This window comes from Lytechinus variegatus, chromosome 13 (genome assembly GCF_018143015.1).
Source record: "Lytechinus variegatus isolate NC3 chromosome 13, Lvar_3.0, whole genome shotgun sequence".
Classification (NCBI taxonomy): Eukaryota; Metazoa; Echinodermata; class Echinoidea; order Temnopleuroida; family Toxopneustidae; genus Lytechinus; species Lytechinus variegatus.
The window spans coordinates 22,735,831-22,857,726 of NC_054752.1; the positions used below are offsets into that span (position 1 = coordinate 22,735,831).

Sequence of the window (121,896 nt, forward strand, 5' to 3'; positions counted from 1 at the left end):
AAAATCGGATGTAAAAGAAAGTGTCCTTTTTAAATCTCACCCTTTTTCACAAGTTACAATATACTATGCACACCCTGGTCAGTATGCAAATGAGGGAGCCGACATGTTTGCACACCATTTGTTTTGCATTTTATCATATGAATTAACTACAGTGTAAGTAAAAATGAATATAATCTTTACAAGAGTGAGTGGCATCATCGGTTCCTCACTTGCATATCGTACATGGAGTGCATATTACCGTCTTATGAAAATAAGTGAAAGTAAAATGAAACTGTTTTTTTTATTTCCAGTCCGATCTTGATAAGATTTTAAGTTTTCAATGTCATGCTGACTCTTAATCGACCAAAGATATCATTTGTAATAAGATAAAATACTTGATTAGTCTGGAGTCAGTTTCGTTGGTGCAACTCTGTACCTATATGTACACTGGCCAATTTTACAAAGGTACAAATTAAATCAAATCGTATTTTTGGTTGATGAAGCACTAATTTGTAACAATGAATTTAACATTCAGGGCTCGAATTAATTAAAGGTCATGGTCTCTGGTGCCCTCAGAATTGCCCTAATGTCCTTCCAAATATTTCTATGGAAAAATAAAATGTGTTTCCAAGAAAAGTAACTTACTAGTATACTATTGATGTCCTTTAACAGCCCCAAATGCACAGTATTTCCAATCATTTAAAGTGCCCAAATAAAAATTACTTGCCCCTTTAAATTCTTAATTTGAGCCGTGAACATTTAACATAATCATAATTTTGGTACTCAATTGAAAGTCGCTTGTGAATGATAAAAAATTTGGAAAAGGTTTCTCAACACTATGACTCAACCTCATATACATTGTAGAGATGTCAGCATTGCTACACCAAGATGTGCACAGAATTTTTATATAGGCATCACAAACCACAAAACGGTATCTCTCTTTGGAAGGGGGAAGGGGTGGGTATGAGGTTCAATTCTATGAGATAATTTACAAGCTAGATGACAGGATAACAAATATAGGAAATTTTGAGGGTAAAAAATGTACCAGCCTATTCAAACAATGACTCTCAACCAAAAAGGGGTATAGTAGGGAAGATTAGAAAGCTATTGAGATTGTCTCCCTTTTTGTGTGTGTGTGCGTTAAGCTTGTGGATTGCCTTTGGGCAAAAATTAAGCACATCCTGTTCTATACTGTGACTTTATGTATTCAATCCAACAGAATATAATACAGGGAGACAAATAAAGGCCAGCACTAAAGGGCCCAGTGCAATTAATAGGCCTACTGTGCTTGGAAACAACAGATAAATATGAACATCTACCAACAAAGCAAAATAGAGCAGGTATTCCAAAACTATTTTGTGCTCTCTAATTTTGTACTCCCACATCAATGTGCCCTTTTGAAGGAATTCCAAAAAAGGAAATATTATAATCTTGACTTGCGTGCATCTAGCAAGTGAGCTGACATTGGATATCAATGTTAGAACCTTGTAGTGGTTTGTGGTGCCTCATGAATTTATACTTTACAGCCTTTACAGGGCATTTTATATTTAACTGGCTTTATATTAATTAACCAGCGTACAAAACCTCAAGTATATATGTAACTGATTGCACACAAACTTATTTACAACACATTTTCAGTTCTTCCATTTGTAGAGAATAAACACTATGGACTTGAAAATATAAATTTAAATATCTAGGGTCCCGTCTTTAATACAAAGAGAACGATTGATCTAGGGCCCGTTGCAGAAAGAGTTGCGTTTAACGCAAGTCAACATATCAAGCGCAAGTCCCGAATACGGGTGCCTCATTGGCTGAAAATCAAGCTGTGCATGATTTTTGAAGTTGTGTTTGATCGCAACTCTTTCTGCAACAGGCCCCTGATTAACCTCAATTCTATGAAAATCCATTGTCATATAATTTTCTACAGGAAATTTGAACAATGTCCTGTGTAAACAAAGAAAAGCACCCTGAAATTTAAAGAAAACAATAAATGTATAAATATACATCAGAAAATATTTTGAACAGGCATAATGCGCATTGTATCTGATGAAAAGGCGCTATATAAATAAAGTGTATTATTATTTATTATTATAAGAGATGTTGACATTGCTGGCTTTCCATCGTTGTGATCGATCGGATCAATCGCAACTCTTTGTAAGACAGGGCCCAGGAATTACTTGCGACCTTCACTTTATAATCCTTTGAAAAATGTCAGCATTATATAATTCATGAAATACGATAGAAGATATGAAAGGGAACTTGCTGGAACATTTCAAATCCAGTTTTGCATACTTTTCAGATTAATGCAACTGAATAAAAGATTTTAGGCTGCGTAGTGAAATTCTTTGTAAAATTCTTCATTCTTCCAGTGACTTATCACAGAAATCAGAAAGAGATGGTCACATGTAGGGCCTTAATTCAACTGTAGTTATTTGTGATATCCAGCATTTCGAACCAAAAATCTAATATAATCCAATTACTGCATTGTGCTGACTCATTTTTGTAATAAACATGCACTTACTAGAATGTTTTAAATTAAAAAAAAATACTACCCCTCCATCTATTTAACAGCATGTACAGTATTAAGTCACCCACTGAGAAAACACACACAATACGAAACACAAGTGTCATTTACATATTTTTAATTTCTTTCTTTGCTTATCAACACATCACAGAAATTTCAATTTTCCTTACGATTTACATATTACACTTGCACTGGTTTGCAAAGTAACTTTTGTCTCTGATTAACATCTGACTGGCTTAAAAAATATCTAGAGGAGAAAATCTTTATAATTACAGCTCTTAATATGGCCAGCTCATAAGAATATCTTCTTGTGTGACATCAAAAAAAGCAAAGTGCATAAAGCACACACAGAGTACTATCATCCGAAGTCACACATAAATTTACAAGTTACAAAAATGTTTAAATCATTAGATTCTTAGCTTTCATCTAAAATCAGGATCTATATTACAACTAACTACAAAGAAATAAAGTCTACACATAGATCTCTTGATAACTCTTTCATAAAAAAAAAACATGATGAACAGGTTTCCTTCTAATGAACTAGGAAATACTTCACATCTTGTTTTTAAAAACATGAGGAAAAAGGTGACTGTGTCACCATTAACATAGAATGTAGCTGGAGATGCGACTATATTGGACACTTTAACATTTGACAATATTAAAAGATCCTACCATACTACCCTACTATCAAATCAAATCTCTGATCAGTGTTACTGCTAATTATTATTATATTGTGACCTTTTTTTTAATTTTGGTATAATCTGAAAACTAGTTCCTTCCTCACGCTGCAACAGGCATCTTTAGGTTTGAAACTAAAATTGTGTCATGTTACCTGCAATTTTTTTTTCTTCCAAGGCAAGACCAGGTATATTTAATGGGGGGGGGGGGGGCTAAGTATGCATCTGCATTACGGACTTGTTCATGGCTAAATAATCACGTCACACAGAGTTGTGTTGCAAAGTGCCTAATAAACCTCGATAACATCTTTATCATAATCTATTTAGAAATTATGTAAAATGCAAGAACTTACACATGTAAATATATTAAACAGATTGAAATATAATCACCCTCCTCAGAAAGATATCAATTTAAAAGCTGCCTAGGTAGTGATGCAAAATGAAGATCTGTCTCTCTCTCTGTACCAAGACATCTGCTCTGGGGTGCCGGCCAATAAAGATTCTTCTATTCGGTCTCTGTTTCATTAGATGAGCAATGCTATGGATGAATATCCTAACAGATTATTATCTAAAAATATATCTATTGTATGAGGAACAAAAATAAGAATTTGTCTGCCAACCAAAAAAGATAGGTGACAAACATGAAGTTAAATCTTTAAAAAGTTATGGGGCATTTAGCCAGCATATGCTAAGCTGTTGTAATTTAATCCATCTCATAATATCAAGAATCACACCTTCTTTGTAACAGATAATTTGTTTCTCATTTAAGGTTACCAAGAAATAGGATTGAATGGCTTGCAACATGGCACCGGCATGTGCTGACTAGATTTCTGGTAATGACAGCCCCTTTAGGGATGCCAAGAATTGATAAGAAAGTTTCCTAGAATAGATCCTTTTGCAGACAAAGTTAAAGTAGAAAGTTATCAAAAAGTGTGTTGGAAATTAGATTATTTTTAAATTAGATTTATTTATAGAAATGGATGAACTTCCTATTTCTGTCAAAAAACTTAACATCCTGACCACTTCAAATTGGATGCATTCTCAATTAATGGGATGAAACGGAACTTAAATTATAATTTGATAACTGCAATTACTGATAAAGTTATTACCATTAGGTGCCGTCCCTTTTTCACAGGAATTTTGGGTAGAAAGAAATAACAAGATCATCTCTGATTTATCCCGTTATGATATTTTCATTATTCCCCATCAAGAATATTGCAATCATTTCCTCTTTACTAAGGCTGGACAATACTGATTATGGCCAGCAGAAATATGGAGACTTATCATTCCAAATGAATAATCGTCAAATAATCTCAAACAATGGTCACTGTACTGCCCATTTTATTTTCGATAGCCAATTTTATAAAAAGGCAAATCCAATGGAGCTGGAATTAAAAACATGTGGTCTTGCCATATATCTAAAACTTGATAGAAGGAATAATTTCTCTGAAAAAACTTTGTTTACGATACTCTATAACATACAATTGGCAACTACGCATGTTTCATTAGGTCAAGCTCACTTAACTTGATACAATCCTACTTTCTTTTCTGTTGAGGGCTTCTGCTACATGTAATTTAGTTTGTTTAAATCTTGTAGTGCAAAACATGAGAACTTATGACACATGTAGCAAATAATCAGTTACATTGGGTGATTTTGAGATATATTTATAACATAGGAAAGCACAAATCCACTTTTGATAAATATGTCATGTCACACTTTTAAAAAATTTTCATCAGCTGATCCTTCTAGTACAAAACGAGAGATCAAGGGAACATCTAAATAAGACAGTTATCATACCTAAATCATGATATATTCTCGCTGTCTACAAGAAGACTGTAAAAATAAAAGTAACTCTTGTTTTCACAATCATCATGACCATCCTGTCCCTGGCCCTACTGGACCCTTCTTATTACCTCGATGTGATCCCTTGAACCCTCCTCTACCACCCCCTCGATTGAAAGGAAGAGGACCCCAAGTTTTACCCTTGTTCTTCCCTGCAGGGAACAAGTTCCCTCTGTCTCCACTTCCTGATGCCTTGGATGGGTCATCTTTGCAGTACTGTCCACTGGGAAAGATGGGTTTTGAGTGAGGTAGGAAGGGATCCTGAGGTGCACTGTCTGGGGGTGGAAGGGCCGGTTCTGGCGGTGGGGGCAAGTTAGGGTCCACAGGCTGCTGATCGATACCCAGCTCAGATAAACCCTGCTGAGCAATCATCTGCATCAAGGCAGCCTTTACACCGGGAGTCACCAAATTGGTATCTTCTGCATGTTGCTGCTCCTGCTCTTCCGCTTCTGGTGACTCTGGTGGTGGCCCCAGAGGAGTTGGGGGTTTCCAGCTCTGTTGCGAGTCATCCGACACACCAAAATCTGGTCTGGAGTTTTCCCTTGAATATGACATACTGGAAGATTCTCCTCCCTGAGAATTGCCATAATTGTCCGCAAAAGAGCTACGGGAGTCCGAGGGTGGAGTGATGATTGATGTGCTTTGTTGGGCATTTCCATAACCTTTACCCTGACTCGTGACACTAGAGGGGGCTGGGTCAGATGCCCCTTTTGAAGGATTGACTGGTTTACCAAACAGGGCAGAGACATATTGGGCAAGAGAGGTTGCAATTTCCTTAGCATGCTTTTTCTGCTCCGATGATGAAGTCCCAAACACCTGCTCCAGGGCACCACCTGTTCCTTTGGACCCTTCCAAGGCCTTGACAAGCAAATCTGTAGTGACTTCTTTATTAGGCAACGGTGCTGGCTTCGCCTCATCTTCTTTGGACTTTTGTTTGGTTGCATGTGCTGCAATTAAAAGCTGCATGTTCAGGTTCTCCAAGAGCTTGATTGTGGAGGCATCAACTTGCACATTGAGGGTTTCTGCAAGTTTGTTGACATCCAGCTGGGGCTGAGCCTGTAGCAGGTTTATCAACTTGGCAAGCTTCTTTTCTCCTGACCCTTTCCCTCCATCTCCCGAAGGATCCTTACTCTCTTTGGAGGCTTGGGGTGTGTTGGACCGACTTGGGGCTCTGCTTCCTCTCTTTGAGCTACCTGACTCTTCTGACCCTAGTCCAGGTATATGAGTAGCTTCTTCCTCGGTTACTGCAGGAGGCAGGGGCTCTTTGCGACTGGATTTAGAGTGGCTTTGCTCCGTCCCATTGCCTGCTCGATTCTGAGCAGCTGCCTGCTGCTGTTGCTGCCTTTCCTGTCGCCGTCTGCGCTTACTCCACAGTTCATGGCAATCCTGCCAATGTGGCAAGCTGGAAGATACAGTGAATCAAAGTGTAGAACCAGTCAAGATATGAAATACATTAACAAGTACAATACAAAACGGCATGGACAAAGAATTTTAAACTCTTCCCCCTTTCATCCAAAGTATCACATTCTAAGTTTACAGATATGTTAAATGAAAATATCTTGTTTTTGTAGATTAGTAAAATTATCTTGGTTTACACACTGATCTTCTGTGGTGTCTGCTTCAAAGCACATTTCATACCGTCTACCTTCTTGGGTCTATTTCATAAAGTCATGATAAGTCCAACTTAACTGAAATCCCATGGAAATATAAGTCTGTATTAACACGATGAGTTCTGAATGAATATTAAAATCTAACTCCGGTTTTAAACTCAAAACCGTGTAACATAATTACAATTATATCAACTGTGGTGGGGTGTACATAACAAAGAACTTACTCTGGCTGGGTCAGTTTTCCTGGGTTGATAGCCTGCAGCCAGATACAGTTCAGCGCATCTTCAGCAGTGGTTCTCTTATCAGGGTCAAGGGTCAACATTCCATCTAATAGATCAAGGGCATCTTTGGGTAACCTTGGGTTGAAAGAAAACAGATCATATCCATAGAAATAATAGAATACTATACAACTTATTTCACACATGTGATAACCCCTTTTACCTTTGAACTTGTAACCCCTAAAGGTTGATAAGATCTTCACTCCTAAATATATTACATAGACAAAGTAATTGGAAGTTGTCTCGACATTGGTTGAAAAACACAATTTGCATTGACTTTGTACACAAAATCACGTTTTTGAGCAATTTTTGGTCTGGCATACACTTACATAATGTTGCGTGATTTCGGAACCACGTACCTGGGTTACGCAAAATTGGTCTCAAAAGTTGCGCAAGTCTTGAAATTTAAAAGTAAGTGAGCGGCGCGGTAAAAAAAAATTTGCGTGCCGAAAATATTGCGCGACTCTGGGGGAGGGGGGGGGCTCCGAGCCCCCGGGCCGAGAAAGGGTTAAGATCAAATCCTACCAAAAACTCTTAAAGTTTAAAGATAATAAAAAATGCATTTGAAAAAAAAAATAAAAATGCATAAACAAAGAATTTCAATACTTTCTGAACAAGAGGTATTGCTAAATAAGTAAACTTACAAGGAGAATTCTTCTCTGAGCCTACGGTTATACATCTTCTTGGGCTTCATGGTGTTGAAGAGGGGTAAGCGAATGACTTCCGGCCAGACTGCTGGGGTAGGTGTGCCACAGATCCTGCTGATCAGCTCCAGCTGGGCCAACTCCTGGTTGGCCTGGAAAATGGGTCTTTGTGTGAAGAGCTCCCCAAGGATACAGCCGCAGCTCCAGACATCTACTGCTGGACCATAACGCTCTTCTCCGAGCAGGAGTTCTGGTGGCCGGTACCAGAGGGTGATGACTTTGTTGGTGTAAGGCCTGGTCTTGTCATCAGCATGGTACAATCTTGCTAAACCAAAGTCAGCCAGCTTGATATGGCCCTGTCAGAAAAAAAGTAGGAGAAATTCAATGAATGATGCATCTTGAATAAAAAGACACAAATACAAATTCATTCATTTCACTACCTAGAGCATTCGGTGGGTCAATTGCAATGGAGTGAAAAATGCAAAGATTGGCAAATACAAATACACATTTCAAACTTGCGAGTTGCTTCCCCCGCCCCCCTCACTGTTCTTTCTATTCTTAGAATATTGTGTTTTAAAATAGCAGATTAATGTTAGTGGTCATTTTTGGAAAAATCTAAAATAAGTGTCAGTTGATTCTGTGGACAATCCTCTACTCCAGTAGGTATGTCATATCATACCCGATAATGCTTTTTTTATTAACACTTTGTCAATAAAATTTATTCTTTACAGCAGTTTTTTGGTGTGTCATACATCTCTGGTACATGTAAGCAGACAAAGTCATTACATCAAATAATTATTTTTTATGTATGATGGTGGTCCCCAATTCTGCGCACCTAACAATTGGACTTAAGATTTAACATGAATTTTGTTTTATTTCACAAAATATTTCCTTTAATAATGTCCCTTAAGTGTACGAAATATCTCATACAAATTTGAAATATAGGATTTCCTTGGAAAAAAAACCTAGGGCAGTCATTTTCAGATTGAAAAAAATTGGTACCCCATGTCTAAGCACCTATTCACTTTGCACACGATTCGGATATTTTGATGAGAAGGGCGGCATTTTTGAAACCGTCTCATGTAATGACCAAAATTCATTATTTTTCCAACATTTTGAGTCGGATTTTTTAATGAATATCTGTCTATATGTTGCACGTGTAAAGTTTGTGTTCGTTGCGTATCTTCTTTTATTAGAATCGCGCAGATAAGCGTGTGCACAGACAAGGGGGACTGCGCAGACTTGGGGGAACTTGCCATACAGTGCATACAGCTTCTTTGTTACAGTGTTATAATTCTGCTCATGGGGCTTCTTTTAATAGAATTATTCAGGTAACATGTGCATGAACTCTGCTTGAGGGGACCTACATGTACATTAACCTCAAGTCAACAACAAATCCATGTAGGGGGAGATGACAAGATAATGGCCCTACATGAGTCATCATGCCTTGATCAAGTTCATGCAAAGTAACTTAATCCTTCTATTCAAGGCTTTCAACAGACAGGGGCCCGTATTCTGAAGTCAGGTTTAACTCAGACCATGGTCTATCTCTGTGCTAAAATTATGGGGAACAAAGAATTCAACCATTCTTTTCACATTGTATATTTCTTATGTTTATCATTGTTTCCTTTTGATTTCATATTGAAAAAAAATATCTGAATATACTTCAGTTATCATTCCCAGATAATTTGAGTTTCATTTGAGTTAATAAATTGGATGTGTATTGTTAGGGATTTGTGCCCCCAATTGGCTCTCCATAGTTAAACCACAACTTTAAACCAAGGTTTAATTCAAACCAGACTTCAGAATACGTACCAGGATGTTTAGTGATTAGATACCATGCAAACTTATTTGTAGTGCCTGAGCATATAAGAACCTGTAGAACTACAATAAACTGGTACTGCTCTTTTACAATGACTCGAGTGTTCAACATGTTGAAGTGGAAGGGTGTGAAAGGAGCAAAAGTCTTGTAATATCATATGGGGAGATGCCCACATACCATGGGATTGTTTTCTGAAGTCCAGTGAAACTTTTTTAATATGGTCTAACTCGTGCTAAAATTGTGGGAAGTTGAAATTGTCAACAATATTTCTTTGTATGTTTCTTGTGTTTTCAGTTCTCTTTGCTCAAAGAAAGCTATTTTAGTTGTCAATTCAAAGACAGTTATGGATGAATTTGAGTGTCAAATCAGCTGATAATTTGATCCTGTACTGTTTTGTGTCCTGTGCCACAACTGGCATTCCATAGTGGAACCATTACCTGAGCGAAGAGTTTAAATCAAAACCAGAGTTCAGAACAGGGGCCTATATACTTCACAACACTCTGTATGAATTACCTTGTTATTCAGTAAGATATTAGAACATTTAATATCTCTGTGCAGGAAGTTCCTCTTGTGACAGTAGTTCAGGCCATCAAGAAGTTGCTTCATGAAGCTACGGACATGTTCCTCGCTGAAGTTCACAAGTCCTGATTCTAGTAGTCCCATCAGATCATGGTCCATGTACTCAAATACCAGGTAGAAGGCTCCTGTTCAGATCATTAATGAAATGTCATTATTTTAGTGTGATCAGATGAAATAGTCCAATTAAAATAGTAGCCTTAGGAACACATATCAATTCAGCATAATTTTTTGTCATAACTTATTCTAGAGCAATCACCATGCAACCAAAATTTGAAAACCATCCAATTCAAATCTCTTCTTATCAAACAAGACCACAAATCAAATCGGTTGCAGGTAAATGTGGAAGTGGCTTATTTAGAGATTTCCTCTGATATCTAAATGCGATTTTTAGTCAGATTTCAATCTTTGCGAAACATGCCCTGGCTTAAAACACAAACTCACCTTTGTCCTTTTTAAAGTCAAGTGCATCCTGTTTATCCGTGACAATTTCATGGAGCCTGACTACACTGTCATGGTTCAACTGCCTCAGGATCTTAATCTCTCTGACGGCTGTGATTGGAAAGCCCTCTTTCTCATTGTCTGTCCTCACCTTTTTCAAAGCTACCAGTTCACCTGTGGACAAGAGGAGATGAGGGACAAAGAACGATGGAAAAAGCAGTTAGTAAAGTATACCCTGGGACAGTATAAAAAAAAGAAATTAGCCTTTCATTCATTAATGAACTATGAAGAAATATCCTTCATGAGAAAATGATAAAGGCTTGTTATCATGCAAAAAGAATACAGGTATTTTATTGATTTTAAAAGATTAAGCTTGTGTTTCATACATGTAAAGCTGCTCATACATGTACATTAACAAATGATTTTATGCACAACGTTACGTGCAACTGGATATGTTCATTTTGACACCCCATTCATGTGGACATATCATCCTACAAAAGCCAAGTAAGTTTAGATAAATAATGCGCATTTATCTTTTTATTGCTAGAAGAGCTGTATATTAACATGCATTATGTTTTGTTTCCTTGACATTGATTAAAGGCAACACCCCGTCTCACCTGTATCTTTGTCCCGAGCCTTATACACTTGGCCATAGGTTCCTTCTCCAATCTGGTTGATGATCTCGAAGACATCAACACACCTCTCTCCCCAATCCAAGGAGCTTCCAGCTAACTTTGCCCTCCGCTGTCTGATCATCTCCCGCTTCCCAAGGTCAACCTTAGATTCTTTCGCCTCCTTCTCCTTGGTCTTTGACCGTGGCTGCGTCTGAGGTGATGGAGTGTCCACTGGCGATTCTTCAGGAGTTGGAGCCATCGGAGGGAGTGGAAGATCTGATATTGATGTCCTTGATCTTGCTCGATCCCTGGATAGATTTCGCATCCGCTCTGCAACATCACCTTTATCTTTCACCACTCTCATAGGACTGTCCACTGCATCTATCGTAGGCGGGAGGGGCAAAGGTGGTTTTGCTGGAGCTTGCCTTGGGGGAGGAGAGGATCTTTTTGGTTCAGGTTCAGGTGCTGGGACAGGAGACGGCACAACTGGTTTTATTTCTTTCTTTATAACAAGGCCTCTATCTGGCAATTCCACAACTGTCCGCTGAGGTGAGGCAGTTTCCTTCTCCTTCAGGTCATTTTTAATTGTAAAAATCATTGGGCTTTCTGGCTTTGGCATTTTGACCTTGACAGGTTCTGGCATTGGTTCTGGAGAAGGTTCCTTCTCCTGTTTGACTTCCTTGGTCTTCACAGCCTGAATATTTTTCTTCCTGTACTTGAGGACTTCTCCTCCAATGGAAGAATGATACTTGGTAGCAGGAAAATCAAGTGAAGGGCTCCGTGCCCGTTTCTTGCTACGATAAGGCGGAGGTGAAGGGGATCTGGACGGAGTGTGTTTAGGTCTTCGGTAAGGACTGCCACTGGGAGACCGGGATACCTTCTGATGCTTCTTCCTGCTTTTAGTTTTAGATTTGCTTTTGTTAGTTCAGGAGAGAATGCCATGTTAGACACAAGATATAACATAAATAATCATTTGTTCTCCTGACAGGATAGCCATTTCATACATGTTTGGTTAACATTGTATTCTACTTTCTCAAATGCCGTTTTCTTACACATCTTCCTCTATTTGTCTGAGCACAAAATAATTGCTGAAGTGCATACAACATAGCTCAACACATTTCTCTTCTAGCAACTCCTCACTCATTTCATATGCAAAAATGCCAAAGGATCATGGTTTTGTTTTAAGAAAACTGTTATGTGGCTAAATGTAAACAACTGTTAGCAAGATCATTACAATAAATATTTGCAAATATTTTGCAATCTGATAACTGAAAAAGCATGTACATATTAAAGTTTGACCTCCAAAGATGGGTAAAGCTGGCCTTGCATTGACTTACCTGTAGGAGGGACTTCTACTTCTTGACTTGTTGCTTTGCCTGGACATCTGGTAATAGTCCGGACTTGGACTTCTGTTCTTCCTGCTTCTCATAGGCGATTTCCTATACTTTTGCTTACTCTTTGATTGTTTAGATCGCTTTGGAGATGCCGAGTACCTGGGTGGTGGACTGTGGTATCTGGTTGGAGGAGGGGGAGAGCTTTGATAAGCCCTTGGCCTAGAGGCTTCATTGGATCTTCCATGTCTGGAAGATGAGTAACTCTTTTGCGACACAGGGTAAGGTTCAGGGGAGGGCGGCCTTCTTGAGGAAGAACTCCTAGAGTTTGAAGAATGCGGAGAATCCCTCCCTTGTTGAGTCGCATAATTTTTAATCGCCGTTGCTGGGGACACATGTCTCCGTTTCTTCGGAGGGTCAGGGGACGGTCTACTCTTCTGCGGTGGCGGAGAAGGTACGGGGCTTAAAGAATAGTCCTCACTACTAATATCGTCATACTCTACCAAAGGTTTAACAACTTGTTCCTTGACCTTGTCCCGCGAGCGTTTACTTTTGTGTCGTCCAGACTTTGAGGACTTGCTATGTTTCCTCTTGCTAGGGCTATCTCTGTGTTCATGATAATAACTGGGGCTTCCACCCCGATTCTTATGACTGCTTGGCATATTGTATTTTATGTGTTGGCACACGTCTTTCACCTTTCAGTCAGTCACTCACATGTAATCCTGTGTTCACCTGCAGAAGAGAAAATGAAAATTCGAAAGGTGAGTCTAACGATCAAAGGTAAACAAAAGACAACAAAGCTGTGAAGAATGTAGAAAAAGATATTTTTATCATTTGATTGTATTATATTACATTTGGATAGTCATTTTGTTGGATTCTGTCCAACGTTTGTGATCATCAACACAATTTGATGTTTAACTTGAAAACTTATGGCAATGCAAGCCAGCTGCATTACAGCCTACAAGTTATGGCATCTTTGTCAAGAATTCAATCATTGGGTGAGATCCAAAGATGAAAATCAAGACAATGAGTTCATTGAAATGTATTGAACAATGTGCAACATACAGCAGCGAAAACATGAACTTCATGTACAATGTGGTCTATGTTTTTGTAGATCATAGGTTCATGTACATGTGACATAATCTCATACATGTAGCACCTTCCCTCACAGGATAGAATGCGTCCAAACAGAATTATCAGAGCTGCACCAGCTGCAGATCATGAACACATGCAATTAATGAAATCATGATATCAATGTTTATTGCAACTACTTCATTTATCTTAAAATAAAAATGAAAGTTCTGTAAACTGATTTCGTGAGAAAGTCAGTAAAACCAAGTTTAATTGTCACAATATCGTAGATGTTTATCTTGTACAAATACATTTTTTTTTGCAGTTTTTGTACTTTTATACAATTACATAATATTCGCTGATGTGGTTTACGGTACACCATGTGGAGTGTTATAGAAGCAGTGGATAGAAGAAGAGAGGAAGTGGATAGGCGAGAAAGTGGAGATTTGAGAATAGAGTATTCTATACATAAAATTTGTGAAATCATAGATTACATGTTATTCACACTGGAGATTACCAACACGGATAATCACACATGGGACAGTTTATTATAATTGCTTGAAAAAAAGACCAAATATTTGGGTGGATTGTCAAGCACAGCTCTCATCAATTACATCATTTCTTCCAGAACCCTTTAGTACCTATTTTTTTATAGACACTTGTGTGGTCATTTCATTGAATTCTGAACTCACTTTGAAATCGTCTATACCCAACTGGCATACAATACTACATGTACATATAGACATGTACATCAAACACAGGCCTATACTTGTTTGTTATAAACCACAACAAAGTATGATACATCCTTCATAAATTATTCAGAATATAAGGCAGAAGTCATTACATTTACTTAAAAAAAACATTCAAGCATTATAAATAAACCGGCGGTTGAGCCTTTTGCGCAAATAGGGGGGGGGGGGGGTAGTTCAAAAAAGATTTGACAAAATATTTCCAAATTCATAATTCATATCATACTGTTTTGACATGAACTTAGAGGCCCGTATTCTGATAGCAGGTTTAACTTAAGCTTAGGTTTAAAGTTGTGGCTTAAGTATAAATGGCAAGCCAGAAGTATCAAAATTTTTTGTAAGTTGTATGTTTCTTATGTTTACTGTGCTCTTTTCTGATTCATCGATGGTGAAGACAATCATTCATCTATACTTCCTGGACAATTATGAATGATTTGAGAACCAAATGAGCCATCAGAATACGGGCCAGAATGTATATTTTATAATAAATAATTCTAATTTGAATGGAAAATGATGTGAAACAATGTAACATTTCAGTCCAGAAAGACAGAAGATTCACATCTTCATCAGCTACTAGTATTACAAAAAATATGAAAATATTGACTGGTACCGATAAACAAATTTATCCACATTTTCATGCATGACATTCTTATTTTACATCCGATTTTGATGAAATTTTCAGCATTGTGCTTGTCTGATTTTCTCTATTGATTCAAATCAACATTTTTCTGGGGTGGACTTGACCTTTAAGAACTACGCAATCAAAGGAATTGGTCATTTTTTACACCTTACAAGATCACAACATTGAGTTTAGGACCTACACGTACAAGCAGTTTAAACCTCTTTTACCCGGTCAATATCCATGTAAATTTTTATTAAATTTTAAATAATACTTCAGATTGGTGTACTCAAAATGAAAAATCTATTCATACTGCTACATGTATTTCAAATGTGAGAAATGGTGTGAATTTTTTTCTTCAAAATTTATGTATACTATTACATGTAGTAGCCCAATGCAACAATTCCAAGAGAATAAAAGAAAAACATCCCACTTGGAAGCGATCGCAAAAATTGATCAATATCCAGGGAATAATTTTGCTCTACAATTTTGAATAACATTTTGGGTCATAAGAGAAAAGCTCTCAACTAAGTAAAGTACAGTCCTATGTAAAAGACAAAAGACTTTATGCATAGCAATCTTCCAAAAATATGGAGCAAACTGTGATGCGATATTCGCTGTAATCCTGCAGTGGAGTAACTAAAAGTGCAAACAAGATGGATGCTCCCATAAAGTATGCAACTTGGATTATAACTGCTCGGGCTGATGAACTCAAGCAAGAAAATCCAGAAATCCCACTCATGTACTATTGTTTTTCTCTATTTGGCTGATTATATACATGTAGTGTATCATGCGCAAGTCTCCAAAAGATCTAGATAAGTAAATAAAGGCCTGAACAGTGGTTGATATTCAGTCTATAATGGCCCAAATTCACACAGGTGGTTTTGAAAACCCACGGTTGAATCCATGGTTTATGCATATTTAGTGTATGAATTATGCTAAATTTAGCGCGTATCGGGCGCATGTATAAAAAATGTCCAATGCTGATGCACGCTTTTGTCACAGTGCGCTAAATTGACGCCTATTACCATGGTTACATACGCTATTTTATTCATGAGTCCACTGTTTGAAGAGTCGACTCATTAATTCAAGACAGTGGACTCATTAATAAAATAGCGTGGATAACCACAGCAACAGGCGTCAATCGGGCGCACTGTAACAATAGTGCGCATCAGCATTGGACATTTTTTTAATATAAAATGAACATAATTTATACAAGAAATCTGCATAAACCATGGACTCAACCTTGGGTTTTCAAAACCATCTTTGTGAATTTGGGCCAATGAGTTTTGTGACACTGTATTTCTTTTGAATTTTTTTATTTTGGCAATACATAGGTCTCTGCTACAAATTCCAGGTGGGCAATGGTTAAAAAAAAAAAACAGGATGACTCAGGCCTAGCTACATTACAATGAGACTATCATAAATGAATGTAATTACAGTACCATTTGTAACAATAATGCTTTAAACTAGAGACTTTTTTCAATTGTGTGTTGTGTTTTGCAGACTCCACCAGGGGGAAAAAATACACTGGGGCTCCAGCCATTTCGCTAAATGACCTTGATCATGTGACCTACAGGCAGATATTTGTGCAAGACAATGTGATACTTGATAACCCTTAGCCCTATCTAGGCCAATGGGGGGGGCCCTCGGAGGGACTCCGGAAAGATTCGCGCAATATGTTCGCGCCGCTCTCTGACTTTTTTAAATTTCAAGTCTTGCGCATCTTTTGAGACCAAATTTGTGACACCCGGGTACACGATTCCCAAATCAGGCAACATTTTGTAGTTGCATGTCAGACCAAAAATTGCTCAGAAACATTATTTTTTGTACTAAGTCAATGCAAGTTGGGTTTTCAACCAAAATTCATACATGTATGATTATTTTTAGTTTTGCTGGTCTAAATGGATTCATTTTATGCCGTTTATGATCTCAAGTGTCCCTGACAAAGTTCATTAAAAAAACAATGGAAAACAAAAGGTCCAAAAAACAGAGAAATACATTATACATTGTAACAAGTGGAGCGCCTCTAGCAGTCTCACCTGAATCACGCGATTCAATATAGCAGCAGTGCTGACTTTGAAAACTACTATGAAATAATTAGTAAAAAAAAAAATACTATGTTCATTGACAATAAATGACATTCAACCTTGTTCATGCAAACTAAGACTTGTCAGTAATACTTGATTACCCCTATATCCACATTTTATAAACTAAATCTATCAACTTTGAAAATTATGACAGCAATAAATAATTACCTCCGAAACGGTCAAAGTTCAATGACCTTTGACTTTGGTCATGTGACCTTAACCTCACAGAAGATGTTCAATGATACTTGATTTCTCTTATGTCCAAGTTTTATGAACTTTCTTTAAAAATCTTGATTGCTTCAACTTCAAGAAAAAAAATATATGTACAATATTCATTGTGTACAACAAGATACATTAATATTCATCGTAATGAAGATAAAGTAAATCATTGAATACATTACAAATAAAAGCAAGTCACAACTTAGTTTAAACAAGTGGAATGCCTCTGGCCGTCTCACCTGCATCACGCGGTTCAATATAGCAGCAGTGCTGACTTTGCATACTACTCTAACTCGCACAAGATGTTCAGTGATACATGGTTACTCTTATGTCCTCTTTTTATGGACTAGACCAATAAACTTACAGAGATATGATGGTTATTCAACAAAAAACCCCAACATGGCCAAAGTTCATTGACCTTACATGACCTTTGACCTTGATCATGTGACCTGAAACTGGAACAGGATGTTCAGTGATACTTGATTACTCTTATGTACAAGTTTCATGAATCAGATCCATAAACTTTCAAAGTTATGATGGTAATTCAACAGATACACCCAATTCGGCTAAAGTTCATTGACCTTTGACCTTGGACATGTGACCTGAAACACGCACAGGATGTTCAGTGATACTTGGTTACTCTAATGTCCAAGTTTAACGAACTAGACCAATAAACTTTCAAAGTTATGATGGTAATTCAACAGATACCCCCGATTCGGCCAAAGTTCATTGACCCTAAATGACCTTTGACCTTAATCATGAGACCTGAAACTTGCTCAAAATGTTCAGTGATGCTTGATTACTATTATGTCCAAGTTTCATGAATCAGATCCATAAACTTTCAAAGTTATGATGGGAATTCAACAGATATCCCCAATTTGGCCAAAGTTCATTGACCCTAAATGACCTTTGACCTTGATCATGTGACCTGAAACTTGCACAAAATGTTCAGTGATGCTTGATTACTATTATGTCCAAGTTTCATGAATCAGATCCATAAACTTTCAAAGTTATGATGGGAATTCAACAGATATCCCCAATTCGTCCAAAGTTCATTGACCCTAAATGACCTTTGACCTTGGTCATGTGACGTGAAACTCATGCAGGATGTTCATTGATACTTGATTAACCTTATGTCCAAGTTTCATGAACTAGGTCCATATATTTTCTAAGTTATGATGACATTTCAAAAACTTAACCTCAGGTTAAGATTTCGATGTTGATTCCTCCAACATGGTCTAAGTTCATTGACCCTAAATGACCTTTGACCTTGGTCATGTGACATGAAACTCTAATAGGATGTTCAGTAATACTTGATTAACCTTATGGCCAAGTTTTATTAACTAGGTCCATATACTTTCTAAGTTATGATGTCATTTCAAAAACTTAACCTCAGGTTAAGATTTGATGTTGACGCCGCCGCCGCCGCCGTCGCCGTCGGAAAAGCGGCGCCTATAGTCTCACTTTGCTTCGCAGGTGAGACAAAAATGTAAAAGGTCTCCATTTTTTATAATGTAGAATCCCCCTGCCCTTTTTAAATGCAATAAACTTTTAAACAGTTTCATGAACTAGATCAATACACTTTCAGAGTTATGGTTAACAAATACCCTCAACATGGCCAAAGTCCATTGAACTTTGACCTTGGTCATGTGACCTGAAACTAGCACAGGATATTCAGTGATACTTAATTACTCTAATGTCCAATTTATATGAACTAGACCAATAAACTTTCAAAGTTATGATGGTATTTCAACAAATACCCCCAACTTGGCCAAGTTCATTGACCTTAAATGACCTGTAACCTTGATCATGTGACCTGAAACTCGCAAAGTATGTTTAGTGATACTTGATTACTCTTATGTCCAAGTTTCATGATCAGATCAATACAATTTCAAAGTTATAATGGTAATTCAACAGAAACCCCCAACATGGCCAAAGTTCATTGACCTTTGACCTTGGTCATGTGACCTGAAACTCACACTGGATGTTCAGTGATAATTGTGACTCTTACATGTATGTCCAAGTTGTATGAACTAGACCAATAAACTTTCAAAGTTACATACATGTATGATGGTAATAAAACAAATACCCCAAATTTGGCCAAAGTTTATTGACCCTAAATAACCTTCATAACCTTGATCATGTGACCTGAAATTCACACAGGATGTTTAGTGATACTTGATTAACATTATGTCCAAGTTTCATGAACTACATGTAGGTCCATATATTTTTTAAGTAATGATGATATTTCAAAAATGGTGATTCCACAAGGTCAAGGTTTATTGACCCTAAATGACCTTTGACCTTGGTCATTTTACTCAAATTTCGGGCAGGATGTTCAATAACACATGATTAACCTTATGGCCATGAACTAGGTCCCTATACTTTCAAAGTTATTATGTCATTTCAAAAATTTAAGATTTGGTGTTGACACTGCCACCGGAAAAGCGTTGCCTATAGTCACACTCTGATTAGCAGGTGTAACAAAAATAAGAAATTTGTCTGATATTGCCATTTTTTCAGGTACAACTGGCAGAGCTGCCAACCTGAACAAGAACATTTCAGTATTTTCAAGGCTGAAAATCCATATTTTGATGAAGAAATAAGTATTTTCACAGGAATACCATAGGACAAAACTTCAACTGAAACTTAAGAAATCAGTATTTTGCATGAAACCATCAGTATTCTCTATTTTCAGTACTAAATACGGAAAATCAGTACTACTTGGCAGCTCTGATTACTGGCTAAGAACACCACAAAGAATTCTACACTAAAAATTACAACATTTGGTGCTTTATTTAGGAAGTAAGAGGAAAAACTTTTGTAGCTTATGTCCAAGACAACCGGCATGCCAATTTTTGGCCCAATCAAGCGATGGACAGCCAAGATCTCAAGGTGGGGGCCTGGAGGCCCCCCCCCCCCCCCCCGGCATATGATCTCCAAAAATACCCCAGCCTACATGTAGATAGGCCATAGGGCTAAGTCCTCGTTTCATGAACTGAATGTGGATCTATAAACTTCCAGTTATAATGGTAATTCAACGATACCCCCAACATGGCCAAAGTTGACTGACCTTAAATCAAAATGACCTTTGTCATATGACCCAAAACTCACGCAGGATGCTCAATGATAATTGATTACTCTTTTGTCTAAGTTTCATGAACTAGATCTATAAATTTTCAAAGTTATGATAGCAATTCAACAATGACAAGGGCAGTTTGTTGATCCTAAAATGGCCTTTGACCTTGGTCATGTGACCTGGAATTCACACAGGATGTTCAATGATACTTGTTTGCACTTACATGTATGTCCAAGTTTCATGAATTAGATCTATGGAATTTCAAAGTTATGATGGAAATTGAACATATACATGTATCCCCAAAATGACCTTGGTCATGGGACCCGAAACCCAGGCAGGATTTTCAAAGATACACCATTATCCTTTTAATATGTCTAAGTCTCATCAACTAGATCAATAAAACTAAATAGGTTCATTATTGCGGATTGAAATAATCGCTAGAGGGTATTCATTTGTCTCGCAATCTACTATGGTCAACAAGGAAATTCGTGATCACTCTCGCAAAAAGTGTTCACTGGCTTTCTAGGAAATTTGTGATTCACTTTTTTTCACTTTTTGCGAGAGTGATCACGAATTTCCTTGTGACCATAGTAGATTGCGAGACAAATGAATACCCTCTAGCGATTAGATCAATAAACTTTCAAAATTATTACAACATATAAAAATCTTAACAGTGGTAAAGATTTCGATGTTGATTCCCCCAACATGGTCAAGTTGGGTGACTATAAATGACCTTTCACCTTGGTCATGTGACCTGACACCAAGGCAGGATGTTCAGTAATACTGGATTACACTTACATGTATGTCCTAAGTTTCATAAAGTAACTAGAAACTAGGTCCATATACTTTTTAAGTCATGATGACATTTCAAAAACTTAAACCTTGGTTATAAAGATTTTGATTACCCCCCCCAAGGCCCCAACATGGTCGAATTTCAGTGACCATAAATGACCTTTGACCTTGGTCATGTGACCTGAAACTCAGGCAAGATATTCAATAAGACCAGATTACCCTCATGGCCAAGTTTCACGAACTAGGTCCCTATTCATGTACATTTCAAAAACTTAAACTTTAAGATTTCAACATTGATGACGCCAATGTCGCCTTTGCCATTGGAAAAGCGGTGCCTAGTATAATAATCTCGCTCTGCTATACTGGCGAGACAAAAATTAAGGTTTTTGCCTGGACTCAACACATACACAATTTGGTTGCAGCTGCCATAGGATAGGGTTACAGACTGCAAGTGTTGAGGACATATCCACACTACTACTCTAATACTGGACATTTTCTGCCACACATTTTCATGTACAGTCAGTACAGTGGCAGTCAGCAATCTTTGAGCATAGTTATGTTCCAGGTCCAGAACAAATAGAGTGACCAAGCCAGAACAATAGATTCACTGGACCATTTCCTTTGTTCTTGCTCGAGTGTAACATCAAGTGTAAACTGAACGAGGGAAATTAGCATTCCTTGATACGCTAGTCCAAAGACACGAGGGCCGGAAACTTTCCACCTGTCTACCGCAAGCCCACTCATACAGACCAATACATACCATATGATTCTCATCACGACAAATCGGTCAAGAAGGGTCTTGTTAAATGCCTGTTCGACAGAGCAGCACATATTATAACTCACCCGCCTGAACTCCCGAAAGAAAGAGCACACATACGTGGCGCCTTATACAGCAACGGCTACCCACGCCGTTTTATCAAGAACACTTTAAAGAGAAAACAACCACTAAGGGATCAGAAGGTTTTCGAGACTTGTACAGTCTTGCCATACATAGATGGCCTTTCACAACAACTTAAACGCCGATTAGGTCACGGTATCCGAACGGTTTTCCGCTCGGACACCACCTTACACAAACAGCTTGTACACCCCAAAGACCCTATCCCTGATCACAGACGTGATGGCGTAGTATACAACATTCCTTGCCAGGGATGTGACGGGTCTTACATCGGAGAGACAGCCCGACCAATAGTTGAACGCATTTCTGAACACAAGCGCGATGTTCGGTTACAGCGAACCGACACATCCGCGGTGGCAGAACATGCTTGGGAGAAGCAACACCACCCAGATTGGGAGGGTGTACATTGCATTGCCAAAGAAAGACATTGGTATACACGCAGGATTAAGGAGGCTATTAGTATACGTCTTTGTCCCAACAACTTCAACAGAGACAGCGGGATCGACATCCCCGATTTCTGGATGCGAACCATCCGACAGCACAATACCCCCTTACCTGGCAGTGCACGCCGACCCGATCGTTCCCGGCCCCGATCGAGGGACCGCTCAGCTAGTCAACCCCCCGCCCACGGGAAACTAGCGACCCGCCAATTTTTTTGGTCTCATTTGCATATTGCCGACCCACGGCGTATTTGCATATACCCCGGCTTATTTGCATAACTCCTGACCAATCGCACAACGGATCAGTGCCCACCTATTGTTCTCGCGTTCGTGCGTACGGTCTTGGAGGTTAGTATAAATAGAGTACGATATCAGATAATTTTCGTCACTAGATAAAGAGTTGCAGCAGCACTCGAAAGCTCGTGAACTTGTAAGCTAGTGAACACTTTTTGCGAGAGTGATCACAAATTTCCTAGAAAGCCAGTGAACACTTTTTGCGAGAGTAACCACGAATTTCCTTGTTGACCATAGTAGATTGCGAGACAAATGAATACCCTCTAGCGATTATTTCAATCCGCAATAATGAACCTATTTAGTATCAAGTGTAAACTATGCTCAAAGATTGCTCACTGGGTCTGTATATCCTACGAATAGAGGTAGATCACAAATAAAATGGGAGCCAGAATGGACAGGCTAGTGTTACACATGCTGAAAAGGTGTGGAAATTTGTTGAGATATTGTGCCACACCTTTTTCAAATCTTGCAAGAGCCCTGCACACAAATTAAGCACTGCATTCAGCACACTTGGGCCCCCATAACATGAAACTTAGTGAATGATTGTGGAGCTAATTTCTACAATTGATTACATTATCAATCTCTAAATTCAAGATTCTCTGGAAGAGGGCTCTCTGATTTCTGTTTAATTTAAAAAAAAAAAACCCTCCTGGTTTGTGCTAAAATTCAAAATGAAGAAATTAATCACTTTCAAAAGGAAACCCGACCATAAAAAGACAATCCCTGCAATGAATAATAGATACATGTGCTTAAATTACTTTCTAGGCTTGCTAGACATCATTTTGAAAGTTGAAAGAACACGTACAGATATGGTGAGCAACAGACTCACATGCAAGGACAAAAGTTTCTCAGTGCACCAGTTGAGTGAACACTTTATTAGGGGGGTATTCTGAAAAGTCTCATAAGTTTCCTAATAAGTTCCCCATTTAATGGAGCGCTGAATGGACCTCCAAATTCATTTTCTGGAAACTCTATTAGCACTCAATTACCGTAACTCCCTTTAAGGCGACCGCACACCTTACGATCGGTCTGTGACCCGATTTTGGAATAAAACCTAGTAGAATTTGATGCTAATATTGAGACATGGAATATCTTACTGTGTCATGTTTGAAATCATCGAACAAAATACCTGTGTTCAAATCTGACTTTGCTATCATCCTTCTTAGAATAAAAGCAAATTCAATATCTAGTCGTAATGACGTCATAGCAGTCGTACAATTGACTACGGTTTGAAACTAATTTGGCCTTCCCTCCAAAATAAAGGCTTACAATCCAAAATGGTTATATTAGTATTCTTTCAATTAATCTTAACCTCAAATGAAATGATATGGTCCACCCACATTTTCAAAAAAATAGCAAAATGCGACTTGTTCCAAAATCGGATTGCGAACAGTCGTAAGGTGTGCGGTGGTCTTTAGACCACACCCCCACTGAACAGAATTGGCCAATCAAATGCACTCTTACAACATAGAATTTACGCGCAGTGTCTCTTCACTGTGCTGGCTTGCACTGCGCAGTGTGAGGCTCGCTACAAAGAATTTTTGTCTAAAAAATGCTAATATGTTTTCAAAGATTTTTAGAGGTCCCTTTCCCTCTCATTTTTATTGGATATAAAAAAATTGTGACATTCAAGATTTCATACGTCAGGGAAACGATGACAGCACAGCACTCACCATTTCCTTTGGGGTGTTTTATTCTATGAGAGAATAATCATTGAATTATACTATTCTTGTATTTTTATCGTCAGAAACAGGTTTGATTACTCCCTGGCCTGAACATTGCTGCACCGTAGTTTGGTAGTCTCCTTACATTTTGTATATCATGCTTATTGTCACATACTGTGCAAAAAAAAAATACTGTATAATGCTACAAATAAAGAAAATATAGAAAAATAGTAGTCATATTTCCTATGTTCACACAATATCTGTTTCCTTTTTCCCGCTTTCTCATTTCTTCATTACCAAATTCCCTATTCCTTATTTTACTTGTTTCTATAATCATGTACTACCTTCTTTTGTTTCATTCTATACTCAATTCTCTCCCATCCTCTTTTTAGTCACAAAATAGTAAACCGAATTCATAATTACAAGAAATGAAAGCCACACGAGATGACTTTATGAACCTTTAATCACCATTATTTTTTCCCCACTGGAATGTCCGCTAATTGAGCGCTATGAGTCTGAGACTTCAGAATAAGTCTCGTAACTACTCAATTAAGTCTTCGTGCGGTCATAACTTGTACATGTACTATTGCAAGTTTGCGCAACACACCCCTGCCACACATAGTATACTTGTGGAAGAAGATTGAGCTTGGTTGAAAGCTAGACCTGGAAACTTGGCTGCAGCTTTCTGCATTTTTCCAGTACATCCGGTAATAAGGTAATAAGGTAATACTAAAGGGACACTTTTAGCGACTTCTCAGAATACCAAAATGCTAACTGAGCATTAAGTCTGCTCCACGTACAGAATACTGCCCCTGGTCTTTATTTCAGTTTTGCCCTGTTGCGTCCTGTATTTATTTATGAAATCCCTTTAAAGGATACTTGCTTAGGGTACACAATTACACGTAGATCGAGGAGTATTTCTAACAGATATTTTTCAAATCCATATGAACATGGGATCCAACTACATGTAGAAATAATATTGCTTTCATTTGACAATTATGTTCTTGTTGAAAATTGTATATTTTCTTGTCTGTAGCTCTGTATTTTGTACATACAAAGCGATTACTAGGAGAGAATGATTTTATCAAAGCAGCGATCATTTAAAACATGCAATTCTACATATGGTACATGTACATGTAGCTACAAGTGTATCAGCTTGGCTTGATAATGATAGATTCTGTTTTACTGAGTATAGCCACAGGCAATGAATGTAGTATTGTTACAGGTCTTGTTTCAACTACTTTTAAGTTTTTTTCTGCAAGGAGAAAATTCAGCAATTCATTTGAATTATTCCCTCGCTCATTCTCATCACAATATTTGTAGTCCGGTGGCAATGTTCAACTGGATTCTGAAGAGCTAAACAAGTTTTTGATAAAAAATATTTGGAGGTCTCAGTATGTTAAGAAAAGGGGAAAAACAGTCAAGAGCCGAGGTCTAACATTAGGCTAGACCAAAAGCTTCGGTCTCTGTTATGTCGGTTGTTCAGCTGAACTCCGTTGGCTTCACTTACCAAAAACAGAGACCGAAGTTCTAGCGCGATCTGTACAGGGGACTCAATGGCCATAAAGATCGGACAAAACGGGGAAGTGAATTTGCGTGACAGTCGAGGTAAGTCACTGTTTTTGTTCCTTTTAACTTGATTTTTCTCTGTTTTTTGGCAATTAATGCCAAGAGGGAATATTAATTTGCATTTTGGTCGCAATAATTGTCAATTTTTTTATTCATTAAAGACAAAAATTGAAGAGCCCCGACGGGGGGATTTTGCATTGCAAGTCCCCTAATGGTGGCTGCACGATAGCGAGCCGTCTGTGTACGAGGAGAAATTTTTAAAAAATGTTAACTCCTCGAAACAGACGGCTGCCAGCTGTCTAACATATGATTGATTAGGCCTACTAAAATTAAATCTAATAACAGTTGTCAGCATGGTCAGTAAATGCATCCACCCATCCCATCATTCCATGTCATCCTGGCCAGGCTTAAAAATCGAGACATCAGCACTATTTCCAACCCCCCACCCCAAAAAAAAACACAAACATGATGAATCAATTAAGTCAAGGTCTGCAAAAACACATTTGCATTTGTTGATTTGGGGTATTTGAGGAGAGGTGATTGTGATCGTTTTAGTGTCACTCTTAATTGCTTAGAAAATTACTTACACAAAAAAATATTTGAAAAGCATGAGTTTCATTCAAATCTGAAAGTGAAGCACTCAGGAAGAAATCACACGTAGTCTACACACAGTCCATCAATTGCGTTCGATTTGTTCGTCATGTGTTCGTTGACGGTAAAGCTGGCCAGCACTAGTCAGATCACGACAGCGGGCTTTGTCGAACGGTACACCATCACGGAAACGCGCCGGGCTCAGAGGCCCAGGCAAAACCGCTCCGTATGGTCGCCACTCAACAAGCACTGCGCTGCATGCGTGGCGTGTCTACCCCGTCTCTTCCCTTATCGACCAGTACAGTACTGTACCGGTAGCCAACAGCCAGTTGAAATTGTAACCAAAATGTCCAAACAAGCACCGATGTCGAATGAGGAGACGAATATGAATTAGTCAACTGTCCAAGAACTTCAATTCACATGGCGTACATGTAAGAGGCTCCGAGTCCAAGCACAAAATTCATGGTTGTTTCAGTCATAGCACAATTCAAAATCCGTCTAGACGAGTAGCCATTATTCACAGTACATGCACAGTATGTACGGTGTAGTGTTCGTTTATACTGCGTACGTACTGCGTGTACCTTTTGGCAAATGCAGTCAATTTTCCGTGCCGTTTGTTGGTAAAAAATACTGTCGACCTTAACACTTTGGTAGATAAATATTGATGTCAGTTGTAGCATGAATTTCAGAACGTTCAGAAATTAATTAGTATATCGTGATATTCTTGAGCCTACGGAAGATTTGCACGGATATTGTGTAGTACTTTTTTCAATCGTTTCCTCAGATTTCAGACATCTTTGATTTGTCGTTGGAAGTACAACGATATCGCTACGTCACGCACGATCACCGTTAATCGCGATACTTGTCACGGCCGCCGCGGCAGAGGCAAGGCGGTGGGGTGGGGGCCGGGGGGGGGGGGGGGGGTATTGGTTTGTGTTATAATATACATGTAGTATTGGGGTCCCGGATTGGGGTGTCAATCGGTGTTCATGGTGTGGAATAACAAATTTATTTGTAAAGGGCATGACATGGTGGAAAGGGCAACACTTTTATAGAAAGCTGCGAGCGAGCAAAGCAAACAAGCAAAATTCTGACCTTTTTATACATACATCATACACACACATTACATACATCTAATTTTGTGATAAATTTTGAACATATTTACAAGATATGATCAGGGGCGGCGTTTGGGGGGGGGGCAAAGTACCTCCGACTTTTTGAAGTACTGAAAGTGCCCTTTTTACTCAAGAAAAGGGTATTTATCCTTATACCAGGTTCTTCGGAGAGGACCTTAAACTGTTGGTCCCCTGGCTGCTTGCTCACAGGCATTCGTGCGTTCTTAGCAGTCAGATAAAAAACCTAGGTATGACTTTGAAGAAAAATGCCTTATCATGAACGCGTTCTTTGCCCCTTTGAGAGAAGGCCCACCCGTTTTAGGTGTTACCAATTGCTTCCATATTATTTGTGTTTTTCCCCAAAAGTGATTTTTTTTTGGCAGCCATTTCAAAACTGTATAGTTTTTTTGGGGGACGCACTGTACATGTTTCTTTATTATGTTTCAATTGTTATAGCTGTGTTTACGATGGATCGATTTTGTCTACTTTTTTGTTGGAAATAAGAAAAAAATTAAACCAAAACTGAATCACAAAAGGGTCCCCGACAGTTCATCAAAAAACGCAAAAACAAAGGTATGAAAAAAAACGAAGAATTACATTGATTGTTTCTTAGCAATTTTTTGTAGATTTTTGTGTCAAAGCTAAAAATCGATATCACCAAAATTAGCATTCTACTAGCTATATAAAGTGAGTTAATAAAAGGCAAAAACATACACATAAAACCAAATTTAGGGCAATTCGGTTATATGCATGATTGATTGATAAAAAAAAATGTGATTAATTTTTTGAAAATCGTACACAGTCTTGGAGTTTACATCCGGTTCTACGGGCGTGCAAATTTTCGCGGCGATCGCACAATCAACGGCCGGGATCTGAGGGGGGGGGGGGGGGGGGCAGTGGCAGACCGTGACCCGGAGGAGACAATAGATTGGAGGGGCACTGTAATGTTTGTGAACAATGCTGTGCCCCTCCAATGCATTGTCTCCTCCGGGTCACGGTCCGCCACTTAGGAGGGGGGGGGGGGGGGGTCAAGTATAATGGTCCGAAATTGCCCAGTTAAGATATATAACGGTTCATGAATCATGAGTCATGTGTAACACGCGGAAACTGATGTAGAAAGATGACACACGACACCATTCCCAAGTTGTGTTTCGGTTCGATTAATATCGATGAGTCGTTATATACAAAATTCCAAAATTTCCAAGTACAGGAACAAAAGATAAAGAAAATAAAAAAAACCTGCAAGAACCAATGAGAATAAAACAATTAACTAGAATGATGATATGAATTTTCAATAAAAAGTTCATTTTGACCTGTTACATACTCCCCTACTTAATTGAGTGACGTCCCGGCACTCACTATACCAAAATTATTACAAATTGAAGTCCTACTTTAGATAACACTACTCGGAGATACTTGTTCCCAATTACAGAACAAACCAATTTACATTATTGATCATGACACTAAATACATATAAAAGCAAGTTATCACCCGATACAGAATATAGAAATCTCGGCAATAACACGGTATTGGCGAACCCGCACCACTAATACGAACTTCCTGGTCTCGTGACGAGAATAAACACAGAAAACATATCTAGTGCAAAAACTCAACTGTTTCAGTTTTCAAGTACACTCCTTATTATGTAATACTAGTCTCATGTTGAGGTTCCTAGCATTAACATTCCAAGTGTTTCCTAACTGATCCTAACAGCTCCAGAGTTTATATCAACCAATTGTTTAGTTATCGACATAAACCTTCACAATCCATGTATCTCAACGAATAACAGACCATTATATAATTATAGCCAGTAAATCAATCACTACAATGTCATCCTTAAACCTCCCAAAAATATACCTACTTATACTTCAAGCTGATTCAAACTTTTAAAGAATTACAAAACAATAAACAAATAACAATTACTAGATGTTTCCCCAAATCTTAGCAATTTCCAATGGAACAATGGTTCACCAATATAACATACTGAAATATCTCATAACTTATGACTAATTCTCTCAACTACCACTGCGTTCTTTCCGGCCTCGAAGGTTAACAGAAAAACAAAGGTAAAGAGAAAAACCTTACTGCCCCAATAGTCACTCCAGTATCCCTCTAATGCAATCCCGGTCTCAGATTGAGGTTCTCGAAATTAACATTGATACTTAATCCTGACTAAACCTAGCAGTACTCCTAGCCAAATCCCAGTTACAAATCAGAAAGATCAGCATATTACAATATGATAACCATTATAACACACAAACACATGAAAGTAAAACACTTTCATCAACATGTGGGCTCCCCTACTTTTTCAAAAGTAGCCCCTCAAACTATCAAATACACATTCTGGATCAAACAATTACCATTAATTCACGCCATAGCTTAATTAAACCGAATATTAATCAATTAAGATCCAAAACAAAAATTAAAAAGTTAACAAACTTCAAGTATCAGACAAAGAAACGCCTCAACTATTCATAGTTAATCATGTTTGCCAAACCCAAAGCTTCTCTGCACATACTGTACTCCCTCCTATCAACATATAAAATACTGGTGTCTCTGGCCTCCTACACCCCAATGTGTGGTTCCCATCCAACCAGCCAAAATTACATAAGAAAGGGGGCATGGACTATTCCAAAACACAGCATTACCATGACAACACAAAATTAACCTTCAACAGTACTCAGTATTCCCTTGACCAAAGCCATTTGATCTGAAAACTCTTACAGGGTATCTCATAAAATACCTTCCCACTAGTATAAATCCCTATCAAATACATTGTAGCCTCATACTACTTTCAAACAAACTACATTTTGGCTACAACATTCACACTATGCACACACACCCCGGACACACACGAATACATCTTAAAGCTACGTTCATATTTACAAATTCAAGATGTCCAACAGACGGATGAGCTCCTCAGATTGTCAGGATTTGAACTTGGTTGTGTATCCAACGACGAACATCGATCCTGCTGACAACGCCACTTGTAACACGCGGAAACTGATGTAGAAAGATGACACACGACACCGTTCCTTGTTTTTTTTTGTTTTGTAATAGTATTTATTAATCATTCAGTTCAATACAAATGATCGTACAAATACTCATGGTATTAACATAATCATATACAATGGATAAATTCAATAACAAAAATTAACCATTATTTTATAACCAATATAAATTCACAAAATCATACAATAGTTATGTAGAAAATTTATTACTCAACATTGATTAAACTGAATGAAATTTACAATAAAAAAAAAAATAAAAAAATAGAAAAAGGGTTTGAGTGAACCCCCCCCCCCCCACAGACACACACAGAAGAGACATTAAACAATTAGACAGTACAATAACAAAAAATACAAAAACAAATTAAGAAAAGCAGAAGGAAGGAAAATAAAGAGAGAAAAAAATGAGAAAAAAAGAAAGAAAGGAAAGAAGTAACAAGCAAAGGAATAAAAAAAGGACAGTCTACAGTGACAGACAGACCAGCCCACCCCGCACGTGTGGAAACCGGGCACAAGCCATCCCTCTCTCATCCTTCTTAATTGTTTTTTAAGTGTTCCCACTTTTTATAATGCTGTGTTAATGTTTTTCTCTCTATAGCAATTTTCTTTTCTTCTTCTTTACTTTTAAAAAGCTTTAATTGAATCTCTTCGGCAGTTGGTAGTTTATGATTCCCCCTACCGTGATATATTAAAAATTTGATAAGTAAAATGATATGATTTAATAATTGTCTATTTTCTGATGTCTCGTCTAATCCAACATGGATATCCTTCCACTGTAAGCTTTTAAGAATCGGAAATTTTAATATATTGCTACACAATCTCCATAATACTTTAACCATTTCACATTCATAAAAAATATGTCTATAAGTTTCTTCATCTTTACCGCAAAAAGAACATTCATTACTCGATGTAAATCGAAACCTATATAAATGGTGGTTAACAAAGACAATATTGTATAATAATTTATATTGAAACTCTCTTAGCTTATTATCTAATGTGCAAAATCTTGGACGATAAAATACTTTCTCGATTTCTTTTTCAGACATGTTATATGATGATTCGAGATTGTAAAAACTGACAGGAGTGTCGGCAATTTTGCTTATACAGGATCTATACAGCTGTTTTGAACAAACTGACTCAAACTGGAAAACATTTTTAGAGAAAATAAATTCAATCTTCAAACCATCAACTAATGTATTATTTTTTAATTCGTCTTTCCATTCCACAGGAACATGTGCAAATATTTCATTAATTGATACTATTTCGTCGTCATTTAAACCCATAGATCTAAAGTAAGTATTTGATTTAAGATCACCATGTTCATTTACAATATGGTGTAATTTGTATGTGTTTTTTAAGAAAATATTTTCATGAAAATACGCTTTTCCTGCATTTTTAATATACCTGTTATTGAAAAAAATTTCATTTCTTTTATTACTTATGTCCTTTTTGATGAAAACAGTTATATCAAACCAAATACTTAACATTTCCCGGTAGTACTTTGGAATTTTTATATTAATCATGTCAGGTGTAAAATTACAGTAAAATATTAAATTACCACCTAATGGTCTTAGCAGAAATTTGAAATATTTTTTCCATTTCACTTTCTGATCACCGTTTACCAATCTTTTGACCCACATCACTCTCTGTACCATTACAAAGAGTTTGAAATTAAGCATTTTTATTCCCCCTTGTTTATATCCCAGATACAATGTGTTTCTTTTAATTTTATCTTTTCCTCGCCATAAAAAGTCGAAACAAATTTCTTCAATTTCTTTAAAAGCCCATTCCGGCATAGGCGTTAAAGAACTTACATAAATCAATTTAGAAAAAGCATAAGTTTTAAGCAGATGAATCTTTCCAAACAAAGTTAGATCTCTTTGTTTCCACCAATTTAATAACTTTTTAATTTTGCTTAATATTTCTTTATAATTCATTTCTTCAGCAACGTCAGGATTTAATGAAAAGACAATACCTAGAATTTTAACCATATCAACTTGTCTCCCAAAAGGGAAAGGGTGAGTAAGGCTAACAGAGGGTCCTAGAGGCAAAATAAACGTTTTATTTTTGTTCATCCTAAGTCCAGATGTCTTCCTAAATTTTTCAAGAATTAATTCTAATCTATATACTGAATCCAAGTCTTCTACGAATATAGTCATATCATCAGCATAGAGTATTTGTTTAATTTCCGTTTCACCAAATCGAATACCCTTTACTTGATTATCATTACGAATACAGTGCGTTAAACATTCTATACAAAGTATAAAAAGGTAAGGGGAGAGGGGATCCCCTTGTCTTAGCCCCCTCTCGATTGCAAAATAACCGGTCGATTTCCCCCCATTAAAGACACAACTCAGCGAGTTGGTGTAAAGAACGTTAACCCAGTTACTAAAAATTGGCCCAAAACCAAACGATTTAAGCACCCTTTGGAGGAAGGAATGTGAAATTGAGTCGAACGCCTTTTCAAAATCGATTGCAACTAAGTATCCTGGTTTATTAAAATTTGATGTATGAAAAATCATATCGTTTATTATTCTTACAGCATCGCCAATATTCCTATTATTTAAATAACCTACTTGGTCGCCAGACACAATATTATCCAAAATGGTCTTAATTCTTTTCGAAAGTATTTTGGTTAGGATTTTATAATCAACATTCAGCAAGGAAATTGGTCTATAATTGCTAATAAACATCGGATCTTTACCTTCCTTATGTATAATTGTAATTATTGATTGTTTTTGTGACGGTGACAATTCTTTATATTTCATAGCATCATTAAAAGCATTTAAGACTAGGTCACCTATTACCTGCCAAAATGTAATATAAAACTCGACATTTAAACCGTCATTTCCTGGTGATTTATTTAGTTGCATTTCTTTTAAAATTTCAATACAATCCCCCTGGTTTATTTTCACTTCGCAATGATTCTTTTGGTTTTCGCTTAATTTTGGTAAGTTACTAGGAAAAAAATAATCACCAGGTTCTACCTCTCCTTTAGAATATAAAGAAGAATAAAATTCTTTGATTTCTTTTAAAATACTAGTTTCGTCCTTAATTACATTTCCATTAACTTTAAGTTCTTTAATAAAACCCTTCCGACCATTATAATCTACCAGTTGTTTAAAATACGCAGTTTCTCGTTCTCCACTTTCAAACCATGGGGCTCGAGATCTGATTTTTATACCGTCATTTAAGTACGCATAAATTGTTTTTAGCTCACTTCTTTTTCTTGCCAAAAGATCAATCAAAATATCATTTGTGTTCGATGGTGTTTGCTGTAATTGAACCTCCTCTTCCAATTTTATAATATCCTTTTCTAACTTCTCAACCTTCTCTTTTCTTTCTTTAGCTTTTTTCTTAGAATATTTTCTTGTAAAATTTCGAATTTCCATCTTAACATAATCCCACAGTATTCTATTATCCATAATTTCTTCAGACAACCGAAGTTTTAGACGAGTTATTTCCTCTTTCATTCCTTAGTTTTTTTCCTTTAACATATTCTTCATCGTAACATAGGCTATTGTTGAATTTCCAGTATCCTGTCTTTATAACAGGATGAGTAACGGCAAAATTAACATTTAATTCTATTGCAGAATGATCAGGCGACAGAGCCGGTATTATTTCACATTTTGATACTTTTTCAACAAAAATGTCTGATATCACCCAATAATCTAATCTGCTCTGCATGTAAGGATTTTGTTGATGATAAGTATACTGCATCTTATCGATATTTCTAAATCGCCATATATCTATTGCCTTATGATTATCCAAAAAACTTTCAAAATCAATACTAAGCCTAGATTGTCTTTTATTAATGCTACTTCCTTTGTAATCTATAAGTACATTCCTCATCATATTAAAATCCCCTCCTATAATAAAAGGTTTATTTTTAAATTCTTTCTCCTTCAAAATCTGGGTAATATTTTGCAAAAAATCTAGTTGCTCCTGTTCTTTACTTCCTACAGGAAAATAAACATTTCCCAGTACAACCTGCTGATTCTGTAATAGACCGATTATGAAAATATATCTGCCATTTGGGTCAATAATTGTATGTTTTATCTTTATGTTGACCCCTCTAGCAATAAGTATCATGACTCCTTTACCATGATTTGTACCATGGCTATAAATGCAATTCCCATCCCACGATGAGCTCCAGTTCCTAACTATTTCTTGAGTACTAAAAGTTTCCTGTAAAAAGATTATATGCCCATTTTTGTCCTTACACCATTTGAAAATACTTTGTCGCTTATTTTTCTCCCGAATCCCCCTCACATTTAAAGAAATGAAATTACAAACAAACTTATTCATTTAAGGATATGTTGGAAAGATACTACACAGGATGAGAAATGGATGGCTCCCTCCACGGCCTACCCCACCCGAAGTCGATCATGATCAAAGTGTCACTGCAAACTGACCTTAAGAAGAAAGAGAAAGAAAAGAAACAAGCAACAAAAAAGACAAACAACACAAACGAAAACTGACCACGAAAAGACGTACCTAACTCAAACATAGGACACTCTAAGTTGTGTAACGCCCTCCCCTCCCTATACCTTAACACCCGATGCTCTTGGTTATTTATCGTAAATACTTAAACAATACACCAGATTCATTCTTATCAGCCTAACAAAAAAGGCATAATCTGATATGAAAAGAAAATATATTTTCTGGGAAAAAAAAAAAACGACTTCACCGCAGCCAAACCATTCAAAAAGATCTACAATCAACAAGAGGAAGACGAAAAATAGCACCTAAACTAACTTGAGCTGTTGAAATCAACAGAGGAAAAGAGAGATTAACTATATCAATAAGGCTCCTGCACAGACCATCAAGGCGCAATATTTTGTTGTTTTACGTAATCTTGAATGCGCAAAATTCCTTTTCTTTTTTTTTAGAAAAAAAGGGAAAAAACAAATAAAATTAAATTAAAAAAAAAAAGTTCCAAGCTGCACGACAATATGTCAAATTCCGTCTCTCTATCTATTCCTCTTTCTTTTCCCAAGTTAGCATTTGGAGTTATTGTACAACAATTTAAGGGGTTTCCACCTCTTATTGATTCCATGTACAAAAGCTTGTACGGTGAATTGTACTAAAAACCATTACAATTCATACCAAAAAGATTTGATTGAAACAAATAACTTGGTATGTCAAGTAGCAAGTTTACTGAGGCAAGTTACAACAACTACTTTGCATTCCATCAGATCAATTAAAGTGGGAGTCAGTGAACGTTTAAAACATTTCTATTACTGGTTGAGCAGTGAAACATAATGATTTAAACGAAACTGAATGAAATGGATTCTTGTCTAAAATAGATTCAACTATTTCACAAAGGATTTGAATATTTGTATCTTAGTATTGACGTATAACTTTGGTTGTACACAAACGAAATATTCCGTTCAGTATTTTGCAATAGATGCAAGCACACACAATAACTTTTTTTTTTCAAAGAAATGAATGTGCTACATTATCTAATTATACCTTCTTATTAAGTTAAAGGGAAGAAAAAAAAAACAACCCCGCTCGTTTGTTTAGCATTATGCAAACCACTTGAAAGCCAGCATGTGACGTGCGAAATAACATCGAGATTACAATAGTAATGTTGATTCTTACAAATATAGAGCATTGATTGATTCCATGTACAAAAGCTTGTCCAGTGAACCATTACAATACATTCCAAAAACATTTGATTGAAACAAATAACTTGGTATGTCAAATTGCAAGTTTACTGAGGCAAGTTACAACAACTACCTTGCATACCATCACATCAATTAAAGTAGGAGTCAGTGAACGTTTAAAACATTTCTATAACTGGTTGAGCAGTGAAATATAATGACGTAGATTTTAAATAGTTTCAGCTTCTTACTTTAGAACCATCGATTTCTTATTGGATTTTTGCATCTCAGTATTTGAATTATAACCGAGCATTCACATATTCTTGTATGGATTTAACAATAGACATACACACAGAAAAAAAAGGTTCTTAGAGAGGGGAAAAAAAGAGTGGTAATTATCCTTAATAGACGTAGAGCATATGTCTAAATCTATTCTGAGAAATGTTGCCACGCCCAGTTGTTAAACGTTAAAATTTCAATGCAGCTTTCATTACTGGAGACATGCAAATTAAGTCAACGTTACCCTTGCAAGGTTGATTCTCACCAATGCCTCCTTTACATGCTAATTGAAAATTCAAATTAATTCAGTGAACGTTTAAGACATTTCCATGGCTCGTTAAATAATGAATGATGGCGAAGTTGAACTATATGCATAGCAAGCGTAACAAAACCCCATCATGTCAAAGAATAAATTGTTTCTTTTAACTTGGTTAAAGAGAGAAAAAAAAAGTTTGACTCCACCTCTCATTCATATGTACTTTGCATATCAAAGAGAAAAAAAATAGGGCATGTCAACCCTCCCCAACATTCAGAGTTTGTCAATATTCATTTCCAGCGTGTTCATGAATCGATTTACATACAATCCCGTGCATGCAATAAATATGGGATTCTAAAACTTAGCCGTTCTGTTTTTTTTCAAGGATAACCGACCACATTGTTTTGATATGAAATTACCTTGAAGATCTGTAATATAAAAAAAAACACTTTCTATGTTTCTATAATCAGAATATGCGGAAAAAACACACCAATGTTTAATGAATCCGCAAACTTAAACGATTACTTGTTACTCAGTACACACTCATGTTCACTGCACACCGGTAGCAATCTTTTGTGAGTTTTACTTAACGACCATTCTTTTTTCCAAAGCTTTCATCGATGATAATTCGTTAAATTAGATCTTTACAAGATATCAAATTCTCTAATGGTCAACAGACGGTTATCTAAACAGATCAAAATACTGTCAGATTCTCCGACCTAATCAAATCTTTTCTTTTCCTTTCCAAAACCAGTAAAAACAAATTTGATAGGCCTGTATATTATCTCTTTTTGTTTTGCGAATTAATATCAACAATCTTTAAAACATCATGTACTTAATATATATTCTTTTCAAAATTATCAACTCTACTATGCAGTGAGATTTTACAAAATAACTTCTGCTCATTTTCTAATCTCATCATCGCTTGAAATAATAAAAAAAATTTTTTTTAAAAGTTGTTAAACACTAATCATCTTCCAAACAGATCAAAATACTGTCAGATTCCCCGACAGAATCAATTCTTCTCATCCTTTTTTTCTTTCAAGACCTGTACAAAAAAACATCTATGTTATATATTCTCGATATGCATGTGATAACTGAAAAGGAAAAAATAACATAGATTATTACAATCTGATTTCTCCTGGTGTTCCTCTTTATTTTTTTGTTTAGTAAATTAATTTTAATAATCTCTAAAACACCACTTCTCTCTTTTTTTCCTTTTCCAAAGTTATCAACTCTACTATCATTCTCTTCAGTAAGATTTGCAAAATAACTTCTGCTCACCGGTAGCAGATATTCAAAATAGTTATTACCTAATTTCATCATCGCTTGAATTAATTTTGATTGATTTTTTTGACGTTAAAACTGTTTAAAACAAAAAAAAGAAAAAAAGAAAAAACATTAATCACCTTCCAAACAGATCAAATACTGTCAGAATCCTGGACAAATTTTTTTTTTTTTCCAAATTCAAAGACAAACATTCTTCTTGTATATACTCAATAGTCCTGCGTTATCTGAGAAAATTATAAATTACAGATTTTTAGATTCTGAACATTCTCCTGACATGCCTATATAAGTTTCTCCGTATCTCTTTTGTTTTGCGAATTGATGTTAACAATCTCTCTATAAAAAAAACCACACCTGCACTTCTCATTTTTTTCTCTAAAGTTGACAAAACTATCAATCTTTTCCTTGAGATTGCAAAATAACTTCTGTTCATTGTCAATACATATTCAAAATAGTAAGTACCATCTATTCCTCCAAATCAGAAACGAATTCTTTTCATCCAGCAGGTTATCAAAAATCATTTCATACATTTATATAATCATCGACGTAAATGTTATTATTCTTAATCTTCTATTGACGTATATAAAGCATTCTCTTTACCTGTTTCTTTACTCGCCGAGTTGGTTAATCACTTCATTCCATCACGATCAAATCCTCCGTGTTTTGGTTCACTTTCATTGTTATTTTCTTTCCTTGATCTTCCTCTGCGATATGATTCATATTCACATTTTCCATTGCTCTCATTCCTTCCTCCGTTAATTGCTTAACATTACCTCGATTATGTCGAGAATCCTTTTCCGTGTTGGTATTCCTGCTTCTATCTCTCGTCGCATTCCTTCCCTCGTCCTCCCTCTCGATGATGACCAGCTTCCATGGTTCTGCTCTTGAGAAGAACGCAATTTTCCCTTCTTCTTTAGCGGCTCGTAGAGCTGGGAGTTGGCGGCTACGCTCCATGCGGACTCTCTTCGGAAGATCGTCTAAGATGTAGAAGGACGTGCCTTTCAGTAGACGGCCATTCTGCTGAACTTTAACTTTATCACTGTATCGTAGAAAGCGCACTTTGATAGGGCGTGGCTTTGTCACTGCAGGTACTCGATGCACTCTCTGATGCTCTATTTCTCGTATCACTCCTTCTTCCATTTTCAGGCTTCTCCGATAGAATTCTCTTACCACTTTGTCTGTATCCTCCTTCTCTGTGAGCTCTGGGATCCCCATTATAACAAGATTCTCCCTGCAAATGTAAGATGAAATTCTGTCTATCTCCTTTTCCCGATTCAGTCTTTCTTCTTCCATTTTGTTTTGGATTCTGTGTATTTCTACCTTTTTCACTTCTTCAATCTCTTTGGAAAGGAAGTTTAAGGACTCCGCAAAGCTATCCAGCTTACTTTCTATCTGCGACACCTTCGTAGCTATTCTGCTTTCTAGAATATCGAAACGACTGTTCAGTTTATCAATCTTTGCATCCAGTAGTTTCTCTATTGCAGGTAGCAGATCCCCTGAGCTTTCCGGTACGGTAGGGCTGGTGGGCGTAACTGGCCTACGCCGTTTAGAACCGGCTTGTCCCTTGTTCATTCTTGCGTTTTTCACTGTCCAATTTTATTCCGTGTTAAGTGTATAGGGATCGGAGCGGAGCACTTATTCGTGTCGTCTTGTGGCCGTCATGGTATAGATAGTTGTGTTTCGGTTCGATTAATATCGATGAGTCGTTATATACAAAATTCAAAAATTTCCAAGTACAGGAACAAAAGATAAAGAAATAAAAGAAACCCTGCAAGAACCAATGAGAATAAAACAATTAACTAGAATGATGATAGATGTTTGAAAAATGCACAAAATAGAAATATACACATATTTGCTTATGACTCTAAGATAAAACATTCATGACGTCAAGTAGACTCGTAATAATAAATGATAAACATGTCTATTTCCATTCATTAAAACTTAACTTATTCAATATTGCCTGAATTCAACTCATCTAATCACAAATTCAGTTCCTCCATCGTTATGGATAACTCTTCCAACAAATAAATGAAATACATCCATTAAGTGAAATTTACCAAACAACGATTAAAACATGCCAACAAATTAGCATTGAAATACAGTGGTTTATAAATGATAACCACTCACCCTGGCAATCTGGCCTAGAGGACCATATTTCCTCTCGTGATAGCCTCACCCGCTACACGAATGTCATGTCTAATACCTTTAAAAGGAAAGTAACAATTACTACACATAGTAAACAATTATTGTGACCCTTTACTCTGAAAACACAAAACTGAAACATTGAATTTACAATTCAATAACCAAAATCTTCAACTCTAAAGATCATTTTACTAAATCGTTTTACTTTACGATTAGAACCGAACACATTTTATGTTTATAACTACATACTACAATCAAGTATACAAGTACAAGTAATTAATATAAAATATCACAAAAAATCATCTGAAGTAACAAAGACAGATGCACAACTAATTAATTATTTAATTCACAAAACCCCTTAGAATAAGACAAATATGCTATGCTAGCATAGATAGCACTTTAATATAACCTAACCTCTTATTCCGAACAATAGAAGATACATTGTTAACTAACTTTATAAACTATTGTTTAAAACTAACAGAATTGGCAAAATAAGATAAATATCTTACCTATAATTCTGACCCAAAAATGAAGAAGCCTCTCTGCCTGCCCCATGAATGGGGTGCAGTGCAGGAGTGAATTGGAGTAAAATCCTCTCTCCCTTTTATGCAGTTATCACTTTCCATTCACAGATGCTAAGCCTTGACCATAATGATCTACGTCATAGAAGCTCATAGCTCTGGAATGTGATGTTTTGACCCAAAGACCATTTAGCATCACTCTTACCCAGAACGAGTGTGAATCATACTACGCCAATGTTTGTGTTTGGTTCCTTTGAAGCAACCTTATGATTGTGTAAATATTAGCCGGTATGTTCATCCTAGGCCTTCTTGAATAAAGGTGTTCTTTTTGTAATCTAATCTGATGTGGTAATTTCTCCCCATTTATTGTCGTGGTGTCAGCGCTAGGTTCGTTCCCTGCCACATAGGAATTTTTAGGCCAAAACTGGGTCACGCATCGACAGTATAGCCTTTTACTGTAGTGATTTTTACAATTTGAACTGGATGATTCATCGCTCCACCAGCGTTAGCGACACACAGGTAACGCTTTGATAGCCTCGCGTATAGTACGATACGATGACGCAGTCAGCGGAAGCGCCCGCACAGTTGCGCAGGTTGAGTCGGTACGAGACTCCCGAGTCCTTCCTAGAGTGGAAGCGTAGTTTATTGATAAATTTGTGTTCTTTTACTGATTTTTTGCCTTTTCTATCTGAGGGTGTTTCATGGCAAAGGAAGTCGAAGGCAAATACCTTACGGGGTTTTGTTGACGACCCCTTTGACGTTGCTGGCGGTAAGACAGCCGCTCAGAAAGTTGTGGTTTTGGAACTCATGCTGGGGCAAATTTCAGCTTCTTGCCCGATTATCGCCAGAGGTTCTATTGTAAACAAATCCACTTCACTTGCAGACATATGGGATCTTGTTTGCATACATTTTGGTTTCGACACACAAATAGTAGCCAATGACAATGATCAATATCATGTCAGTCAAAGTCTTGATTGTTGTGAAGATGAAGATGAGTTGGATGACAATGAATTGAGACATGATGCAGGATGTGAGAAAAATAGTGTCAATGGTAATGAGTTGAGAATTGATGAAGGATGTAATGAAAATAGATATGAAGACAATATCAATGATAATGAGTTGAGTTGTGATGAAGGAAGTGATGATGATCAACACGAAGAGAATGTCAATGATAATGAGTTCAGATGTATTGGCAGAGGTGATGAAAACAAATATGAAGACAATGTCAAGGTGTTCAGATGTGATGATAGAATTGATAAAAATAAACATGAAGACAATGATAGTGAGTTGAGATGTAATGAAGAAAGTGATGTAAATAAACATGGATACAATGTCAAGGATAATGATTTGAGCTTCGTACATGTGGATGAAAATGGTATCTCCAGTCGTGAAGTTGATGACATTGCTTTGCGACAAGATGGAAAAAGTAGTCATGACATGTTTCATTATGGTTGTAACACTGGATTGACAGGTGTAGGTGATTGGAGTAGGCCTGTTCACACTAACAATACTTTGAGGTTTAGCGTTGAGTTAGATGGGTCTAGAGCTAAATCGTCCAGAGATTTAAATTTAACCGACCTTTTAACGCAGTCTGTTAGTCTTGATGGTTGCGCTGCTGAGTTGTCAGCAACGCATCTAGCTAGTGATGATCATGGGTCTCACAATGATGTGATGTGTAATCTGAGTATTCCTCCCGATGATGAGTGTTCTTCGGGGCCTGATTGTTTCCAAGGTCATGAACTCACTGTTGGACTGGGATGTGATCCCCCTTCATTTGATATCTTATCAGGCACTTGCACACTCGGTGCGAGTAAAGATCGGATCGATTTCTGTGCTGATGTTGATAGCAGTGTTCGCTATGTTGGTTCATCAGAGAGAGATGAAACATGCAAAGACTTGTCAGTTATTCCTGGCAGTACTTCTGGTTTCCAGATTATGCCAACTTCTACTTGCATTGACGGGGCTGATAGGCTCTTGCGCTCTGATACACTGTTCTCTCATCTCACACCTGAACAGTGCATGCACCATTCTCAGCATACAAGCGCTCGTTTTCGATTCATTCATTCGAATGATAGGCTAGCCGTTCTCGATCTCGCTATCGGTCAGACTAACAATACCTCTGTTCGGTTCGCATGTGCGAATGATAGAATAGCCGATTTTGATCTCGCTATCAGCCAAGCTAGCAGTACCTCCATTGACATGACAACACGTCAACTGCACCTGTACATGCTTGAGCCAGCGTCTCACGTTCAGTTATCTCCAGATAACCCAACTCGAGTCATTGATCCAGGTGCTGATCGGAAGTTCACCATGGACTGCTTTGAGCAAATTACCATCCCTGATCTACGTCAGGATCCTCCACATTCTCTTCAGCTTGATGATGCCCTGGTCCCCCAAGGACGCCCCCCAGATGTCCATATTTGCCAGCATGGTGTTACTCACTCCAGTTCTTTTGTGATTGATGTCATAGCAACCACTGTTCAGGATGAGGAATCCCATTGTCCTCTGGACCAACAACATGAGGTCTCCATCTACCAGCCTGAGAGGGAGAATGCATCTGATGTGATCCCGGCCAGCCTTGGTGCAGTTCTTATGGGCACCGCCAACTCTGCTCCCATTGGTCGACCTCCTGACGTTCAGCATGTTCGTGATGTCTCTACTTCATCTACCATTGGAACTGTCCAAGATTGTTATGACATTGCCCTCAAGATGGGCCCTTCTACAGGACTTTTGATGGCCTCACTACTACTCACCTATGGACTTTCGCCTCTTTGGTTCTCCATGTCCCTTGCTATCTATGATCCTCGAGCCAACCCCTCGACGCTACTTGGACTGGTTCGGAACACCATCTGTTGTCCAGACATAGGTCCAGACATAGGCCCAGACATAGGCCCAGACATAGGTCGCTTTGCCATCTATGCGCCGGTTACTACCCCACCTCCCTTGGCCCCTCCACGCCCCCAACCTGTCTCCTGCATCAGCGTTTCTAGTTAGCAGCAGCCGGTCATGCTGCATTCTACGCCACACGGACTGTTGGACTATTTTTACTGCTTTAATTCACTTGACCCTTGTACTCTTCCTTTGAACATTCACAGTTATTGACTGTATTGATGGTGATTTATTCCTTGTCTATTTGTAATATTTGTCTTTATATTTATAGTATTGCTTTTATTGTTTTTTTTATCATGTCTACTCAGTGTTTTGCCCGTATGGTCAGTTCTTAGGAATGTTTTACCCTTGTTTATACTGGTATTGTTTTAATTTTTATTGATGGTCCGGTAGGCCTCAGTTGTAAACACATAGTTTAATTTTTGTACACCTACTTCAGTTGGTTGTTTTCTATAATCATTTGTGTTTTTTTTAACCAATAGCCAATTTTGTATAATGACGGTTTTTGGACTTCCCACTGAACAGTGAGGTTATGCCTTTTTATCTGAATATTTATTGCTTGATTCATTTCTTATGCTCGTGCTATTTCCTTTTGGATAATACTAATGTTTACACCGCGTGCTTACCCCGGCGTGCTTATTGAATAGAGGACTTATTATGCTTTGGTTCAATACTGACCGTATAAATTCCTTTTTTTATGCTGCGATTTTGGGGAAGTACATGTAGTCAATGTTTTTTAATTATACATGTATAATTTGATCCCGCCTTGTGGTTTGATGATGCGGCCGCCCTTTTGTGCCTAATTTTGTTATGTTTTACAGGTTTTGTTCGCTACTTACTTGCTGTTGTTACAATTTCAGGTTTTTGTACTGTTATAGTTTACTAGCGGTTTTCTTTTTAAGTTGTTACAGAACAGGATGATTGGTTTATTTTTACTTTTTAGAAGGACATAGTGCATGGCAGTGGTTAAGTTATGATTGGTGCATTAGATTGTCCAATGTAGATGAAGAGGTTGAAGGAGACGGTTTTAGATGACCTGTTGAATTAAGGGTTTGCATTTAGGTCGCAGTTAGTAACAACGTATGTCTTATTTGTATTATGTTTTGTTGGTTATTTATAGGTACTTTTATGGATTATCATTTTCTTTATACAAATGGAAAGACTAGCATGTGGTTTGTTTAAATGTAATGACATACGTCAATGTGAGTAAATGTTGGTTGATATAGCATTACCTTACTGTTTGAAGTGATAATGTATTTCAGTCAGTAGCTTTTGTTGAATATTTTGTAATACTTGTACTTGCTTAGGTTTCCATAAGAAGTTGATGAGCAAAAACTTTTATGTATTTGTTGCTAATCATAGTATTTGTGTATTCAATATTGATGGCCGCCTAAATGTCTTGAAATTTGCACGATGGTTTAATTGTGTAACTAGCACCTTAGGTTGTACCTGGGTTACAATGCATGTATGCCTTTTTGATGTCATGGAAAGGTAATGTAGTTTTGCTGTTTATCATATTTAAGGCTGTACACGTTGTATCGTTACATACTTGTTTATAGTTTTTAAAGCTGATTTTTATTGAAGTGATTTACATGCTGGTTTAGGAATCAGATCATGTGATCTGCAGGTTTGATCATTTTAGAATGTTGTGCGTTCATAGTTTGATGCATAATGTTTTTATATTTTACATTTCATAGATGAAGAAGGAAGAAAGAAGAATGTATCACGCCAATATTTGTGTTTGGTTCCTTTGAAGCAACCTTATGATTGTGTAAATATTAGCCGGTATGTTCATCCTAGGCCTTCTTGAATAAAGGTGTTCTTTTTGTAATCTAATCTGATGTGGTAATTTCTCCCCATTTATTGTCGCTTCTTAAAAAGCATGAAGATTGTTAAACATTTCTTCTTTGTACTACTTCCTGTGCACTTCCTGTGAAGGCATCTATTACTTACAAACAAATGATTAAGAGTAATGAAAATATATGAATTTTCAATAAAAAGTTCATTTTGACCTGTTACACATGTAAGAGGGTAGACAAGTCATTAGTAGTATAGGGATGTCTATAGGGTCATGACGTCATCGTCCATTTATGGACGATGACGTCACGAAGTGACGTCATGAAGCCACGCCCCCTAGCCTGACGTCACGAAGTGACGTCATGAAGCCACGCCCCCTAGCCTGACGTCACGAAGTGACGTCATGAAGCCACGCCCACTAGCCTGACGTCACGAAGTGACGTCATGGCTGACGTCATAGGATTGCGACACTATTGCGAAAGGGGTGGGTCGACAAGTCAGGACGAGCAGGGACATGATGGAAATGGGACGGAGTATAAAAAACAAGGTTTAAAAAAGAAAAAGGAAAGGTATAAAACGAGGGGAACACGGTCTTGTTTCATTGAACACGGCAACGTATCCTACGAAGCGAGGGACTACAGCAATCGAGGGAGAAAAGGAAAACCTAAATACCATGTCTAAAAATACAGCTGTAAAAATAGCCGACAGTGAATGGTGTCAGGAGTTTCAAAAACAGGTGGAGAAAGCGGACCTGCTCATGGTGATCGAATACCTCACGATCGTCGAGGTTCTCAAAGACCTGGCCAAGAATCCCAGCAGTTGGATAGAGGATATGGTGAAAGACAATCCTCAAATGAAGGTACACCAGGCTGTTCAATACCTGGATCCTCAGAAAGTGGCGAAATTCTACCCTCATGTAGCGAGAGTGATGTGGCTGAAACCGGAGTTGATGGACCCATGCCTTTTCACAGAATACCTCAAATACCTTCTGAAAGGCGACACAGAAGCAGAGTTGAAAAGAAGGAGAGAGTTAATAGCGGTAAATATCGAGGGAGTAGACTCGGCAGTACGGACGGTGTACCGTGCCATGGGGGAGGGGACGGGGTTGCCGGAGTCAACTTACGTATAGAGGGAGAACGACGACAGCTGTTACTGTTGATTATCCAGCGTTCCAGCGCAACGCCTTGCTCGGAAGAAGACACTTCAAGATTGATGTTAATGTGTCAACGTATCGTGAAGATGGCAGAGTTTCAACAGTTGGAGAGGATTGAACTGTACCCTCATGACGATTTAAATGCTTTTGTACAAATTCTCCTCTTAAATTGTTTCGGAAATAAATCAGATGCTGTGACTAGGGAAAGAGCAGGTGTCGCTGTATGCTATTTTCTTGACATCTATAATTTAGTAGAGGAGGAGAGGAAATCAGAACTTTTGAATATCTTCATCGATGAACTATGTAAATACAAGATAACCTGGACATACGATTTCAGCAAAACATGGAAATTTAACTCAATATTCCTGAAGGTTTTATATGCCGTGTATTATGTAGCTATGATTGATGTCAACATTAATTTCATGTACACATTTCAGATGTAAATGATTACCCATACTAAATCTTATTAGAATCGTCATTAATTGGTTGATGTTTTTTGTTATTAATAGTAATTTTGTCAGGAAAGTGTACAATGATGTGTTCTACTGTCTGATTGTGGAGTCTTTAATTCAAATGAAGAGTGAGAAACGATGTGAACGCATTGATAGCTGAGACGTTGAAAGAGGGAAGACGAGAGTATGACGACTTTAGAGGAGACATTACATAAGCTCTATTATGATCCTTCCAACGAAGGTAGTTTTGGCGGTGGTGTGCGGTTGTGGAAGGCGTTGAGAAAGAATGGATTCGAGGAAGTACCGTATGAAGCTGTGAAACAATGGTTAGAAAAGCAAGACAGTTATACTTTGCATGCCCCGGTGAGAAAAAGGTTTGTGCGCAATAGGGTGGTTGTGAGAGGAATGGATGATGTTTGGGAAGCAGATCTCCTCGATGTCCAGAATCTGAAAAAATATAACCGGGGGTACCGTTACTTGCTAATGTGTATTGACGTACTGTCTAAGTATGCTTGGGCTATACCAATAAAAAACAAAACGGGGCAAACAATAACGGAAGCTTTTAAGCAAATAACAGCCGACGGACGGCTTCCCGTTATGTTACATACTGATAAAGGGAGTGAATTTTTAAACAAGGAATTCCAAAAGCACCTGAAATCCCAGAACATCTATTTTTTCTCAACAGAGAACGAAGTGAAAGGTTCGGTTGTGGAACGATTGAACAGGACTATAAGAGAGAGGCTCTGGCATTAGTTTACGTACACAAACTCCTACAAATATATCGATGTCATACAGAAAATCATGGATGGATACAACGATACTGTCCATACTAGCATTCGCATGAAACCCAAGGAGGTAAACATTGAGAATCAAATCCAGGCCTTAGACGCTTTATACGGAGTGCAAACAAGCAAGAGAACTAAACCAAGATCGCCCGTCAAAACATTTAAATTCAAGGTGGGGGACAAGGTCCGTGTCAATTAAAGCAAACAACGATTTGACAAAGGCTACAAGGCAAACTGGTCTGAGGAGATATTCACCATCAGAGAGAGAATATCAAGACCTATTGCTGTATATCGCATTATGGACTATAACGGTGATGTAATAAAGGGAACTTTTTACGAGCGGGAGTTACAGAGAGTATCAAAGTCCGATGATGGATTATATAAATTGGAAAAAAGTTTTAAAAACCCGTAAAAGGGGTGGTAAAAAGGAGTATCTTGTACGTTGGAAAGGTTATGGTAGCGATTTTGATAGCTGGGTACAGAGAATCGAAAAGTATTAAAAGTATATTGTTTACACCCGAATTATCATTTCGGTGGATGGGGAGCAAAGGAAAAGGTCGTATAGCATGGGTTCACAGTTTTACGTCACTTTACCAAGTAATAGTTCCCTGAGTTATTTTCCAGAAAATAAGACATGTCACTATACCACGAAATTACACAGACCACTTCCACAGAGCGAGGACTTCGAAGTTGGGCTTGCTGAAATCCAGTTTTTGCACAGCTGGTATAACCTGAAAGACGAGGAAAACTGGATAAAGCTGTACACCTTAGATGGAGAGTCCGGCTCCAATTTAGTTTTGACGCATATGTTAAAGGTACCAACGGAAAATTATAACTCAGGAGATGACCTATGTGATACCATTAACTCTATACTTCCGGATGATATGCGTAGCAAGATCGGTTTCTACTACAAGAAACGATCCCGACGATGCTATATAGATATCAGAGAACGGGTTGAAGTCGCCATCTCTTGCTATTTAGCCCGACTGTTGGGATTTGACGGTGGATGTCGTTTAAGAGAAACGACAGAGAGCCCTCTACCGGTAGACGTTCATATGCACTTTCACACATTTTACGTCTATTCTGATATTGTACAATCACAACATGTGGGGGATGTAGCTGTACCATTACTAAGAACGGTTGCCGTTGTACCCAACAAACGACATGAAAATATCATAGAACATTATGCATCCCCACATTATGTTCCTCTGAAGATTCATCATTTTGAAACCATCGAGATTATATTAACCAATGAAACGGGGGAGGTTGTCCCATTTGAACGTGGGAAAGTCATTGTGAAACTACATTTTCGAGAGCGCTCATCTTCATTACCGTGAATATAGACAGCTTAATATCCGATAATGACACGCGTAAAAATTTTTGGTAGAATTATACACGATACCCCTCTCTATGTGAAACAGCACGGTATGGGAATCCCCGTTTTTAGAGGAGCACCAATGCAACGAGGTCATGGTCTCGGAAGTCTTGTCAGAGGATTGTTTAGAACGGCTACCCCACTCCTCAAAAGAGGTGCAGTGGCTCTGGGAAAAGAACACGGGATTGAATATCGTCCAGGATACAATGAGTGGACAACCCTTGAAAACGGTGGCCAAACGAAATGTTTCTCAGGCGGGAAAACGGCTGGTCGGAAAGGCTCTCAATGTAGCCAGAAAGAGGAAACAGGAAGGAGGTGGACGTGTATGTATCGTTAAAAAGAAACAGCGAAAGAGGAAACGTGTCATTCGAGGTCCGAAGTCCCGTGTGAAAAGACGTCGCCTGGATATTTTTGATTAAACCTTGTTTAAATTACTCTCCATCAACCATGGCCCTTCTTCATGAAAAAAGCGACATCTGTTGTAAGTCCAAATTGGATATATTTTCAGTCCCCTACACACAGATGAGTATTGTGAAGGGGCCATGGGTGGAATATCATCCAGTTAGTAACATTACCGATTTCGGCCCCATTGAATTTAATCTATCCGGAACGGCTGAGGAATACATAGATCTATCCCAAACTATGCTTCATGTATTAGCAAAAGTCGTCAATCCAGACAATACGGATCTCGCGGAGGATGCCCCGGTTGGACCAATAAATTTACTATTACCATCGATTTTCAGTCAGATAGATGTCAAACTGAATGAGACCCTCGTTTCACAGCCATCCAATACAAACGCTTATAGAGCGTTCATAGATGTTTTAACCCACTATGGCAACGATTCAATGTCATCCCAGTTGACCCAACACCTATTTTACAAGGATAATGCAGGAAAATTGGACGTAGTAAATCCTCTTCTCCCCCACCCCGAAGCAAACGAGGGTCTGAAGAAAAGACAAGAGTTTACCAGTCAGAGTAAAACTGTATCCCTTTTGGGTCCCTTGTATGGGGACATCTTCTTTCAAGAGAGACTTATGCTTCCAGGCGTGGATGTAAAAATCAAGCTCAACCGAAATAAAGATGCCTTCTGCCTGCTCACATCACACCCTACGTTGAAATACAAGATCGTCATTGAGAAAGCCATTCTATACATTAGGAAAGTAAAAGTCAACCCTTCTGTGATGTTGTCACATGCGAAATGTCTGGAAACTGCTCCAGCTAAGTACCCGATTAACAAAGTGGACGTACGTTCCTTTACCATACCCTCTGGAAATATGTCTATGAATAAAGATAATCTGTTTCTGGGTCAAATTCCAAACCGTATCATCATAGGCTTTGTGGATAATGATGCCTACAACGGAAACTATAGAAAAAACACATACAACTTCAAACATTATAATCTAAATTACATCTCCATCACAGTGGACGGAGAGCCGGTCCCCATGAGACCACTGCGTCCTTGTTTCGAAGAAGGAAAAAGCCAAAACTACATAGAGGCCTACAATACGCTATTCATGGGAACCAGTCGTCTCTTTTCAGATCGTGGGATAGCTATAAATAGGGAGGAGTATGCAAAAGGATACACACTTTACGCTTTCGATCTCACTCCCGATCTAAGCGATGGCTGTCATTTGAATCTGGTCAAGGAAGGAAATGTACGTCTTGAAGCGGGATTTGACGTTGCTCTACCCAATACCCTAAATTGTATTGTATACTCTGAATCTCAAGGGCTCATCCAGATTGATAGAAGTAGGAACGTCATATACGACTTCAAGGGTTGAAAAGGAAGCTTATCTGTTATCCTGCCCGGTCATGAACACCGTGCAGATTGATCACGTGCTCAAGACCCATCCTGCTACAAAGGATCACTTTAAAGGCGTCTTTTCGTTGGACAAGATACCCCGTGTTGTAACTGGAGATAAATACTGTTATGTTTCTAATAGTGATACGAGTGATAAACCAGGCTCCCATTGGCTCGCATTTTACTACGATGGAAATAGAGGAGAATTTTTTGACTTTTTTGGAAATCCACCCTCGTTTTACAGTCACCAATTTGAAGAATTTCTGGATGATTCAATCAAACACTGGGGGTTTAATAGAAAAAGATTGCAGGGGACATTTTCTACAGTGTGTGGGCAATACTGTATTTACTATTTGATTAAAAGATCGCAAGGGAAGAGATTAAGAGATATTCTGAATGTCTTTGGGACTGATACGAATAGAAATGATAACGAAGTGAACAGATGGTTTAATAGAAACTATAACTCATCATTCCCCACACACAACATCCGATTCACTCTTTCACAAATCGCTAGGAGTTTTGAAAATAAAGAAGTTGATCCTTGATTTGTTTCATTAAGATTACTATTAACATGTTGTAAGTTATTTATTCTTAATATTAAACAGTCCTCTTAATTCCATATCCTGCTCTCTCTCTCTCTCTCACTGTATTCGCTACTTCCTTTATTTATTTCCGATTCGGTTAGAAACTGTTGTATTAGACGGTATATAAATGTTAATTATTATTATTATATTACATTATATCTCCCCCTTTGTGAACATCTCTCTATCTCTCTCTCTCTCTCTCTCACTCTCTCCCTCTCTATCTCTTCCTCTCTCTCTCTCTCTCCCTCCCTCTCTCTCTCTATATATATATTTCTGTACGAATATATCACATTTATAATCATCATATCTAATACGTTTTTTTTTTTTAATGTATATAACATGACTCGTATAAAATGATAGAGAATAATGACATCTGATTTATTGTAATGTAATTGTATACTTTAATGATCAATAAAAATTTACATTCAAACGATATCAATTTAATCAATGTCTATTTTCTTACAGTGTGTCTACGTCATTCTTATTATAGTGTGTAAATCTCATGTACAATGTCAGTGAATAATATGAAATCAGATTAACTTTATATTCGAAAAATTACATTTAGTAGCTGATAGAATGAAATTAAACAAACGTTCAAGAAAGGAATCGAGAATTGCAATATATACATTATTATGATAAAAAATGATCGGTGCTTCCACTTCGAAAAAATAATTTCCGGGAATCTTGTATTCTCTTAATCTCGAAAATACTATATTTAGTAATTGAACAAAATGAGAGAAATAATAACAGAACATAAACTTCAAGTTTAAAAGGTAGAAGCACTTAATAGAATATTATGTACATAACTAGTGATTTTCCATCTCAGAACAAGTGAACATGGTAAAAGTACATCTAAAGTATCATTTCGTCATTTAACCATATAATCATTTAGTCAATTGGCCACGGGAATCTTGTATTGTCTGAATCTCGAAAATACTATATTTAGTAATTGAATAAAATTAGAGAAATAATAACAGAACATAAACCTCAAGTTTAAAAGGCAGAAGCACTTAATAGAATATTATGTACATAACTAGTGATTTTCCATCTCAGAACAAGTGAACATGGTAAAAGTACATCTAAAGTATCATTTCGTCATTTAACCATTTAGTCAATTGGCCATTTTCTCGTTTGCCACTCTGACCATATTAAGTTTTTCATCTGTATTTTACATTATACAACGATAAGAATATGGATTGATATGATTAACCCGTAACAGTCTAAAATAACTGAATATATACGCTGTAAATACATACTTATATAATATTTAACTTTCAGGGCGACTGAAACCATTGCATTCCCTTAAAAATGTATCCACTTTTTTGATATGGGATCAATTGTTCTTCTCCTTTTTACACGTTCATGTTTAGAAGCATTAGCAGATCCACCAACTCGTTTGGCTACCTTTTCCGATTGATCTAAGAACCCTTGTTGCAATTCTTCGTTCTCTATCACTTCTTCTTTTTGGATTCGTCAAAAATGTTTCGGGAATATTCATTTCAGCGAGAAGACGCATAAATTGTTCGCTACCACCGGGCACATAACCTTTACGTTCACGGAAAATGTCATACATTAAATCACAGAGATTGCTTTCGCGGATAGGTCTACCGTCGATAACAACCTGTCCTGTCGATGTCCATCCGAAACTTGGATTCATCTTTAATTTCTCAATAAGTTGATGAGCTCGATTAGCGAAAATTTTAGGGATGTGATGTATAATTTCAAGTTCGACAGGATCCGACGCCTCATTTTCCTTCGGTGACGGAATGGACGATTCATCTGCGCTACCCTGACCTTGGTGAACATCATGAAGTTCGATGGGAACGGGTTTCTTTGCATTGTCCGTTGCCTTTAGGAATGTTTGCAAATATTGCGAATACATATTTGCCTTGTCATGAACGGTCAAGTCCTTTCTTTCTAGAATGCTACGCATCTTCTCGTCGAGTTCATCTAGCCTGTGCTGGTTAGGCGAAGACGGGTTCTGGTGGATGGATTGCAGTATGCTCGGGGTACAAGAACCATTTTACGGGTATGTTCCATACTGACGATCACTTCTTGCCAGAAAAGGCGTTGGCAATTGCTCCCACAGCGGGGACAACGATTCTCAATAGGGGAAGGAGAAAACCACCGCGTTGGTTGAGGAGTTTTTTTCCCTCCTTGAGTGAGGTCCTACGATCCGACAGCTTTCTCAGTGTGTGTTTATGTTTAACGAGTGAACGTTTGTGAGAAGGAGAAAGTGCAATGTTCCCATTCACAACATTAACGATGCATTCACATATAGCATCGACGAATCCTTTATCGGCTGTTTGTAGCAATGCCTTTCTCTGTTTGGGGCTACAGTGAGCCAAGGTCTTTAGAAGAACAGCGTGTGTGTTGATCCGGCGGGACATTTTTTTGAAGTAACGGGCGGACGGTTCAGAAGTGATCCTTTATACCTTCGGGAGGTAACTATATTGAGTTTCCCCCGGAAATATATTTGATCGAAATTCCTCTAGAGTGTCCGGTTTTAGGTCGATGAAAAGGTAACCGTATTTATCGTGGGTAGCATCTGCATATGCCTCTTGAAAAAATCGGGTTCGGCCTGGATACATCTGTTTGGCTAAACAACTTATTTGCATTTTGTCCCGACAGTTTTTGAACAAACAATAGTATTGGGTATTAAGGGAAATAGCTCTAGATTCCTTTCCTTTATGGAATAAATTCTGAGTAATATAAATTACGCTGACGTTTCTGTGATGGCACCCCTTCGTAAACAACGCAGCAACTTTTTTACTATCACCCGCAACATCCATCAGATCATCAATTACAAAGAGTGTCGGTTTTCCATCATAGGTATATTTGTAAAAGTCCATGGGCAAATTTTCATGGAATTCTATGTTTGGAATAGTATTCATCATCGCGGAATATTCTTTTTGAAATTCACCATAAAACCATATTATTTTCTTCGGTGTTTTATCAAACATGGAGGGTATATGTTTCAACAACCTCTTCACGAATACAGTTTTACCCGAAAAGGTCGGACCAACCACACACATGGTGAAAGGATGTCTCAATCGAACATCCATGGTATAATAATTAAGTAAAGAATTACGAATAATGTCAAAACAGTAAAAAAAATATTTTAAAAACACAACATCGATACAGTCGTAAGTGAATGTAGCATAGGTTAATTTTAGGTTATAAGAGATGTAGATTTATATACTTTATATTATTACAATACTTTATATTATTACAATACAATACGATTTAATAAGCTTATTCTCGTAACAATAGCAGAACGTGAAAATACGGTATCGTCCAGTCAATGGAAGACGAACTAATGAAACTCTCTTCAAGGTTAGTCGAATTTAAATACGGCCACTGTATTGCAGTAGGGTCACCGTCTCTGTTCCAAATCAACACATCCAAAGAAAAACTTACAACGATAGCAATTACCATGAGAATGGTAACAATTAAATTCATACGAAAACTATTCTGAGGAATACGACTGACAAAGTCATGTCCTATTTTAAAGAGAGGCGTGTAATCCATCTTATAAGGGTTTAACGATCCTCTTCTTTCAAAGGTTTAATGATAAATGAATCTGGAGGTATTGTGTTCCGAAATAAATACCATTCGTGTAAAGTATACATTCATTCTATGTCTTGGTGCCCATAGGGTAATGTTTTTGTACCATCCCCGACTCGAACCCTCTTTGTAAACACTACCCGGTAGTCCTTTTTACGTTGGACCGTATGAATGGTTTTGTTTTCAACATCCCTTACGATTTTGGATTCATGGATAGTACGGGTTTCATTCTCAATACTTTGGATCATTTCCTTCAACGTTTCATGATTTATTACAAGGGAGTTTGCATCGTTTAAAGTAAACCCGCGAACCTTGCAAACGGTATTCCCCTTGTTTGTCTTGTAGCTATAGTTTTTAGGACCTCCACAAACCCACGTTTCAATATATTCCTCGTTAGTAGGATCAATCTCATTCGTTAAGTCACCTAGATAGTCCCCTGTTTTTGGATCTGAGGGTTCGAGCGACGGATCCGTCCTAAACACTACACTATCGGTATCATAGTACAACACCCTATCATCCAACTTCTCAAGGACAGAATATAGTTTCAACCTCGCCATCGCTGTGGTGAACGTAGCGATAATAATATTGGTGTTAACATTCTGATCGACAAAACCCTCCGCCCGAGAAAAGTTAAGTTGTAGTAACTCATTCAAGATGAGAATATCTTGTACAATTACGGAATCATCATTCAATTGTTTAAGTAATTCCTCGGGGGATTCTACGTATACTGTCTGACGTAGATTATCTCTCTGGGCAAATTTACCCCAGAGTACATTAATTATTAACTTCGAGATTGCACGAAGTCCAGGGTTTTTTTCTATTTTCTTGGGGTCTAGCAGGATACCCTCGTGTTCATAGTAATCCTTTATGTACTCTTTTTGTTCCGAGGGTGTTGTGACATTCACAGGATATCCCGATGATTCCTGTTTTAGTTTCATAAACGCATCTATATATTTCGTAAATAGACCACCCGCTTGAATCAATTCGTCATACTGTGCGTAGCGATCAAACTGCCACACCTCTGTTATGTTTAAGCTATGATACCCCTTTTCCATGGCTTTCTTTATCTCTTCTGACACCCATACGCCTTTCAGCTTGCGCTCAGCGTTTGAATGGGTACACTTGCCCTGATTAAGTGATTCAGCGCACGCAGCACAAAGGGGAAAGGTGAGCTTGCCTGCGGACCGATATGGCAGCACCGGATGATACAGGTTTTTTGGAGGTGTAATATCACACTGCACTAGCCCGAAGATTTGGTCAACCGGGGGAAAATCCGAATGGAGAATCCGCGGGTGCCCTACTGGATATTTCCCAAACTTGTTAATGTAGGGGTAGAGGCTTGTGAAATCATAATATAGTATTTTCTCGTCCGGTTTCGCTTTGTAAAATAAAACACAACCGTCCGTACGACCTCCAAAAAACGAATCGCGGGGGTTCAAAGGATTTCTGAGAGTTTCCTTGAGATGCTGGATATGAGGGGCGATCTGCTCACTTTCCCTTTCTCTGTCCCAATCGTGTTCCCAGATGAAGTTGACATGATACCCTCCATCCCTTAGAAGTTGGAGACGATGTAACGTATCATTGTACAACACTCCCATCTTTTTGTCACACCGCGGATTGAGGGTGTCCGGTTTGAAACACATTTCACATCCGTGAAAATAGCATCCAAGGAATTCAAAGACATACTTCTCATCCCCGCGTTCTCCATACCCGTCGACATATCGACCGTGCACTTTGCGCTCCCCGCCGTTTAATGCATGTCTAATTTCTATTTCTTTCTCTCTTGACATATGGGTCAACCATTCTACACTCTTGATTGAATAGCGCTTAGGATTGGCGTACCCCTCTTGTGGAATGAGCGCGATCGTGTCGGGCCTTAGGTAGTTGGTCCTAAAGAGTAAGTTACATGCGCTGGGTAGCGTGAGGGTGCGGAGGAAGGGATCGATACCGGTTTCATTCGTCTTGGTTTTTGTGATCTCTTTGAAATGGTTCCTGAATATTTTACAACTCTGGTGTAATATTTGGACATCGCTTTCGCAATATTCTCTCAGTTCTTTTTGGAAATCAAAAATGTAGTCAGGGGGCAGGCTGTCATACCATTCGTTGAAATCTTGTAATACAGTCTTCATCATTGAACTTGTACCGTAGTACTTTTTAGCTGGTAGGGGCCCTACATAGTTCTCATTCTCCTCTGTGTTGAAGAGATGGGGGAAGAATCCCTTCTTTAATTCTTTGATTCCGAAAGTTTTGGGTAGTTTGGCTAGTCCCATTTGAAAAAAATTGAGACTATCCTTCACAACAATCTTGGGATCTTTAGTTCTTAGGCTCAAAATTTTACCCCCATTCATGATTACTTCAGGGACAATCCCCTTGGTGACAAGGTGATTTAGTAAAAAGTACGAATCATATGCTTTACTAATATGGGCAATGGCTATATCCCCATCGTGAGCTGGGGAAAATAACCATTCGGAAAAGTCGCGAAGTGTGTCTTTACCTTCAAAAGTGATACCGGCCCTACCATCCAGACACCCTTCGCAACCTGTTTCAGGGGAAGTAAGTCCGTCCATACAATTGGTGCATTCCCAAGTTGCATGGACTAAATTGGGAACGTGGGAACCAGTGTTTTGCGTACATTCAAAATCAAAAAAGATATACCATTTACTATCGGGTAAATCTTCCTTCCCTTCTTCCGATTCATTTTCCTTCTTCTTCTTCTTTTCCTTTTCCTTTTCTTTTTCTTTTTCTTTTTTTCCTCCATTTGTTCTTTTTCTTCTTCTGTTGGGACATAATAGGGGCTCTCTTTAGGCACTTTCATGTAACACTCATGAGTTGGACCATCTACATAGGCTTTACACGTTCGACAGAATATTTGTGAGCAATCGTGTTCTCCGATACGACCGTGGTAACTATCTTTGTCAAAAACGCGCTCGCATTTTTTGCATTTTTTTCTTGTTTTACAGGCTATAGAGTCTTTGAATACTGTAATACTATGTAACTGAAAACAGCGTTCGGTCAGAAACGTCATATTACATTTGGAACACACGCGGGGAGAACGCTTTGTTTGATCGCTACGGTCACACTTATCCGAATAGCAATCGGGGCATGTTACAGAACATTCATGATGACGGGGATCATTGAATATGTTCAAGCATTTACTGCAATAATTCTTGGCACATAAAAATGCTGACATGTTTTTTATTACATTGTAATGCGATGATTCCGTCAGATACAGATATAATGTCTTGGGGGCGGAGGGTCCTGCGTATATCTTACAATGCTTTTGCCTACCTCTGTAAATCACAAGTCTATAATCAGGATGGAGTACTTCCTGAAATTTTGCATAGTGGGAGGAATCAACTTCCCCTACTGTAACACCCGCTAGCTCGTGAAGTTCCGCGGCTTCTTTTCGTAAACCCTCTGTGGGTTTTCGATCCGTCCGCGCCCAAAGTTTGCATCTATTATTCCCGTTTACAAAATATCTGGCGATCACTATCGCATTTGCAAAGCATGTTTTTTCTTCTTTGGAGGAGGGCACGGTGATAATTGATCTTTTCCGAATCGATGCCTCGGCATCGGACAGCCCGTCCATTTTTCGGGTATAACCACCTACGGGGTTGATTACATGGTGAAACCTGATTGTAAAACCAGGTTTCAATATAAATTCCTGATTGCTGTTTAATACGCGCTCTATACGTTCAAGAATCGCGCTAATGTCAAAGTGTTTCACCATTGCCCACGGAAAACCAATAGGTATATTCAAATGTTCAGATACTAGAACTAAACGAACATAGTCCCTCTCCGAAGTACCATTCAAGAGATTATTTTTCAGCTGATTGAGGGAGGCTTCAATATATCGGAGAAGATCTTGAACCGAGGTGCAATTTTCCAAATTTCCTGCAAAGTCGTACCACGTTTCACGAACCCCGAATCTTTTGGAAAATTTAGAATTAACGTATTTCCACCTCGACTCGTCTGCATTTTCATCTGGACAGGGAGGAATGGGACGATCCCTAATTGTTTCATTGGATGAGTTATTATTTTCAAAGTCATTGTTATTTTCTACATTCATCGACTTTGCGTTATCGATATTTCCCTTTGATTTTTTTTTCTTTAATTTCTTATTTATACGCATCCCACCCATTTGCCTATTTTTACTACCCCTTTGCATTTCATCCCTTTCTTCTTCGTCCGAGGAAAAATAGTAATTGACATGGGGTGGTGGTGGATATCTCGATTGATAACTAGTCCCGGGGCCCTCATGATGAGAAGGGGCTGGTATATCCCACTCATCTCCTGATACATGATTACTCCCAGGGTCTTCTTGAGGGGAAGGAGGTGGGGTAGTCGGTTCTCCTACCTCCATATTTGCAACGTTGGAGTTTTCCCTTTGATTTTCTAAGATTATTGGTGGATCAATAGCAACACGCCTACGTCTGGTTCTACTTAGACGGTTGAATTTAATTTTTCTCCCACCCTTCGACTTTGACTTTCCTCTACCATCCTTTAAAATATTTTTTGAACTGTAACTGATTCGCAACTTAGTCTGTTTCAGATGTATTGCAGCCCTTTGAATATCATCCCACCCTTCATCGTCCGATGAAAAAGAATAGTTGATACGGGATGGTGGTGAATATTTCGATACATAAGTACTTCCAGGACCTTCGTGATGAGAAGGGGCTGGAGTATCGTCAACGTGGAGGGGGATACCCTGTTCGTTAATCTCTGTATTCTGGAAATTTGAATATTCCCGTTGGTTTTCTATGATTTTTGGTGAATCGATTACAAGACGCCTACGCTTCGTTGGATGATTGGAATTACGTTTACTTTTTCCAGTAGAATTTGAACTTTTAGATTTTGAAACGCGCGCAGTGATGCGTTGTCGCTTTCGACCTTTGCCTGGCTTACGATTCGGAATGACAAAATCATCATCATCGGACCATTTCTCGCCTAAAGAAGCAGCATGAACTTCGGAACTAACGGGGTTGACCCTACTTTCCACATCTCTTACTTCCCTATTAGAGTTCGTTACGCTACGTTCACTTACCGTCGGTGTCGATGTGTCATCTTGCGATGGATGTTGCGGAAAACCTTGAACGATTTCTCGAACCCTGTCGACTGTCCCATCAACTATAGGTGCAATTTGGGAGAGAGAAAAGTTGTACAGGTTTGTGAGTACATTCTCGAGATTTTCTCGAAGTTTGCTGCTGCGTTGCGAAGATGGTGCATCCATGATTGTGAACTAACTACAGCGATAGGTTGCAATGGTTTCAGTCACCCATGTTTCAACCAGCTCGAAAGCTGGAGATGTTCATGACTAAACGGATTGATTTTAGGCATTTTATACCTTTTTTTATTTTCTCACCTCTTACCCTTAATCGATATTGTATTTGTTCTTTAACTAATTCTACCTTTGTACAGAAACCAAAAATAGGTACTTATTGGATAGGTCAATTTGATCTCTACAAGCTTATTTTCCTCCCTCCTTCCGTTAATGGTTGATTTTAGACATTTTATACTTTTTTAAAATTTTTCTTACCTCTTAGCGTTAATCGATATTGTATTTGTTCTTTAACTTATTGGATAGGTCAATTTGATCTCTACAAGCTTATTTTCCTCCCTCCTTCCGTTAATGATTGATTTTAGACATTTTATACTTTTTTTTATTTTCTTACCTCTTAGCGTTAATCGATATTGTATTTGTTCTTTAACTTATTGGATAGGTCAATTTGATCTCTACAAGCTTATTTTCCTCCCTCCTTCCGTTAATGATTGATTTTAGACATTTTATACTTTTTTTTATTTTCTTACCTCTTAGCGTTAATCGATATTGTATTTGTTCTTTAACTTATTGGATAGGTCGATTTGATCTCTACAAGCTTATTTCCCTCCCTCCTTCCGTTAATGATTGATTTTAGACATTTTATACTTTTTTTTTATTTTCTTACCTCTTAGCGTTAATCGATATTGTATTTGTTCTTTAACTTATTGGATAGGTCGATTTGATCTCTACAAGCTTATTTCCCTCCCTCCTTCCGTTAATCAACATTTTATTTGAGGTCTATATGGTTTTTCTTGAACCCCGTATCTTAAACAAATCAAATACGCGTATTTGCTGAACAGATCGCCCTAAAACCTTTACAAGGTTTTGTCAAAGTCAAATCAATTACTTACTTTGTCATCTTACATTTTCCTTTGGCTGCTCTCTGGATGTTTGGGCTTTCTTTGCACACTGCTCTGAACTCGTCCAAAGTCAAAGTCACGCCCTTCCTGGTCGGTAAGTGTTCTTTGCCTTTTTCAAAGTATTCTCTCACATCCACGTACACCTGCTTACGAAATGTCTTTGCGACGAGGTATTTAGGCCTATCCTCCTTCATGCTGATTGGACATTTGAAAAGTACTTCTGAACCTTCGTCACCGTCACTTCTTTCAGTTTTTCCACTCCACGTACGGGATTCTACCCTGTCTCTACCAAACTGACGATGGTTGGATGGTTTCATCTTTAACTCCACCCCTTCTTTCTGAGGTTCTTTCTGATTTTTGTAATGCTCCATATCCCCGTATCCCAGTTCATCGGCGACATACAACGGGTTCTCACTATATACAACATCCGAATCGTGTCTATCTTCTGCTCCTCCCCCTCCTCTCCTTTCAGGGGGTGACGGTATGGATGTTTCGTAGATGCTGTTATAATACCCAGCCATGATTCCTTTTCTCCCTCGATTGCTGTAGTCCCTCGCTTCGTAGGATACGTTGCCGTGTTCAATGAAACAAGACCGTGTTCCCCTCGTTTTATACCTTTCCTTTTTCTTTTTTAAACCTTGTTTTTTATACTCCGTCCCATTTCCATCATGTCCCTGCTCGTCCTGACTTGTCGACCCACCCCTTTCGCAATAGTGTCGCAATCCTATGACGTCAGCCATGACGTCACTTCGTGACGTCAGGCTAGTGGGCGTGGCTTCATGACGTCACTTCGTGACGTCAGGCTAGGGGGCGTGGCTTCATGACGTCACTTCGTGACGTCAGGCTAGGGGGCGTGGCTTCATGACGTCACTTCGTGACGTCATCGTCCATAAATGGACGATGACGTCATGACCCTATAGACATCCCTATACTACTGTCATTATTTTCCCCTTTTAAGATAGTGCCCTTGTCGATAGGAAACGTGCCATTTTCCCTGGCCCACCGGGCCCTGGGAAATTAATCAAAATGAAAAATAAATAATGATGGAATAAAGGTTTCTGTAACAATATAGGTCATTTGGGTTATATTTCTCCATTTTGCTGCCTATGGAAAGTTTTTAAACGCTGCACCCCAATTAAAGGAAAATCTTGGGGGTGCTTCAGCACACCCCGCACTCCCGCTTCCCAGGGCCATGCTCCCACCCCCCCGCTTCAAATTTGCTACGCTGATAATATCGCATTTAACCCTTTTTCTTTTCTCCTTGTTTGGGGTAGTCTGCGGGCAGTGGCGTACCTAGGATTTTCCCAAGGAGGGGGGGGGGCAAATTCGTCCCCACAAAAAAATTGACAAGCAAAAAAAAAGTCTTTAAGTTCAAAGATGTGCACCACTTGTGGCTCTTCAGGATCAGTTGTGACTCGTGGGGGGGGGGGCAGGGATACGTCCCTTACATGGGTTGTGACTCGTCAGGAGGGAGTCCCCCTGCCCTCCTTAGGTACGCTTGTGTCTGCAGGCACATGACTCTGATTAAAACTTTGATCAATAAGTGGGTCTCCACACAAAGGCTAATATACACCAAACTTGCAAGTTCAAATCTGAACGAGAGGGTCTGCAGTACAGTATTATAGCTATAGGTCACGTTGCACATTGAATTTCAAAGTGACTTTTCGAGTGATTTTTCTCAAACAAGTTCACACTTAGTTACCAATAATGCATATAGCATTTCCATTTATTTGAAAGACGGATAAAAGAGCATTGTAGATTAAATGCCTTGCTCAAGGACGTAGCTGCCGCGACCGGGGATCGAACCCCGGAGTTTTACATGTATAGCCTGGCGCCCTATAGACCACTCGGCCACGGCACCTTATTTTATATTTGTTTTTTATTTCTTTTTTTTTTAACAAGTGCACACCTAGTTGCCAATAATGCATATAGCATTTCCATTTATTAGAAAGCAAGATATGAGAGCTTTGTAGATTAAATGCTTTGCTCACGGGCATAGGTGCCGCGGCCGGGGATCGAACCCCGGACTATAGCCAGGCGCCTTAGACCACTCGGCCACGGCACCTTATGGTCTGGGGGTAATGACCCAAAGCGCCCCCTCATCATTATCTGTACGCCAGTTGGGAGGATCAGGGGGGGGGGGGTACTCCTTAAGACTGAAGTTTTATATGTTAGCTTTATTTCTACCACAAAACTAGGGAGGTCTTCTATATAGATCAATAAAGTTCTAAGTGCTAGCTGATTTTTTTTTAATTATACCTGCAAATCATCAATTTTGACGACTCCTATCGTTTTACCCTTTTGAACACTCTTTGAAATGTAAAATTATCATTTCTCTTTTGTGTTCTTCACTAGTTATCGTAAATCACAAAAATGAAGTGATATTCAAAACTATACGGGGGACATCCTAATATGTGCTTGGAATTTGGAATACATAATGCCATTAAAAAAACATAAACATGTGATATTATTCATTTTTGTCTTTTTGTCATTTTCCATTCATCTGTTTTTAACAATTTCTGAAACTACAAACAACGGCCGTCATGTGCATATAAGACAAATAATACGACTATGATAATTATGATTTTTTTTTCATTTTTGTCATTACAGATCATTTTAATTACTCCATCCTTAATCATCATGTTCATTCTTGTCATATGATTCATCATAAATATTATGTTGAACAGTGAATTATTGTCTAACAACCAATTGGTACAATCATCATTTCGTCTAATCACCAGTTCGTCTATGACCATTTCGTCTCATAACCAGTTGGTCTAATATACATTATTTCATTTCGCCCAAATAACAATTAGTATATTAGACTTTGTTTTGATCAAATGGTAAATGGCTAATGGGCCAACTGGTTATTTAGACGAAATGGCAATTACATAGTATACAAGTTGGTAATTGGACGAACTGGCATAAGACCAATTGAAAATAAACCGGCCTGGAATCCCTGTATATATATATATATACTCATCCCTCTGCCCAGTAGCGTACCTAAAAAAAATCAAACTCGTCGGGGGGGGGGTAGAGATACGTCCCTTCCATGGGTTGCGACCCGTCAGGGGGGGCAGTCTGCCCCCCTGCCCCCTCCATAGGTACGCTAGTGCCTCATGCCCCTGGACCGACACATGTAATTTATTTTTCTTTTGTCCGCTGTCTTACAGTGACCTATTTGTTACTTTCTCTTTTACTTCCCTAGCTAGCTTCATTTGATTGTGTCGGGGGGGGGGGGGTCATAGTGGAACAGACCCTTGGTTTTCGCAATTCGCAAAGTGCATATAAATACAGAGTCTGAATTAGTGAGACTAGTCACTAGATTCATAGATTCTGTGCTTGTGGCTGACTCTACCAAGGACACAGACAGCTCCCGATTCAAACAATTAGAGGCCTCTCTTCGTAATTCTATTTGTTCCATTATCAGAAAGAATAATGAATATCGATAAAATATCGCATTTTTCTTCTGATAAGCACTGCTCAAAATGCTATACATCTAGATACTGGTGGACCCCCTTAATAGCATAGGCGGCGGAAGCGGGCCGGGGGGGGGGGACGTGTCCTCCCTAATTTTTAAGGGGGGGGGGAACGTGTCCCCCTAAATTTTTTGTTGGTAACCTTTTTTCTTTTTTGCTTGTCAATTTTCATTCCTATGTATATTTTATAATAATAATAATATAGGGTATTTATATTGCGCACATATCCATCTTGTTAGGTGCTCAAGGCGCTCCTATATTATCCGACTAAGCTAGGCGTTCATAGCGCACACAGCTTTTTAAGGAATTACTTCCTACCGGTACCCATTTACCTCACCTGGGTTGAGTGCAGCACATTGTGGATCAGTTTTTTGCTGAAGGAAATTACGCCATGGCTGGGATTCGAACCCACGACCCTCTGTTTCAAAGTCCGAAGACTAATCCACTGGGCCACTGGATGATAACCTGTTTTTTTCCTTGTCAAAAAATTGTGTGGTGGTCCCCCCTATTTTGTTTTATTGGCTTCCGCCGCCAATACTTAATAGGCAGTGGTTATGACCAAGGTTAACTTCTCTTCCCCTTTTATTGTCTTCTTAATTCCCTTTAGTTTTCCTTCTTTTGCTTCTCCTTATATACATATATATTCCCTCTTCCCCTTTTCTTTTTTCTCCCATTCTCTTAATTTCTTATCTTCTAATTTTTCTCAGTATCTTTCTCTTTAGTTCCTTTCTTTTGTCTCTCGATCCCTTTTCCTCCTCTCATCATTTGATCTCTCTTTTCTTTATTTCTTCCTCTCTCCCTTTACTTCCTTTTCCTTCCGGAAGGGGGGGGGCACAGTGCCCCCACTTTTTGAAGCACTGAAAAAGTGCCCTTTGTTGAGCAAAATTACCCCCTTACGAACGTGTACTGTGCCCTTTCACCTGAGGAGGACCCGTTTTAGGCCAGTTAAGTGCCCCTTCTTGTATACCCCCAAAATGCATGCCCTTTCTCGAACGTGTTCTGTGCCCCTTTCACTTGAGAAGAGGCCGTTCTATATGTGAGGAATTGTCCCTTGCGTTTTTGCAAGTGCTGTTTCTCGAATCAGTGCTGCCAATTTCACACCCGTTTTATGCCGAAATTTCTTAAAGGTGCCGTTTGTCGTATATCAGTGCCCCTTTTTAACAAAGAAAAGTGTTAACAACGAAAAGTGCCCCGAGCTCACCAACGTGCTATATAGCTGTGCCCCTTTAACCCATTTTATGTGTTAACGATCGGGTGCATGCCCTTTGAAACAAGAAAACAATAGGCCTATATATATTCTAATTTTTAGACGTTACTTTGTGAAAGAAAAAGTACTTGATGATCGAGTCATGAGTGGGGTAGCAGTGGCAGGCGCGGATCGGGGGGGGGGGGGCACAGGGGGAACGTGCCCCCTCTTTTTAGAAACAAATCATTTAAATTTGTAATGTAAAAATGGCCATTAAAACAGAGGTGTTTTCCGCTCTTATGAAATTGATGACCCCCCTTTTTTTGCTCGTAATTTTTTTTTTCGGGTACGAAATATCCTTAATTTGTGGTTGAAAACCCTTTTTTTTTTGGGGGGGGGGGCTTGGCCCTCTTTTGGAAAATCCTGGATCCGCCCCTGAGCTGCAGTGCCGTGTACATGCATATTGGGGGCCTGCTGGCTCCAGTTGTTTACTACCAAGGAAAAAAAAGGAAAAGGAAAGAGAGAAGGGTTATAAATATATGACATTATTTTCTGAGATTATGTCAAAATATATCACAAAAAATGTGATTTTCGTTTGAAAACTGTCAAAATGTTTGATCATTCGCAGCTTAATTTTACATGCAATCGAGACATAGGTCCTTTTATTCTATACCCCTCATTTTTTGGCTCATTACACAACTATAGATAAGTCGAATTTTTTATGTTTTAAGATTATGTGTGGCACCTTTTTGAAAGAAAAGGTGCCATTTTTTCCTATGCCCCATTTCACTTCACTCCGCCGCCCCTGTTTCCTTCCCTTTGTCTCTCTTTTCTCGTTCATTTTCTCTCGATCTTGTCTTTCATTTCTTTTCCTTCTTTATATCTCTTTCTCCTCTTTCATTTTCCCTTCCTACTTTCATCCCTTTCTTTCTCTTCTCGGCCTGTATGATAATTCCCCCTCCCTCTCATGCTCTCTCCCTTCATCGAAATCATCGAATAGTCTATTTTTCTCAGACTCGAGTCGATCAAGATACAAGTGCTATTTTTGCTGAACTTTAAAGTAATCCGACTCTAATATACAAACATGTCACGAGGGACTCAAGAAAGAGGTAACATTTTAATAAAAAATTTGACTTTGATCGGCAAAATTTTGATGATGATTGTGTGTGCTAGACCTAACGTTAGAGTCTATTCTAACAGTAGGCCTAACAGAATACTTTAGTTGGGTTAAATTTCTAAGTTCAGTCCCATGCGTTGAAATACGTGTTAGTATATTAGTATAATGGGGTGTCCAAAATTCGCGGACATTCATCAGGCAGAATTCGTTCACAGTATATTCATAATTTATTCAAAATCAATAAAAATACCTACCAATTTGACATCAAGACCATAAGCTATAAAATAATTGAGGAAAATGTGAAGAAAAAGTTAGAATAGAGTCTAGCTCTAGATTTCGCTGGTACTAGTCCAGAGATGCCAAGTTCAAAGACCAGCTATGCGTCTTGTTCACTGCTACCATCTGGCCTGTGGAGAATCTACAGGTAGGACTATGGTATGCCAATGCTGTATTGAGCACACACTTTAAAAAATCATTAAAATATCACTTTTGTGACCAAAATTACTAATTTCCATACAGTTTTAATTTATTTATCATTAGTAACTTGGGAATAATTTTTGTATTCACCAGAGCGCTCAAAAACTTGAATTATGGGCATATTTTTGTGTACGCCCTCTATTGGTGGAAAGTAATATGGCAAGAAAATTTTCATTTTTTGATCTCTATTTTTAATTAAGAAAAAAATGATATAAAGAATCAAATTTAAATAAGAGCCAAGCTGTATGAATAACAGGTCTAATGAAAACTGTCAGTGTAAAAAAATCAAGCATTTGCCCCAAAGAAAAAGAGAAAATAAGCCAAACATTGCCACCCTTATTTGGCCACACATGGAGATATAACTGAGAACAAGGTTATATCATAACCTTGTTCATTGAATGAGTGCTATGCGTGAGATTTTCTGTGAATCTGAGTGAGATCACAGACATTGTGTACAATGTATATGGTGATAGGCTGTGATAGTTTCGTGAGACAGAGATTTGAGGGGATGAACAAGAGTCCAAAATGCTTGAGTCTCACGCATAATGCGTGAGACTTGGTAGCTCTGCTAGTCTAGTATTGACTCGAAATTCATTCCTATTCCTAATTCAATCGATGGATGCGCGCTGCGCAGGAAATAGATTCTGAAAAAGTGTGACCTATCATCACGGACCAAAGTTTTTAGGAGATTTAAACAAAAACTCAAGCTCAGAAGGTGAGATATTTCAGATGGACGCCAAAATAGAATCGGTTAACATGGTCAGTTGATATCTCATCTGCTTGCAAAATGATGATAAAAAAATTTGATATCATGATGAGCTGATGCTTGCTTAACTTGTATACAAATAGCGAATAGGCATGAGTGCGATGGTTTGAGATTTCGCATGAGGTGAAAGAAAGATGCTCTATTCAACGAGGCGTTAGCCGAGTTGAATAGAGCGTTTCTTTCTTTCACCGAATGCGAAATCTTGCACCATTGCACGAATAAGAATATTCGCTATTTGTGTTGTACAACGCCTCGGAATCTAGCGAAAAATATGAAAAAAAGAAGAGTTTTTCCCTCCAATAATCTATGAAAAGGAGCAAAATATTGAAAGCGAAAAGCAAAATCCCACGAACCGGGCGCCCACAAGCGACAAGCGCACATCTTGGACAACATTGCGCATTTAGCTAGCCAGCGGGCTATACGGGCATTGTAGTATCTTTTCCTTATTCAATGAAATCGCATTGTGACGTCATCCCCTAAAGCTGTGCAATGGTACATTTTGGATGGTACGTCTTGTGTGGAACGGTACGAATGTGTGACATTCAGCCTCACATTTGATCGCGTACAACAAGCTAAGTAGGCGTTTTACAATAATAATAGAAGTTCAGATTTTTTTCGGAAAGGTCACTAACTGTGACAAATTGTCCAATTTTTTTGTCAATATTTTCATGAATAATGTATTTATCCTAAAGAAACTTATGGCTATGCTAGAGTAGGGTTGCAAAGGGATGGAAACTTTCCGGAAATTTTGGAAATTTATCTGCCGGGAATTTGGGGAATTTTCTGGAATTTTCATTTTTTCACCAAAAGTGATAAATTCTGGTTTTAAATACAAAATCATGAATTGATATCCTCAAATATTATACTTTCCATTTGTATGTCAATTATTCTTCATTCTTTAAATTGCCCAAGGTATAAAATATTCATCAAACTGTACATGCAATACCTTATAGTACATGTACATGGATTTGTGTAACATGATGGAGCATTATGTACAAAATGAAGCTTATCAATTCAACATTAAAAAATAAAACTTTGCATTACCTATTTTTCATTTTTCTTTAAATGTCAAGGTAACCTGCCATTATATCATAACATTGTCCCCTACATGTAGTCTACACGCACAGACCCTTATTGAAACTTTGATCCACAAGTGGGTCTTCACACAAGACTAGCACGAATATGACTTTCTGTTCAACAAAAGGACCTTCTGTACACAAGTCATTGGCAGAAACCTTAGGCTGCATATTCAGACCACTGTCCTCAAGTGCAGGGTTTGCTCGTCTGCTGTGCAAAGCCTTCACATTAGTTAAGGGTCTGAATGTGCAGCCTACTCATGCCTTGTGTACTGAAGGCCCTCTCGCTCAGGAAACAGCAAGCTTTTACATGTATGTGCTAGTCTTTGGGTAGAGACCCACTTGTTGATCAAAGTTTTAATCAGGGTCTGTGCATTCAGGCTAGGTTTGCACAGCAGACTAATCCCACCAGCAGCTATGGCAATGGCTTGAGTCTTTAAATGGGAAAAATCAGGTCCAGGAACGACAAATTTCAAATTACCCAGAATTTATTTCTGAGATGCCCCAATCCGTGCACCCCTGAAAAAATGGGGGGGGGGGGGGGGTTGTCATATCAGTTTCATTTAATTTGATCTAGTATTTTGAAAATAATGAACAAAATGTTTATTTCTAAAGAGGGCTATTTGAACCAGAAATCTGTATTATACTCATCAAATTAACGCTGCAAACAGCACCAAATTCTCACTTCAGTTATGCAGAAATAAATAAGAAATAAAGTTATGATGATGAAATTATAATAATGATGCTAATAACAACAATGTTATTGAATCTCATCATCTGCAAAAAGTTTAGGCATCGTTCTATGAACAATGTATATATCCCTTGTGTAAAGCATTTGCAGTGTACTGCCATTGCAAGTACCATTCAGCCACTAATACAGTAATTCAACTTTTCCATGAAATTCATTGAAATTATGCCTTGTCTGACTGTCTTAGCATAATATTTGGCTTGAAACTTGCTTACAAAGCATAATCAGGCATCATCTGCCAGGGTAATCTGTTCAATTCCTGTACATTAATATAAAAAAATTGCTACTTTTTGAAAATTTTCAACCTTTCTTGAAAATTGCTGAAAATTCCCCAAATTCCCGATAAATTCCTGTTTATTCCCATGGAAAGTTTCCACCACGAAAAATTCCCAGGAATTTTGCAACCCTATGCTGGAGGGTAATTTTAAGTTGCTTTTCATGCATGCTGTCAGTTGATGATATCAGATTTTAAAGATATTGAATAGTTTTTGAGATAATGATCGTCCGCGAAGTATGGACATGCGCAAAGTTGGACTCACTGCTATATTTGTAGTCTGTAGAGCAAAAAGTAGATTTTTATTGCCAGCATGGCTTTGGCCTGGCATGCATGATGTAGAAAGGCTTGACAGCCAAGACAAGTTCTTGCAACTACATGTAAAGTAAAACTGAGTAGCCTATCTGAGCATGGAGAAGGCTTGGAGGGGTACCCGCCCCAGTTTTATTTTCTCTTGATAATTTTTGATTGATTTATTCTATTACAATTCAGTTCAGGTGTAGGCCTAATGTTAGATCTCAAATTAAAAGATCATTAAAAAGCTGTTTTTCATCAATGACCTTAATCAACCAAAAAGTTGAGACTTGGAGTACCATTTTTAGTGACTAAATTTGATAATACAGCACAATAAGTTGTTCATGTAGATATAGTACTCTGTTTTTATTATTTTTTGTTTATACTTTTTAACATGTTTACTTCTATTTTTGTAAATAGGAAGAGCTTTTAGGGGTGAGTATGTAATTTTTGGTGGAGGTTTCGCTGGGTGTTTGCATATATATTCAAACGGCATGGTAACATAACAGGAGGCATGTCTAGGACTGATCATTTTCCAAGATTATCTTTGCATTACTTAGAGTGTTGCCAATTTGATAGAAGATCTTGTTTGCTCTTTATAAGAAAAAAAATGAAAAATAATCATACCTCAAGTTCAAGATTATTTTTTGCATTTCCATTATCAACATTATGAACATACCTGACAATGGGGACAGGCCCCAATTTGTGTTTTGGCCAGATTGATGAAGAGCCTTGAACTTCAAATCAGAGGGAGGGGGAGGGGGGGGGGGGGAGGAGAGAAGAAAATCTACATAAACTAGACTAATATTTTCGTACAGCAGAACTGTGCTTTCATTCATTGCCAGAAATGTTTTTAAAAAATGACTTAATTTTTGAAATTGGCAATGCTATTGAGACATCAATATTACAGTGTGCAAATTTGCTGGATTTTTTATAATATCATTTAAAGATATTCTTTGATTAGCTTTTATCATTTTTTGAGAAATAAATGAATGTAAAAAAGTTGCCATTAGTTAATTGCCAATTCAAAAAGTAAAAGCTAATACAAAAAAATTAGAGGTAATCCGATGTCCTAAACATCATTTTCGGCATTGAGGAGTGCATCACTTACTCTATTCAAGTTTACTGCAGTATTTCTCTCCAATTTTGAATCTTATTGCTGCTTTCTAGTTTCTAATAATGGTCGATTTAAACATGCCATTCTTTTATGATTGAAGTAAGAGAAGAATAATAATAATTAACTAACTCTTTTTTTAGCGCATAATCAATTAAAACTGCTCTATACACTTTACATCTATATTACAACTAAAATTGATAGAGATGTCTTTTAAACGATTGCATTAGAGAGTAGATGGGCTGGCAAACTGTTCCACAAGTAGGGACCACAATCAGCCAAAGCTACAAGTAGCTTCCCCCTCATTGTCTTGCCTCAACAAAGTTCAGCAGAGACAGAGTGATCACTCTTCGTGTTTAAAGGACAAGTCCACCCCATCAAAAAGTTGATTTAAATTAAAAGAGAAAAATTCAACAAGCATAACACTGAAAATTTCATCAAAAAAGAATGTAAAATAAGAAAGTTATGACATTTGAAAGTTCGGTCGGTATGCAAATGAGGGAGCTGATGGAATTACTATTTCTTTTGTATTTTATTATATGAAGTATTATAATTTTCTCCTCATTGTCCAGAGAAACAAAGTTTCATTTCTCTATGAACATGTGGAATTGTCATTGTTTAACAATTTATGGTTCAGTCAAGTCGGTCATTATTGTCAAATCTGTAAAAAATGGAATAATGTATAATATTTCAAACAATAAAAAACAAAAGAAATAGTGAGTGAGAGACATCATCGATTCTCATTTTGCATGTGACTAAATTGTGCATATAACTATTTTGTGAAAAATAAGCGAAACTTCAAAATGTCATAACTTTCTTATTTTACATCCGATTTTGATGAAATTTTCAGCAGTATGTTTGTTTGATTTTTCCCTATTGATTCAAATCAACATTTTTCTGGGGTGGACTTGACCATTAATAGTATGTCGGTCCGTTACAAAAATGTTCTGTATTTGTGCACCAGACCAGTTATGTTCATACTTGGTACATATGATCCTTGGTAATACTACATACATGTACATGTGTGCCTGTGAGGATAAAGGGTCGAAGGTCATCTAGGAGTCCAAAGGTTATTTCTAGATCAATTGTGTTTGTATGATCATTGGTTGATACCACAGGTATGTTCATAAGTTTGAGAAGGTCATAGGTCATCTAGGGGTCAAACGATCATATTGTATATTGATCGCGAAATCAGGTGAGACTCGTGGTTCCGTTCGTGAACCACCTTGTTGAATCAACTCCTGGAAAGAGTATTAAGATTGAAGTGTCTTCACTAGAATGAAGTTTTACATGGCCGATGAGTGGTTGTAGTAAACTATATCGATGTTAAGGTGCCAATTTATATGTGACCTTGCAAGAAATTCATAATCGCAATTATGTACTACACTGTAATAGAATGTGACTATCATTGGATGATTTCAAGTTTGGTGTTGATGTCGGAAGTCAAATCCAGGTTGTCACTCATAGCTTCAACATCATAAAAGTTTAAAACTGTTCCAAATTACATCACTGATAGCTCAACAACTTTAATGGTGAGATTCATGTCAGGATCAACCTTATTTTAGGAATGGTGCTGTGCTGATGTAAGAAATTCAACGCCAACAATGACACTGAACTTGAACTTGAAGTCAACCATTGAGTTTGACAAGAGAAGAAGAAAAACATGCTCATTCAATATTTTTCAGTAGAATACACATTTCCTTTCCCTTTGGAAATTATGCTGTTTATCTATCTGACAAGCAGAATTTAACCAGCATGATATAGACTAGTGTTGGTGAAAGGCATTTTTTTTTAGTTCTTGGTTTACAAAAGTAGACAAGTTTTATTGAGATAATTTTCACATTGCATGCTGCAATGTAATTTTATTCAATTCCATCGACAAATGAGAATGTTTAAATTCCTAACATATTAATACATAGATGTAGATTGATTATTTATACAAATTTGTCTCTGTAATGCTCAGGTAACAAAATTTCAATGTTTAAATTTGGTACATACTGTATATCACAAGTAATTCAAATTTTAAACAAAATTGACCCCCAATGAATCACTTCCTTGGGAACGGAAAAAATTAATAATTTATTTTCCAGGGCTATTTTTGAGCTCACTAGCCCAAATATCCTAATTTGTCTTAAAGTTTACATTGGACCCTACATGTATATGAATTTCAGGGGCTCCATTTTAGTTTTCCAGGGCTCTTTAGGGCATTTCGGGGGCAAAATCACCCCGAGCCCCCGTGTATTTTTTTCCCTGCTTGGGAACATATAGCTTGGACATGCCATGCTGTAAAACAGTCTGCTATTTCATGTATTAAGTGATTTGACAGTATTCTTTGTTTACCAAAACACTTATTTCGAACCAAGTACATGTGATCTGGCTACAATGTATTGTGCTGTTGAACTACAGGTTTTGAGGTCTACTAGAGGTTAATGTACAGCATAGTCAAGTAGATAGTGGGTAGATTATACATGTAGTTTAGTCACGACACTTTTACTGAAAATGCATATTTACTAACAGTGGTACAGGGGGGCAAGTAATACCACAAGTATTTAGGCCTTGGCCCAAAGTCATTAATATGGGTTAACTTTTCTTATTCACCTGTAGGTTTTAAGTCGTCATGTGACATCATGGGTTCAATGTAACCCTAAGTGTTACAATTAGCGACACTTAGTATGGGACTGAGGGCATTAAACTTTATATCATTGTCGCTCTAACTGAGGCTGGCATAGAGGACATTAACTTTGGCCTTGTCCTTAAACACAGTCTTCTAGCCTTTGACCTTGAGCTTAGGCTTTCTGGCTTTGCAAATTTTCTTTTTCATTAGTGTATGTGTGTTCCAAGGCCATCAGTATATATATTCTATTTAGGCCTACAAGTACGATAATAATGATTATATTTTTATAAACACAACATTTATTACGCACCATTTGTCTACTACTCTCTGGTAAACTGATCTGAGAAGCAGAGGGATAAACAATGTTAAAGGAATAAAGAATTACAGATAATATGTATGATGATGTGTGGGTGCATGAATACACACAATTAGCCAACAATATTCCATAAGAATATGATAAAAAGATTGGATTTTTGATACTTTTTATATGTTTCAAGGGAGGTTGTTAAAAATTAATGATTGTAAGATGGATGATGGATGCTAAGGATTTATGAAAACAAATTGATGAAACTCTCTCATGTACATATCTTGCAAGATGAGCAAACAAAGGAAATTAAACTTTGAAGGATCAATATTATTCAATTGAATTGAATTCACTTCAATGTTTTATTCAATTCCAATAGAAATTAATGCAAATTATAGAATAGAATAATAACAAATACAATGTACAACAATGATAAGGCAAGAAAATGTAAAGATAAAACAAGAGAATGAACAGATACAAATGGAAATGAAAAGATACAATATCATTGATTTATTCCAATAGAATAAAAAAAGGAAAGTTAATGGTAATAGGTAAAATAATTTTTTCATTAGAATATTACTAAATTTATTTGTTGATATCTACCAGTCCAGAGCATTGTGGGCAAGCAAAGGAAATTCAAGTTAGAGGGATAATATTATCGATTGAGAATAAAAGCAAAGTTTTTATACCAATAGAATAATATCTTTTAATTACATTGAAATACTTAATGTTTCTCTAAATATCTTGCAGTCCGGAGCAATGTGAGCAAGACGATGGGGATCAATTACATTGATATATCTAATGTTTCTCTAAATATCTTGCAGTTCGGAGCAATGTGAGCAAGACGATGGGGATCAAACTCGATGGTGGGATCAATGCCATCAGTCTGAACAAGGACTCTACACAAGTAGTAGCAGCTGGTCGACAGGGTAAGTCTAATCATTGCGGTCGTTTGCCACTTGGTCTTATCCCACTTTGTCCATTATCCAGGGTGGGTGGAGAAGAAGTTGCAATCGCACGCAACTCTGCGATTCAACACTAGATTTTCAACCAATCAGAAGTGCTTGTTAGGGATTTATGATTTTTTTTCCATTTAAATTGCAACTTTCTCTACAATTGGCTCGGGGTTTGTTTTTTCAGGGTAAACATAATATATTTTCTAAATGGTGTTATTGCTTTTATGCCAAATAACATATTAAGTTAAACCGTTACACGTATGTTCATTTACATCTGTAATATCAGTGTCTAAATGTATTTGGCTTTTGGGAACATGGCCTAGTGCCCAATTCCTTTTTCATGAATTTACGAAACATTGTGATATATTTTATACTAATTTCACTTCAAAATTATTAATTTTTAGCTACTGGATATTTACTAATTTGTTCTTTTAAAGTTGGCAGTTGTGAGTTTTACACTCTTTATGGTTTATCTTTTTCAGTTTTCAAGATCTTTCACATAGAAGAGATGGGATTTCGGGAGCGGATAGACCTGAGGGTGGGGCGCATGAACCTCAACTACAGCTGCAATGATGTCGCATGGCACCCTAGTAAAGGTAAGATGAGTTGAAGAAAGAGATAATAAGATAGGATAAGGATGATATGGGACTTAGTGTGGGGGGGTAGGGGTAGTGGAGTGTATGAATGATCCTATGTACTCCAGTTGCAGTGAGAGATGATATTTAGAGAGGATGTGGGCATCATTTCATGAGATGGGATGGGGGGGGGGGGGAAGAGGAGGGGGCTGGTATGAATCTCAACAACAGCTGGAATGGTGTCGCATGGAAACCTCGTAAAGAAGACTTATTTTAGGAATTGTGTTAAGAGAGGAATTAGGATGGGGGCAACAATAAAAGTAGATTTTCATATTCTCAACAATTAATGAAATATTCATGAATATTGGAAGCATAAAAGTGATTTCCAAGTGATCTGTAAAGAAATCAGGAACAAGATTAGCATGTTGCACCTCCTCTCTTTTCTTTAATTTTTTTTTTATGTTTTTGATATCTTAGCAAAAGAGGTTCCATACCATTTGATGCTGTATAGGGCACTTTGAATTTTCAAACTGGTACAACAAATGACTCACTGATCTATACCGAATGGAGAGAAATATCTGAAACAGATTTTAGGGTGCATTTATGGTTGATTTATGAAAGGGGCCTTCTACATGTAGTTTAGGTTCGCAGTCAATGGCATATTGATCAAAATACTTTGCACCCCTTTAGTTAAAATTCTGGTTTTCCTGTTTTCCTTTTGTTTAAGATGAGTTGATCGCCACCGGGGCTACCAATGGAGCAGTCATCACATGGGACCTGAACAAGGCGCAGGGGAACAAGATGGACCAGGTCTTCAATGATCACAAGAGAACAGTCCACAAAGTATCTTTCCACCCCAGGGAGTGGTATATGCTCTTCAGCGGCTCAAACGATGGCTCAATGAAATTCTTTGTAAGTCTAATAATATAAAAACTCATTTAAGATTTATCAGACTCAAAATTGTACAATGAAAACGTAAGTCATGGATCATATTAAATCAAATTGTCAACAACTTGTCTTTCCACCCCAGGGAGTGGTAAATGTTCTCTGGCACACCAGTACTCTGTTAATTTCTTTTCAAGGGTGGTCATCAGTAAAGATTCACTAAATGAGAATTTTAAAATGTAGAATGAAGAAAAACAGATAAGCAAATTGCATTGATCAAAAGCAAACTGTCATTTATTTATCTTTCCTCCCCAGGGAGTGGTATATGCTTTTCTGTAGTTCCAGTGATGGCTCTATTACATGAGGAAATATTTACAATTGACATATTCGCAATCAATGTTCTATTGGTTCCTAAATTTATACATAATTTTATCAACAGCTGTGCATAACTTTTTGAGCAGATCAATGAAAAACCATCCTAATTTGTTAAATTTGTTTGTTTGTTGGTAGATATGAACTAATGGACCCTATATTTATTCTTATTTGTTTGTAGGACCTCAGAACAAACAAATGTGAGACGACGTACGGGAACGGTCAGTCGGAATGCATCCGTGATGTCCAGTGCAGTCCACACCAATACTTCATTCTGGCAGCCACGCTGGACAATGGACATATACAGGTACGTGTTAAAACCCCAATTCCTCTGTTTTTTTTCTTTTTTTTAGAGTAGCTTTGATTTTGTAGGATAGTCACATGATGATGTTTTGACCAATCAATGATTAGAATCGGACCCCCCAGTAAGCCCTCAGGAGGCGCGATAGCTCAGTCGGTAGAGCGGGGGGTTCGTATTCTGGTGACCCGGGTTCGATTCCCACTTGGTGCGCTAGTGCCCTTTGGTAAGGCATTAATCCTCAGTACCAGGTCCTTCGGAGGGGACCTTAAGCTTGCTTACAAACATTCATGCTTTCTTAGCAATCAGGTAAAAAATAAAAATAAAAAATCACCAATGAATAGAAGGTCGATATAAATTTAGGAAAAAAAATCAACCACTATTTGGTAATAGGTAATAGGAAAAAAAATCAACCACTATTGGTAATAGGCAGAAAGTGAAAGGCAGCAAGGCAGCTTAAGTTGGTACCCCGTGCAATGTAGAAAAAGTGGGTGTAGACTATGTGACAATTTACCAATATAAAGTCCTTTAATCTCTGTCTGTCCTGTCTAGTTCTGGGACTACAGATGCCCTGACAAGGTGCTACTGGATTTCCCTGGCCACAACGGACCAGCATTCAACTTAGATTGGCACCCTGAAGAGAGTAAACTGATTGCAACCTGCGGCAGAGATAAGATCATTAAGGTATGTTTCGACTTTCCCTCTGTCCAGTGGTCCTGGTGGGTGTTTCATAAAGCTGTTTGTAAGTTTAGAGCGACTTCACGAACAACAGAAGTGATATACCTCCGATTTAAAGTGAAATTCCGATTTAAATGGAAATTCTGATTTTTTTTCTTTTTCCTAGCAAGGCATACAATTTTTTCCTTCATTTATACCCAATTTCGAAAATCCAAGCTTTTTCTGATTTTTTTTTCTGAGTATTGAGAAGCTTGATTTAGGGGGAACATACTTCTTGTGTTTTTTTTTTTTAAATGCCCTAATGTTAACTAAATCTACTTGAAATTTTGACCAATTAGCATAATTTCCATGCCAATACTGTGATAACTGATTATTCATTAAAAATTGCAGACTGCTAGACTTGCCTACAATTTTTCACATGTTCTTGTATCCTATTGAAAAATGAGGCCCATGAAGTATTTGGTCTCATTACGTATGGCCACTTGACTTTTGTAGAAGCATAATATTATTATTCTTTCAGTAAATACATGTATAAAATATTATTATTTTTTCTGTTGTAGATTTGGCGATGGGAAGGGCACGGTAATGTCCTGGAGCCAGAGTACACCATCTACGCCATTGCTTCGGTCAACCACATCAAGTGGCGTCCGGAGAAGAAGCACCACATAGCCAGCTGCAGCGGGGTCGTGGACCACACCATCTGTGTCTGGGACGTCCGGCGCTCCTACATGCCTTTTGCCGTCTTTGAAGAACACAAGGATGTCGTGACAGGTAACCACCCAAAAAGGCTGATGTCGAATTCGATGTTGGTGCAGGATAATGATATGATATTCTTTATTCAATAACCTACATGCATGCAGTGTCAAATCTAGCCAGGTTGAACACAATACCATTTCAGGGGCCACATATATATTTTTGCTTCTTATGTTATGTTTTTTTTTTGCACTACAGTTGGCCTCTCAAAACTTTTGTGTCTGATCTGGCTAGATCTGCCTCTGAATTTATGTACCCCTTTTTCTCTTCAATTTCCTTCATTACTTCCTTTGTATTCTAATTCCTCTTCCTATGTTATATTTATACTTCTTTGTATTTCTGTCTTATTCCTTCGTTATTTTCAGTTTGACATTTTCACCTTATTCTTATTATGTTATGCATGTGCAGTACATTTTATGAATGGATTTGTTTTTTTTTTTTTAAGTGCACATACTAGAATTTGATTGTGCTATTTATATACCTGTATGTCCCATTTTACCCATGAATGACCAACTCATTGTTAACTGTCCAGGCTGAATAAATAAATGAACAAAGATAAAAATCGTGGTGACACTGATCTCAATTGTGTCATGACATCACTTTACTTGTCAATCATTTTTATTTTCAGGTATTGCTTGGAGACAAGACCCTCATGTATTTCTCAGTGGTAGCAAAGATTCCATGCTTTATCAACATAAATTCAAAGACGCAAAGCGACCAGCTGAAAGTGCGGTAAGTTGGTAGAGTTCTAATTGATAGGGTCACAGTTAATCTCACTTTAAAGCACACATACAAATAAAGGCTTCAGTTTACAAATGGATCATTTGTATATAGGAGCGCAATATAAATACCCTATATTATTATTATTATTATTATAATATTCATTTTTAATTCAATTCATTTCATTTTATTTCCACAATTCAATAAAAATTACATCAAAATTGCACAAAGTGATTCAAAGAAAAATGAATAATACATTACATAGACCTACATGGTACAACAACAAATGGATAAACAAAGTACGGAACATTAACAGAATATTAAAAAGTGGAGGAACAAACAAAGGCCTTGGGCCTATCGAGGGCTTGTCGCCAACATATAAAGATAACATATGACTGATCATAAACAAACAAGCAAATAAACAAACAAAGCAATAAAGTCATTAAAAAACTTGAAAAATAGAAGTAAAATCAGGGAGTATAAGAATTAATTAGATTATTCATATACATCTTCTTAAACCTAGACAATGTAGGGCAACTCTTCATATCGGGATCTAAACAGTTCCATAGCTTTGGACCAATGAAAATAATTGTGGACCGAGAAAACTCATATTTTAATTTAGGGACACGGATGTGATTTGACTGCCTGGTTGTGTAAGGAACAGTTAAATTATTCTCTTGAAAACAATCATTTAAAAATGTAGGTAATATATTGTGTAAATAAGAAAACATAAAGATTGCAACTTGTAATTTATGAATATCCTGAATTTTCAGTTGTCTAAATTTGAAAAATAAAGGAATTGGTATGTGAAAAGGGAGCTGAGTCTGTGATGATGCGTATTACCCGTTTCTGCAACAAAAAGAGTCTATTGAGATGTGTTGAGGAACATCCTCCCCACACAATATTACAGTATATCAAATGAGATCCTATTAAAGATTGATAAATAGACAATAGAATGTTATGAGGTAAGAACTTCTTTAATCTACTTATTGCACCAATAACCCTTGATATTTTGTGAGAAATGTAACTAATATGATTTTTCCAAGTTAATTTATCATCAATAATGACTCCCAAGAAATTAGTAGAATGTAATGGAATACGACAATTGTCAATAAGTAATTCTATATCAGAAAAATTGATTTGTTTATTCTTTGGTTTAAAAAGCATACAACATGTCTTAGTGACGTTGATTTATAACTTGTTTGATGCAAACCATTCAGAAAACTTTACTAATTCGGAATTTGCTGTGTTACACAAAAAATCACCTTTTTCCCAGACAGAAAAAGGTTGATATCATCCGCATAAATGATAGCATGAAACATTTTACTTACAAATTGGATGTCGTTGATATACAAAAGAAAAAGTAAAGGCCCCAGGCAGTACAGACCCCTGGGGGACACCTATTTTAATATTGCGCATAGTTGAAGATGTATTGTTCATATAAACATACTGTAATCGATTATACAAATAACTTTCAAACCAATCTAACACTGTACCTCGAATACCATAATGTTCCAATTTTTTTTTTAATAAGGATTTGGTGATCAACACAGTCTTTGGATAAATCTAAGAAAATACCAATGACACCATTTTTATTTTCATATGCTTTAGAAATATTATTTGTAAGTTCAAGCAAAGAATAACCTCCTCTAAATCCGAATTGTTTTGAATAAAGAATATTATGTTTAAGTAAAAAAGTAACTAAACGATTATAGATGAGTTTTTCAAAGATTTTAGAAAATACTGGTAAAACTGAAATCGGTCTGTAATTAGTCAACAAATCCTTATTTCCTTTTTTGAATACTGGGACAACTCTAGCTATTTTCATACTAGAGGGGAATATACCTGATTGAATGGAAAAATTAAATATTTCACTTAAAGTTTGGGCTAATAAAACAATTGCTACTTCTATTACACTAATATTAATATCATAACCAGGACTCTTGTTATTATCAAGGTTTTTTACAACTTCCATAATCTCATGAGGCTGTATAGGATTTATGTACAAAGATTGGATATTACGTTCACTTGATAAAAAATGTGAGAAGTCAGTATGTGTATAAGGTAAAGTGCTTACAATATCTGAAGCAACTGTACAAAAATATTCATTAAAGCATTAACTATATCCTCAGCTTTATCAATACGCACACCATTTTTCTCAATATAATCACATTGCACTTTACCCCGGGCAGAGGACAATAATTCATTAATGATGTTGGAACGAACATGATCAAATGCTAAATGTCAGGTATGAAATAATACAATGTAAGTATGATTTATGCAATATACAGGAGATTATAGGAGATGTTTGCAAGGGTAGTCCTGAAAAGATAACCAAAGTTTTATAAACTTAAAACTTTGTTTGAATGAAGGCTAATTTAGAGCTTCACGAAAAAAAACGAAAGAAAAAAAAGGAGAAAAATTCATTCATGAATATCATGATGCATATTCAATTTTACATTGTTATTTGGTGTCGCAATGTTGGATGTTGCTAAGAAATAAAAAGCCTTCATATCTGATGAATAATCTCCAATTTGAATTATCACTACCCTGTGTCAGAGGATAATTTCTGCATGAACTAATGTAGGAAGCTCTACAATATCTATATTTTCATCCTTTGTCTCCCCATGAGTCCCACTTTCTTGGGTTGCTGGGTTGAAAAGGGGTATTATCATGATCTTAAAGGAGAATGAAACCATTGGAACAAGATCGCTTGTGTGAAAACAGAAAAATCAAAGAAACAGATCAACGAAAGTTTGAGAAAAATCGGACAAATAATGAGAAAGTTATGAGCATTTGAATATTGCGATCACTAATGCTATGGAGATAGCGGATTGGCAATGCGACAAAGATGTGTGATGTCACTTGTGAACAACTCTCCCCATTACTTTAGTATATATTTCACTAGAATTGCCTCTTTTATCACATCTATCCATAAATCATGTGTTCTGTCTACATGAGGGCATGTAATACATATTTTTTAAGAATACATCATGGATAAAGAGTTTGTATCATCATAACAAAAAGCAAAAAGAGACATTTTGAGGGTATTTTCTAGTCCACCAAAGGGAAAGTTGTTCATCAGTGACATCACACATCCTTGTCGCATTGCCAATGTGAGGATCTCCATAGCATTAGTGATTGCAATATTCAAATGCTCATAACTTTCTCACTATTTGTCCGATTTTTCTCAAACTTTCTTTATTCTTATTCTTTGATTTTTCTGTTTCTATACAAGCCTATTTGTTCCAAAGGTTTCATTCCCCTTTAAGATCATCAGTTTTAAACCAGTAAACATATCGCTCAATTACAGAACCCAGTTGGCGTATCTATGAGCATCTACGATGACGTCTGTCATGCTTTCAACAAGAGCAGTGCAAGAACCAACATGCAAGCACAGCAGAACTATGCCTCTACCAACTTTCCCATGAGATTCCGCAGGACTCCAGACGTGTCCGAGCATTACGAGCGCTATGAGAGCAGCTTACTGGTCCATGAACGCAAAGAGGCCACAGTAAGTCATGACTATAGTTAAAGGCCAATCCAGTACTTAATATCGCTTATTGTGATTGAAAAAGTAAAATAGAAAGAGAAAGAGAATCTCCTGAATAATAAATGAATTAAATAAAGCTCCAAAGTTGCATAGTGGTCTACATATTCTTTGTAGGATATTGACTATGAAAAATTCTTGTGTTTATTTTGGTTTTTAATAAAGTAATTTTATCTATTTTTTAAAGTAAAATATTCATTGATAGGAGTATTTTGATCACAACCAGCATAAAAATGATTAATGCTAATCATTAAAGGTAAATGCCAGTGGTAACGATATCAAGATGAGTTCGTCCAGAATCCAATGAAATGACCACCAAAGTGTCTGTTTGTATATATTAAACATGTGTGCCAAAGGATTCTGGAAGAAATTGTGTAATTGCCAAGAAATCAGCAAATAAGCACAGGATTCGGGTAGAGCGTCGGGCCCGACGCTCTAAGCAATAATCATACATTGTCCCATGTGCGCTTATCTGTGTTGGTGATCTTCAGTGTGAACATTTTTCAGCGTAGATTTCAAGATTTCACAAAGTTCAGTTTATGTAACTGTACCAGATGTAGATCCTCGATGATATACTGACATTTAAGCCTGGTTTACAGACTTTTTCATGAAATTAGTGTTTACTGCAACTACTGGCATTTCTCTTTCACGGTACAAAATTTTTAATGAAATAACGTTTTGGACCAAATCTTTCCTCAGACCTGTAAGTATTTAATATCATATAACTTTGGAAGCATTTACGTGGGCGTCACCAATTTCGGTATCTACAGATTTGTATGACTTGATAAATATAATTATGAAATTTCATGTGATTGCCTTTGTGCATTGCAGGCGTCGAACATCGATGGATGCACTCCTCCCGATAATTAAGAAAGAAATTTTTTTTTTTACCTTGCTCAGTTTTCAGAGTCCTTCATCCAAAGTGCCAGGCGGTATCTCTTGACTGGAAAGCCTTTCCCTGAGCTGTGTGAACACAACGCACAGGTTGCAATGGACCTCGGCAGGTATCAGGTCAGTGATATAAGGGATTATGTGTGTTTTGTCTTAAACAGTATACAAATAATGAATGTTTATGAATGCAATGGAAAGAATACTTCATGAGGTGAAAGATGTAATGATCCATTCAACGAGGCGTAGCGGAGTTGAATGGATCATTATATCATCTTTCACCGAATGAAGTATTCTGTGCATTGCATGAATGAAAAAACATTCATTATTTGGTTTATGTGACACCTAAAAAATGATTTTTTTTTTTCATATGAAATTAATGAATTTTGATGTATGAAAACATGCTCATGCAGTGCAAGTTCGATCTGCTGATTGTTACGTCATTACAACATGCGCACTGCTGGTGCCTACAGCTGCAGTCTGGGTGCGTGTGTGCAATGGACAAAATCGTATGGATCCAAAATTGCACGATGAATGGATCCAAAATTGCACGGTTGATGACGTCATTGCAAAATGTGCTGAATGAATGATATCAAACGACCAATCAAATCACAAGGTTCTATGTAGGTGTCATATAACTTGGTTTAATTCTCGAGGAGCTCTCTTTATTTGACCCACCATAGCATTTAATGGCATCTACAATATTTCATTGTATTTCATATGCTTGTCAGACTACAGTTCCTTTAACCACGTACTATTCTTGAATCTTAACTATTTGTTTTTGCTTCTGATTGTTTCTCTTAATGCCACTTTGTTAAAGGACAAGTCCACCCCAACAAAAACTTAATTTGAATAAAAAGAGAAAAATTCAACAAGCATAACACTGAAAATTTCATCAAAATCGGATGTAAAATAAAGTTATGATATTTCAAAGTTTCGCTTATTTTTAACCAAATAGTTATATGAACGAGCCAGTTACATCCAATCGAGAGAGTCGATGATGTCACTCACTCACTATTTCTTTTGTATTTTATTATATGAAATATGAAATATTTTTATTTTCTCGTCATTGTCATATGAAATGAAGTTTCATTCCTCCCTGAACACGTGGAATTCCATTATTTTAACATTTTGTGCTTCTGGCAAGGAGGTCCTAATCGTCAAATTCGTAAAAATTGAAAATTGTATAATTCAAACAATAAAAAACAAAAGAAATAGTGAGTGAGTGACATCATCGACTCTCTCATTTGGATGTAACTAGCTCGTTCATATAACTATTTTGTTAAAAATAAGCGAAACTTTGAAATGTCATAACTTTCTTATTTTACATCCGATTTTGATGAAATTTTCAGCATTGTGCTTGTCTGATTTTTCTCTATTGATTCAAATCAACATTTTTCTGAGGTGGACTTGACCTTTAAATGGTTGTCTTGAAATCAGAGTGGATTAAGGAAAATATTTGTAGTCTGGAAGGGGTAATAGATCATGAACAAAAGCCACTACTTGAATCGAACTTGACTACGGTTCCTGCCCATTTATTTGTTTTTGTGCACACTCTCCATTGGTATTTGTAGTTTCATTCATTTGTTAATCCGTCTTTTGTATTTTTGTCAGATTGCTCAGACATGGAGGATGTTGAGATTATTCTACTGCACAGATACCACCAGTGCCACGCCCCCTGTCTATACCAACAAGGGGATTCCCCCAACAGAAGCAGCGGCATTCACCAACGATTCAGATAAAGGTAAATTCTCAGTCTGTGATGAAAATCATGAGGATGATATTGATGATGATGATAGTGGTGGTGGTGATAAAGATGATAATGATGAGTTAATGATGGTGGTGGTAGTTGTGATAAAGATGATGATGGTCATGGTAGTGGTGGTGATCACAGATACCACCAGTGCCACGCCCCCTGTCTATACCAACAAGGGGATTCCCCCAACAGAAGCAGCGGCATTCACCAACGATTCAGATAAAGGTAACTTCTCAGTCAGTGATGAAAATCCTGAGGATGATATTGATGATGATGATAGTGGTGGTGGTGATAAAGATGATAATGATGAGTTAATGATGGTGGTGGTAGTTGTGATAAAGATGATGATGGTCATGGTAGTGTTGGTGATCACAGATACCACCAGTGCCACGCCCCCTGTCTATACCAACACGGGGATTCCCCCAACAGAAGCAGCGGCATTCACCAACGATTCAGATAAAGGTAAATTCTAAGTCAGTGATGAAAATTATGAGGATGATATTGATGATGATGATGATAGTGGTGGTGGGGATAGTGATGAAGATGATAATGATGAGTTAATGATGGTGGTGGTAGTTGTGATAAAGATGATGATGATCATGGTAGTGTTGGTGATCACAGATACCACCAGTGCCACACCCCCTGTTTATACCAACAAGGGGATTCCTCCAACAGAAGCAGCTCCATTCACCAATGATTTAGATAAAGGTGACCACTTGTGACGATGACAAAGGTGACAATGATGATGATGGTGATGGTGATGATGATGATTATGATGATGATGGTGTTGATGATGATGGTGGTAATGATGATGGTGATTTAAATAATAATGGTGATGATGATAGTGGTAGTGGTAATTGCAAGTTTTTGCTTATTAACCTGGGCGTACATGTATGGCAAGTCTTTTTGAGATTTATTCTTATTTCTTGATATGAATATAATTCTTGATATCATAAATTGTATTCCTTGATATTTTGATAAATTGGGAATTGAATGTTATAAGGGCTTGTCATACTCCCATGTTGTAGATCACTGAGCAAAAGAAGAGCTTTCAATATAACCTTTTTGGGGGGTTTTGTGTGGAACAGCAAATTCATATTAGAATTCTGATTTTTTTTTATAGATATTTCAGCTCCTCAGTTTGGTCTCAATCATCTACCTTCTCATCATGACTTCCTGAACCTAAACCCTACTGCATCCAGCGCCATTGACTCCGCCACCGGCGTCACCGACGACAACGATTCCGTCATCAGTGACAGTGAGCACGACCACGCACTCTCCGGAGCACCGACCTGCGGCAAGCGACGCCACTGCTCACAAGATGGCGCCCTAGGTGCGGTGGATTTTTATTTTCCACTCGGTGAGGGGGAGGAGGAAGAGGAGGAGGAAGAAGAGGAAGGGGGTGTGTTCGGTCGCTATGGTGACGAGATGCAGGAGTGGAATGACTATGTCGGTCTACCGACAGAAGCATTTGGGCAAAGACATGAGATCCAAGACAGGTAAATTGTTGTCATGTACTTGCTATTTATTTTTGGTACATTCTGCTCAGGGTACTTTGGTATGCAGAAGATGAAGTTATAACAAGAATATTAGGAGATTAGGCTTGAGTTATTACATTTTTATAAAAAATGATAATTTTCTAAATTGGCAGCTAGGGTTAACTGGCAGAACCCCCCCCCATCCAAATTTGCTGAAATTCCATGTCACATCTTTCATGCAATGCCCTCCTGTTGCCTGAACAACTTGAAGATAACATCATTTTGTTCTCATTTGAGAAATAGGAGTCATATTTATTTATACTCTTCCTTTTTCTTCCACTGTTGTCTTTTTCAAAATGAAAGATTAATAAATGTATGTTGCAATTTTAACTCCTTGCCGATGTACAATTATTTTTTATGATTGGACACCTTTTGTTTGTTGTTTCTTTTGAAGACCGCCCTCTCCAGACATGTTGCAGGACAGAATACGACCCGAGTCTCCTGTTGTGTGAGTCAATTCTATTTCAATTTTTAAAGAAAATGAGTGTTGTATGATTTTTCGACATGATGATTATAATGAGAGCTGAGACGCAAAAAAAGTAGAGAATTTAACAGAAAATTTATTTTTTTTAAGGATCATCACCTTGCTTGTAGAGTTGTTAATTTTCAAAGCAATTTTTTTATCAGACATCATTTAGATTTCTTTTTAGAAAAATGGTATCAATAGCCAAAAAGTTAATTGGTTTGGACTTTGTTGATGTTGATGTGTGACTATTGTTGTTATTCTTAATGTGGCATTTTAAATTGTCCAAACCTCTTTAAAGAACTTGAACTTACGATATGTGAAAGGCAGTTGATATTCAACTCCAAAAGATAAAATATTTTCACTTTTCAGGCCGCTACTGGACCTAGAACCTGCTATTACTGTGAACTCTCAACTCTTCCCCTCGGCACGGTCTCTGAACCAGACTCCTTCTAAGCAGCTACCTGAGCTACAACTCTCTATCAAGTTCACTCCTATTGTGGTTAACATGCTGTCTGACTATGCTGAACAGGTAATGTCATTGTTGGGGTATGGCGGGAGATTATGGTGGTGATGGTGATGATGATGATAAGGATGATGATGATGATGGTGATGGGGAAGGTGATGCTGCTGATGATGATGCTGCTGATGATGATGATGATGATGATGATGATAAGGAGGATGATGACAACTCTATCAAGTTCACTCCTTATGTGGTTAACATGCTGTCTGACTATGCTGAACAGGTAATGTCATTGTTGGGGTATGGCGGGAGATTATGGTGGTGATGGTGATGATGATGTTGATGTTGATGATGATGATGATGGTGATGCTGCTGATGATGATGATGACGATGATGATGATGAGGATGATGATGACAACTCTCTATCAAGTTCACTCCTATTGTGGTCAACATGCTGTCTGACTATGCTGAACAGGTAAATGTCATTGTTGGGGTATGGCGGGAGATTATGGTGGTGATGTTGATGATGATAAGGATGATGATGATGATGGTGATGATGATGATGGTGATGCTGCTGATGATGATGATGACGATGATGATGATAAGGATGATGATGACAACTCTCTATCAAGTTCACTCCTTTTGTGGTTAATATGCTGTGTGACTATGCTGAACATGTAATGTCATTGTTGGGGTATGGCAGGAGATTATGGTGGTGATGGTGATGGGGATGATGATGATGATGCTGCTGCTGATGATGATGATAATGGTGATGATGAAGATGATGATGGTGGTGCTGGGGATGATGATGATGATGCTGCTGCTGATGATGATGATGATGCTGCTGCTGATGATGATGGTGATGATGATGATGGTGATGATGATGATAATGGTGATGATGAAGATGATGATGATAAGGAGGATGATGATGTTGATGATGATGACAGTCTTGATGGTGATGATGATGATATTGTAGTGGTGGTGGTTATGATGATGACAAAATTGATAAGGATGATGTTGATCATTAACATGAAAGTATTGGTGATGACAATGGTGAAAGATGATTTTGATATTGGCAAAAAATGAAGATGATGCAAAAGATGCTGATAATCACAGAATACTGTGGGATGACTTTTTGAGGGTTTCATGTTTTCATTTTCTTCATTTGATCAAATCAATCCAGCAATTTATAAACAAATAAAATATATGATTGTGATGTTGAGAAATGATTATGATGGTGATGGTGTCAATGATCACAATGTTTACAGAGATATTGATATTGATTGTATTGCTGATGGTGACAAGATGAAGACGGCAGTGATTAGAAGAAGAATCATGACACTGGCATTGGGTGATTTCAAGTTCAGTGTTGACCTTTTGGTGTTGGTGTTGGGTCAATTTTTACACGATTATAACACCAAACATAAAATGAGGATGGTCTCGAAAAGTCACTCACTAGTTGTTGAGATGTCAATAATGTGATCTGGATCAGTTTTTCAAGCTCTGAATAAGTTTTGGAGCTAGGGGAAGCAACCAAAATTTCAACACTAACACCAACACCAAGGCCAACACCAAACTTGAAATCACCCACTGATTACAGGCTTTATTTCCCCAGCCCCTATCCCTATCAAATCTTTTTTTCTGTTTTTTTTGGTGGTGTTATCTACTGAAACGATTCACAAACATTGATTTTAAAATGCCTCCACTTTTTATTTCCATTCATGGTTTTTTTTTTCCTCAGGGCGATGTTCAAATGGCAGTATCGGCATTTATCGTCCTCGACAACAAGATACGCAATGAAATAGCCTCTGAAATACAGGAACAATGGTTCATGTCTTACATAGGTATCTACATTTTCTCTTTAAGAATTACTTTGATTGTTGAAATGAAATAATTGAATTATTGATGAATCTATTTATTTCGATTATTGCTATTTTATTATTCATGAGTCCACTCTTTTGAACAGTGTAGGTATTTATTACAAATAGTGGATTCATGGATAAGATAGAATACTCAACCACGGCAACAGGCGTCGATTACGTGCACAGTGACAAAATGCATGAGCATTATTATGTGTGGCAAGTAATCATGATTTACACATGAAATCTGCATAAACCATGGGTTCAAACATATTTTTCTTATAATCCACCTATGTGAATGCTGGCCATTGTATTAAATCCGGTTGGATCCGCGCTTGGACATCCTTGCAATTATATCTGATCATTTGTTGTTTTTGTTTTTATAGAACTTCTGAGTCGGTTCAAGCTGTGGTGTGTGTCCAACCAAGTTATCAAGCTCAGTAAACACCCCGCTGTTGAGAGCTTAAATCAGGTATTTACTTGGACAAAGGTCATTAATAATTCCCTATTAGGCCATTTTACCTTCCATTTTGAGCAGTTTGATCTGATAAAGTTTGACAACAACCTTAAAGTCCTGTTCGGATATGGTGAGACCAAGCTCAGCAACGTTTTTCATAGTGTTCAGACTTAGGAGAACAAGATACATTACTGTTATACCTCGTTCACATTTGCTCTATTTTTGTAATAGCCACATTAAGGTGGTTTTGATAAAAATGAATAAAACAGCTGTTTTCGACTTGCCGTAGAGCAAATGTGACGGGGTATAAATGAGAATGTACATGTAATTCATGCTTCAAACCTTAAACATTGACTGAATTTGCGCTGACAAACTCGTCACATCACCATGGTATCAATGTGAAGTCATGAGTCACGCTATATCAATTTTCAATTCCTATTTCAGTTTGACATATTCTTCTAAGCATGAAACAAACAATATAGTATGATACTGTACAAACATGAAACACATCAATGAAATAAAAGAAATACTTTATAGTAAGTGTACTGAGAGGGTAGCAACCAAAAAGGAAAAGAACCTTATTAGTTCCTGACCCATGATATCATAGATTTGTCAGCACAACCTGTAGTAATTTTAACAAAGTTTGTTTTTTCCTAATTTTTGTAGAATCTGATTAAACAGCAAAATGTTTCTGAGCACATCATTTACTAATTTTAATCATTGTTTGTTATATTAAACGGGTTTATCAGGCTTTTTTTTGGGGGGGGGGAGGGAGAGATCGATTTGACCCCCTCAAATTTCTTGTGGATCGTAAAACAATTTTGCATAGATATTCTGATACATTTAAAGATTGCTAAATAATTGGGAATTGATGAGATCAGAAGTCAAGTTTCTAGATATCTTCTACCAACACAGATGAAGTTTCATGATCATAAATTATTTTTCTTATGATCTTGCTATTGTCTCATTTATGATAAAATCCAGGGTGCTACATAAGCACTTTCCCGATTGCCCGGGGGGCAAGTAAGAGTTAGAGTTGGGCAAGTGTTTTGAAGTAAAGACCGAAACTGCTTGCCCAAATTGGGCAAGCAGAATTCTCACAGTAGAATGACCAAAATTAGGGTTGATATGATATATTTACCCTAATTTGGGGCATGGCACGCAAGATAAAATCACTCAATCAAAATAAATGCAATAACAAAGTAGATCAGTTCATGTAAAAAGAGAGAAAAAAAGAGCAATGGTTTATAAAACCGCAAAACTTTCTTTTGAAGAGGTAAAACTTTTTTTAAATGATAATTTTGGGCAAGTGAAGTAGGTTTTTGGACAAGTATATTCCAACTATTTAAAAATTTACTCGTCCAACCGGGCAAGTGCTTCTACAAAATTATGTAGCACCCTGATCAAATCCTTTGAATTCATTTTTGCAGCAATCTACAACAGTGTACACAAAGTGCAATAGGTGCAATCAGACCTTGGAGAAACTGTCCTGGGTGTGCTTTCAAAAGAATCGCCAAAGCTTCACAAATCCATGCAGTATATGGTAAGGATCTTTGAAATTCTTTTTTTTTTTAGATTAAAAACAATGACAGTCTACGATATTCATAAATTTAAGATTGCTACACTTATGTACACGGTTAGATATATCATCAATTTTTTTGTCTTTTGTCTCACCTGCATAGCAGAGTGAGACTATAGGCGCCGCTTTTCCGACGGCGGCGGCGTCAACATCAAATCTTAACCTGAGGTTAAGTTCATGAAACTTGGCCATAAGGTTAATCAAGTATTATTGAACATCCTATTAGAGTTTCATGTCACATGACCAAGGTCAAAGGTCATTTAAGGTCAATGAACTTAGACCATGTTTGAGGAATCAACATCGAAATCTTAACCTGAGGTAAAGTTTTGGAAATGTCATCATAACTTAGAAAATATATGGACCTAGTTCATGAAACTTGGACATAAGGTTTATCAATTATCATTGAACATCCTGCGTGAGTTTTATGTCACATGACCAAGGTCAAAGGTCATTTAGGGTCAATGAACTTTGGCCAAATTGGGGGTATCTGTTGAATCCCCATCATAACTTTGAAAGTTTATGGATCTGATTCATGAAACATGGACATAATAGTAATCAAGCATCACTGAACATTTTGTGCAAGTTTCAGGTCTCATGTTTAAGGTCAAAGGTCATTTAGGGTCAATGAACTTTGGCCGAATTGGGGGTATCTGTTGAATTACCATCATAACTTTGAAAGTTTATTGGTCTAGTTCGTTTAACTTGGACATTAGAGTAATCCAGTATCACTGAACATCCTGTGCGCATTTCAGGTCACATGACCAAGGTCAAAGGTCAATGAACTTTGGCCGAATTGGGTTTATCTGTTGAATTACCATCATAACTTTGAAAGTTTATTGGTCTAGTTGGTTAAACTTGGACATTAGAGCAATCAGTATCACTGAACATCCTGTGCGCATTTCAGGTCACATGACCAAGGTCAAAGGTCAATGAACTTTGGCCGAATTGGGTGTATCTGTTGAATTACCATCATAACTTTGAAAGTTTATGGATCTGATTCATGAATCTTGGACATAAGAGTAATCAAGTATCACTGAACATCCTGTGCGAGTTTCAAGTCACATGATCAAGGTCAAAGGTCATGTAATGTCAATGAACTTTGGCCATGTTGGTTTTTTTTGTTGAATAACCATCATATCTCTGTAAGTTTATGGGTCTAGTTCATAAAAAGTGGACATAAGAGTAACCATGTATCACTGAACATCTTGTGCGAGTTAGGGTAGTTTTCAAAGTCAGCACTGCTGCTATGTTGAACCGCGTGATGCAGGTGAGACGGCCAGAGGCATTCCTGTATCCCAATTCAAATATCCGAAAAGTCATGATCTCAATATTTGCAAAAATAACATATAGATAATAATTGTATACAATCTTCTAAATTTTATAAAGGGAAAAGGGGATAAAGACACTTTATAGGATAGATAGATTGATAGATAGATAGGTAGATGGATGGATACATAGATGGATAGATAGATAGATACATGTAGATAGATGGATAGATAGATAGAAAGTTCGATTAAAGGATGGATGGAGAAAGAGAAATTTGAATAGATAATTACAGTGATAGATAGAAAGAATGTCAGATGGATGGATATACATAAGTATGTGTATGAATAAAATTAGAAGCAAAAACCAGCTCTGTAACATGTACATGTGTTTGCAAAGAAAAGTCATGATCTCATTATTTGTAAATATAATATTTAGATAATAATAGTGGTATACAATCTTTGAATTTTATAAAGGGAAAAGGGGATAAAGACAGTTTATAGGATAGATAGATTGAAAGATAGATGGATGGATAGATAGATAGATGAATGGATAGATAGATGGATGGATACATAGGTGGATAGATAGATGATAGATAGACAGATAAATGTAGATAGATGGATAGATAGATAGATTGATAGATAGATAGGTAGATGGATGGATACATAGATGGATAGATAGATAGAAGAAAGATAGATTGAAGGATGGATGGAGAAAGAGAAATTTGAATAGATGATTACATTGATAGATAGAAATAATGTCAGATGGATGGATATAATATACATAAGTATGCGTATGATTAAAATTAGAAACAAAAAACAGTTCTGTAACATACACATGTGTGTAAACAACTATGTAAACTTGATACAGAAAGGTCGGCTTATGATGATAAGATATTCAATGACAAAAGTACATTTAGGTAAATTCAATGACAAGAGTATACCTATTTACATGTACTTTGGAATGACCTTGTGAGTGACGGTACCTTTCAGTCGGTTACATGTACGTGTTATGTAATTAAACATTTATTCATTCTTCAACCTCATTAAAATAATGTTACAGTGTACTTCAATTGTATTATATAAATTACTGGTGCAGGTAAATGTGTATTACATAATGAATGGATTGATAGATGGATGGATGGATGGGTGGGTGGATGGATGGGTGGATGAATAGATGGATGGTGGATGGATGAATGGATGGGTGGGTGAGTGGATGGATGGATGGGTGGATGGATGGATAGATGGAGGGATGGATGGATGAATGGATGGGTGGGTGAGTGGATGGATGGATGAATGGATGGATGGATAGATGGATGGATGGGTGGATGAATGGATGGATGGATGGGTGGGTGGATGGGTGGGTGGATGGATAGATGGATGGATGGGTGGATCAATGGATGGATGGATGGATGGGCGGATGGATGGATGGGTCGATGGATGGGTGGATTGATTGATTAATTAATGAATGAATGAATGAATTGATTAAAAGAATTAAGTGAACGAATGAATTGATTGTATTGAATGAATGAAATAAATGGATCGATTTAAATGATTGTATGAATGATTTGTACATTCACATCAAATGAAAAAAGGGTGAAAATAGAGTGAGAATTGTTTTTTTAATAAATCAATTTTATCTTGTTTTCTCCCCACCTCCTTCCTCTCTCTCTCCCTACTCTCTTAACCTATAACAGCCATTTACCAGTGAAAGGCCTTTATGCATGGTGCCAGGGCTGTTCACATGGCGGACATTTAGAACACATTCGAGAGTGGCTCAAGACAAACCAATATTGCCCTACAGGCTGCGGGCATCAGTGTGAATACACCTAATACATTGGATAATCAGTTCAAGAGATAGTATGAACGCAGCATTGTTCCTATTTGCATGGAGGTATTAACATTTCAAACCAACATTGCCTACAGGCTGTAAGCACCAGTGTGAAAACACTTTATACACTGGAGTAACAGTTGAAGTGATATTATGAACGTAGAATGATTCGTATTTCCATGAAGGTATTACGTTTCAAACCAGTATTGCCCTTCAGGCTGCAGACACCAGTGTGAATATCCCAATACACTGGTCTTACAGTTGAAGTGATTGTATGAACGCAGTATGGTTCTTATTTTCATGGAGGTAAACCAGTATAGCCCTACATGCAGCAGACACCGGTGTGAATACACCCAATACACTGGACTATCAGTTGAAGTGATAGTACATGTATGAACGCAGCATGGTTTTATTTCATGAAGGTATTGACGTTGCAAACCAGTATTGCCCTATAGGCTGCAGACACAAGTGTGAATACACCCAATACACTGGACTAACAGTTGAAGTGATAATGTGTGGCATACACTGTAGATCTACTTGTGTACATGGAGCTATCATCGTTACGCGCTTAAAGCATGGGTGATAATGTGGACACATACATAAAACAAATTCAATTTTCAATTTTATTTGAATATTTTTTCTCATAAAAATCCTTAAAATAAAAATACACAACATATGTACAAAGATTAAAATTCACAAAAACAACTGCAAAGTGCCCATCAGATTAAGTATGTAGTAGCAATCAACCATTGTAAAATTGTAACATACATTTGCAAACAATTTATGCAATACCTCATAAGTTTTTGTCTCACCTGCGAAGCAAAGTGAGACTATAGGCGCCGCTTTTCCGACGGCGGCAGCGGCGGTGGCGGCGGCGGCGGCGACGGCGGCGGCGGCGTCAACATCAAATCTTAACCTGAGGTTAAGTTTTTGAAATGACATCATAACTTAGAAAGTATATGGACCTAGTTCATGAAACTTGGCCATAAGGTTAATCAAGTATTACTGAACATCCTATTAGAGTTTCATGTCACATGACCAAGGTCAAAGGTCATTTAGGGTCAATGAACTTAGACCATGTTGGAGGAATCAACATCGAAATCTTAACCTGTGGTTAAGTTTTTGAAATGTCATCATAACTTAGAAAATATATGGACCTAGTTCATGAAACTTGGACATAAGGTTAATCAAGTATCACTGAACATCCTGCATGGGTTTCACGTCACATGACCAAGGTCAAAGGTCATTTAGGGTCAATGAACTTTGGCCGAATTGGGGATATCTGTTGAATTCCCATCATAACTTTGAAAGTTTATGGATCTGATTCATGAAACTTGGACATAATAGTAATCAAGCATCACTGAAATTTTTTTGCAAGTTTCAGGTCTCATGATTAGGGTCAAAGGTCATTTAGGGTCAATGAACTTTGGCCGAATCGGGGGTATCTGTTGAATTACCATCATAACTTTGAAAGTTTATTGGTCTAGTTCATTAAACTTGGACATTAGAGTAATCAAGTATCACTGAACATCCTGTGCACGTTTCAGGTCACATGACCAAGGTCAAAGGTCAATGAACTTTGGCCGAATTGGGTGTATCTGTTGAATTACCATCATAACTTTGAAAGTTTATGGATCTGATTCATGAAACTTGTACATAAGAGTAATCAAGTATCACTGAATATCCTGTTTGAGTTTCAGGTCACATGATCAAGGTCAAAGGTCATGTAAGGTCAATGAACTTTGGCCATGTTGGGTTTTTTTGTTGAATAACCATCATATCTCTGTAAGTTTATTGGTCTAGTTCATAAAAAGTGGACATAAGAGTAACCATGTATCACTGAACATCTTGTGCGAGTTAGAGTAGTATTCAAAGTCAGCACTGCTGCTATATTAAACCGCGTGATGCAGGTGAGACGGCCAGAGGCATTCCACTTGTTATTCATATAGCACCATCTATCTGGAACTGATTTATTCCAAAGCACATTGTTATTATTATCATTACCCTGGCTTTAGCTCAAGCTTCCTTGTAGTGCTCAGTACATTCAAGGAAATAATCCTGCCGGGTACCCATTCACCTTACCTGGGTTGAGTGCAGCACGATGTGGGTAAATTTCTTGCTGAAAGAAAACACGCCATGGTATGGATTTGAAATCCATGTCCCTCTGATTTTGAAAGATGAGAGTCGTAACCAGTAAACCGCGATGCCCCCTCCCTTCCCCCCACCCACAAAGGCCACTCAATTTGTATCCAATCAGATGTATTTGTATTTGATATGTAGTTGCACCCCATATGCAATTAGCCCCCATTTTTTAAAATACAATTAATAGCAAGATGCTGAAACTGAAATATTCCCTGTTGATATGCTGAATGCATAAGTAGAGCTCAGTTGCAAAAGGGTTAGGTCAATTTTTTTTAATTTGATTTTCTTGTCTCAACATATAGATTTTAGTAGCTCTATAAGATTATACCAAAGAAAAGTTGAAATTCCCATTAAAAGGTGAACAAAAGTGGTAAAGAAAATTCACCTTTTTTCCAAAATGGGTTAGGTCCATTTCAGTTTGGTTACAAAAGCGGTTAGGTCCACAATGATAATTTTTGAAAAAACGATATAGAAAAAAGACAGATTTCTTTTATACCCAATTTTATGTACACATGATAGGGTAGTACATCATGACAATTTAGTTTCTCAGAAGTATATTGCAATAGGTGAGAATAAAAAACATGATTTTTCTCGGAATGGTCCAAAGTGGAGCTAACCCCCTTTTGCAACCAAACCCTTCATATGTAACAGAAGTCTTAGCACAGGCATAGTATCTGTGAAACGCATCCTGCTGCATTGGACCACATGTGCAGTCTATTTGGTGGGTGCTCTTGAGCATGGTGTATGGCAAATCTTGGATCATTTGTCACTTTAGAAAAAATAGTGACTTCCATTTTTAACCTCAACAGTTTGGATATTGCTTATTCACAAAAGAGATATTCCTTATTCCATCAGAAGCACATTTTTGACCAGTCAATTCATGCCTTGAATGAATCATAGCTGTACTAGAAATCCACCATTTTGTGCCCTGTGGTGTATTGCATTACATAATTATGTACTTTATGATATCTTATATTGTATTATGTGTACTATATTGTATTATGTGTACATGCAAATATGAAATATATAGTTTATTTTGAAATTCAAAGAAAAAAGTAGGCCTTCTGACCGAATAATTCATGTGTGTGTGCGTATTCATGGCACTGTGATTTGATAATTGATTGAATATTTAATGATAGATGAAGGGGGAGGGGAGGAGGAGAAGAAGAAGAAGAAAGAAAAGGAAGAAGGTTAAGAAGAAGTAGAAGAAGAAGAGGAAGAAAGAAAAAGAAGAAAGATTAGAAGAAGTAGAAGAAGGAGGAGAAGAAGAAGGAGAAGAAGAAAAAGGAGGAGAAGAAGAAGAAAAAAAGGAGAAGAAGAGAATAGGAGAAGAAGAATAGGAGGGAGAAGAAGAGGAGGTGGAAGCATTGGGGAAAGTAGAATTACATCACATAATGGAGAAGAAGAAAAGTACAAAAAAGTGGGAAGGGGAGAAGAATAATATAAAAAGATGAAAGGGTACAAGGAAGAGAGAAATAAGAAAAGGAAAATGAAAATAGGAGATGGTGAAAGCGAAGGAGAAGACATAAAATCAATGTCTACACAAAGCCAACCAATGCATCTGTGAATAACATTCAACTGTGCCGAGATTTTATTCAGATTTTTAATTTCGTAATCGCTTAAACCACCCCTCAAAGGAAGTAGGACGCATTAACAAACTTTTAAAATGCCAAATCCTTTATCCCTATGAAAATTGTTCTCATAATACTTATTCCCCGTTCACGCGTCTCCCACTTCAATTAATGGCCTCATTAGACCAAAGCTAACGATCCTCACTAATAACGCTCCTCTCAACAATAAGACGAAAGCAAACCACACTTATTCTACTTACACTTCACCATAAAGACACCCTTCCAACTCCCATTGTTTTACCCCCTCGATATTTTTGGAGGGGATATCAAAAAAGATAATAAGACTATTTTCCCATTATCTATTCGCCCAGCTAAACATTAACTCTAAGTACACTTATCGTTGATAGTTTTACAGGCGCAAAAACGTGATTTCGAGTTTTGACCTCGCCAAGCGGCACCGCTCAGGGACTAGTTGAAGATCGTTTCATTGCGAGTTTATATCATCAGCGCCACTGCCACTGTTTTGTTTTGTATTTTTGAAGTCCTTTTTTTGTCCGGAGTATATTTTTACCTGCCTGGATACATCAAGAATTTCTGCGAAGTCCCTTTTATTGACCAAGGAGTTAATTCAGAGAACACTCTATTTGATGCGGACAAGTTCGGAGGAAGTGCATTTTTTATCCAAAGCAAATCTCGAAGTTTGACGAGCGACTGAGACAAATTTTCATCACTTCTGAAAAAGTTTCTTGATCAGAGTGAGGCGATGCCGCGATTCTCACGACTTTGGATCGATATAGGAGACTGAAGCGGACCAGTATTAATATCAAGCAGTTCCATTGTGATCTAATATCATCGACCGCCTTCACATTTTTACTGGAAAGACTGGACATTAACAATGAGCATAATTTACAATTATTCATGGACGCTTAACACCTAGAGGAAACCAACTGTATTCCACAGATCAAACAATTTACTTTCACTCCGCTCCGTCCATTTGTCATTTTGCAGAAAAGGCTGAATTCTATTCTTAACTTAACCAAGTTCTAATCAAGTGATATTCTTGTTGGTTACTCATTAAACAATCGACATTTGTCTGTTTAGTTTTTTCCGTTTCCTTGTGCTTATTGGTCAACATAATATCATTTTAGAAGACTTCGACCACACTGGTCTTTGCACAAACGAAACTTTCACATTTCAGTCCTGAAGTAGAATGAAAAACATGTTCAGTGTGCAAGGTATGGCTTTCGACAACTTCAAAGAACTTCAGAATCGGACAACCTCAAAAACTTGCTACCGATGGGGCAAGATGACAATCGCACTGGCCATCTCACTATTGTTGCTCCAATTTGCAGTTGCTTGCAACTCTACAACAGAATGTTGCCATGACAACGAACACGGAATACAAGAACCTGTTACCGTAGAAACGGAGGTTAATACGGGTACGTCAGATGCCCTTCTGGTGACGGAACGCTCTCGCTTTTTTAAAAGGCTGAATTTTACGCGGAGGATCACGTTCCCGAATTTTACCCAGTATGGCGAGGACCTGCCTCCCCTGGGTGACCCGGAGGATATAGCGGACTTGGCCAAGCAGAATGAGGGTCTCCCAGACGAATGCAGATCAGGTGAGGTGTTAACTTGTTTACTACACTGCGGTAACAGTGGTGTTAAAAACATCCCAGTTGGTGCAAAAGGCGAAGCATTTTATAACAATGCTAAATTAATGGTGCTGTTTCGACATCCATTGTTTATTTTTTTTCATATGCATGAAAATAATTGGTCCGAAGATGGATCCCTGAGGGACCCTGACAGAAATCTGCTATTGAGTTGAAAAGGTGTGTTACCGGGATGCAAAGTCGAAACGATCTTGAGGGAAAGAAAATTATCGTCAATGCTTTATTTATTATTATTGTTTTTTTTTTTTTGGGGGGGGGGGCATGTTTAACACAAAATATAGGGATCATAGTGAGATTAATCATGATAATGAATATATATACTCGTTAAAAACTAACTCCAAACACATTCATCAAAAGATTCATTAAAAATCAAACTGAATATATTCTTGTTTGGGATTCATCACATTTAACTGAAACTATAAGGCCCGTTTTCTGTAATTCGTTTTAATTTAGGATATGATCAGAGTGAGCCAAATGAGCCGAAAACATTGAGGGCCGAGTGAATCGTATTGAACTAAATGTTTATTAAAAAAAGACGCGATGGAGAAATGGTAACAAGCAATAATGTTGTTCTTTTTTTTAAACGAAAATCTTATTTCATTTTATATTAAACCACTCTTTTGGAACTCATTACCTAATTCTGTTATATTATCTAAATCTCTAAATGAGTTTAAAAGTGCATGTCTCCTAAACAAAACACTTCTAAACACGGCTTTCCATTTGTTGTAATGACTCGTTTTCACCCCTCTCTCTCTATTTCTTGGACTTATTTGTAATTATGTAATGATTATACTGTTATTGTTCAAATTAATGATAATGAAAATGGGGCCAATTTATACAAGCAGTTGTACTTTCTTTGATCCCTTCACGTGTAATATATCTCCGTAATGTCAATGATTTGTATATGTGTATATTTTGTAAATGGAAATAAATTTGAATTGAATTGAATAATTTTCTGAAGCATGTCATTTAAGGTAATAAATCAGACATTCACTAATTGAGATTTGTGTCACAATTTGACATGATATAGTCTAACCACAATCTTAAACCAACGTTTGAATAAAATTAAACTCCGAATACGGGCACTGGAATTTTAGAATACAGCTTATTTAACATATAAATAGGATCAGATTTGCCACTTCGTAATTAATGATAACTCGGCATAAAAGGCGGACATGTCTTGCGAATTACCTTCATTCTTTAAAGGGGAATCCAGCCTTGGCCATAAAATGTTGTGTTGGGAAGGAGAAAAATAAATTAAACAGAATGGTGAAAGTTTGAAAGAAATTGGACAAGCAATAAGAAAGTTATAGCTGCTTTGAAATTGAGATCACTAATACTATGTAGATTTCAAATTGGCAACTGGGTAAGTAAATTATGACAAGAGGCAAGGACAACTTTCCCATAGGCCATGTACTTTATTATCAGGGATTTGTGGTTTTCTCCTAAGTACCCATTCCCCTGGGGCAGTAATCTAAATATAACCCATGTAGTATATCGTTTTATGTCCTCATGAAAGAAAAATATAATTTGAAATAAAACTTTTGGGAAAAATGACATTTTAGCCATAATATGTATTGGAGTACATTGAAGAGTAGTCCTTGCCTTACATCACTATGACATCCCATATGCGGCCAATTTGAAGTCTCCATGGGTATAGTGATTACCAATATTTACAACTTTTAAAAATTCATATCTTTCTTTTTGTTTGTCCAATATTGTTCAAACTTTCACTTATCATCTTGTCTGATTTTTCTTTTCCTTATAAAAACAAGTTTTTATTTGGGTTGGATTCCCCTTTAAAAGATAGGCCTACACCTGACATTGTCTTTAACGTACATCGCGAGTTAAAGACCTACCTTTATCGAGTTAATCTGTTTGATTGTTGAGTTAAAGTATTAGTTGGGCCTAAATTTAGCTTATTAATAGTTTTAATTGATGCTAATCAGGCCACCTTGACATATTTTGACTGCGGGGGCCCATATTCAAAGAAATGGGAGAGGGAGAGAGAGATGACAGGAAAGAGGGAAAGAGAGAGAGGGGGGGGGGGATGTTGGGGGTGCAGTGGTATTAAAATAAACAATGATCTATTACTAGTAATATTCTGTTAATCGTGTTTTAGTATATTCATGCCTTCAGATTACAATCACATGTCAGTATTATTTACGTTTACCTTATTGTAGAATCTATATCGTCATAAACAGATATCTTTATTACACCGATCACTAATAAAAAATAATGTTACGAAATGAATTGAAATGACGTTTTTCATGGAATTGCATAATTGCGTACCGAAGAAAATTTGTCAACAACCAAAGCGAGTGAGCCAATATAATTTTTTTTCTTAAGTTATTAATTAGTTCTGTCATAGATTTACTATTGAAAATCAGTTCAGCTGATTATTTGATTTCATATTTCTATGGAGGGAAGGGTGGGAGAATTCATGACCCGTATTCTGAAGTAAGGCTTAACTTAAGACCACGGTCTAACTCTGTGTTATAATCATAGGGAGCCAAACATTAAAAAATTCTAGTTATATTGTACATTTATTATGTTTACTGTTTACCCGGACATTATGAACAATTTGGATGTCACCGATATGAGCTAATTAATTGAATGTGTACTGCTAGTGATTTGTGCCACAATTGGCTCTCCATAGTTAAGCTACATTTTTTTAAAATTCAAACCTGAGTTCAGAATACGATTTTGCAGGATGTTTGATAGGAGGGGGGGGGGGGGGGTGATGACAGAACGACCTAAATGAGACGCACGACTTATACCTCTCATTCTTATACTCTTCTTGCTTCGTTCTCCCCTTATTCCTTCCTATTTTCTTGTTTTTCTCCTCTTTTTTTCTTCTCCCCTCCGTCTTGAAAAATCATAAAGGGCGGTCGCCCCTACCCCCCTCCTGTGGAATGGAGCCTCCCTAGCTCCTGAAGGCGCTATATAGTGATTGATCTTTAGAGATATATGCCAACCAGAAGCGTAATGAGCCAAATATTTGAGGGTACCAGACATGACAGGCAAACTAAAAAAAAAAAAATACTGACATTTTCAATAAAAAATGAAATTTTGTGACAATCCTCGACATAACATTCGAAATAATATTTTATGATATCATATTTCATCGCTTTCCCTTGCCCTTTCTTTCTCTTTTTTTCTCTCTTTTTCTTTTTCTCTTGGTCGCGATTTTTGTTTGGGATCCATCTCCCCCAAGTGCCCCCATCTATACGCTTGTGATACACGCTAATGGTACTAACAATATTTAATTGATGGATATTCAGTGAGAAAATCTAATGATCAAGGAAGCAATTTCGAAAAAAAGGGAATTGAGGAAGGCTTAAGCCTCAACCCTTCGCCAATATGATATACATGTATAATATCCTTTACATGTATTTTCAAAAATTTCTGGTCATTCCAGGAGTTATGTTGTTTACACTACTATATTTACAGAGATTCTGAAAGAAAAGAAACTCTTATTATTGCTTTATCGAATTCGGGGCAAATGCTGAATTAAGCCGACTAATAAAAATAGGCTTCTTGATAAATGGCATAACCGGACGCTATAAAGAATGTTGGATGTGTGGCTGAAATTAGATAAAAATCCATATGCCAATTTGACGACCAATCGAGACTTTGATTCTGAAGCTTCTAAACAAACTATCAAGCAATACTTCTTTGTTCGACCAAAATAGAAACATGCTTTATTTTTAGCCGCCCGATCGAGATAGTGACAATATTCCATGAAGCGAGTAAACAAAAGATTAGATGAGAGGCAAGGTAAAGATGAAGTAAAAAAGAAAAGAAGCACATCATAGAATGTAGGTCATTACGTATCAACATGTACTAATAGTGAGCTTGCAATAAAAATGAGCGTTCAGAATAATGAGCACATGGATATCGATATGGTTGGCTGAATGAACAGTATGAGCATTTACTAAGATAGTGACAATTATATCGAATGAATCCCCCCCAAAAAACAAAATGGAAATTATCTTACAATTGAACCCCAGAAGACTTTGATAACAACAATAAAAAGTTATCGCCACTCATGGAGAACACCCCCCTTAGAAACGTTTTGGCAAACTAAAAGAAGAACTGAAAATAAACGAACAACTCCCCTGGACCCACTACGGCGTTTAAGACAGTATTTCTGATGCACATTATACATTATTGTTTTTCTGTTTTTTCTTCTCTTTTTCTTGTCATTTTTTCTACGTCTCTTCCATGATCAATGTCTGCACTGGCAATAATGGATTTTGCAGCTTTGTTCATGATACGTTTATCATTTACAAAGGAAATATTTCACTATAACTGATAACTGTTATTATGGTTGTACATAATTTCTTTTTTAGTTATCATCATCACCACCAAGATCATCACCATCATCATCACCATTACCACCACCACCACCATCATCTTCATCATTAACATCACCACCATCAGCATTATCATCATCATCATCATCATCACCACCAACACCACAATCATCATCGTCGTCGTCATCATCATCATCATCATCATCATCATCTTCATTATCACCATCATCATGTTTTCTTCTTCATGATCATCATTATCATCATCAACAATAACATCATTATCGTTGTCGTGGACTGTTCGAATCCTTGGCAAAACGTCATTGTACACATCGTGACTCTCCAATAAATGGGATGACGGAAGAAAAAAAAGGTGCTTATAATTTCGGCATTTGATCCTTGAGGTGTGGTTGATCCCCCCCCCCGTTGGGTTAAATAAAGTGCAAAATTCGCATCTCTAAAGCAACAAGAGGTACGGGGTTCTTAAAAACTAAATTAATAACTATGAAGTTATCATCATCATTCACTTTATAATTTTTTTTTACAGATCTGTGCCCGAGACAGAATATAACAGACCTCAAGGGCACCTTCGAGTGGGACTACACCCCTGCGGGAGAGTACGCCTTCTTACCATGCCCCAACGGGGGTTGGTTGGAGGAATACTTCCCCACCGCCCCTCCCATGATGGTGGCCTACCGCCCCTGCTACCCTCCCACGGAGAGGAAGGGGCTGAGGCAACTCTTCTACGAGGGGGCTTTCTGGGGCGAGCCGGTGACTGAGATCTGCCGCTGGAGTTCGGAGACAACGTGGATGCTGGAAGACATCCTGAAGGCCATCCGAGAGGAAATCTTGGACATGGTAACCCACTGCCTCCATAAATCTGAGGAGTATAATAAGAAAGGATTGTCTGATGTTTTATCCGACAGTCTCTTTTAATCGTATAGTTACCATGGTAACAATGCTTTCTTATCCAATCGAAAGCAAAGCTTTTTGGACGACAAATGCATGTGAAGCACCCTCCTAGTGGTTTTACATTATTTTGCCTGAGGAAAAAAAACAGACCCCCAGTAATTCTACATATCTACAAGTCATGTGATAATTTGATGAATGGGGGGGGGGGGGGGTGGTTGTAGGTTTAAATCTGTTTTCTTCTACAGATGGGATGGGGATAGGGCGATGTATCTCTTGTCGTCTGATACCAGCTGAATAGGGGAAGGGTGTGGTTTTGCGAAATAAAATAGGTCGGCCTTGTATTGTCAGCTGAGGAATTACATGATATGATGATGCAAAACGGGGTTATATTTAAGATGAGGTAATCCATCATTTTAATGGCTAATCGTTATCTTAATTCTTATACCATAAGTTACGATATCAAACATCTTGTACAAGCTTTGTGTATGTTGATCATTAACTTTTTGTTTTATCATTTATTTATTTATTCATTCGTTCATTTAATTATTTGTTCATTAATTAATTTGTTTATTTATGTATTTATTGGGGGTCCTTTCCCGGGTGTACTTTATTGCTTAACGATAGTTAACAGAAGCGAACGACTGAGACAATCAAGGCAAATTATAATCCCATGTATCCATAAAAAACACTTTTACAGTCATATATACACCAAATGATGTTTCAACCTCTTTAGATCGACAACACACCAAGCAACAACTACAACAGCAACAACGTCACCCGCGTCGTCTACCACCTCCACGAGGCCAGTCTCTTGCTCAACTCCGTCCCCTCCCATTACCTCACCGAGGTCGACGTCCTCTTCGTGGCATCGATGATCGACACGTCCATCAGCGCCGGCGTCGAGGGACTCTACGCGGTTACCTCTGAGCTCGGTCAGGAGGTGGTCAAGCTCGCGGACCGGATGCTGGACCTTGATATTTGGACTTTACTCAAGGCCCATACTTCTTGTCTCAGGTATGCCTGACATGGAGCCGTTATTGACCTTCTAATGCGACTGTCACATCACCAACGAAACCGACCGAAGTGGTTTTCATTGGTAATTGCGTATTTTCGTAATCACTCCACAGACACTTTCTACAACGCACCATGGACTGCTCAGAGGTTTTTGTCGGAGGTCTGTGGACCGGGACAGCAGATCGTCCGAAAATTCGGACTGGACGAAAAGTTGCAAATATATCGATTGTCTAGAGCTATTTAGACGACACTACTGTTTTGATTAAGCAATTTTCGACAAAGACTGTTTTGTAATTGAATGGCTTTTGACAATAGATGATCTGTGTTATAGAAAGCGTTTGAATAGTGATTGCGAAAATTTTCTAATAACGGAATAGATTCGGTCGGTCAAGAGTCGGTTTCGAAGCCCAAACAAATATATGCCGAGCTTTCCTTTTCAGATCCAGTTTCCGGTAATGTCTGGAATAATAGTTCTCTATAATTTTACCCCTTGTTGCACATTTCAAAAGACATTCGAATGGCGTGCAGCACATTCCCACTCTGCTGAATTCATTACATCCCATACATTAATTCCACACCATTTTAAAGAACGCTTATCGTCTACATAATTTATTCTTAACATTTCCCAAGTTGTTACGAAATCAAGCACAACATGATTATGAACCCTTTATTTGTTTTTAAATCCTATAGCCTTATTACTATCATCGACAAAGACGTTATTCGAGATCAAACGAGTACATTTCTGGTTTTGTCCCTGGTATTTGTGAATTTTGCAGCCAATAATAGAAACCTAACCGCAAACTATCATTTAATCATCTTTTCAGAGTAATGCTCTTGCATCAGATTGTCCAAACAGTTCTTTGCGGTCAATGCTCGAAAAGGATTGATTAGAAGATGCCTTGTAATAATTGGTATTTTGATCCTTTTGCGCTTCTCGGCAATACTAATATTTTTATCTTTGTCAAGTCATAAGGGATGAAAGAAACTCCCTTCGTGGCCAATTTACTGATCGGATTAAGAGATCTTTGCGATTCTATATTTGTGTCTCAAAGTCACTGTGTCAATAGTCACACAAGTTTGTGTACATCACGTCACGTTTCTTTCTTTACTCATTTGGTTGCCGTAGAGTCTTTCTCGTTGATTAAAGTCATTAATGATTTGTTGATTTTAATTTCTTTAATTTCAAAGAGAACTAGAATATAGTGCACATTTTGTAAGCCAGTATACGGGCTAAAACCAACGTGGTTTGCCAAAAGAAAAAGAAGAAAATGACCTTCTAAATTGAGAAAAAGCCTTAAGCATGGTGGGGTTGGTACTTTTTATCATTCGAGAGTTCTCAATGTTAGCGTTTGTTTGATAATAAATCGTCGTTTAAGTGTCATATTTTTAATCATGAAACTAACGCTGTAAATTTCATAGTTATCACATTTGATTATAGAGTACCAAAATTTGGCTGGTCACCATTCACATGCAGTCGATCTAAATTTATTTTAAATCCTTGGAATTAAGAGTGTTCATAAATTGCAAATATGTATGGGGTGGGGGGTAATGTCCTTGAAATCGCCTTAGGAATGTATATTCCTTTTACGATTCATGATTTATAAATTATAATTCTTTGTATTATCTACATAGGCCTACCTAGTACTGCTGATTTCCCGAGAAAAATGTTCCTTTCGCTATTTATGATTTTAACACTTTTTAAATAATAATAAAATCAATTTAATCCCCACATACCTAGTATTGCAGATAATCTCGAAATCTACACCGAGCACGTCATCATGGGTATATTCGGCGACAAACTGACGCACTACGGTCGCAATCTCTACATCGAAGTCGAACAGACGACGCCGGAGTACGTGGATCATCTGCCGAATAGATGGGTAGTTGTACCCGAAAATGAGGGAAACTCGGCACCGGAACCGGTCGTATCGATCGAGTTTCAGTGGGGTAAAATTGCAGGTGAGATACTCATGGTGGAGATGGAGGGACATTTTGTTTGATTGTTGCACAATGAATTCTAAATACGACCCATGTTTTGTTTGATATCGATAATACAAACAAAAATTTGTATGACAGCTATATCATTCTTGTCTACCACGATTTCATAAAATTTTCATCAGTCATTATATTGTGTTTTTTTTGGTAAATCTATAAGTTATAAAACATGTTATAGACCATTATATGTTTTATGGAAAGTCACTCTAGAAGAAGAAAAAAAAAGAATAATAAAAAAAAGATTACAAAAAAGAAAGATATACGACTTGCTATGAAAATGATGACGGGGTTATATTATTCCGGGATATTATTGCTCACTCCCCGGCAATGAAAGTGTTTTTACGATCATGCAGGGTTTTTTTTTCGGAAAAGGCAGTATTCTTATCCATTTTTCATTCTGAATAGAATGAAAAATGTTGCTGTTTGCTTTTTTTAATTTCATATTCATTTAAGCAATATGTAGTTGTGTTTTTTTGTCATTAAGTTATCAAAATTCCACTTGGATTAAAAAAAATAATTTATTTACGGAAAAGTTTCAACATTTGATATCATAATGTGGAACCTGTTGCGAAAAGGGCAGCTCAAAAATGATTACACATTTTCGTCCAAATACGCGTTTTGATTGGTTAAAAATCAACTTTCGTTTTGAGCGCAACTCATGTGTAGTATTTTTCATGATATATACTTCATCATTCTCGATCATTCCTTTATGTTAGCGGTGAAACGTCGGAATCAGACGGATGGGAGATCGCATAAGATCCGGGATGGAGATCGGGACAGAAGGAGAAACCGGACTTTATTCGATGACCGGTTCGATCGGAGAGATCCGGGGGTATATGCAGTTCCTTCATACAAGCTCAGGGCTACAGCCATTGTTTATTACACAGGTATATTGTGTTCACCTAGCTTCTCCATTTGTATCTTAATCAAAATTCACTTTCACTCATGACAAGACCCACGGTATATCTTGGTTGTTTTTATGTTTTATTTTTAACGATGTTTTCTGTTGGCAATATTTTTTTTCTAACCTGCAACATCAAAATTTCATTCCAATCTGTCATACATTGAGGAGCCCACAATAAACCAGTTTCGCTTTCTAGTGGGGTCCTCCAGTTTCGCAATTTATAGATCATGCTGTCTTTTGTCTGTATTGAGTTTTTAACATCTATTTTGAATTGATTTAATGACCTGGCTATATTGTTTATGGCACTGACTGGTTATGATTGTATTAATTTGTTTTATATTTTGTTGAAAATCAAATAAGTGAAACGAGATGAAAAGAAAATGAAACGGTATAATGTGGCCGGAAACTTTGTTAGTAAACATCGCCATCCTTTTCCCGAGAGCAAAGAGAACGACTACTCCAAACTCATCCCCCTAACCCCCCCCCCACACACACACCGTAACTCTCAAATCAACACTTATTTTGTAATAAATGTAATGTTAGGTCTACATAAAGTCCTAGCTGAAATTTTCGATTAAAAGTATAATGTTGAAAACTACAATACAATGAGTTAACCCCTTAATACCCTGTTTGGGAAAGTGGGGGGGGGGGGGCAGCCCCCAACTCCCACATGTAGGTATATCACTCATGATAGTTCGCATTTCAATAGGGAATCAAAGTGCTTTTTTATAAACTCTACTGAAAAATAGTGCTCTTTTAATAGTTTGCGACAGATTTGTTGTTATGTGTAGAAATATTGATTAGATGATATTATAGACCAAATGAAAAATATGATATCATACGAGTGATGGTTATTACCGAATAGTTTACTCTTAAAATGTTTTGAACCCCTGCAGTCCAAAACAGTTCACTTGGATAGCTTAGCCCTATTCTATATAGAATACTTCCAAGGTTTTGACCAATGAACTTATTAAAAGACTAATGAGATAATTTTTGTTGACAAAATTACCCCTTTCTTTCCCCCAAAAGGCAAGTTCTTCGTGAGTGAGTTGTCTCAGATAGCCCCTGTCGATGATACTGTGCTCGTATACATCAAGGCTTACGCCGATGGCGTCCCCGTGGAAGAGATCACCGAACCGCTCTCAATCACTTTCTACCACACCAGCGATAGCCAGGTAATTGGACAGTCACACCAAGCAAACAGATTCCAAACCGGCCAATGGTCTGTCATTGGTAATAACGGAAAAGATTTGATCGTTCTGTGTCGGTTTCACCTGTGAGACTGTGGTATTAATGATTTAGGGGGAACTGAACAAATCAGTGTTTCCTTTCTCTCTTTCTTTCTTTCTTTCTTTCTTTCGTCCGTCCTTCCGTCCTTCCTTCCTTCCTTCCTTCCTTCCTTCCTTTCTAATTCCTTCCTTTCTTCCTTCCTTCCTCCCTTCCTTGCTTCCTTCCTTCTTTTTTTTCCCTTTTTTTTCTTTCCTTTTTGGAAGGGGGGGGGGGGGGGTAGGCCTTACTAGTTTTAGTTAGCTCATTATAGCAGTGAGTCGGTTGTTATCCTTTTGGATGATTCCGAAATAGAACAGATGTTTTATTCAGAAAGATTTAAACCTCGTCAGAGACGGCATTAAAAAAAGGGGGGCGGGGAATGAATTATTCAAGCAAGAAAAAGAAATAAGAGGATATGAAAGTTAGGAATCAAAGGAGAAAGAGATGGAGTGGCAATGTGTTGTCGTATCTTTGATCCATCCATTAGACCTATCCTACCATTCTTTTAGAATGATTTGATATTATTTTTTCTTAAGTATATACCTACTCGTGTCTCTAATTTCATTGTTATTTTTTCTTATATAGGCCTATATTCTCATGAATTGGAATGAAAACTCATTAATCTTTGTAAGTTTACGTGGTTATTTTAGTTAATGATTTGAATTTTTCCCAAAGCAGGATGACTTACCAGACTGGGCTGAATTTGCCTGCGGGTCAGCTCGGCTTCTTAGTTCAAGGGAACCCGTACCTGATCTCGTTCAGCATGGTAAGATTTTTTTTATAGGCCTATGTCTTTCTGTTCATGCTCAACAATTTTTTTAGGATGTTATTTGCTTATTTGAACTAATTTGTAGTGAATTTTTAGTCAAGTCATGGATGATTTATTTTGGGGCGGTATGAAGGAAGTAATGTTTTAGAGGTCACGGAGATCGCTTCGATACAAAATATGAGGCGAAATGCAATTTTCCATTTCGAATCACTATAAATCTACTCCTTAAGGAGTGTTTCCAATTGTGTCGTTTTTGTTCTTTCATCATAAAAAGAATACACATCCATATGAACATAAATGATTAACATTAACTACTCAAAATACACCTCGATAATACAGTGCGACTAGTCTTCTATCGTAGCTGGGGGGGGGGGGGCAATGGAGCAATGAATAAGGGAGATTTAGAAGAAAATTTACGATTAGGGATGAGGAGAACACACGTATTCATTTTGCTTTAATAACTTTTCTTACAATATTATGGAAATCCGCATTTTTTGGGGAAAATTATACTTATCTTCTGTTGACATTTACAATGGAGTACAAAGGTGTCTTATTCAAGAGTGTGGATAATTGGTATTCCGTGCATATTCTATAGATGACGAATTAGATCGCCACTGTCAGATGACGACAATTCCATCAAAATGAAAGCTTATAAAATAATATATGCAATATTTGTATAGCGTTTTGTGCAATTTTCCCAGGTGCTGAATTATCTGCATATTATTACCCAAGCTTTCTCCTGTTCAGGTGTTCGAGCAGTAACGGAAATCCTTGCACCCTGACTAGAGGTGCACAAATGAGCATAATTGCACTCATTAGCACCCCTTGGGGTGCTGCTATTGTACCAACCCCTTGGGTTCAAATTTCAATGAGGACCCATCGGTAGACCAGCAGCACCATGATTGATGCTGCTGAGTAGGGCCATCCTCCCGTTTTCATATATCAATTCACATGTTTCATTCTATATGTATTGTTATTTGTTTTTAATGGAAATAAATTCAATTAAATTCAATTCAACTCCTATTTATCAGTGCGTACGTCTGAGTCCCGTCACACAAAAGTTAGTGATTGATCGTTCGCCCGATTTTTACGATCAATTCTATGCCCTACATTATAAAGATTAAAGTCAATGAAATCAATCATAAACTAATAACCAAGAAACGTGCGGAGAGTAACACCTTGCGAAACTTGAACCAAGAACCTTGTGGTTCAAAGTCCTGAGTCTTACCCACTTTGCCACATCACCTGAAATATATATATAGATATGAAAGAATTAAATGTAACGAGAAATTATTTCTTTGATTCTCATATTTGTAATCATTTAATACAAAATGATTCTAGGTGGTTTGATTTGGTTGAAGATTCATTTCATTCTATTCATTCCAGGTAATTGTTCTGATTACCAGTCCTTTCCGTTTTCTTTTAACAGTTGAGCTCGAGTGGGATTCGTCCCATTGCACGATGAATTTCACGAACGAGAACTACACCATCTGTATGTGCACTATCTTAGATATCATTGGGTTGATTAAAGATGAGCTGCCGACACAAGAACCGGTACGTGTATTAATGGGAAAATATCTTCGCTTTCGTCGTAGTCGTTTTCATCATCTTACTGATCAGGATCATAATCATATCCATCTATACGGTATCGTCATCATGACCACTATTAACTTTATGATACATATCACTATCACCAGCCGCTGCGACATCGTTATCTTTATCTATACCATCATTATCATCATCATCGTCATCAACGTTATCATAATCATCATCATAGCCATCATCATCATCATCGCCATCAACGTAATCATCATCGTCATAATCATTATCGTTATCATCGTCATCATCATCATCGTCATAATCATCATTATCATCATCGTTATCATTATCGTCACCATCGTCATTATCAGTAACATCATCATTATCATCATCGTCATTATTATCATTATCGTCATCGTTATCATACTCGTCATTATCATCAACATCATCATCATCATCATCGTCATCATTGTCATCAACATAATTATCATCATCATCATCATCACCATCAACTTCAACATCATCATCATCACCATCATCATCGTCATCATCATCATTGTCATTATCGTCACCGTCGTCATTCTATTCTTTGTCATCATTGCATCGTCGCTATCATCCTTAATTGATAACAATATCACTAATCTTCATCATCGTCGTCGTCATCATCGCCGGTATGTGTATTGATGTGAAAATATCTTCGGTTTAGTCGTAGTCGTTTTCATCATCTTACTGATCAGGATCATAATCATAACCATCTATACGGTATCGTCATCATGACCACTAATACCTTTATGGTACATATCATTATTATTAAGGACTTCGTGATCTTTCTCATCATCATCATCATCATCGTTATCATCATCATCATCATTATAGTCATAATCAGCATCATCATCGTCATCATTGTCATCATAATAATTATCATCATCACCATCAGCTTCAACTTCAAGATCAGCATCATCATCACCATCATCATCATCATCATCATCACCATCATCATCATCATCATTCATCATCATCGTCGCCATCATCATCATCACCATCATCATCACCATCATCACCATCATCATCATTGTCATCATCGTCATCATTGTCATCATCGTCACCGTCATTCTATTCTTTGTCATCATTGCATCGTCGCTATCATCCTTAATTGATATCAATATCACTAATCTTCATCATCGTCGTCGTCATCACCGCCGCCACCACAACCACCACCACCACTGTGCACCATTACAATCACCGTCACTCCCATTGTTGACTTTGATTAGCATATTCTAATCGGTTACCCTGATTATTATTTTTTTTAGAAGAGCATAAAAAGATTCCCTTTTGATATGATAGAAAAGAATCAATTCAATATGTTCAAATCCTTTTCTGTTATTTTCAGACCACACCTGAAACAGCACCGGGACCGCTTGAATTTATTGTAAGTTGACGCCCATATTCTAAGAACACACTTTGAGACTTGAAACAAATGAATAATTAAAACTATAGAATCTTGAAAATCATCATTTTCACTGCCTTAATGAAGTGTTATCGTCATAACGATATGTATTGAAGAATACTTAAAAATTATGATAGTAGTAGGGATAATTACAATAATAATAATAATAATGATAATAATAATAATGATATAATGATAATAATATCCTTACTGTCCTTAATTGTATGAGACTAAATCCAGATTTTCTATAATAGGACCATACATCAGAGTGTTGATTCAAATAAAGCCTTATTTATGTCTGAATTTGCCCATTTCATTTCATATCTTATATTTCTCTCAGGGGATTCCAAACTCGCTCGGTCTGACAATAACAAGCTACATTGGTTATAGTATATCAATCATAAGTCTACTACTCACTATCCTGACCTATGCGATCTTTCCGTAAGTTTGACATAACAGTTTTTATCTTTTTTTTCTAATTCGAGAAAATGGAGAGAGAATATTTACCCCTCTCCGTTTGTGGTTTCAGTTTTGGCCCATAACGAAATAGGTTTCAAGATCAAGCTTTCGGTAATCTGTTGAGTTTGGCCATTGTTTTGGGGGACAATATTCACAAAAACTTCGGTTACTTTGACAATCCTTAAGAAGAGTAAACAATTTTGTAGATCAAGTTACTAAAACACCATGTCAACATCTTCATAAGATAACTGTCATTTCGTTTCGTTGGCGGCGACCTGAGGGGGTGGACAGGCGCGGCGTGCCCCCCCCCCCCGATTTTAGAATTTTGCACAAAAACTTATTTGAAAAGATCGTCTCGTCCCCCTAGATGCACACACACACACACACATACACCCTCACACAAAATAAACCTACGAAATCGCCACCTATTTCATGTATTTATTTATGATGTAAGGAAAGGGTAAAAAAGTTTCATTGTGTGATCTACTGACTATATTTATCTATTTATTTACTCGTTCCTCTATCCTGCTACTCGTTGATAACTTCCTTCCTCATATAATTAACTAATCAATCTTTCTGGGTTTGCATACGAACCTAGGAAGCTCCGTCGTGGTCGTCCGACCCTCATACACGTCAACCTCTGCGTGGCCATCCTGCTCCTCCTCGTCCTCCTCATCTCCTCCGTGGCCTTCTGCAGCAACGTCATCGGCTGCCGGGTCGCCAACATCTTCCGAATCTACACCATCCTCGTTTCGCTCATGTGGAACGGTGTCGAGGCTGTCCACATGTACATGACCCTTGTAAAGGTCTTCAATTCGCAAGCGTCTCACTTCGTTCTTAAGGCTGGCTTGGTAGCATGGGGTAAGTTTGGTGGTGGAGTTGGTGACGGTAGTAGTAGAAGTTTTTGTAGTAGTGGTAGCGGTAGGAGTAGTAGTAGTAGTATTAGAAGTGGTAGTAGTGGTAGTAGCAGTGTTAGCAGCAGCAGCAGCAGCAGTAGTAGTAGTAGTAGTAGTAGTAGTAGTAGTAGTAGTAGTGGTGGTCTACTTTCAAAGTCTTCGGACTTTGAAACAGAGGGCCGTGGGTTCGAATCCCAGCCATGGCGAAATTTCCTTCAGCAAGAAACTGATCCACAGTGTGCTGCACTCAACCCAGGTGAGGTAAATGGGTACCGGTAGGAAGTATTTCTTCAAAAAGCTGTGTGCGCTATATGAACGCCTAGCTTAGCCGGGTAATATAGGAGCGCCTTTAGCACCTAACAAGGTGGATATGCTCAATGTAAATACCCTAGGTTACCATTACTATTATTATTATTATTAGTAGTAGTAGTAGTAGTAATAGCAGTAGTAGTAGTAGCAGTAGTAGTAGTAGTAGTAGTAGTAGTAGTAGCAGCAGTAGTAGCAGTAGTAGTAAACGAAGTAGTATTAGTAGTAGTGGTAGGATATAGTAGTAGAATTCTTGTACAGGTCATCAACTTGAAAGCGACTCATTTTGTTCTCTATATAGGCAGGGGTGGCTGGTGGCTTGGCTTGAACAAGGGGCGAATAAGGGATTTGCTTTATAACAGGGACCAATTAAAAAACACGAACAAAATCATAAACGAAGGAGGTATATATCCCCGATTCCTCTGGGTCTGCCCCTAGTTTCATGCAGGGGATTAGTCAGCTGTGGAAATGCATAATCCATAATCTTGATCGAATTTGGGTTCCGCTAATCCCTAGTAAACTACTTTCAGGTTCCTAATTTGTATGGATATGGCTACAAAGTTCGTACTAATACTTAGTTAATACTAAATCTTAAGAAAATGTCTCGTCGCACTGAAGTAATAGTTATGGTAGTAGTAATGCAGTAGTATTATTTGTAGAAGTAGTACTAGTAGAAGTAGTAGCAGTAGAAGAAGTAGTGGTAGTGGTAGTAGTAGTAGTAGTAGTAGTAGTAGTAGTAGTAGTAGTAGTAGTAGAGAGTATACTAATTTGTAAATCAAGTTACTAAAACACTATGTCAACATCTTCATCATCTTCATAAGATAACTGTATTAATAGTAGAAATTGTCCTTATGGTAAAATATTCTAAACATATCCGCCATAAAACTCTCTTACAATGGAATATATATTTTTAATTCTATTTAACGCTAAAGGGACGCTGTAACAAAGCAATCGCTGTAGTCATAACTTGATGCTACGAACATGTTAAATATCAACGATGCTAAGTTCTCCTCATTGTCTCATTATTTCAAATGCTTTTCTTTAATCTTCAGGTTTACCCCTGTTTGTAGTGCTCGTTGCTGCTGCAGTTAATACTGAGATTTACGACGGGGTTATGATCAACTGTACATTCAGGTATATATTAATAAAGAAATATATATATGAGCAATCATTAAGGCCTATTGACCCAGACACGTTGCCGTGGATTAATGGGAATCGTTGCGACTTTGATCAGACTTTCCCAATTGTAAATGTGAAGAGTTGCAGTTTATCTCTTTTTCATTTTTATTATTGTTATATTTTAAAAGGCTTGTTGATTTCAACTAGGTCGATGGGGATATTTTACATCGAAATCAGGGGCCCGTTTCATAAAAGGTTACAACTGTTCTGACTTTGCCATTATTGTAACTACCATGATAACCTTGATTTTGATTGGCTGCTGAGCCCTGTTACCATGTCAAGGCTACAACAGTTGTAACTCTTTATGAAATGGGCCCCAGATAAGTTCTTTGTGAGTAATGTTGCCATGGTAATGAAGGAGGTGGAATTTCGAGTAGACATAATTATCATGTAACCCTAAGTTTCTCAAGAAACCGAATCTAGTCCTCAGCGTAGTTTCGCATGACAGTTTTCAGATTCTCCCAAAGAAAAACTATTGATTATATACCATTCATCATAATTCAGTTTCAGTTTCAGTTTATTTATTCAACCAATCATAAAAACAAAGAAAAATACAATGTAAAACAATTAAATGAAATGTTTGGACCCCTATAAGAAGCAGTGCTTGTGAATTGGGGCCCAACATATATACAACACATTAAAATTGATACAATACAATACATAATATACAAAAGGGGCGGTAGAAGAAAAAAAGGAAGATAAACAAATTGGCTGGCCATCATTCAACACTCTCTCACACACACACACACACCCACACCGAACACACCATACAAACATATATCCTAATCATCTGAAAGCAGATCATGCAGAAAGAAAAGTGAGAAAGTGAGGTAGTGAAAGCTAGAAAGAGAAAAATGAAAGTTGAGTTTCATTTTCTAGATAGGCTGCAGTAATCCTGTGAAGATTACTTTAGAATGAGGAAATATTAGCAAGTGCATATTTTGGTTTCCCTTTCTCCTCTTTTGTACTTTATGGACGTTTATTTTTTCAAAGTTTGTTCGTTCTTACGTTACCTCTCACGCTACTCGTTTCGACGTTACTCATTCTGACGTTATTCATTTTGACGTTACTCGTTTTGACGATTCTCGTTTCGCCGTTGCTCGTTTGGACATTATTCATTTTGACGTTATTCGCTTTGACGATTCTCGCTTCGACGTTACTCGTTTTGACCTCTGACCTGTACCATCATCATATTTGTTTATCTTTAACAGTTGTCGTTTGAGTACCGCTGCCTTCTACTGCTTGTTCCTCACGCCAATGCTCATCATCGTCCTCTTCAACAGCATCGTGTTCGGGCTCGTCCTCCGTGTCATCAGAAAAATATATAAAACTGGTAAGCAATGACCACGGTCTAAACTGCGGACAGGGAAGGAAAGGGCGAGAGGGTTTCTATCCACTAGATTTCCTTATAGCAGATGGTCTAGTTGTCAGATCGTAGACACCATCATAGCTGTTTATGATACCTCCCTTAGGAACTCGGCAGGACAGCGTCTTGCTAGATTAAGCAATCGTAACGGCTGACCTTATAGACGACATATATTACTATCTGGTCTTTTTTTAATCTAAGTGGAGACAGTGGCAGAGTGGGGATTCGAACTCACAACCTTGCGATTGTGAGTCCAATGCTCTAACCTCTTGACCACACGACCTGGCTTGGTCAGGTCTGCTATCAATTTAGTCTAATTCTCAGATTGTAGGCCTACACACGATCATGGCTAAAACCACTTGGTATGCAATCAGTTTGGTCCAACGATAATCATTACTTGGTCTAATACTCATTTGGGCTAACTGCCATTAAGTCTAATGCCCGTATAATCTATGTAATGTCCAATTTGTCTTACTATTTACCATTGCCACATACATATGGTTTATAAACGTTTCATGTAATCATGTAGTATATGTGGCATTAGACCAACTGGATATTGCATGAAAGGTGTATAGCCTAACTGGAAACTGGAGAAAATTATAATGGGCTAAGTGGCAATAGGTGAAAATGCTAAGTAGACGAATGTGTTGTAGCCGAGCAGGGAACAGTCCTTTCAGTATGTGACCAAACGGAAAGGAGACATGGGTGTGACCAAATGAATAGTGTGTATAGGTCACATCGGAGTTTACAGATAGTGGATCTGGAAGGAAAAAAAATTTAAAGGAAAGGATGCGTTAATCTGCTTCTTATTTTGTCTATGAATACGATTTTTAAATATGAATCTTTCTTTCAACTCATTTTCTTCTACAGATGGTAAGAAGACACTATTGAATCAGCTCAAAGGTGCCGTTGCCCTTCTAGCTCTTCTGGGTATCTCATGGATCTTCGGCGCGGCTGCTGCGGTCAACTTCCAAATCGTCCCGTCAGGATACGAACCCCAAGCTACTGCCAATACCTTTCAGGTTAGTTGGTGTTATTGTGTAACCATGGGCGGAAATCCCAGGGGGACGCGCCCCCTAGCTATAATAGTAGGGGGACACAATAATACCAAATGTCCCCCTACTACTTTTTGGTCTTTTATGATGGAAAGAAAGTAATACATCATTGAAATCGAAATCAGACATGTATTTTGGACGAGATGACCTTACTTATTGGGGATGATAATAATAATAGACAATTTCTATAAAGCGCTTTTTCCAGAATGGCCCAAAGCGCGTTTCAGTATATTATTACCCCGGTCATTGGATACATTTCAATCAAGCACGAAAAGTGCACAATTTCCACTCCCTTGGAAGCATTCCTTGCATTCGTCGCAGCCACATTATGGCGCTAGCAAAATCAAACATACAATACCTTTCGCATCCTACCGGGAACCCATTTAGCACCTGGGTCGAGAGTGGCAACGTGTGGATCAACGCCTTGCCAAAGGACGCTAGACCGCGGTGGGATTCGAACACACGACCCTCTGTTTATAAGGCGAGAGTCAATCCACTACACCACGGCTCTTTCACCTTTTTTCCCCCCGCCCCTGTTCCCCCTATCTTCGGGGAGAGATTTCCGCCCTTGTGTGGAACATAAATATTGCCCCCTCTCTCGATCATTCATTTACTTATGATCTCATTGAGATAACAACAATTAAGATAACAATAACAACAAAGACAGCCGTTTCCACCAAATTCATTACCGATTTTGTTTTCGTTTCCAGGCTCTCTTTGCAATCAGCGTTGCTTTCCAGGGCTTCTTTATTTTCATCTTCCATTGTGCGAGGTTCTCGGATGTCAGGCACCAATGGAAAACGAGTCTAACTCCGAAAAGATTCAGAAGACAGAAGCGGAAATCGAGTTGCATTCCAACTGTTTCTACCGGGTCGGGGATTGACGGTTTGCAGGACACACGGTTATAACATGAACCGCGGATATAGCAGGAATAGTATATATATCAACAAGGAATGCGGTGTCCTACGGATGCGATAAGCTCAGGATACGATATGTACATGTGGTAGCCTCTGGATTGATCCGGTTATCTCGAGATGCGGTAACCTCAGGATGCGGTAAATTCGAGACGTGGTAGTCGGTACCTCCTGAATGGAGTAACCTCAGGCTGCGGTAACATCGGGATGCGGTACCCGCTGGACGGAGTAACCTCTAGCTGCGGTAACATTATAAGATGCGGTAACATTGAGATGCGGTAATGACAGGATGCAGTAATATGCGGCAAATCGCGGACTCGGTCAGTGCATCTAGTATGTGACATGGATGCGATAAACTATACGAGTCTTTCTTTTTATTTCTTCAGCGGCATTCCCTGAGAAATGTGACGATTGTAATTAACAGACACTTACGGGATTCCCGCGGGATCCTGGCTGTAATCAAGACGGACTTTTGACAATATGCTTTAGAGGAATAAGACGCGTCAATGTCCCGGAGTAATTATTGTCACAGGGTAAAAAAAAATCACGGAACACTATATGTTACAGGCGAACAGGACTCAGTAAACCTTTGTGATATTGAATGTGATGAGATGGCGGGAAGAACC

The 121,896-nt window shown here is 37.6% G+C and overlaps 5 protein-coding genes across 7 annotated transcripts; 3 read left to right on the forward strand and 2 right to left on the reverse strand.

Moving 5' to 3' along the window:
- Positions 1–2,604: 2,604 nt before the first annotated feature.
- Positions 2,605–27,239, reverse strand: LOC121426631 (cyclin-dependent kinase 12-like). Its single transcript, XM_041622993.1, has 8 exons — positions 26,408–27,239; positions 12,346–13,071; positions 11,012–11,922; positions 10,398–10,568; positions 9,891–10,081; positions 7,556–7,911; positions 6,858–6,989; positions 2,605–6,425 (listed from the first exon to the last, which is right to left on the reverse strand). The coding sequence occupies exons 2-8, from the start codon at positions 12,999–13,001 to the stop codon at positions 5,051–5,053; spliced, it is 3,792 nt and encodes a 1,263-aa protein (XP_041478927.1). The 5' UTR covers positions 13,002–13,071; positions 26,408–27,239; the 3' UTR covers positions 2,605–5,050.
- A 22,287-nt stretch (positions 27,240–49,526) lies between these two features.
- Positions 49,527–50,861, forward strand: LOC121425967 (uncharacterized protein F54H12.2-like). Its single transcript, XM_041622097.1, has one exon. The coding sequence runs from the start codon at positions 49,527–49,529 to the stop codon at positions 50,859–50,861; it is 1,335 nt and encodes a 444-aa protein (XP_041478031.1).
- Positions 50,862–55,074: 4,213 nt separating this feature from the next.
- LOC121426498 lies at positions 55,075–62,138 on the reverse strand. 2 transcript variants are annotated; one of them, XM_041622827.1, is made up of 2 exons: positions 61,204–62,100; positions 55,075–60,159 (listed from the first exon to the last, which is right to left on the reverse strand). In XM_041622827.1, the coding sequence occupies exon 2, from the start codon at positions 57,597–57,599 to the stop codon at positions 55,098–55,100; it is 2,502 nt and encodes an 833-aa protein (XP_041478761.1). In that variant the 5' UTR covers positions 57,600–60,159; positions 61,204–62,100; the 3' UTR covers positions 55,075–55,097. The 2 variants fall into 2 exon arrangements, with proteins under 2 accessions (XP_041478761.1, XP_041478762.1); XM_041622828.1 differs by having other exon boundaries at positions 57,786–60,159; positions 61,204–62,138.
- Positions 62,139–66,927: 4,789 nt separating this feature from the next.
- LOC121426530 (GATOR complex protein WDR24-like) lies at positions 66,928–96,334 on the forward strand. 2 transcript variants are annotated; one of them, XM_041622873.1, is made up of 19 exons: positions 66,963–66,986; positions 71,050–71,064; positions 75,486–75,590; positions 76,100–76,213; positions 76,920–77,104; positions 77,631–77,756; positions 78,300–78,431; positions 78,986–79,196; positions 79,807–79,910; positions 83,212–83,412; positions 84,349–84,459; positions 85,951–86,080; positions 87,216–87,591; positions 88,025–88,078; positions 88,466–88,625; positions 90,298–90,400; positions 90,802–90,887; positions 92,303–92,415; positions 95,411–96,334. In XM_041622873.1, the coding sequence occupies exons 3-19, from the start codon at positions 75,509–75,511 to the stop codon at positions 95,544–95,546; spliced, it is 2,424 nt and encodes an 807-aa protein (XP_041478807.1). In that variant the 5' UTR covers positions 66,963–66,986; positions 71,050–71,064; positions 75,486–75,508; the 3' UTR covers positions 95,547–96,334. The 2 variants fall into 2 exon arrangements, with proteins under 2 accessions (XP_041478806.1, XP_041478807.1); XM_041622872.1 differs by lacking the exon at positions 71,050–71,064 and having other exon boundaries at positions 66,928–66,986.
- Positions 96,335–99,714: 3,380 nt separating this feature from the next.
- LOC121426783 lies at positions 99,715–121,593 on the forward strand. The gene is made up of 15 exons (XM_041623182.1): positions 99,715–100,879; positions 105,794–106,104; positions 106,892–107,172; positions 108,911–109,131; positions 109,884–110,054; positions 111,101–111,246; positions 112,019–112,106; positions 113,539–113,663; positions 115,039–115,077; positions 115,436–115,536; positions 116,153–116,415; positions 117,809–117,890; positions 119,147–119,268; positions 120,172–120,323; positions 121,067–121,593. The coding sequence occupies exons 1-15, from the start codon at positions 100,468–100,470 to the stop codon at positions 121,262–121,264; spliced, it is 2,712 nt and encodes a 903-aa protein (XP_041479116.1). The 5' UTR covers positions 99,715–100,467; the 3' UTR covers positions 121,265–121,593.
- The last annotated feature ends 303 nt before the right edge of the window (positions 121,594–121,896 follow it).

Excerpts from the sequence above, each read along its gene's own strand:
- LOC121426530 (XM_041622872.1), top strand. The coding sequence starts at position 66,962 with ATGTCACGAGGGACTCAAGAAAGAG. Across the intron at positions 87,592-88,024 it reads AGACATGAGATCCAAGACAG|ACCGCCCTCTCCAGACATGT; the intron begins GTAAATTGTTGT and ends TTTCTTTTGAAG. Across the intron at positions 92,416-95,410 it reads ACAAATCCATGCAGTATATG|CCATTTACCAGTGAAAGGCC; the intron begins GTAAGGATCTTT and ends AACCTATAACAG.
- LOC121426498 (XM_041622827.1), bottom strand. The coding sequence starts at position 57,599 with ATGGACGGACTTACTTCCCCTGAAACAGGTTGCGAAGGGTGTCTGGAT.
- LOC121426631 (XM_041622993.1), bottom strand. The coding sequence starts at position 13,001 with ATGCCAAGCAGTCATAAGAATCGGGGTGGAAGCCCCAGTTATTATCAT. Across the intron at positions 11,923-12,345 it reads AGTAGAAGTCCCTCCTACAG|CAAATCTAAAACTAAAAGCA; the intron begins GTAAGTCAATGC and ends AACTAACAAAAG. Across the intron at positions 6,426-6,857 it reads GGAAAACTGACCCAGCCAGA|CTTGCCACATTGGCAGGATT; the intron begins GTAAGTTCTTTG and ends TGTATCTTCCAG.
- LOC121426783 (XM_041623182.1), top strand. The coding sequence starts at position 100,468 with ATGAAAAACATGTTCAGTGTGCAAGGTATGGCTTTCGACAACTTCAAA. Across the intron at positions 117,891-119,146 it reads ATGATCAACTGTACATTCAG|TTGTCGTTTGAGTACCGCTG; the intron begins GTATATATTAAT and ends TATCTTTAACAG. Across the intron at positions 120,324-121,066 it reads CTACTGCCAATACCTTTCAG|GCTCTCTTTGCAATCAGCGT; the intron begins GTTAGTTGGTGT and ends TTTCGTTTCCAG.
- LOC121425967 (XM_041622097.1), top strand. The coding sequence starts at position 49,527 with ATGGCCCTTCTTCATGAAAAAAGCGACATCTGTTGTAAGTCCAAATTG.